This window comes from Melozone crissalis, unplaced genomic scaffold (genome assembly GCF_028551555.1).
Source record: "Melozone crissalis strain CALT ecotype California unplaced genomic scaffold, PUWL_Pcris_2 ptg000018l_1, whole genome shotgun sequence".
Classification (NCBI taxonomy): domain Eukaryota; kingdom Metazoa; phylum Chordata; class Aves; order Passeriformes; family Passerellidae; genus Melozone; species Melozone crissalis.
In genome coordinates, this window is record NW_026535796.1 from 15,948,591 (window position 1) to 16,092,769 (window position 144,179).

The 144,179-nt window shown below is 41.9% G+C and overlaps 2 protein-coding genes across 2 annotated transcripts; both read left to right on the forward strand.

The window, feature by feature from the left end:
* The first annotated feature begins 29,757 nt into the window (after positions 1 to 29,757).
* API5 (apoptosis inhibitor 5) lies at positions 29,758 to 46,841 on the forward strand. Its single transcript, XM_054276060.1, has 14 exons — positions 29,758 to 29,865; positions 33,352 to 33,513; positions 34,301 to 34,394; positions 35,367 to 35,432; positions 35,791 to 35,942; positions 37,285 to 37,491; positions 38,022 to 38,126; positions 38,818 to 38,907; positions 39,482 to 39,663; positions 40,822 to 40,915; positions 41,422 to 41,478; positions 42,530 to 42,606; positions 42,944 to 43,080; positions 44,687 to 46,841. The coding sequence occupies exons 1-14, from the start codon at positions 29,797 to 29,799 to the stop codon at positions 44,764 to 44,766; spliced, it is 1,572 nt and encodes a 523-aa protein (XP_054132035.1). The 5' UTR covers positions 29,758 to 29,796; the 3' UTR covers positions 44,767 to 46,841.
* Positions 46,842 to 48,524: 1,683 nt separating this feature from the next.
* Positions 48,525 to 102,982, forward strand: TTC17 (tetratricopeptide repeat domain 17). The gene is made up of 25 exons (XM_054275659.1): positions 48,525 to 48,740; positions 60,707 to 60,796; positions 62,150 to 62,319; positions 63,272 to 63,383; positions 64,495 to 64,626; positions 65,321 to 65,430; positions 65,723 to 65,867; positions 66,249 to 66,388; positions 66,615 to 66,775; positions 67,086 to 67,198; positions 68,135 to 68,275; positions 68,717 to 68,832; positions 69,950 to 70,124; positions 70,623 to 70,700; positions 72,815 to 73,039; positions 75,214 to 75,400; positions 91,688 to 91,858; positions 92,211 to 92,461; positions 93,012 to 93,177; positions 95,533 to 95,653; positions 95,975 to 96,134; positions 96,610 to 96,693; positions 98,123 to 98,242; positions 100,440 to 100,583; positions 101,913 to 102,982. Exons 1-25 carry the CDS (start codon positions 48,525 to 48,527, stop codon positions 102,042 to 102,044), a joined length of 3,660 nt encoding a protein of 1,219 aa, XP_054131634.1. The 3' UTR covers positions 102,045 to 102,982.
* Positions 102,983 to 144,179: the final 41,197 nt, after the last annotated feature.

Consider the following 144,179-nt stretch of genomic DNA (forward strand, 5'->3'; position numbering starts at 1 on the left):
GCCTTTTACAGTCCAGACTATTACTCACTGCTTTTGCTTCTTGTGGGTGCCAGTGATACAGCCAGAAGCAGTATGAGGTGTGTCAAGGATTACAGAGCTCTGAGAGTGATGGTAAGGGACTCTGGAGCACAGGCAGTTTTTTCATCAATCCTGCCAATTAAAGGAAAGGAGTTTGAAAGGGTCATTCAGGTCTGGAAATTCAACAAAGGGTTACAGGACTGATGCAACAGCCTACTGGATGTGTGCCTACTGAGACCATGGGAATTTCTCGGGAAAAACTGGTCCACTGAGGGGACTGATGGGGTCCACCTGGCACAGAAAGAGAAGAGCATCTTGCCAAGATGGTGAAGAGGGCTTTTAAAGAGTTCATGTGAGACAAGAATCTCAATTAATCTCTCTCCTACCAGCCTGGAGAGGGTAGACAGGTCAGTGGTAGAGCACCTGAAGAGCGGCACTGGGCCATTTCACTATCTGCATCTACTGCAGTTTATCATGTTTAAACACCATGGTGTTTTTTCCTTTTTGTTCTGCCCCAGACTAAGCCAATACAGAGACAGGATGTTCCTGGAGAGCAGCAGGGGCCATAGAAGCAGATGGGGACAGGCCTGTTTCCCGCTAATCCTGGTACACTCTTCACAACTATATTTCCTGTGCTTTGCCTTGTGCTGTGAAAGTTCCTGCAGGCAAAGGAGAGAAGATTGCTTGTAACATAAGCACAGCATGAGAGTTGTGACTTCTGTCTTTATTTCTAGTCCAGGTCTTTGAGTCATAGAATATATGTTGATTCCCAAGGCGAAAAGATATTCCTCAACTGCTTCAACATTCAAACTTTTAAAAAACTAATCTTCTCTTTCCCCCACCAGCTCCCAAAACCATTCTTTCCTTAGATTATTGTATATTATTCTTATTATTGCTCAAATCAAGCCAGCAGATTTACTGGCACCATAAACTGGAACACTGACAGAGAGACTCTCACAATGTATTAATTTCTTGTGTCCTGCCACACCTGGGCTAGACTGACTGCATCCTCCCAGAAGTAAGGGCTATTTTCCTTGCTTTTGTCAGACCTTTTTCAATTCAAGGTTATACAGAGTTACACACACCATCCCAGTGAAGCAGCTCTCATGAGGAAAGTCCATACTGAGTACCATGGTATGCTTTCTGCATGATTGTCCAGCCAGTGCTGTTTCCACATTTCTGGATATTTTTATTGACCATAGCAGAATGGTAAATCTATTAGAACTCCTCTCATTTCTTAGGCATCAGGAACATGGTCATTGTGCAGCCTAAGTTCCCTCTTTTTCATACACTTGAAGACAGCCCCTTCAACTTTATTCCGAGAAATGCAACAGAAGGGAGAGCACCAGATGAATTGCCAAATGGAGAGGAATCAACTATGCCAAGTGCTAACTGGAGTTTACTCACAGACACATACACCCATATCACAAACTGTCTTGCTGCAATATTTTTCTACTAGAACTAAAAGTGGTGCAAGGTACATTATTGTGCATTTCTTAATAGATCACAAGTTTCCTATCTACTCCAATGTGCCCAGCTTCTTCCTGAAGCACCTTGGTACATCCCAGCCTGTCTGCTCTCTGTCAGCAGTGCAAGTGTTAATGCATCAGACACAATAAAGCTTCATAGAAAATAGTATCCCACTGACTAACATTTATTCCTTGAGAGGCAGATAACACTTTTCTTACTGTTTTGACTAAAATCCTCTGAGTTCTTTTAAAGTGCTGCTGACTTTTTACACCGCACCAGCACCAGCCATTCACATGTAGTGGAGATCCTTGTGTCCTGCAAGCGAATAGCATTTGCAGGTCTGTAAGTGTATTAGAAATAGCTGGGCTTTCAAAGCTGGCCTTGTTGGAATACATAGTCCATCTTGTAATTGACTGTCAGCTTGATTTACAATGGCAGTTGTGATGTGCTTGGAGATTTCAATCCAGAAGGCTCTCTGAAATAAATGAGGACAAAAGTCAATCCAGTGAGGCAGCTCGATTTGTTAATATCATCAAAGAACAGGGAGTGGTTTAGGCAACACAGCAAGCCAGAAAAAAATGCACTCAAGACAGAAGCAGCCCAGACAAAGGCAGTTCAGAAAACAAATCACAACTCCTGTAAAAATTATAGAAGCAGATAGAGGAATGAAGGTCAGCAAGATGAAATTTTAAAAATCATTCTATTTAGAAGAAAAGCAAGAATATTTAAGTTTTGAAGATTCTGACCCATTTGTTGAATTTGTTCAAAAAAGCTTCATAAGAATCTAAATTATATGTTTTGGGCCTGAATTTGTGACATTATGAATCTTCTAGTCAGTTTGCTTCAGAAACTGACTGACATAGAATATTAGGAACTAATAATCATGCTTGATTATTAAATTTTTTGTTAAATCATTAAATTCTGGTTAAACATTAGGAAGACAGGTAAAGGGTAAGGGAAGAAAATACTCATAGAGACCTCCATGTTCCTGGGTTTCTCTGTGGAACAACAGGTCTTAGCTTCAATCCCCAGGCTCTGAACTCCTTGGGTTTTGCAGATATTGCCTCTCCATTTTTAAAGTGAACAGAGACACTCCAGACAAACTGAGGTTAATCAGAACTGAGGGGACTTAGGCAAAATCTATTTTTCACCTATGGCAAGAGCTTGTCAGCAGGTAGACAATGTTAACACCTTGTTTTCCAGCCACAACTGTGTAAGTTTTACTCCTATGTTTAGGCTGAATTTCTTTGTTTAGGCTGACACAACTGACATTCTTACTGAACTAGAATCAGAAATATATTGTTCAGATATAATAAACGGCAATGAAAAGCAAAGCAAAGCTGACTTCAAAATGTATTATGTATTTCATACAGAAACTTATATGTTAAAATAGAGCGGTTTTTGAAGGAGACACAACAAATTAAAATATGATTTATGACCTTGATTCTTCATGTAGACCCAAGTGACTGATTTGGATAAATTATTACTTTGCCACTGGGATCCTTCCATCTCTTACTTCTGATGTCTGTGCTTTGCTGTTAGCAAACAATTTGTTACTCAGACAATTAGCCACATCAGCAAGCAGCTGCCTGGTAATAATATTTTATGCATGCCAGTATTGAACTTGACATTGCAAACCACAAGTGCTGTGGTCTGTCCTTAGATGTATCAATCCACTGGTCAGGCAGATTAACCCCCTTGTAATTGAAGAATCCCCAGACAGGCTTTTGGTTCAAAACCAAAAGCTTCTCCCAAGTGAACTACAGATAAGTCTCCAGTTATTAGCAATGTAACAAAGTCACCTCTGTCCTCTTACTGCAGAAGAACAAGGACTTTTGAATGCTTGGCTGCAGACAGCAAGAGGATCATATGCCCATCACCAACATCCAGACCAAGGTCCTACTCCTAGTGCTCCAATTTCTTTCTTCCCTTTTATAGCTAAGGCACTCTTCTTCACTCCTTGAGAAGGTTTAATTATTTCTGGATTTCAAACCATTTTTTTCTGTTGGGAAATTATATCCATACTGTTTTGTTTTTAGTGACGATATTTACAGAAACTTTCTCCTTTTTTTCAGCTAAAAAGGAGTATCATTTTTAAAAATATAATTCTGTTCCAATTTCTGTTGAAAAATACTTTACCTTGGAAAAGCTGAGGAAAACATAAACCAATATACAAGTGAAAATATGTGTTTCAAATAAACCAACATACAAAAGGACAGATGGTGCTTTTCATCAACCTTAATTCTCCTTCCAATACTTAACATCTTCTTGATCTCACCATTGGAAAATCTCTTACCTTTCCATTCACATGCATCTCCTAAATTCAACTTGATATCTTTTCCTGTTTCCCTACTACTGTCAGAGTGGCTTTCAGTCCTGTACAAAGCAGTGTTCTATCTTTAAGTCTCATTTACGGTTTCTTGACATATAACATATATCTTCCCTGTTACACAAAATCAGATCCGTTAACCAGACATTTTCTTAAGATTCCCTTGACTTAATCTGATGAATTTTGTCTCTGGATATTATCACTTACTCGGAAAAGAACCTACGGGAGCTCACTAAAATTGTGCATTTTTGCCCTTCTTTCAGAAGAGAATGTAGGACAACGATATTAATTAAAATACAGATATATCCCAAAATCTCAAAAACATTCCCTACAAGTATTGTGCTCACAAAATTCCATCCATTCACATTCCCCAGAATGTGAATTTATATTTTGGCTGTCAGAGGTCTGTAGCCCTGTTGCAGTGTGTTGTAAACTGTTTTAAACTCCCGGGACCCTTTCCCAGGTGTGCCTATATGCCTCTCCCTTCCCCCTCGCCCCCTTGCTGAGTGAGTCCTGTCAATCAGGCTTAACATTCCAGCAAGGCGTCGTGTGGTTGGTCAAGTTCAAAATATGCCCCTATGCCCAGGGGTCGTTGGCCTGTCTAGGTGTCCCTCGTCCCTTGAGACCCCGCCCCTTTCACCTGGTTTGTGCTCACCTGTCCCCTCCCCCTGCCCCGGGAGCTTAAAAAGGTGATCAGACCATGTGGCCTCATTCTGCTGGAGCAGCTGCCCACGTTCAGACCTCTGTAACCATGGAATAAACTTCTGGACATCAAACCCTCCAGCAGAATCCTCTCCTTTTTCTCTTCACCATCGCCTGAAGCTCTCCTGAGGTAAACGGAGTTCCTGACAAGCCTGGACTTGTTCAGTGCCCTGCTGCAATCTCCAGCAAGCCAAGGTGTCTCTGGGGTGATTACACCACAGTTGCTGCCTTTGGGCCAGCAGCAAGGGTCAGACTGGCACAGGCACAATATAACTGGTAATACTGGGATTCATATTCCAATATAGCCCTCTTGGAATTGTTGGTTTAAGACTCTGTCTGGAGAAAAAGAGGAAGTGCTGCAGCTGTACAATTCTCCTGAGATAAATCATTTAGCACATTTTAATATGTGGATGGCTTTATTAAAGTCATTTAATTAGGGCCAGAAATGTTGAAGTTGAAAATCTCCAGGGAGTTTAAAAATAAACTGAAAAGGAATATGGGATTTGACAACAGCAGTTGTCAGGGCACTATTAGAGAAAGGGACAATGCAAAAGAGATTTAAATATGGCATTTTGGTATGATGGAGAACCAATGGAAATAAGGTATGAAGAAAAAGAATTGGAAAGAAGTTATGGCTGAAATAGAAGATTCACAAAATATTGGAAGTCTTTGAAAACAACCTGCAATGAGCATACACTAAATATTGTATCATTGGTATGTTGTGATCAAGGAACTGACTTAAACAAGATTAAAACGTAAAGAAGCAAGTGCTTTCTCCAAAGTAGCTGTTCACTGAAATGACAAAAACAAATCAATTTAATAAAACAGGATAAAACACTGAATAGCTGGAGTTCCCTGGAAGATGAGATGCAGCAAGATAAAGTCTCTCTTTCTTTCCAGATTTCTGAAGAGTCATTGCTTTTCAACACATAACTCTGCTCCATGGAAAACTTCACTCCTCAGGACTGTCAGACCCACAGTCTGGGTAGCAAATGCAGTTGCTTGGAAATTAAGTTTCACTCTGGTACCAACAAAGAAGCTGCAGTTATTTCTACTTTGTCTGTGCTCTGTTCAAAGATGCAAAGACAATGTCTTAGACTGAGAAAAGCTCCTGTGAAACAGTGAAGTATTTCAAAGGATCACAATGGAATACAATGTAAGAAGGAAGGGATGACCAAAGCCAGCTTTCCTCAGAGTAGTGGAAGCCTTTGAAATAAACCTGGAAAAGATATTCACCAAGTTCACTAACACTTGTATGCTGAGATCTGTATAGACAAAATCATCCTTTGAGTTCTACATCTTCTTTGGATCCATCTGTTTCTTGACTACTACTTCCAAATTCTACTTTGAGTCTGGGATTTTACATGCTGAAAGAAAGATGAAAAGAGAGGTACAAACTAATGCATACTCTCAGTAGAAAGTTCCTGTGAACATAAAGGAAGGAAGACTGAGGGCTGGAGATTTGCTCAGTGTTCAGGAAAAAATCCAAAATTATGTCACTGGCATCAGAACTCCTATTCAGTTTTTGCTGCTGTAACTGTGAGCAGAATCCAACTTTATTTAGCTCTGGCCAAAATTCCTTCATTATAAATGTGTGTGCCTGTTTTGTGTGGTCTAGCAACTTCAGAGAGAGACTCTACCTGCGCTATGGGGTCCCTGTCCGTGAGATGGGAAACTAAAAATAATCTGAGGCTTCTGTAGCATCAACATTCATATGCTGTCCTGCATTGTTCTTCAGCTGAGGTCAGACTCCTTTTCACGAATAAATGTGAGCCAGCATCCTGTTTTCTCACCTTCTGCTCAATCCTCTCTCTGTTAATCTGTGTAAAGTACAGCAGAAAATCCAAAATGCTAGAAACATACTAACAAAACAAAGTTCTCTTGTGGAGGCTTTGAAAGTGAGCACCAGGTAACTGAGCAAGTAATAAATGTTACAATGTTCTGTCTCTAACATCAGAAGAAACACAGCCACAATGCACTGGATTCCTCACTGCAGAGCCTAATTGTCTTAACTGCCTGTGAGAATTTGCAGTTGCACAGCAGCCAAATGTCCTGTAGCACAGCCCTTCCTTGGTCAGTGTGTGCATGCTGTTCTGCCACCCCATTGCCTACCAGGGGAGCATTCTTGTAATATTTGGGAGCTGCACACCTTGAGCATCCTTGGGATGAAGCTGTTGGAGAGAGCAGGGGAAAGACACTTGTATCTGTCAATCGGAAACAATATACCACATGTGAGCTTGATTTCTGACCCATCATATAATTTTTTTTCCTAGCTGCTGAAAACATTCTTATTCTTCTTACAAAAGAGAGTAGAATTTATTCAGCTCTTGTGAAAATCCATTTACTCATGTTAGAGATAAATTTGCCCCTCAGGACTCTAAAGAAAGCAGTCAGAGTATTCTGGAATGCAAAGAATCACTCCTACTCCTGAAATCCATCCTGAGGCATAATGTATTCTCACCCACGCAATGAGCAAACTCTACTGGCTGGTACTGAGTAGGAAGCAGAAAAATATCTCTGCAGCTTCTCCCTTTCACTTTGCCCTTTTCCAATCACCATCCCACCTGACTGTAGGGGAGCCGCCTGTCAAGTGCTGCTCAGCCCTTACCAGACATGGAATGGAAGAAGACAATCTCCTGACTTTTTCCCCAATGATACTCTTGCCTGAACAATACCAGACTCAAGCTTACCACCAGACTGAAAAACTGCAAAGGTTCTCTCTGCTGACAGAGTCTGTGGAAACATAGCATCAATCTTAATGGCCTCCTATTGGCAGTGTCTGGGATCATCCCTGCTTGCCTGCAAGCATTTATTGAGGTCAGTAAAACCACTCTGACATTTATGTGTTGTTTGCAAAAGGAAAGGAGTGGCTAAAGACTTACATTGGAGGTTGGATCTTCATTTTATCAGGAGCTATTTGAAGAGTCAAACTAGATTTAGTGAGACAGTTCAGGAAGGATCAATGGAGCTTTATTTCATACAGCTCTAACTTGAGAGCCAGGATTCCTTTGCCTGAAATTGCTGTCAAGCTGCTTCTCAGTAGAAATGTGGGGTTTATGCAGCTTGCCACCATCTTCTCTCCTTAAAATCTTTTATCTGAAATATCAAAATTTCAGCCTTTGAGGACTCATTATTTGATTTTTACATAGCAACCTCTTTGATTCATCAGGATGCACAGAGAAGCCTGATAGTTACACAAAAACCCAAAGCAATAGTATGAAGTAAACTCAAAAGACAGGATTTCCTTTGATATATCAATAAAATCCACAAAATTTCCAAGTAGAAATTCCCATCTTTATTTGCCTCCCAAGCAACCCCGGCAATGACAGCCTTTATCAAGTTGTCAATACCAAGAATAGCACTCTGTCATTTTGGGCCATCACTGCAGATTAGCACAATCAGGTCAACAGACAAGAGCATCTGGTACCATCATGGCAGCAGCAGCCCAGCCAGGCTGCTCTGCAGCTCACTGAGGCCAAAGCACTTTGCAGAGTAAGCCCCCTCCAGACTTTTTTGTTTGTCCTTTTGAACACCTCAGAGTGGCTATGCCAGGCCAGCCCAGCCTTCTCACTGCGTTGGTGAAGTTTAGTAGCTTTTCTTTGCCCAAAACAAGAAATAGGAGACAAACTGGGTCATCACAGATGAATAAAATTTTCTTCACCTTTCCTCCCCAAAGTCTCAGAGTGCAGGAACTGGGATCTAAGAGCTCTCTTCTGACTCACTATCTCTGAAAATAACAGCTGGGTTTTTATCAAGGAGCTGTAAAAGTCCTTTAACTAACATGAGGCCTAAAATATTAACTCGTTACTGAGTCCAGACTGGGATTCTCCTGATTCAGCAGTACTCACTCAATGTGTCTGCAAATGCTTATAAATTTAACCACTAAGAGCCTGTGTGGATGACAGATGGAGATAGACAAAGTGGTGATGACAGGGGTGGAGGGTTGAGTATTTCCTTTCCCTATTTGTTGCTTAGTCAAATAAATAGCAGCCAAATAACACTCTCCAAACTCCCCCATCTCTGCAAGGTAAGAGCAGCTACAGGATGTAACAATGGTATGTAACTCAAGGCTCAGCTGGTATTTTTCATGTGGAATGAAGAACAAAAATATAATTGGAAAGTTTATTGGCTGCATGATGCCTATTTCTTATTTATCTGATTGCACCTGAGAGTTAATTGTAAAATTTTGCACTTGAAAAACATGTATGTATGTTATATTTAAAAAAAAAAAATTACCTGACTATAGAACTTTTGAATAGAAAGCAATGAACCTTTAGTACTCACCTGTAGGAGTATTTCAAGTAGTCCTTTTATCTAGCTATTATTCTTGACCATTTTTTCCAATAATTTTATTTTTACACCAGAACAAAACCTGGGAATCCAAAGTCCCCTAAACAAAGAATAACTGTAGCACATGAAGCAGCAACACAATCTCTAAATGTTTCATTAATACTGCCAACCTCTTTCTCTTGTAGCCAAAGAAGCAGCAAAGCAGCCTACATCTTTTTTTGGGCTATATATATCTTCATCCAGATCTTTTGGTGTGGAACTAGAAATGCCAAGTTTATTCCTAGGTTAGCATTCTTTAAAGCACCGGTTTTAATCCATGGTCCAGCTTTGCTGGTCTGTTGTCTATATCCTCTTTATTCTCTGTGTCCAAAACACTTGCTGCAGGAGCCCAAAATAGCTCCATATGCTTTTTCCTATTCTTCTTTGTTGTTTCATTCTTCCAGCTTCTCCCTCTGTATCTACACATTTATTATTATTGACCCTGTCATCTTCTTCATTTCATTCACCGTGAACACATCCATCATACAGTTATGGCAATTGTGTCTCTTCATAACCAACAGCTGCATCCCACCCCAGCAATGGCTGCATCGTGCAATCTGTGCCTATGAAAATTCAGTAGTAATGGACTATGGTAAAAATTCTGTGGCTGCCCATACTGGTCCTCATTTTCTGTCCCTCAACTGGTTTTCTGCTCCTGAAGAAATTATTTTCTTTGCCAAGCTAGAAGCTAAAACTTTGCTGGTTTTTACAGTGTTTTTTTGCTTAGCTCAGAAATGGTGTGTTGTTATTGTCCAGACGGGAGCCCCAGGTGGGAGCCAGGCCTGAGACATCAGCTGTTTAAACAAGTGGAACGGCTGTCATTAATCTCTGCTTCTGGAACTCATAACAGGAAAATGGAGCAAGCAGGGAATTGGTTCTCAATAAAAGAAGCGTCCTTCAGCCTTGCACAGCTTCATGTCCAGCCACCAGTCAATATCTATTGTTCCCATAGATCACAGCAGCGGCAGGTGAGAAATTGCTTGGACTAGAGGCTTGTGTAGAGTGGACATGTGAGGATTTCCCATGCACACTAGAGACAAATCAATCTTCTAGAATAAGACTTGAAAGAAGGATCAAGAAAAGGCAAGAAATGATACCAAGGATTTTTGGGAACAGATCCTTTGTGGGAAATATTTAAGACAGGAAAAAAGCCTGGCCCCTGTCAAAAGGGTTTTCTCATACTTCAAAGATCAATACAAACATGTTCGAGGTATGTCTTTGTAAAATTACTGATAGCTGAGAGCTAACTGCAGTGTCACCTGCCTGCACACCAGGCTTTAACTTGCTTTCCAGTACTAAAAAGGAAGCCTAAAAAAAGCCAGAGGCACTTTTGGAGTGCCACTACAAGGTCATAGGGCTAGGGGGGATGGCTTTAAACTAAAAGAGAGCAGGTTTAGATTGGTTCTAAGGAAGAAATTCTTTACTGTGAGGCTGATGAGACATTGGAACAGGTTGTCCAGAGCAGCTGCAAATGCCCCATCCCTCAAAGTGTTCAAAGGTAGGCTGGATAGGGCCCTGACAAACCTGATCAAGTAGAAGGTGTCCCTTACAATGTCCAGGAGGTTGGAACTAGGTAATCTTTAAGATCTCATCCCAATTCAAACCTTTCTGTAGTTCTATGTTTCTAATGCCTCATTCTCAGTATCTACATCAAAAATCTACAACTTCAGAATGGTGTTTCTTATTAAAGGCTTTAGCTACAAGCAAATCAGTTTTTCTTCAGAAACAGAATAAAACATCAGCAATATTTAAGTACTGTTGTGTTCAAACCCTGTGTAAAGGCTACTATTTCATGGTCTATCACAATTTTCTCTTTTCACTGCTGGACAGTAGGGCATGCACTTGACTGGGCATCTCTGAAGGAATGCTTTATTGAGCCCAACAGCTGTCTCTTCTGTTCAGAGCAGAGAGTACCTGAAAGTGGGCCACAATGGAGAATAGAAAGGTTTTAATGGCTTGGACTTTCCTCAGTAGGTAATACAGCCCCAATGTTTTCAGATGCCAGGCAGGTTAGAGCAAGAGGCATTTCAATTCCCAGAAGGAAGAAAACACTTCTGGTTATATTACCAAGACAAATAGTGCAGTGAAATTGGTTTTGAGAGACAAAAATTTGCCCCAAAAGATTGACTGAGTAAATTTTCAGTACAATTCAATTCATATGCTCCTCTGATACTTTCTATTTTTTTCCTCATAAGCAGGTGGTAGGCAGTGCAGAATGTGGCAAGCTCTTTTATATGATTGATGGTTTAAACTTTTCAATTAAAACCATGTTTGCTGTTTTGAGGAAATCTTTGGGAAGAAGGAGAAGGGAAAGCTCTATGTGAAGAAGTAAGCCTTATTTTCTCTGCCTATTAGCATCTCCATTCCTGTTTAAGTTCACTCACTTTTTGGACCAAGGGGACAAGACATCACAGCACATTGTTGCTGGGTAGAGGTGTGACACACAGCTCCTCTCCAGAACAGTGTCCACAGCACCCTGCCAAGGACATGGGGAAATGGAGCATGAATTGAAAGTTTTGCCATTTTTGAGTTGTTCTTGGTCCTTTCTGACACCCATCTCATCAATCTCTAAGGGTCTGCCTAGAGAGGAATAAACTCAGGGAAGCTGTATGTCACTACAGGTCTAAGCATTTTTAAGAAGTGTAAAAAAATATTTTTCTCTGGAATATTGTCATCCAGTTCCCTATTCCTCTTTGAGAACACTGGAAATGCCACTACTGGTGTACCTCCTCTTTCAAGCTGAGGAATGCCCTGCTTTGGTTTGGCAGTTCAGGGATCACAATCCCCTCACTGTATCCCTGCTGACTGCCAGGGCTGTGCACGGGCTGAGGAGATGCTGATGGGCTGCTTCTGTGTGCTCCCACACACTGGCTTATACACTTCTAATAAACACTGAGACCAGACACCTCAGATTGCTCTGCTGCCTGGATCCTGACAGGTGCTTTGAAAAAGACATTTCACTTTTCTTTGCTGAATTAAAATGATTCAGTGAGGATGATATGCAATGAATATTCAGATTGCCCATGATTCTTGAGATAATTAAACTTTCTTATTCTTATAAGTGGTAGTCTGTAACATGTCCATAGGACATGGTTTTTTGTTCTGTAACATGTCCATAGCACATGGTTTTTTGTGGGATTTAGTATCCTTGATATGCAGACATTTATTTTGCCATAAAAATAAGATTTTGATTGACTTGTCTTATAAAAGATATTTTATCATGGTCGCGATTGCTGAGAGTCATAACAATCAAGTTTTTTCTTTTGTTTTCACTAATACATTGCAAATTACATGACAGAGCACCCCATCAAATGGTTGATACCTTCACTGCCTAAACAATCCTGGGATGAAAAATGCGTGTTGTCTGCTAGCAGAGACAAAAGCAGACTTTTGTAGCCATGTTGCCATTAGCTGTATTTTGAGCTGGGAGTTCGCTGACAGTTATTTGTAAGGTACTGAAACAACATTGTAAACTGGCTTGGCTCCAGCTGTACTTTAGAAGAAGTACATGAACAGTACGCATAATTCCAACCCACCACATTTCAGAGATGTGCTTTTGTTGTAAATTTAGGATACAGAGCAACTATAAGGCAACTATAAGGCTTCCAGACTACAGGTGTTACTTCAGTTAGTTGTCATGTTCTGTTAATCTAAGGGATGTTGCTACAAAACAACCTCTCACTAGCTATACCTGAGTAATCATCTGGAGGTTCATCACTTTCTTTCCCTTGATTACAGATATCTTTATACCTTGATCCCCAGTGAAGTGCTTGACTTAAACATATCAGAGTAGATGGAATGAAGCCAGTCTGTGTGTCCCCACTGAAAGCCATAGAAATTTATATAATCTTGATGTCAGAAATATAAAGACTGTGAGATTTTTAGCACGATTGCTAAAGCAGGCAGTGTGCATTAGGCTGGATCTACAATTTGTGATGCTGAAAATATTCCCATTGGAATAAGCATTGCAGCCAGGTAGAAGTGGCGTGGCCTGCCTACGTTAACTGTAAAGATCTATAAAGAGCCAATTGGGTGAGAAGTCCTTTGCATGGGCTTCTGTGGTACTTGGAGCACGAAGTTGTTTTAATCAACAGAAGCTATCAAGGAGTATAAGACCTTATTCTACCATGTCCACCAACTCCCAGCCCCTTGCAGCTTGCCATTCTTCTCAGAAAGGTTTCTTTTGACCACAGACCGTGTTGTGGGATAACAAGCCTGGCCTTTCCCCCTTCTACTGTCTGCACTGACTTAGGTCTGAAACGTATATGCCGAAGCCTTACCTGAGTTTCCTTCTACAGCAGCAAAGATAAACTCTAAGATGTGCAGCAAGGACATAGCATTAAATTATTTTGACAGAGCTAGGATTATGTTCCCAGAGAGAGGCAGAAGAAAGCAGGAAGGCAGCATGAGAAGTACGCTTATAAAGCAGCCGAGACTGGAGTCCAGAGAAGAGTCTTTTGAGGTGAAAAGTCAGTAGACTGGGCTTAGAGCGTGATAGAAGAGACAGACCTGATAGCAGCTGCAACACTATGCCTTGCATCCTGCAAGACTCGGAAAGCCCCTGTCATTTGAATGGCTATGGCTGTTGAAGATAAGCCATGCATGAGCGATGGTAATTAGCATCTGCCTATCTTTTGTGTGCAGTAACTCAGTTCCCAGTGCCATGGTACAAACACCTGAAAACATTGCTGTTTAAGAATGACTAAATCAACTTTTATCTGAATTTCCATATGTTTCTTATAAATATTCATGTATTTATTTTTACAACACACTTATTGCTCCTTCAAAGCAGGGATTTAAACACCTGAACAACATAAACTGCCAGCAAAAGGGGGACAGGCTCTGACCTTCTGAAAGTATAGGCTAATGCCCCAAAAACTTGCTCTACATGAAGGTCTACATCAACTCAGAAATGTGCAGTACGGAAAAGGGGGCTTTCACGATCTTCACTTTTTGTAATGATTTTTAACCAGAAAACCATCCTTTCTATGTATTGTCCTAGTGTAAACTATGAGACCGTATCTAACTTTGTTAAAATAAAAAAAAATCTTAGAGGAGTGTAGTAAAGCAGCAAGTATAAAAGTTTTACCTATGCATGGCTTGAGCTCTACCTGATAAATGCATTAAATCTTCTCCAGAAAAGGGTATGTGGGACAGATATTTGGGGTTTTATTCAAATAACTTCACTAAGGAGACAACCTTTACTGCAGCCTGTGAAATTATCAGCTGCTTACAAAACTCATCATAACTTCAAGCACAGCATCTTAGCCATGACTTTGACTGTTCACTTGTAAAATCTATGTTAAGCCTTCAGTGCCTTGATAATCCAGTTTCTTTGTCCTTCTCTGGATGGATGAGGGTGTGAAACTAAGGGACTATGAATATTTCTCACCTATTCCCAAAGTTAGAATTCTAGTTCATAGCATTGCCACTAGAATAATTACTTATTCGTTTTGTCATTAATTCTACTTATTTTTAACGCATTAGCATAGAGTCTGTAAGAACCAGGGGAACAGAAGCATTGGAAGCTACTTCTCACACATCAGTGAAATAATAAAACACTATGAACTCAAAGTGGAACATGATCTTAAAGAACAAAATTGCATTTGGAAAATTTATTTATGTATCAAAACTAATTATTGCAAGTTCCACCTCAGTAGTACTTGAGGATTTCATTACAAGATCTAATTGGACTTATATGTGCTGTAAATTTTTTTTTATCTTTTAATTGGTAGCGGAGATCAAAGTAAATAGAATGAAAGACAAACTTGGAATTTGTTTCATAAACTCATCTTCTGACTTCATTTGTATTTGCATGGTTCCTTGGAGCTGCTCATAGCAGAGGCTTGTATTAGCATGCCAAAAGAGAATCTGCTCCTGTTTTTTCAGTTCAGTGCTTCAGAGATTCGTCAAAGTCATTCAGCCAGTCAGATCTTAATTACTAAAGGATGCTACTTCAACTCAGTCCTGTGTATCCAGCCTCTCCTTATGCCTTTCTAGAACAGGTTTGGAAGAAAAGACAAGTAGGACCTGTTGTGCCATTTTAGGCAACTTTCCACAGTGTAGCCACTAGCCTATTTTCCCAGGGGTGAGTGATTCCTTGTAATAGCTCACCTGAATTAAATTTGTGGGGCTGGACCTTTTAAACTTCACCCTACTTGGTAACATTAACATTTTTGGTTGATTCTGTTTTAAATGCAGCCACGCTGAATCAACTCCTTCAGAGCTCATGGATATAAGAATGAGAATGAGTGAATTCTGTCTGCACTGCCCAATGCTGTCTTGTGCATTGACCCCCACTAATGCCAACCTGGCTGGCACCAAATCCAGAAGTAGTATAGCTGTTCTGTCGATATGGCATCATTAAATATGAAACATATACAAAAATTAAACACCACTTTTTGCAGTACCCTCCAACAGTTACTGGAGCTGAACCACTGTAAATGATGGTAAGCAAAACATCTCTTGAGCCAAGGGGGATACCTTCTGGAGTCAGTGATGAAGAAGAGACCTTAACACACTTTAGAGGTGTGCTTAGGCAAATGTCATGAAGTTCAACAAAGTGCAAGGAACTAGATAGCAGTAGTCCCAGAAACGTCTACAGGCTGAGTGGAGGAGTGCTTGAGAGTAGCCCTGCAAAGCACTGGAGGGCAGTGGTTGATAAAAAACCCACCATGAGCCACTCACAGCCCAGAAAGCCAAACCAATCCTGGGCTGCATCCAGAGGAGCATGATCAGCAGGTTGAAGGAGAGGATCGTCCCCCTACCACATTCTTGTGAAACTCCACCTGGAGTGCTTCATCCAGTTCTAATGTCCCCAGCATGATAAGGAAATGGAACTGTTGAAGCAATTCCAGAGGACACCATGAAGTTGGTAAGAGGACTGGAGCACCTCCCCTATGAAGACAGGCTGAGAAAGTCAGAGCTACTCAGCCTGGAAAAGAAAAGGTTGTGTGGAGACCTCATAGCAACCTTCCAGTATCTGAAGTGAGCCTACAGGGAAGCTGAGGAGGGACTATTCATCAGGAAGTCTAATGCTAGGACAAGAAGTGATGGCTACAAATTGAATATAGGCCTGAATAAATATATGTATTGCAGTAAAAGATCTCTGTATTGTATAAGTGACCCGGCCCCGATTCTGCTTATTGTAAATAGCCTGCAGCTGTGATGTCCTTAATTGGGTGGCAGCTGTAGCCCGTGGAGGTAGCTGGGATAAAAGGGGGTGAGGCAGTCAGGGAGAGCCTTGGAGGAGCACTGATGAAGAAGCAGGAGAAATGCTGCTGTGAAGACTGCAGCCATAAGAAAACACTGAGAGAAGGTATGACAACAATTGAAAGAGGGGAAATTAGGCTAGATGTTAGGATGGAATTCTTACTGTGAGACTGGTGAGACACTGGAACTGGTTAACCAGGGAGGTTGTGGATGGCTCAACCCTGGCCGTGTTCAAAGCCAGGTTGGATACGGCCTTGAGCAATCTGGTCTGGCAGGAGATGTCCCTGCCCATGGCAGCAGGGGTCAAAATAGGTGATCAGTAACGTCCCTTCCAACCCTTAACATTCTATGATTCTAAGTGGATTCTTCCAGTCTAGTAAAAAAATGGGCCTCTTAAATATTAAGTATTTAAGCTAGCAAGTTTAAGCTTGCAAGTTAGGAGGCAGAATGAGAAAGAGCTGCCAAAGAGACTGTAGAGTTCATTTTGTACTTACTGCTCACATGTTCTTGACATTCTTTCAAGAATACAACCTGATTTGTTGTATTTTGCCAAAGACTAGCTTTGTTCTTTCTTTTGTTACACTTTTATTTTACATGCAAATTCAATATTTATGATGTATTGCCTGTCAAAGTTTCCATTGGGAGGTATTTAATCTTCTCAATTTTTTGTGTGTTTGAGCTGTGTGGGTTACACCTGTAACACATTCCAGTCCTGGCCACCCAGCCTGGGAGAACAGTTTTATGTGTCGGCACTCCCTCCCAGTGTCTTTGCTTGAAACTGTGAAAGTTGCTAGTCCAAACTTCTGGTTGTCCAGCAAGAAAAAGGCATTTTTTTTCCTAAATTTGAAAATACAAATAACTGGCAAAACTACACACACACCACAGACAGATGGGGAGAGGATAGAGGAATGCTGCTTTCAAAGGCTCTTGACCTCCTTGCTGTGTACCTTGCTCTGTCATTTTCCAGTGCTGCACTTTGCCAGGTAGAAAAAGGAAACCACAGCCTTTACACGTAGATTTCCAGGTGGCAGAAGGCCAAACTGTCATTTCTCAGTTGTTTTTGAAACCTTCAGATAAAGTGACTCAGGAAAGATAAAATGTGATGCTGACCCAAATGACACTGTGATTTGCTCTCTGTGTTGATCCTGGAATGTCTCCTCCAGTAAATAAACATCCTGTTTCCCATAGTACTTGGACAGAAAGTGAGAATCAAGGAGGATTCTTTTCAGAAAGCTGCTTTATTTCTTTTTCTCCAGCTAATTCTAACTCTTGCCCTCTCCTTGAGCTGGCCCAAGGGCTTCAGTAGTAGTGTCTTCCCTTTCTTTACCAGATATTAATTAAAGAGCTCAATCCTCAATGCATTTATTATAATAAAAGAGCTATGCAGTGCAAAGTAATCTAATTTTCCCTGCCTCACAGAGGCCAACAAAATGCCCATTTTGGGGCCTTAATAAAATAAAAGAGCTGCAGAGTTATTTAGAGCCAAGCTGAAGATTCACGTGTCTGAGTAGGTCATGGGTGCTTTATTATATGCTTGTCATTACAAAAAAAAATGCTTATTCTGTAATGAGTTCCAGGGTGACAGAAAGCAGGCAGAGATTCTTGTAGGAGCAGCAACATCTCACAGAAAGTATGTGCAGCCCTGCCTCTGAATTTATTAGCCTCTCACAGCTAAACAGCTGCAGAACTGGATATGGCGCATGACACAGATGGGCTGCAGAGCAGCACATTTCTTCATGAATCTACCAGTACCAGGTCATATAAATGGACAGATGGGAGGAAAGGCACCCACTTCTTTGGGTACAGTGCCCTAGTGACAATGCTGCAAAGTAAGACTTGCTCTTACCTGATATTTTTTATGTCTGAGAAATTGAAGATTTTTGATATGATCATCTTCACTCAGCATTAGAGTTCTGATGAAGAAACTTGTCTGAAATGCCTCACCTGCAGTGTGTACCTTACAAGATACTGGGAAATCCAACCACAATATACAAACCCATAGGTGAATCAGAGTTCATTTGGTCTCAGAACTACATGTTTATATATGATAGTAATTCTCTTGAAAAGAAGACTTTCATTGCATGGAAGTTCTCCTGTGTTCATAATCCTCTGCCTGGAACATCCTAATCCTTTGTTTGCACAGGCATGTCTATACTTTGAAGTGTTAAATCATTGAGAAAAGTTCACAGACCAACAGTACAAGAATGGCTTTGGAGTTTTGGTATATCAAAATATATGTGGGGGATTGATCTCCCTCTGCATAGGTAATCATTTTACATCTGTGTAAAATAAACTTCAAGCCTTTCCAGTCTGATTCAGATGAGTTCTGACATCCTCTATGGGTTAGTTCAAATGACAGCATAAGCAGCAAGACAACAAAAAATCCAGCACTGTGATTTGGATATGCTAGCTCAAAATGGATAAAGCAATAATAACAAAGATTAGCATTGTGGCTTTTATGCCAGAAGCTCTAATATCATTTACGTCTTCTACAGGAAAATAGGGACATAGGATTGGCAGAGTCTGCCTGGGTCATTAAGTCTGGTCCTCTGCTATCACAGGCAACAATATCATCTAATCCCTTTCATAACTCCTGTGACTTGCTAATAAAACACAGGAAACACATGGGAGAATACTGCAGCTGTTCAGAAGAGCACAGAAAAACCCACAGCCTGTCTACAACTAAAAATGTGATTGAAGTTACATAGGCTTTTAATAGGGATGAATCAAAAAGTTTGGATTAGTTCAGCTCTACTCCAACATTTTCTGGTGTACAAATGGAAAAGGGTCACATGTCATTCAAGAGATTCACACACCTCTTTCATATATAAAGAGGTACATTGAGATCTGAGTTTTGATTTGAGCACCAACATCATCAAAAAGTGCTCATAGATCTTGAATAATCATGACTGGTTCAAAATTCCCCTTTATCTATCACTTGACATATATTCAAGATGACATTTGAGTGGGTTGCCTGTCGATTCCAGGAATGGCTAAATAAATCCAGAAGAGACAACAGCCCAACCTAATTCCTCTTTTGCATAGAATATCAGAGTCACTCATCTATGACATGGAGAGTTCTGAGAAAACAACTGGTGTTTCCAAGAAACTTGTCTCTGTTCCATTTGTGATTCAGACATTTAATTTTGTCTTGCTCCTTGTTAAGGTTCATATAAATAATCAATTGCTAGTTGAGTTGGCTGCCCAAAGGGACAAATTCAATGGCAAGAGAAAGGGAGTAGATGGAATGCCTCACTGGGACCAATAATGCTAATGAGGGAACAGTTCATATTGTAAACTTCTAAGGAGTGCATGTCCCAAAGTTTGACCTTTTGCTGTTTCCTTGACAGTAGCTGATATTTCTGTCTGTATCTTTATAGGGGAATCATAGGTCTCTTTCAGAGCTCTTCATGTTGCAGATTGTATTACTAGCCAAACTATAAGCAGTAAATAATCAAGGAATTTAAACCCATGCCAGAAGAAAAGGTCCAGACTGTCTCTTAAGCTAAAGAGAAACAGGCTGTTCCCTGCTTGTCCCCTACAGGAGACAGTTCTCAGTGCTGCATCAAGCAAAGCAGGAAGGAATATATAGCTGCCGAGGATCTTCTTACCAAGTTTGTTCAGTTTGTACTGAAAAATAGATGGTTTGGGCAATACTAGGTCAAAGCTGAGAAGGTGTTTCAGTGGTCTCCTGTTGTCACAAATTCAGAATGGAAAGAGGAGTGAGTTGGTAAGGGAGAAAGCGCAGCCAGTCCACAAACTGCCACAAACTCTGCTACCCTCACACGTCTTCACTAGTCACTGTTTCACACCATTTTAGAAAATACAAATTGAGGCCAAGCCTATGCCTCTTCCAAACTGACGTGAGCTTATATGATGTCTGCAACATCATTCTAGAGTGAATTTTTTTTTCACTCTTACTACGTATTATACTCAGTTTTCCATAGTATGTGTAAGATTGTATTGCAACTGCAGATTTCCATCATGAAAAGATATAATTATACAAGATAACTCTTTGCTTGGGATTGTCTAAACAATGCAGAGATGAAAGAGGCACTGAATCAAGGTGTTGGACCTCATTCAGAATATATTACAGATGAGATGTTGGGACAGAGGAAAATGGCCAGTTTGTAGAGTTGAAGGACAATTTGTCAGAGAATAACAAGAAGATGTACATAATAAACACCTCTGGCTTCAGAGTCTGGGAAAAGAGAGAACCACAGAGAGAATTTCTGTGGTTTAACCACAGCTAGCAATCAAGCCCCACACACCTGCTCACTCACTGCCCACCATGGGATGGGGAACAGAATCAGAAGGGTAAAAGTGAGAAAAGCCATGGATTGAGATAAAGACAGTTTAAAAGGTGAAGCAAGAGCCGGGCTCGTAAGCAGAAAACAGCAATGAATTCATTCACTGCTTCCCATGGGGAAGCAGGTGTTCAGCCATCCCCAGGAGAGCAGGGTGCCATCATACCCTGGTTACTTGGGTAAAAAAACATCATCACTCTGAACATCCCTCTCCTTCCTTCATCTTCTTCCCCTGGGTTTACAAGCTAAGCATGTTGCCATAAGGTAGGGAATGTCCCTTTGGTCACTTGGGGTCAGGTGTGTTGTCTGTATCCCTGCCCAACTCCTTGTGCACCCCCATCTTCCCCACTGGCAGGGAGGAGCAAAGGCCTTGAGCACTGCACAGCAGAGCACTGTTGATAACTCCCCATTATCAACCCTTCCCAACACAAACCCAAAACACAACCACATGCTAGCTTTAGATCTAAAACATTAAAAGTACTTTCTTAGAAAATTTTTTATAATAAGGTTCTTTTGTTCTCACTGCTACTATTAGAAATTAAGACATCCCCTTGTCTTCACTGAAGTGTATTCATCACATACCCCTAAAAAAGTACTTTCACTCCCTGAAAACATGATAGGCATATTCTCTGTCACTTTCTTATGTGCATATTTTAATTAATTCTTTCTCTTTGAAAAAGCAGGGAAATGCAGCTAGGTACAGCATTCATAACAGTGTGACAAAATCTTCATACTTGCAGCACAGCAGGTGCAACTAGTGCAATGAGTGTCCTAGAACTTCCATGTCTTGACAGAAAACCCCTGACAATACCAGATGCTACTGGCCTTCACTTTGATAAAGGAATTTTTAGACTCCTCTTTCCAGTAGGTGCTGTGCTGATTCTCCTGACCATTACAAATACCATCAGTCTCTGCTGCCAAAACAGAAAATGAAGGTGAGGAAATAAGTGCTATGGGCCTGAGGCAGCACTGGTCATGCCAGGGTCTGTTCTGAGCAGGTGATGAGCTGAGAGGCACTGGTCTGAGGAGTTCCTGTGGTCCCAGAGGTACACAGACAGATGTGAAAGAGCATCTCTAGCATAGGGCTTGAAATGCTAGAGAGACGCAGGTAACCTACACAGCACATACAAAGGAACACAGGGATGGGCCACTCCATATATTGGGCAAAATAGCATGGCATAGCCATGCTAAGACATGGCAGGGCTGATATTTCCTGAGATCAGAGGAAGAAAATTATAATTCCAACAAGAGCAATAACATGAAACAAAAGAAAGTGAGAATGGACAGAAAAAAATAAATAAGGTGAGGAGGCCATCTAAAAAAGGTCCAAGTCAATGTAAGCAAACCAAAGCAGAAAAAAAAGAACCAGGTACACTGACCCTTATGCAAAAAACAAGGAAAAATGGTCGATGCTGCCACATGCTGGAGGGTAGGGAGAACAAATTAATAAAGGGCAAAAGAAACAGTAGCTGATTATGGTGTATTTCATGCCTCTCTTCTAGTAGTTAGCAACTGCAGCAGCAAATAACTTTCTGCTCTTTTTCTGTTAGGAGAAATACTGACAAAATGCACCTAGGTAGTAAAGGGTCTCCAGTGCATTTCCTGCAGACTAGCACTCTCTATCCATGCAAAAACACCTCCCACATCAGTGCTACCAAAGACACATTGAGTTGCTCCTGAGGGAATGAGATGTAACTTTGGTCTCTGGCCGTTCAGTTATTCACCTCCCTGTTCAGTGCTCTCCTATATGAACTGGGGGATAGTAATAGGTAGGGACTGAGAAGAGAAAATACTTGTTCCTTCCCCAACTTTGAGCCTGTGCAGCAACACTCAGCTCTCCACATGATGCATAAACACAGCAGGCCGGTGGTTGTCTCAAGTCTACCGCCTGCTGGGCAGAGTTCATTTCTATCTGTAGTACAAGAGCAGAGAGACTATGGAAATGTCACCAAATTACAGCAAGGTATTCACAAGGGAAAAAAAGACATGCTAGCCAGCAAGTGTTTTCAAGGCATGTTAACAAATCCAGTTTATCTCACATGCCAGCTCTCCCCCACCTCATTCCCATTCCCACTGAATAGATACTAATTGAAAATTATGTTTTCAATGTGAAGGCTTTTTCTAATTTGGTTTCGTTTAAAAGCATTTAGGGATCTTATTGTTTGTTGTATTTCAAAGTGATTTGCATGAACTCCCCAGGGAAGCCAACAAAGGGCACTACCAACATTTTGCTGGCAGACAGCAAGGGTTTCTACTCAGCATAGAATATTCATGTGCTTCAAGAAACACAGATTCTTGATGTAGAGGAGACAGTTGAAGAGCTGCAATGCAAAATATCTAGGAAACTGTTGTAAAATCTATTCCTGTTCAGCATTTTTAGCAATCCTGGTAGACACAGAGCTCAATTGAAAAATATGAATAATTTTTAAATATTTTTCATGGGAAAGGTAGAATTACCTATGCAATATAAACATGCTCAAAAAGATATTTTCCAGGCTTTAAGTCTCATGTATACATCACACTGTACACTCTAAAATCTCTTCACTGAATTCTATAGACTCCCACATATTTATGACAAATGAGTATACAAAGTGTAAATCATTTTGTATTTACCCAACAAAATATGTAATCATGCACTCAGGCCTGCACTGCACACATGCAGGATGCCAGACATTGTGCATATGCACATATTTGTGCATTATATGACATGGGTGTCTTTGTAGATCATACAAAGCACAGGAACAGCTTGCACCTTACAACACACCTGCAGGACCTGCACACAGCCAGATTTGCCAGTAAAGTTCAGATTACTTATATCTGTGTGCATTAACAAAACCTGTGTTTACAACATATTCCAATTTGTATGTATGCAATACTTGTCTATCCATTCATTTACTTAATGAAGTATGATATTGAGGAGGAAAAAAAACATTAAGGCATACAGTGAAGTCTTCAGAAGAGACTTTGTTATACAGAAAGCACATTTCCTATTATTATGAGTTTTCAGATTGGGGTAAGACCTGGTCTGCATGCGAAAGCTTAGTTAAGAACAGGCACAGCTAGGTTAAGAACATAAAAAACAACCCCATTAATTGACATCCCCATGACAACAGAAGTCTTAGAGCTAAGCCAGAAAAAAAACTCTTTGGCAATCTAATTTCTCTGGTTCAAGAAATGGGAGAAGGAAAAAGAATATTTTGCTTCTTTTTTTAGAGTAATTAGAGATTCAATTCGCCATCAATTTCTTTCCATTATAACAAAGGCCTGCATCTATTTAGGATGATTTTTCACATTAGAGTGGCTCAAAATGCCAGAGGAATACTATTTCATTCTAATCTAGTCAAGTTCCAAGTTGAAAAGAATCATCTGTTTAGAGATCCTATTTCAACTATGACTTGGACCACAGCAAGTGCTGCAGACTGTGGTTTCCATAGCCATGTTTACACAGCTTGCTGCAGCCGACAGTGTGTCATCCAGGTGGCACAGACCATTATTAAGTGCTACTTGAGCATATATTCCAAGTATTTCAGGTATTTCATCCACACTGCTGGAATTTTTCTGAAGTATGTCTGGATAACATTGCCAGAACCAACTAAAAACAAATCGCAGTCCTCAAAATTCTTCTGTCTCTTTTGTCACCATCTAGCTCCTTCTGTGTAGCCACTGTCATTTTCATACTCTTATCAGCCAGCACAGATGAAAACAGTGCTTCATGCCATTCCAAATGCCACTGCAAATACACAGAAGCTGTGGGAAAGTTTTCACAGCCTGCTGCCATGTGGCTTTAGCACTTCCAATCTGTCACTGTGCTGCAGAGCAGCTCTCATGTGTTTTCAGAAGCAGTGGCAACAGCTGTCTCACCAGCAGCAGCCTCAGGAGCAGTGGAAGGTACAGGATGTCAAGCTGCTCAGTGTGGGAGCTGGGTCAGCATCCATGGCTCAATTCATCAAGCAAGAAGCAAGTGGTAGGGAATTTCATAGAGTCATAGAAGGGGTTGGGTGACCTTAAAGATTATCCAGTTCCAACCCCCTTGCCATGGGCAGGGACACCTTTAAGCAAACCAGGTTGCTCAGAGCCCCATCCAACCTGGCCTTGGACACTTCCAGGGATGGGGGATCAACATCCCTGAGCAACCTGTTCCAGTACCTGACCACCCTCACATTTAAGGATTTTTTCCTAATATCTAATCTAAACTTACACTCTTTCAATTTGAACTCTGTTCATCCTTGTCTTGTCATTACACACTCTTGTAAACGCTTTCCCCATCTTTCCTGTAAGTTCCCTTCAAGTACTCTAAGGCTGCAATTATCTCACTCCAAAGCCTTTTCTATTCCATGCTGAACAATCACAGCTCTCTCAGTCTTCCCTCACAAGAGAAAAAACTGACCAACGTGGTAACTCTCCTCTGGACTCACTCCAATAGGTCAATGTCGTTCCTATGTTGAGGACCCCAGAATTCCAAGTAAGGTCTCACCAGAGCAGAGCAGAGGAGCAGAATCCCCTCCCTTTCCCTGTCAACTACCCTGCTTTGGATGCAGCCCAGCACACGTTTGACTTTCTGGGCTGCAAGTGCACATGGGTGGGTCATGTCCACCTTCCCATCCCCCAGCAGCCCCAAGGCCTTCTCAGCAGGGCTGCTCTCGATCTGTTCATCCCCCAGCCTGTATTGATACTGTGGATTGCCCCAGCCTAGGTGCAGCACCTTGCATTTGGTCTTATTAAACCTCATGATATTCCCCTGAGCCCACATCTCAGGTTTGTCCAGCTCCCTTTGGATGGCATCCTGCCCTTCATGTGTGTCAACTGCACCACTTGGCTTGATGTTATCTGCTGAGGGTGCTCTTGATCCCACCTTCTATGTTATTAATGATGATAATAAGTAACACTCATCCTAATACAGACTCCTGAGGAACACCACTCATCACTGATGCTCATTGGGACTCTTAGCCATTGACCACTACCTTCTGGAGGCCATCATCCAAGCAACTCCTAATCCACCTAACAGTCCACCCATCAAATCCATCACTCTCCAGTTTGAAGAGATTCTTCTGTGTTGTGGGGGACCATGAACTGGCAGCGTGAAAATGCAAAAACCTGGAGGCAAAATACAGAGATGAAACCTGTTCTGAGCAAGCCCAGAGAAGCAACAGACTCACACTGAAATGTTCCAGGAGGTAGGAATCATGGCATGGCAAGTCAATGATGGCCATCATAGCAGAGAGGCACAATGCATCCAAACTTCAACCTGTATAAAAGTAACATCCCAATCAATTTATGTCTTTTAATGAAGGATGGAGTATCCATTATCTGTCCTATTAATTTGTCCTAGCCAGCATTGTACACATTGTGGAACTTTTCAACAAAAGTAGCATAAACTACTTTTATAAACCAGTTATCTCTCCCTCTTTCACAGATGCTCTTTGAGCTAAACAATTTGTGGACGCTATGTCTGCTTTTAAGTCTTCTTGCCAAATATCATATTGCATAGTCCCATTTTCTTATTCTTCAAGATGTTTTGTCTCTAATATTGCTGTGTGAATGTTCCACACAAACAAGACAATCAAAGTCTCTGAAGAGGGCTGGGTTTTCAATCTCTAGCCAGCCTTGCCCACATGGAAAGACATGCAGCATTTTGTCTGCAAACGAGAGCGCTGATTGAGCACGGTTAATGCGCACGGCATACACTTTGTGGGGGTTGTGGGAGCTTCTGGATTGTAGAAGAGAGCACATTCACAAACCGTTTAAAAGGATGTTCTACATTTCTTACACACTGTGGCAGGGTAAGCAGTAAGAGGAGTACAAGCAGACTGTGTAAAAAGGCAGCAACCTGGAAAAAAAAAATACAGGGAGAAAGAAAAAGCCGGCTCTATTTCTCTAATCCCTTTTCTCGGCTGAATTTGGAGATGTGGCTTGGAACAGACTAGGCGTTTTTCCCGAGGGCCGTGCGGGGTGCAGGGAACAGCGGCACAAGGGCCGGCGCCGTCCCGCGGCCGGGAGCGCCTCCTCCGCGGGGGCCGAGCGCCGCCTGCTGGCTCCGCCTGGGAGCGCGGCCGTGCAGCAGGCGCAGGGATTGCCGCTCCCATAAGAAAAATTTCTCACCGTGCCAGGGAGAAATCTTGCAGGAAAACCCGAGCACACTAGAAGGAATTCGTGGAAAATATGCGCATGTCTGAAGACAGCAGCTAGGTGCTTATAGCCACGCAGGATACCTTTCGTGTGTGCCAATAAAAGGCTTTACATCTGCGAACATAGTTATGCACTCATTGCATTCCCCTGTGATATCTGGACACCCTTTTCTGAAAAGATCTCCACAGATTTTTAAGACGGATGGAGGGTAATTGCTGTACCCTTTCACATGTAAAACCTCTGTTACTAGCTCAAGCCCAATTCTAAAATGTGAGTTTAGAAGAATTCAGGAGCAATTGCTTATCTAGCATAAGTTAACAAATGGACTCTATTTCAGTCACTTTATTATTCACAGAAACCTTCCAGGTTTGGTTCATGGTTTTAAACCACTGTTCCAGTGTGAAGTCTTCATTAATCATGTCTTCTTCTGTCATAAGAGAAGACTTTTCTTGCCCCATCTGTGGTTTTGTCTAAGGCTGGTCCTCCACCAAAAACCAGAGAACTTGTGGGATAGGAATAATAATTTTTTTTCCTCTGAGGAAAACAGAAAACTTCATTAATTTTACAAATAAATTATTTTTCCTCTGGAGAACCTGCAGTGATTCCAGAGTACTTGATTTATGGGCAGTGCACAGGAATGGGAGTCAAATGTATAATGACACCACTTCATTATCAAATTTACCACAGGGTTATCTCCACAAGCTTGGGTTTGCAGAGATTGAGAAGAAAAAAAAAAGAGAAAAATCCTGACTGATGGCCAGATTAACCCTGTTTTGTGAAACTATGAGACTTGCACTGCAGAGTCTGAAAAAGCTGTGTGTCATTCTTGAATGTGCATTTCAAGCTTCAGAGTTCCTAAAAATGCATTTTCAAAAATATCACGACTTTATTAAAGAGATCCATTACTAGCTTTGAAAAATAATTTCAAACTATTTCTTCAAAACGTGTAACACCATCAGCTCTTCATTTATTTTCTTTTCATATAAAAGCTAAAGACTAACGGTGATTAATTTTAAAGAGGTTCGTTATAAAAAATGCTATATATATTTCATAAATAGGAAAAAACTAAAAAGACTAAAGAATTAAAATTGTTGTCAGGAGAGAAAAAATGAAATTAATGATGTAAAAAAACAAGGAAGTAATTGACAAAATAAAATTCCAGGATCAAAGGATGGAAACAGAACAAACCTCAGAGAAAATAATTTTTTAATGTGACTGAATACCCCTTTTCATTTGTGTGTTCTCTGTTAGAAAGACAATGAGAACAGCTGAATGTATCACTGCCACAGAAGGTAGAAAAGTATAATTCCAAGGCCTATAATAGATGCTATAAAAATGTGATTAAAATAGTTAGTTGTAACAAAATGCATAATGCTTACCATCCCACCCTACCAGTTAATGTCCCTGCCAAGCAGCCAAAGTCCATTGGAGTTCATGTCCCATCACTCTCCAGTGTCTGAAGTGCCCCTTCTGCTCTCCTACAGAATGCAGAGCCAGTCTTTCCCAGAAGGGACACAGCCCCTCTCACAGCCATCTTCATTCATGCTTACTTCTTTTTTTCTCCACAACTGTCAGACCTACAGCAATGCATAAATGCTACATACTTATTTCACGCGTGCTATGGAATGTAATCACAGTTTGATAGAGCGTTCTTGAAGAAAAAAAAACAAGAAAATGAGATAACAAGGCAGCTCCATCTATATAAACACTTCAGCAGGGGAGAGTAAAAGGCAGTTTAATGAGATGTTCATCTTTCCTCCTTTGTGGCCAAGTTGTAAAAGTTTGCCATGGTAGTGCTGATAAAGATGGTTATAGTGAATTTTAAAATCTGCATTTAGATGCAATGCTGCCTGGAAACTGCTGGAGGACAAGAGATTGACATCTCTTAATATCCGCCAGGCTGCCCGAGGAAACTCTCCCTTCCTAGAAAATGAGAGGTTCTCCTAAACATGCAGCTCTTTTGTCATATCAAAAATATTTCTTCTCTCACATCACATTTTGTTCCCACTACTAAGATTACCCACCATATTCTTTTTAGATTACTTTGGGTAAATGTGATGGCCACAAGCACACCGAGGGGCAGGATGTAGTCAGAGCTCTCTGGGATCTGACAGCAGCCACAAGCTTCCACACTGTCAGACCCCATCAGAGTGTGCAGGAATGACATGAATCCCCTGGTGCAGGAACGCCCAGGTAAAGGCACTGAGTCTCAATTCAAGGAAGGGGAGAAAGGTGACGGATGCCTCCCACAGCATCCTTCATGCTGCTGGGAAGGATATTCAAGAAAGGTCCAGTGCTTTGTATAGCTCAGCCTCAGATTCACATAAGGGGAATCCTCTTCCATTTAAGTGCCTGTGAAATTTGCAGGAGGCTAAAGCATATTGATATACGAGGCGAAGACACTGCTACAGCCTTAAAACCTTTGCCACAATTTCTATTTGGCAATTGGAGCCTAATGAACACATGCTGCCTTCATTGGCATGAGTTGCAGATACTTCAGTTTCAGGAATTAGGGAGCATTTTCCTCTGCAGGAAAAGATGCAAGTCACCAAATCACAGGAAAGCAGTCTCCATCTCGTACTAGGAGCTCAGCGTGCAACAGGCACCTCTCGAGCATCTTCCAATGTACTTGTATAGGACAGACAAAAAGGGATACAGAAACGAGGCGCTGGGGAAAAGCATCAGTCAAGGGAAGGAGAAGGAACGCGAACAAAGACCCGGGGGAGGTAGGGGAGGGTGGGGGGAGGTAGGAGGGAACAAAAAAAACTGCAAGAGGTGAAGGCCATGGCGCATCTGTGAGCACAAGAACGCACCCCATAGCGCGGCCCCTGCCCGAGCCTGCGGCGGGGCGGAGAACGCAGGGCCCGGGGAGCAGCCGCTAGGGCCAGGGACATAATGCAGGGCCCGGGGAACAGCCGCTAGGGCCGGGCGGATAACGCAGGGCTCGCTGAGCAGCCACTAGGGCCGGGCACATAATGCAGGGCCCGGGGAGCAGCCGCTAGGGCCGGACGCTGCGGGAGCGCGGCCCGTCGGGCGCGGCCGGCGGCAGTCCCGGCCCCGGTCCCGCCCCGCCCCGCCCCGCTCCGCTCCGCCTTTGGCTCCCGCGGCTCCCGGCCCTGCAGTGCCACCTCCCACCGCCAGGGGGCGGCGCGCAGGCGGCGGCGCACGGCCGCTCTGGGACTGGCGCCTCGCTGGTGCTGACGACGCGGCCCGAGCGGGAGCGGCGTCCGGAGCGGCGGCGGCGGCGGCGTCGTCAGTGGCGGGTTCGGTGTTTCGGTGGCTCTGCCCCTTCCCCGCCGCGCCATGCCCACCGTGGAGGAGCTCTACCGCAACTACGGCATCCTGGCGGACGCCACGGAGACGGCGGGCCAGGTGCGGTGTGGCTGCGGCCTGCAAGGCCTTGCTAGGCCTCGGGCTTGCGTAGCGCCACGGCGGGGAGTTCCGGGCCGAGGGGGGGCTGGCGGGCCAGGGTGCCGTCAGAGGGGCTCCTCGCCTCGCCGCACAGCCGGGAGCCCCGGGGCTGTGCTCGGGTGGGTTTCCTCAGGCCGGCGGCGGCGCAGGGCGGGTAAAAATGAACAGCGCGCCCGCGGATCTGCAAGGACCGCCGTGGCTCCCGTCACTTTTGCAGCATCCGCGTCCTGTCGGCAGCTTTCCTGTAAATGCGGCGTCTCGGATATTAGCGGGTTCTTAGCTAGAGTCAAAGCTGTTTTTTCCAAGGGGGCGGGGAGTTTCGCCTGGCGAATTCGGGCCTTGAAGTCTTTGACACCGCACTTGCAGATCCAGCGCACTTGCGGGTCTGGAGGGCGTCTGGCAGGCTGTCTTGCTAAAAGGCTTGCTGAGCGAAGGTGAAGTCTGGTATGGTTTGAAAGCTGCCCGTAGCCCTTTGCCTTCTTCCTTGAGGCAAGAACGTAAGGTCGACCCTCAAGACTGAGAAATATTTTTTCTGTAAAATTTTGGTAAGATCTGCCATTTGTTTACACTATTACTGAATTATTCAAGAAAAGAGGATGACTTAGGATATTACCAGTAGAAAATATTATGGTTAGTTACAACTAGTTTTGGAATTGCATTAGTCCCTTATTTTCCAAAATGGCCCCCTGAAAAAGCAGAAGATACTTTTTTTTCCTTTTGGTCGTAATGTCAATAAGTAGGAAAGTAGTTTTGCCATATCTGTATCTAACCGTGGATTTTAAACTAAATGAGAACGCTGCTGTACAATGTCACTTAAAAAGTTCTTTAAGAGAAGAAATATTTTGGTGGTTGGAGGCAGGGGGGTGTTGAAGTTTGTTTTGTTTTAATTCAGGTCCCATTCACTTTGCTTGTGTGGTTATGCCCTAGTGAAACAAAGCATCCTTGCAGACAGCCCAACAAAAACATCATCTCAGAGCCGAAACCAAAGTGCAAATAAAATGTAGGGAACTGCAGAGAGAGGTGCAGAGTAAAACATGCTGTTACCTTGCCACTTTAGAAAAGCACAGTTCATCTCACTTTGATTTTTGTGAGGAAGGAATGGGTAGAGCAGTCTTAGGCAGAGCAAACTCCAGCATGGTTAAGAAATGCAGCCTGTGACACAGTAGGTGTGTAAGAGCCTCTGAGGGTAAGTATAGAATGGGGATTCCTGAAACTCTCCCAGCTTTGCCCCTCTCCAGCTTTTGGGTTCCCAGAGCCAGAGTAAGTGTCTCTCATAAGCATAGCTTATGAGGTTATTCTTCAGTGAACTTTTCTGGTGCTGTGTTGAACTGAGTGTGCTTCTGGCATATAAAGGTTCTGTGCTAAAACATTTCATTGTTTTGTTAACCTTTGTGGTGGAGTTACCTCTTTGAATTTGTCATTTCATAATCTTGCCTGGTGGCTCCATTTCCTGCGTTCTGAGAAGCCATGAGTTCCTTGTTCATCAGTTTTATCCCACTTAATGCTTTATAATCTCTTAACAACATCATGAACATGATCTCTTACTGCAAAACATCGTGGTCACCCTGTTTCAAACAAGGAAACATTGAGCATGAGCTTGGGCACTACCAGAAGTTATGGCATCAAGAGAAGTACTGAGCTTGTCCAAGAGTGTTTCAGTTGAGAAAGGTGCTCAGGTGTGAGGTGTTCACAAGTGGAATGAAGGTGAGAAGTTGAAAAAAACTGTTAGGAAGCTGGCTGAAAATAAAGAGGAAGGCAAGCATTTCTTCCTAAGGCATTGTGGACCTTGGCACAGGGCACTGCAGGGCATGAATTGACTCAAGAACTAACCTAGAGAAGTTAATGGATGATTGGTCAATTAACAGTAATTTAAAACAAAGGTCTGGACACTCTTGCCAGCTTAGGACATTCCTGTGTTACAGATGGGAAGGGAATGCACAAAACAGAAGGATCACACTGCTGCTGTAGTTGCCTGTGGTTTTTCTAGAGCATTCCGTGCTGCCAGGTACAGATAAAAAACCTCCTGCCTGAACTGCATTTTCCTACATGGTAGGAGTAATTAGCATACAGAAACACAAATGCAGGGAACACAGGCTGCTCTGTTCCAGTGCTGTGTGATTGCTTTTTCGTATGTATTAACTTTTATGAGAACCCATGTCTGTACTGATGTGTTTTCATTGCTGGTTTGTGCTGGCTCGTTCCTGCCTTTGCTGCTCACTGCACTGCACTGGCCCAGCTACAGAGGGAACTGGGTGGTGATGTGGTTCAGCTGAAAGGCAACTGATTCTTTCACTGCTTATTTTTCATCCAGATCTGTATCCCACTCCAGACTCTGACAACACAGCTATCAACAAGCTGTAGGGAGTGCTTCAGGAGCATGGGCACTAAATTTTAAAATGCAACTTGCTTTAGAGGACATTAAGGCAGTGTACTGCTTTGTAAATTAATATCTGTATTTGCTACAGGACAACTTTCAAGGGGAGTAGTGGTGATGACATATGTGGCTCTGGGAAATTTAATGTAAATAAAGCAAAGAAAGTGTCCTGTGCTGTCAGGGTTGCTGTTCAAAGTAGAATAAGCTGTTTTAAGCATTCTTTTTCACAACCAGGAGGAAAATTAACCTTAGAAGGTCCTGATTTCCACTAGTACCTAATAATGCTGACCTCTATTTCACAAAAACACAGCTAACCACAAAGACTTCAATTAATTTAAAGTTTTGGTTCTGCAGGCACAGAACCAGAAGCACCTGTGTGATTCTAGTTGGACCAGCTAGAGAAAATTTTACTGTTGTTGAAGTGTTTATTCCTGTATTTGGAATATATATTTCTGTATTTAAAATTGGAGGTTTCTGGGCTTTTTTTAAAAAAGCCTAGAAAAAGTCTAGTTTCCCTTAATAGTTCTTCCAAGCACTGTATTTCATCCCAGATTAGCTACCTGAATACATAGCAGGGATTCCAGGTGGAGTTAACTACCTGAATAGATGCCAAAGATACTTTAGCACCGTGTATGTTAATAAGAATTCATGATCTACTGCAGTGGCACAGTGTCTGTAATCTCTGCTTCAAAGACATGAAGTAGAGAATCCATGAGCATACAAAAGGCAGAAACTCCTTGAAAACCTGCCCAAGTTCAGTGGCAAGGATCATAGAATTTCTTGCACTGATCTAATCCCAGTGTGCAGGAGGTGCTACCCTTAGGGCCGGCAGCTGGAGCGGTACATGCTTGAACAGACAGGAGCCAGAATAACAGTGAAAGCCAGGCAACAGAGGCAAATATTACCAAATTGGCATGGTTATATCAGTCTAGGAGAAGAATATATTCCTTTGTAAGAAGCTTTTACAATATGGTTCACTTAAATAGTTTCAGAGACTAGGACAAAAAAGTCCTTCCTTGTCTTGAGAATAAGCCGGGATTTTTCCATTTATGTATTCTGGTTTTGTCTTTTAGCATAAGGATGCCTACCAGGTGATCTTGGATGGTGTGAAAGGAGGTGCCAAGGAGAAGAGACTTGCAGCCCAGTTCATTCCTAAGTTCTTCAAGCATTTTCCTGAGCTAGCTGACTCAGCTATCAACGCCCAGTTGGACCTCTGTGAGGATGAAGATGTTTCTGTAAGAATAAGAGCCTTGTAGCAAGTTGATATTTCCAATTTGTATTTTGCTGGTTTTTTTCTCTTTTTGTTTAATGGGCTGTGTATTTTGGGAGGGCAAGGTTGGTCTTTGGAAAACATAAATTTAATTGTATTCTTGCATTTAATTAATTGTGTGATGGCTTGGGAAGATGCATCAGTTTTCATTTATCTTCTTTAGCTCCCACCACTAATCGAAGGAATAGCTCTGTAGGAAGAAACTTACAGTTTATTTGAATAGCATTTACATGGCTTCCTATCAAAATGCACTTTGTGGTAATTGATTCTGATAAATACTGCTGGAAGACAGAATCTTGTTTGCACCTGAGAACCACAGGGATGTAATTCTGACTGTTGTGCTTCTTGAGATGCTTCATGCTGCTTCTGTGGTGCTGGTAGGAGCTGTACCTTTGAAGCATTTCTGTTCATCAGGCCTTAAGGGATTTGGACAGATCATTCAAGGATTTTTCAGTGCTGGGAACAAACTCTAGAGTTTATCCCTGCCATATGTACAACTGTAGAACTGTCCTTCCTGTCAGCAAATAAAACTCCTTAATAACACACATTCTAGCCTTTATTTTGTTGTTCATATGAATGATTTTGTGAACAGAAGTACTGTTTGAATTTGATTTTTCTTCAGTGCTGCCTAGCTCTAAGAAAAATACATTATTTACTTCATAAATATGCCAAAATAGGGGGATTTGGGGTGTTATGTAATTCCTGAAAGTTTAAACATTTTTTACTTTCCACATTATTGACAATTTTAACAGATCCGTCGACAGGCAATCAAGGAGCTGCCTCAGTTTGCCACTGGAGATAACCTTCCTCGGGTAGCAGACATACTGACCCAGCTTCTGCAGTCAGGTAGGAGACACATGCTGGCTTGTCTCATGGCACACCTAGATATGTATACAATTTTGCTTCTGTAGAACATTTTCCATTGATTCATAATTTGTCCCAGTGCTGTTCATGTCCTTCTTGTGTTTTCTCCTGCTTTATATTTGCTGTACAGTTAGGCTGAAAGGGCACTAATTATTCTAATCAAAACCAAAAATCTTTCTTTTAGATAAAACAATTTTTTTTTTTTCATTAAAGTTCTCTGAAAGCATCTGTAGAAAAAGGCATGGTGGGGGAAACCTTCTAGTTATGGACTGCAGCAAATTGCTTTGTGAAAAAGAGTTACTGAATTTGTGATCCAGTTTCTAGAACCTGAAAAGGCCTGAGGGCATTTTGTCCCATACAGTTGCATTTTTGGTGCAAAATTAATATTTTGGGGGTAAATTCAGAATTTAATATACATTTAATCTCAGTAAGTTATAAAGCACTAAATATTAGGTGTTTAAACTTCTCTTAAAACTCCATGGTTAAGACTCTGGTCTTCTCAAGAAGATAGGTTTTGGTTTGGGTTTTTTGAGATTTATGTGTTTCTTCATTTAGTTTAAGAGAGAAATACTGTAGATTAATAACAAGTTTAAAAATAAATATGTATTTTACATTAATTAAATGGAAGCTTGTTTATTGAAATAACTAAATATATAGATTAATAACTTCCCTTCAAGTTTTCAGTCCTATCAAGTTTTAAGTTTTAGTTTTGGTAAGGAGACTAAAGTGACAAATAGCTTTTTTTTTTTTTGCTTTGAAACTTCCATAATCATTGGATTATGGAAGTTGGAAGCATTGGATTATTCCTCGGTCTAATAGTTTTTAAAAATACAGGTTATGTTGTTTATAGGTAAATGCTGAGGACAGAATTCTTGTGCAGTATTAGCCTTTTTGGTTTTCTGCCCTTCCCTTTCCATTTCAAGTGTATGTATATGAATTTTTTTCTCTCTCCAGATGATTCTGCAGAATTCAATTTGGTGAACAATGCCTTGCTCAGTATATTTAAGATGGATGCTAAAGGTAAAGGACAGGTTTTTCTAACATGGCTTTTATTAATACTTGCAATCTGTAGTAGGATGAGAACAGGACTCAATTTTGTATCTTGTTAGTACAGTGTGAAAGTGAGATGCACACTAATTGTTTGGTTTTGCAAGCAGTACTGAACTTTATAACTGTGGATCTGAATTATGCAGACTAATAGAAGAGTCTGAATTTTTATGTCAAGATATATGAAAATTGTATTTTTTTTAAGTTAGTATAGCATTTATTTTAAAGTGTTTCATGGAATATTAAAAGAGGAAACAACTTCTTTCTGTGTAAATGGTCCAGGTCATAACTTCTGAAATAATTTGTGTTACCCCATTTATTCTTCATTCAGGGACTTTGGGAGGTTTATTCAGTCAGATTCTTCAGGGAGAGGATATTGTGAGGGAGAGAGCCATTAAGTTCCTTTCTACAAAACTGAAAACCTTACCAGAGGAAGTGATGACAAAGGAGGTGGAGGAGTTCATATTGACTGAATCAAAGAAGGTGAGAGTTTGATTTCAGTTCAAATTCAAGTATTGTTCAACCATCCCTCGTCATTGGTGTTGCTTTGGAGGTCTGTTCGAGCATTGTACAAATGTGCTCTTGTACTTATCTATTCCGATACTCCAAAGTTTGCAGCATTTTTTTTGTGGTAATGTTAAAATCATGGCTCTTCTAATTTTGTAGGAGTGACTTTGATTAGAAATGGACCAAATCATTCGCACTAGGAAGGGTCTTTGAGAGATTGTTCGGCTCAGGGAATCATGCTCAGCTGAATTCTCATCAGACTTCCTGGTGCTTTTTCTAGTTGGGTTTTGAAAACCTCCTATGAAGGAGAGTTCCTGTCCTCTCTGGGCAACCAGCTTCAATGTTCAGTTGTCCTCAAGAGATGGTTTTTTTCCCTCTATCCAGTTGAAACCTCCCATTTTAGTTTTGTGTCATTGTTTCATTTTGACCATGTCCATCTCATCAAAGAACCTGGCTGCTATGGGCAGTGTCTTGCTCTGAAGTGTTGGAAGATTAGTTTGCTCCACCCACATACAGGTCTCTTCCTTTAGGCTGGAAAAACCTGATTGCCTTAGGTTCCCTTCATAGCTCATGTGCTCTATACACAGATCACCTTGTTGATTTACCTTCCTAAAGCTTATCAAGCACTTCCTCCCACAGGAGAGCCCAGCACCAGGTGCAGTACTCCAGATTTGGTCAGATGAGGGCCCAGCCAAGGACCTGTCAATCTTTTGTCCCTTTGTTTCCCTTGGTCTGTGCTCTTGTCCTTAGCCCAGAGCACTGCTTGTCAGGCAGGGTATGGTGCTGTCACTGGTGTTCAGCCTGCTGTCCCCCAGAACCCTCAGTCTTCTCAGCAGAGCAGTTCCCCAGCCAGTCAGTCCCCTGCATGTGCTGATGCTTCATCAGGGAAGTTGCTTCATCCCAGGTGCAGGACTTGGCATTTGTCTTTGTAGAATCTTAGGAGATTTCCATGCATTCCCTAAGCTGAGAAAGATGCAAAAAGTTTTAAACCAGTAATGAGTAGATACTTGTTTAACATTTTTTTCTGCCTGAAGCATTTGATTTTTGTTAGATAGAAGTTTGTTCTCAACAAATATTTGTTTTAGAGTTAAAAAAGCTGTTTCCTATGCACAACTTGATGACAGCTGCTTTGATTTATAGGCGCATTCAATTATACTGAATGTTTTCATGTGTTCCTTCAAACTTGTGTTTTTAAATTACTAAATGTTAAATTTAAATGCTAAATATTTGCATACTTTACCTTTTCAAATCCAATAGGTTTGACTTGGAGGCTTGCATATTGCCACCACAAAAATACGTTTTCTAATTTTCTCTTAAGGTTCTGGAAGATGTGACAGGCGAGGAATTTGTTCTGTTCATGAAAATATTGTCTGGATTGAAAAGCTTGCAGACAGTCAGTGGGAGACAGCAGCTGGTGGAGCTGGTGGCTGAGCAGGCTGACCTGGAACAGACGTTCAATCCGTCAGATACGGACTGCGTGGACAGACTCCTGCAGTGCACTCGGCAGGCAGTGCCCCTGTTCTCAGTATGTGTTTGTGTGCTGTGCATGAGTTAATGGCTGGAGCTTGGCTTTAGTGTCCCCAATGGTTATGTTTGAAAGACCACAAATCAGTACTTTTCCACCTTTAACCTCTAATGTATGCAAATGTTGGAAAACATCCTTAAAGCCTCCAAACACAAAGATACTTCGTGGTTTTCTCTTCTCTTTTCAAATTTAAGCTGTTACAGTGAATTATGACAAGATTTTCACATTATTTTGTATTCATTTGATTATTTGAAGTCTAGTGCCAGGCAATTGCAGAGCTTAAGGGCCTATTCTTGGGTTGCAAGCAATCTTTTCAGCTGCTTTGTGGTCATCCTCTGAATTTAGGCTACCTGCAAGGTCTGTGTCTCAGGAATAAGAGGGAAGTTTCATAAAGCTTTAAGGTACAGCTGTGAGGCAGGCATTTATAAGGATGGAGGGGTGATGGGAGAAAAACATTTAGCCCCTTCAGACTCAAGACTAACATGAGTTAAGTGTGATTGTTTGTTTGTGGGTTTGTTTTTATTTTTCAGAAAAATGTTCATTCCACAAAATTTGTTACTTATTTCTGTGAGCATGTTCTGCCAAACCTCAGCTCTTTGACTACTCTGGTGGAGGGTCTTGATATCCAGTTAGAGGTAAGCCAAAGCTAAAATATCTTTCAAATAGTGAAAAATAACCATCCTAGATAAAGACCCCTATTTTAAAAATCACAGGCTTTTTCCTCAAGTAGTTTTCATTTTTTGGCTTGTAGGAAAAGTAGCTGCACTAGAAAAAACATTTGCTCTTTTGAGGCATGACTGGGCATTGCCTTTTAAAGCATGCGTCATCTGTCCCAAGCTTTTGAAGCAAGGTAGAATAAGTAGATCAGTGTAATCATTTTTATATTACTCTCAATTTTTGCTTAAGCACATAGCATTTACTGAAATGATGGCTGCACAGTTTGGGCTAATTTAGCCTCCTAAGGGAGTGGCTTAATGTCTGTAATTTTGTTTACATTAATCAGTGCTACGGCTTCAGTTAGATCTCTGTGGCTCTCACTTGAAGGTGAGCTGTGCTGCAGATGTGGGAGATTAGGTTTTGTTTACTTGTTGACTAATGCTTGTTGGGATTAGACATGCAAACCTGTGTTTCTCTTTACAGACAGGAAAAACAAATTAGGCATGTTCTTCCTTGAATTGCTTCCTGCTGTTTTGGGAGGGGTTTAGTTGTAATAACTGGCCTCTACTGTGACAGCCATCACTGTGATGTGATAATTGATTTCAGGTTGAATGTTAAGCTTGTCTACTTTCAGTTAACACACAAAAACCTGGCTATCCTTATGTGTAGGTCTTGAAGCTTCTTGCTGAAATGAGTTCATTTTGTGGTGATATGGAAAAGCTTGAATCAAATTTGAAGAAGCTGTTTGATAAATTGCTGGTAAGACTAATTCAGTTTTTATTCATGTAAAACACTAAGAAATTAAGTTTTCATCAAAACAAGTTATTTTTATGTATTCATCTTTTTATCCTTTTTCTGAAGTGGCTATTTCAGAGATGGTCCTGTCCACTGATAGAATGCTGAACATAATTTTGCCATTTAAAGCCTTTGTAGGTAGAGAGCTATTACCTGAATAATGTTTTTAATCATGTAAATTCATGTGTGTTTCTTCTTTCTAAATGTCATAGTCATGAGAGACTCGTGTTGATGTCATTAAACACTCTGTCTGCCCTGACAATTCTAAGCAAATTCAGTGCTATTTCAGAAGCATTGGTGCAGTACATTATTGCTTCCTGTGGTAGTTGTGCCACCATAGTATTTCCTCTGAGTCAAGTCACAGAAGTGTAGGTAAACCACCTACACCAGGACTTTATTCAGTACTTCATCCATTAGAATAGAGATGGTGGATACTTCTTAAATTGTCAGCACAAATAAATCCAATCCAAACACTGTGAAAGAGCAGTCATTCAGCATAAATGTGTCTCATGCATTTGTTTTCCTTTCTGTTCTTCAGGAGTATATGCCACTCCCACCAGAGGAAGCAGAAAATGGGGAAAATGCTGGCAATGAAGAGCCCAAGTTGCAATTCAGTTATGTGGAGTGTTTATTGTATAGCTTCCATCAGCTAGGTCGCAAACTTCCAGACTTCCTCACAGCCAAGCTGAATGCAGAGAAATTGAAAGACTTCAAAATCAGGTAATGGTTTAGAGGCAAGTGTTAATGTTCTGTTACAAGGTGTTTTTTAAAAAATGTTAGTGGAGTTCCCCGGGGCTCAGTACTGGGGCCCGTCCTATTCAACATCTTTATCAATTACTTGACTGAGGAGATTGGTTGCATGCTCAGTAAGTTTGTGGGCAACACCAAGTTGAGTGGGAGTGTTGATCAGCTGAAAGGTAGGAAGGCTCTGCGGAGGGTTTTGGACAGGCTGAATCCATGGGCTAAGGACAACTGCACAAGATTTAGTAAGGTGGCATGCTGGGTCACAACAACCCCATGTAGCACTGCAGCCTTGGGCCAGAGTGCCTTGAGAGCTGATCAGCAGAAAGGAGCTTGGAGGTGCTGGTTGGCAGCCAGCTGGGTGTGAGCCAGCAGTGTACCCAGGTGGCTGAGAGGCCAATGACATCTAGACCTGTATCAAGAGGCCAGCAGGACCAGGGCAGTGATTGTCCCCCTGTACTCGACACTGGTGATGCCTCACCTCACTTCAGAAAGGACATTGAGGTGCTGGAGTGCGTCCAGAGAAGGGCAGTGGAGTTGGGGAAGGGTCTGGAGCACAAGTCTCATGAGGAGTGGCTGAGGGAGTAGGGGCTGTTTAGTCTGGAGAAAAGGAGGCTCAGAGAGGACCTCATTGCCCTCTACAGCTGCCTGACTGAGGTTGTAGTGAGGTAGGAGTCGGTCTCTTCTGCCATGTCTCAACTGAAAGGATGAGGAAATGGTCTTATGTTGAACCAGGAGAAGGGTCAGATTAGATACCAGAGAAAAAAATTTTACTGGAGGAATGGTTGGACACTGGAATAAGTTGCCCTGGAATAAGTTGCCCTGGGAGGTAGTGGAATCACTGTCTCAGAAAGTGTTCAAGAGGCATCTGGATGTGGCACTTAGGGGTATGGTGTGGGTGTGACAGTTGGATTAGTTTGATCCTGTAGGTCTCTTCCAACCTTTGTAATTCTCTGACTCTACAGAGGTGTGAATTATTGTCTGGATGCTAAAGAAGCACAAATCAGATTGATGGAAGTCTTACTTGAGCATTTTTCCTGAAGGGGAAGAAACAATATTACAGCTTCCCTTTGCTTATGCTTTTATTTCTACAGGACTGGGTAAATTTTACTAAGGGATTGCTTTTAAATGTTTTAGGCTACAGTATTTTGCTCGAGGATTGCAGGTGTATATCCGACAGCTTCGTCTGGCACTTCAAGGAAAAACAGGAGAAGCTTTGAAAACAGAGGAGGTAAGAATTGTTCAGGAATTCAGATTTTTCTAATTTTGAGCTTACTGAAAGAACTGTTGGCACACATTAATAGGCTACAGTCAGTTTTAAGTATGCAAATACACTAAGGGAATAATAGTGCTAACATTATTGCCAAGTACATATTACCTTATGCTACATTTTGCAAGTGAAGATGATCTAGTTTTGACTTTTAGCTGCTTTCTGCACCAAATGTATTTGGTTTAATTGTGCTCTGTGCTTTGTTTTGAAGGGGAGATTTTCATATGTTGAACAAAAAAAAAACCACAGTGGGAACTACACTGAAACATTAAAAGCAACTAAGTTAGTGTGAAACTACAAGAATCTTAAAAGCAGCTGTGATAAAAACTTGGAAGTGTACACACCTTTCACTGTCACTGTTACTATAGCAATTCACTAGGAAGAGCAATGAGTTTCATGTTATGGCTTCATGTAATGAGGTTTGCATAAAGCTACTAGATGCTCATTGGTGTCTGTTTTTTTTACAGAACAAGATTAAAGTGGTTGCCTTGAAAATAACCAATAACATTAATGTTTTAATCAAGGTAAGTCCTCACATTTTGAAGGACTAAATTCCCTCTGCAGAGTAACCTATGCAGAAGAAAGGAATATATTTGAACCAAGTTGTTTTGTGGTATTGTGTTAATTGGTGGCAGCCAGCTCAGAGTTGGTGCTGCTTTACTTTTTCTGAAGAGATGTGGATCTTGCTGATCGTGCTAGCAGCTTAGCTTTTGCTGCTAATTTTCTTGGGATAGGGTGTGGACACACTTTCTTACAGTACTAGTTGTCCCCAGGAAAAGACCACCTTGCTTCTTTAGGGGTCTCTGGATTTTCTTGTCATTCCCCTTTCCTGCAGTGTCAGTGAGGAGTACGGAATAGTTCAGAGACATGCAAGGAGATCTAAAGGAGGGAGGAGGCAAAGCAAGCTTCTGCATAGAACCTGTTTCTCCAAAACATCTAGAATAGATGGGCTGCAAGAAATAGACTTTCATCTGGAGCCCATGAAACCATTCTGATTTCTTCTAACCCCCTTTTCCTCTCTTTCTTCACTCTCACTTCCCACAATGAACCAAAAACTTGGCCCACGGTATTGAGAAGCCTGTCTTGTACCATCATAGGGATAGCAGATGTCTTCCAGCAGCAGCCACTGTAGTTCATTGTAAGGTGCTTGATGTGCACAGGGAAGGACAGAAGTCCTGGGCTTTCTCTGCAGATGCCCCATTCCTTGGAACATTCAAGGCTGGATTAAATAGGTGTCTGAGCAACCTGATCTAGTGGAAGATGTCCCAGCTCATTGCAGGGTCATTGAAGTAGATGGCATTTAAACATCCTTCCAACCCAACCTAGTGTATGATTCTCTGTTTGGTCAGTGTAAGACACTACGCTGCTAAGATAAATCCTACTTGAATTTCCTAGTAAAGGCAGCCAGATAAGGCAGTGTTCTACTGCCTTCTCTCTCTGCCATGGGACTAAAGGGTTTAAAATTATTGGAAAGTAGTGGTTATTCTGGAGTCTAGTAAGTAAGTAGCTGAAATTTTGAAGTGCAATCAACATAAATTTAACTATAGAATAAACTGTCCTTTTCTGCATCCATAGGATCTCTTCCACATTCCTCCTTCTTACAAAAGTACAGTTACATTGTCCTGGAAACCAGTACAGAAGGCAGATGCAAGGTAAGAGTTCTTCATACAATAAAAGAAAAACAGTGGGGTTTATTTTGTAAACAGTAAAAATTAACCTTCCAAGCTGTGTCTGTACAATATAGACAGCAGGTGAGCTAAAAGTTTCACATCAGAAATGACACCCATCCTGTGGCAGTGGAGAGATGCTCTTAGTCTTGGTTTAGAAATACTAAAGACAATCGACTGGAGGCTCTTCTGAGATACTGTTATTAAGGGCATCATCATTGGCTGCTGCTGGCTTCCAGTGGTTAATCTTTGTGACTGAGCTACTATTACTGTACTTGTCATCATAGGGGTGTAATGATATGTTTTTCTTTTCTTCTGTCAGTCAAAAAAGAGCAAGTGAAGATACAACTTCAAGTTCACCCCCAAAGAAAGCTTCAGCAGGACCAAAAAGAGATGCCAGGCAAATATACAATCCTCCCAGTGGAAAATACAGCAGTAACCTGGGTAGTTTTTCTTATGGTAAGTTAGGCAGCTTGGAAAAACTTTGTCTAGTGACAGTTGTGTCTTGGGCTGGGGTGAATAAATATCACTTTCATGGAAGATCAAATTGTACTGCCATGAATTTTTGTTTGTGCTGGTCTCTTCCTACCTGTTGATGTATTGCAGTGTTTGAATGTTACCAGCCTATGACTTAAGTCATTTGCAAGTTAGTTTTAGTAGTGTTTTAATACCTAGAGTTAGTAATTGAACTGTTGTGTTCTCTGTTATGACACACAGTGCACCAGTTTCCCATTGAACAGGCCAGTTGCAGCAAATGGCAGAGCTGGGTCACCTCCTGTCATAGGACTGGGCCTGTGCTGCGTTCCTATTATAGCCACTGCTGATGTTGCAGACCTGATCCAGAAGTTCTGGGAGTTGCCAGTTCACTGTGCATGCACACAGTTATATCCTTGTGCTCGCAGTCACACTGAATCTGCCTTTCTGCGAGTCATGTTTTCGGGTGAAGCACTAGAGCAGTGCAGACTGAATGAGTAGGACCAGCAATGGCAGCAGCCCGTTCCTGTCTTTCCTGTAGGCCCATTGGTCCTACCTCTGGCAAGTAAAGAGCCTGCTATGACAAATTGTCACCCACAGCCATGAGTTGAAAAACTATTATAAAGCTTTGGCAGATGTATAAAGCTAAGAGAAGAGATAACACCATCTGAAAATTTCTTATTCTAGACATCAGGTGACACACCTGTGTCTTTTAATATAAGCTTGTAATCCTGCAAGTCTAAAGATTGGGAAGCATTCAGACAGAAATGTTTTATTACTTGCTACTGTTTCTTGTTAGTGAGATGCTTTAGCCTAGTCAGTCAGCTCCTGATTTCTGTAGTCTTTAAAACCAGCATGAAGTTCTCTCTGTAGATTAATATAAACTGTATTTTAAGACTACACATGAAGAGAAATCATGAAAGGGGAATGAGGGTTTGGTACGCCTTCAAACAAATCCAAAGAAACTATATAAACTTATTAAATTTTGTGTTATTGGGTAATTTTTTGCTGTGATCAGATATGTTCTTAACAAAGAGAAAGGAAAAACTTTCTACAGTATCAAATAGTTTGTGTGGTATCCATGTCTAGCTAGGATTTGTGACTGAATGATGATATCAGCCCCAGAAAAAAAGAACAGTATGCTGGTGGTAACTTAAGGATAGGAAAGGACAGAGAGAAAGACAAAGTTCTGGTTTTCCATAGTTTTATAAAATCACTAGTAGCAAGTCAGAGCAACACCTCAAGGTTAATATTGTGTTATTGAACAGAAGGAAGAGCTAGGCAGCCAGCTTTCTATCTGTGGTGATAGATTGGCCCAAATATCGTCCTAAATTACAGGGACAGTTATGTATCACAGTATTAGTATGCAAAAAGGCTCCACTTAATTTGGATGGGCTCGTTCTCCTGACCTCCTTTTAAAAGTCAGCGGGGTCCATTTTCCATCAGAAAATAACTCAGCAATCTCATGGCCCATAAGGAGGCATAGCCTCAGAGACTGAAGTTACCCTTCAGTACCTCCAGATCCTGCTGTTCACTTTGGATCTGTATACAGCATAAAACTTTACTGAAAAGTTGTGACTCTTTATTTCAGAGCAAAGAGGTGGTTTCCGGGGTGGACGAGGAAGAGGCTGGGGAGGACGTGGCAATCGCAGCCGAGGAAGAATCTACTGAGAAGACTGCTAAATCTTGCATGCCCCTGAAGGGCTGAAGTGAAAGTGCTACTCAGCAAGTTTGCTTGGAGCATTGTTTTCTTCAAAGACTGCCTTCCATTGAGACTGACTTAAATGTTCTTTATACCTTTGTATGTATGATCTACTTTTCTAACGGACTACAACTTGTCCATAGTGAAACTACAACTGTATTTTTGGATGCGTACAGTCAGCAGTTTTGGGTTCTTACTTTTGAAGTGTCTTCAAGATTCAAAATTGGAAAAGAGCATAGATGTTTCATCAAAAGCTGCATCTTGACAGTTTGCATATTAACCTAAAAGTCAGCTACTGCATAACTGAAATATATAATTGAGTTTATGTATTAAGTAATGGACAGGAAAGGCATGACAACCGAGATATGTGTTAGATAAGCTTAGCAGCTGAAGTAATCCTTTCCTCATCTGTAACCATATTTTGCAATATGTGGAGAAGAGTACCATTGTTAAATTTGCTTTGATTTACTTTCTTTAATTGAATTGAATTAAATACATGCTGGTTTTTTAAAGTTTGCAACATGGCTGGAAATCTGTTCTGCTTGTAGCATGAAGCATTCTTACTTAGAGATGTGGAGAATGTGGCGTTTTTTTGGTTTGCACATCTTACTCTTCTCCGTGCATTGTAATACAAAAGTGATGTTTTGAAAATTAATTTTTAATGTTTAATATGAATATGTGCATATAGTTATGCCGTGAAATCTCAGTAAATGAATAGCATAAAAAACCAAAACAATAAATGACGAATTATTTCAGGAATGGGTAAGGACTGATGCAGTGATTAAGCTTCATAGACTGGAGCTGGACCATAGGTGTTTCTGGCTCTTTTCTGTTTTATGCAGATTTCTGGATTAGTTGGCACTTGAGGGTGGGCTGGTTGGTTGGTTTTTCTTGTTTTGTGATTTTTGTGTGTGTGTGTTTTGTTTCTTTTTTTTTAACCAATAGTTGCATTTAAAAATATATAAATAAAACTGTATTTTGGGTAACATTGAAAAATTCCAGCTACATAGTTCAATTCAGGTGGAAAAGTTAACAATTCCATGCTATTTTTTCCATAGCAACTTGAGATTTTTATTTACTGATGTGCACCCAGGAAATACAATGTAAGAGCACAATGTTGTTTTGTTTTTCTTATTCTCACCACTCAAAATTTTAACTTCTCAGGTCATTCAACATTGTAAAGGAATTAGTATATAGTAAAAAGAAGTCAAAACAGGAAAAGAATTTTAATTAAGTGTTCCAGAGCATGTTGATGTAAAATACCTTAGGCTTTAGAAGAGTGAATACTTCTTATCTTCCTTTTTTTTGCCCAGTGATATCCACAAAAGGTGATGTTTCCCCACCCTAGTTGCTTTTGTATTTGCTTGTGAATCTCATTCAGGTGTTTTCATTAACACTCTTTAATATTTATCACTACAATCAGAAGGCCAGAATACCAAAATTATGTCAAAGTTAGAAACGTTGTTGAGGATGCTAAATTCAAAGTCTGTTTTTGCTGAACTCTGCAACAGTAAGTAGGAAACTTTGGACATTCCAGGGCATGTGAGCTGACTGTATTTCTTGTTACATGCCAGCTGCTAAACTCTGATTTCTCATTAAAACCATGAAACTTGGCTAAAAGCTTTGAAGAAATTTGTCAGGTCAAAATGTCACTCTGAAAATAGGCACTAGATATGTAATAAGCTTCTACTGGGAGGAAAAAAAAGGAAAAAGAAAAGACATTTTGCACTTGTGGCTATAATTAGTATTTTGAGGGGATTTAATAATGTAATCCCAAAGCCTAAACACAGCTTGTATTTAGACTAGTAACTAGGTACTAGCAGCTGCTTTTCTCACTGAATTTTGGGTGAGTTTTCTTTGTGTGACCCCTGTATTTCAGAGGTGATGTGCAAAGCTCTTGTGGCCTCAGAAGTAGTTAGATCATTTTTCCCCAGTTTCCTATCTAATTTTAACATAGTGAGTTCTTGTGGAAACACCTGTTTACTATCTTGTTGAATTGTAAATGTTCCCTTACAGCTTTGGAATAAATTCATTTTGTAATTTTGTTTGGCTCATTGTTTCACAGTTACTCTGCAGTATTGTGGCACCTTAGTAAAAGAAGTTCTGTGGTACCTTTTTGTTGTAGTTCAGTTACTCCTTAAGTTGCTGTAGATGCAGAAAGTTGTTTACCACTAAGGAATCATAATTAGACTGCATTAACTGTTTCAAGTTTTAAGTAATTCAACTTTCAAATGTGGAATTTTGAGGGGGAATTTAAATATTTGGCAAAAGCTGCATATTTACATCTTATTTGGAAATTCGGTGAAAAGGAGTCAGTCATTGTCTTACTCAAGCTCCTCGATGTTGACAGTGTGACACAGTTTTTTAGTAACTTAGGAGAGGAAAGCTAATGTCTGCAAACAATTTGATGGATGAAGGTGTGGGTGTTAACATCTCTGAAATGGGTCCCAATGTCTCTGCTAACTTTGGGCAGCAGGTTTGTTGGAGCCCAGGCAGCTCGGCTCCTGAAACAGACAAGGGTGTGCACAAACCCGAGGTTCTGAACTTCGGTGTAGAATGGTAGGTTCAAGGGAGGAATATGTGGAAGGCGGTTCAGGAAAGCTGTACCTTCCTGGTACCTCAGCCAGTGGGGAAAGGAAGAGGGCAACATGCAGCCAGCTTGGGATAAACCCCTAGAGAAGAGAAAACCCCACGGCTGTGTGCCTCAGTGGACTCTCCTTTTCCTGGAATAAAGTTGCAGGACTCCTCTTTCCTTTTTGGACATAACCTCGGGTATTTGTGGATTTTCCTGACATTTTAATAAGCAAGAGCCACTTGGAAGGGCAGCCTAGGGGTTTTTGTGGAATCTAGTACGCCTGATTTGAAAACTCTGGCAGCAGTAAGGAACTATCATACTTGTGCTGTATTTTCTCTAGGCTGATAGAAACCAAATCCGTTGAGCCACTGACACACCATTTTGTAAACTTGTTCTTTATTCTACTTAATGAGTTTGAGTTGCAAACAAATATTGCTGTTTAATAGGTGCTGGAAATTTTGATGTTCCCAAGAAGCTGGACTGCAGAAAGATTGAACAGATCAACATTTGAACGTGGCAGCTTTTAGATTTCTCTCGGTACTGGGGAAACAGGCTCCCACTGCTGGGTTAGTATTTATTGTCAACTAGAACAGGAAAAGGAAAGTTCAGGTTTTGCTGTGTGACTGGAAAGCATTAGAAGGGATGTGGCCTTCAGAGCTCTCTTCACCCAGCTCCCGGGAAGGCTGGCATCAACTGTGTGTGCATGGCTGCAGGTACGCCTTGGTTTGAGCTGGCCACAAAGTCGTTCCCTCGACCCGTCGTGGCAAATGTTCCAGTGTCCCGGACAAAAATCATCTTTTTTAAATCAAAATTCCGCGTGTCGCCACACGGCGCTGGTTGGCATTTAACGCCGGCCTTGTGCTCGGGGCAGCAGCTCGGCCGTTACCGGCGGCTGCCAGGGCTGCGGGAAGGCGCCGTTGGCCGGGCCCGGTTCCCGCGCGGGGCAGTCGGTGCGCGGTGCTCTAACGGTGCGCCAGGTCCGCGCTCCCGCTGCTGGCCGCCCCTCAGCCCGGGGCTGCTCCAGGACCGAGAGCGCTCCAGCCGGGGGGTCCCAGCGCCGCCTCAGGCACCGACCTGGGACCGCCCCCGCCCCGCTCCGCCCCTCCGGCGCTGCCACACCGGGCCGAGCGCGCGGCACCGCCCGCTCCCAAAATGGCGGCGGCCGCCGTTCCGCTTCCGGGGGGTGCGAGCAGGCCGGGATTGGGGAAGATGGCGGCGGCTGGAGCGTCCGGGCGGGGCGGGCTGGGGCGAGTATGGGTCTTCTCCGGCTGGGCGCTGGGCCTGTGCTCGCTGCTGGCCTCGGGGACGCGGCCCGCCGCTGCCACCACCCACTGGGTGGTCACCGAGGACGGGAAGATCCAGCAGCAGGTGAGCGGCCCGAGGGACGTGGGGCACTGCCCACCCGGCTGCGGAGGCACGGAGAGCCCCTGTCCGCGCCGTCGCTCACCCATAGCCCCGGTCTGCCCCGAGCTGCGGGGCACGGGGCGCTCGGCCCGGGGCGAAGCCCTGCCTATTCCCGCAGCCGCTGCAGCAGTCGGGCGCCAGTGCCGGTCGCTCCCGCGGCCCCGGTACAGGGGTCTCCCGCAGCGAGCTGGCGTCGCTCGTGAAACGTGGCTTGAATCCGCCGGAGCCCCGGGGCGAGGCATCGGGGAGGGGCGGTTGGTGCGTTGGGGCGAGCCGAGGATGGATTTCGGCTGGAGCTCTGGAGCAGCGGCGGTTCGTGCCTGGGGCCGCTCCCGGGAGCCTCGGGCACGAGGCCGGGTCCCGCCGTGGTGGCGAAAGCAGCGGGAGCGCGGCCCCGGCTCGCAGCCGGGACCCAGCGGGGCCGGCCCCGGGCAGCCCGGGCTCCTCGCCGCGGGGAGGGGATGTCAGTGAGTTTGCGATTTTTCACATCCAGCCGCCCCCGACCCGGCCGCTTTTCCTTCCTGCTGGAAATAGGAAAGAGAAACGGCGGCGTGTGTGCTCGGTGCCGGAGCACACGCACGCCTTGTGAGTTTAGTCAAAATGTCTTATTCTAGTGGGCTGTGCCGCATGTTCCCTAAGCTGCTTGAAAGAGTCGATCTGTATCTCATACTTAGGCTTTTTCTTAGTTGCTTGCCTTCCTCTTTGTTGTTAAGGGAGCAGTACTAGAAATTTACTTTGTGTCAGATCTGTCCGTTTTCCTCTGGGGTGAAAGAGTTGATCGCTGTAGCAAGCAGTGTGGCCTTCCCCCTGAGCAGTAAAGTGGAGACATGAATGTCCATTATCAATTTCCATTTGTGAGGATTTTTAACCGGATTTTCCTGTCAAAATGCATTGAGATCTTCAGACAGGTGGAGCAGACCTTTCTCTGCATGAAACTCCTCCTGTCTTTATGGTTCTCGGGCACTTTGGCTGTCTGGGTGGATCCAGGCACTCTGACACCCTCGTTAATAATAAATTAATTAATGACACCACTTCCAGTGCTCTCTCATCTCTTTTTGCCACTTAACATAGTGGGGAGGTGGTGCAAGTATATGATAATGGTCTGGAAGCATCTCTCTGTGTATACTGAGTGTATATTATAAAATTTGGGTCAGGTGTTGATTTTGATTATTGCAAGAAAAGCAGCTGTGACTTGGAAAAAATCCAATTAGTTAAAAAGGCTTGAAAATCTTATTAGCTAAATTCATTACTTACTTTAAGGAATGGTTTTTCATTATGTCTTTTAACTGATGGTACAGGTAGAAGCTTCCACTATACCATTGTGGTGCATTAGTCTTTTCTGTTACAGTTCCAAAGGCTTTGTAAGCAGGGGCATTCGCATGTTCCCTCTGTCAATTTCTCAAAGCCTGTAGGTGAGGTGAAAAAACAGTATCTGTGGAATAGCTTCTCTTACTTGCATGGTCAAAATTAATTCACCCATTTCCAGCAAGGAAATTCCAATTATAAGTGTGTTTTTACTCGGACTATGAGAAGCTAGATCCTTCAGTACCTGGAATGTAGTGCTGCGAATTGTCCAGTGAGTTTTTTGTAATTAGATTCATTTTGGCATCTGTTACTGTCATGTCCCTGGCTCTCGTGAAAACTGTATTTAGATTTGTGGTTATTGCTGTTGCAAACTCTGTATGGCCTCTGAATTTCCTTTTTTCCACTTACTCGTGTTTTGGGGAATCGCTGAATAAGTTTTTTAGTGAGCTTCAATGTTGTTTTAAGTGCCAAAAGGTAGCAGTAGTTCAGTAGTTAGCAGCAAAAGTGACAGTCTCCACCTGTCCAGCAGCAGGCAGGAATTGTTGTTGTCCCACTCTTCAGTGCACAGGTGCAGTCACACCCTGAGTGCTGCATGCAGTTTTGGGTGCCTCTGGATAAGGACATTACACTCTTAGTCTGTGAACCCTCCCAGAGGAGAGCAAGCAGGAGGGTGGAAGTTCTCAAGGGTAAGACTTACAAGAAGCAGCTGAGGTCACTCAGCTCATTCAGCCTAGTTCTGAGGAGACCTCATCCAAGCCTACAACTTGCTCAAGAAAGGCAGTGGAGGGGCGGGTGCTGATCTCGTCTCTCTGGTGACTGGTGAGAGGACATGAGGAAATGGAATGAAGCTGTGCCAGGGCAAGTTCAGACTGGACATTAGGAAAAGGTTCTTCATAGACAGGGTGGTCAGTGACTGGAGCAGGCTCCCCAGGGAAGTGGTCACAGCACCAATTGTGCCCAAGTTCAAGCAGCATCTCAGCAGCACTTGGAGGATTCATAAGGGATTTATCAATTAATTGGTAGAACCACAATATTTCAAAATATTTAAGCTCTCTTCCTAATACCAGCCACTTATTAACAGGACAAAGGCCTCCAAATTCACTGCAGAGCATTCCTTTGCTTTAATTTTTCAGAGTATTTTTCATTAGGTTGTTATGTATCATGAGAACTCAGGGGTCCGTTCCACCTGAGATACTCTGTGATTCCTTGGCACTGCAAACCTCTGCACGTTAGGTGCTCCAGGGGATGTTGCTGGTGGTCAGCTGCTGTTGGACCTTGCACTGCCCATTGCAGGGCTTCCAGCACAGCAGTCCCCAACTGGAGGTGGCTGATGGTGGCAAAGAGTGGTGATATTAATCAGCATTTATATGATTTAATTTTGGAAATACTAGCATTCTTAAAGTCTGAAACACATCTTCAAAGATGACCAGCTTTTTAGAGAGGCACAGGCTTGATCTTCACTTGGGCTGCTTCAGTTTATCTGAATGAAGCCTATATAATTAAGGGGTAGGCAGAACTTAATTGACAGTAAGACCCAGACATTCCCACTACTAAATGAGCCACTATCAGTGGAAATGCAGATGAGCACCAGTGACAAGTTACTTCCTTGTAGCTTTGAGTTTGCTGCTGTGAGCTTTGTTTTCCTTCATAGAAAAAGTGCAGAACCCGTGGGTGAGGAGCTGACAGCAGGAGTCACAGACCCTGACCTAAATACAAAAGATAGTTGCTGGAATGTGTTTGAGGGAAGAAAGATGAGATTATTATAAATTATTGACCTAAAATCTCTTTTAGCTGTTTCTCCTTACAGTGCAGCAAGGGTGCAAGCATTTAATATGGGATTGTATTCAAGCATTCAAGTGAGATTGACTTTTCTGTGACCCAAGACCACAGGAGTACCCTGGTTCAGCCTTGATTTCCTAGTGGTACAAAAACCTGGCAGCAGTGGCAAAATTAACACAGACCAAACAGTTTTCCAGATATCATCAAGATTTCATCAAGTAAACAAGAGTACTTGCTAAGTAGGCACTGTTCAAGTTTCTAGTGAGCATTTCTAAATGACAAAACAAATTACTAGCAGTGCATATAATATTTCAGAGTCTCAGCCATCAAGACAAAAGCCATCAAGCTCTATCTGTTGCTATAGTAGCTGGTTTTCAGATCAAAGACATTGTTCTCTGGATCAGTTCATGTTCTTTTTGAGTCTGAGTCTGCCTTCAAATGTTTGCTCTTGCAAGGCCAGAGACTGGCTAATCTTCTCTCTTTAATGAGATTGTATCTGCTCAGTGCACATGTTTATAAGCCATTTCACAACTCGCAGTATAAAGTTCAGGGTAATATATAACTGATTTTTGACAGTGCTTGTCTGCCAGTAGGGAAGCTAGTCACTCTACAGAAATGCTAGTGTGCTTCCAGAGAAGAGAGAAACTCAGGGCAAAGAGAGGACAGACAATTGTCAGATGAAATGCAATGCAGAACACAGTCATTCATGGCTTTAATGGTGGGCACCAGCTGCTACCATGGCTCAGAGACCTGACATATGAGAGCAGAGGTGGGGTCTTTCTAGAGATACCTTGATGGAGGTGATTAAAACTGAGCAAGCTAGGGGGGACTCAAAGGGCTGCCTTTTTGTGGACTGCTGTAAACGCTGAAGAAGTTAGGTCAGAATAATTAAACAAAGTACAGAAACTTCCCAGGCAGATGATCCAAAGCAAGATTGGGAAAGTGTTGTCAGGAGCAAAGAGCCCCTGGCAAGAAATCTGAGTTGGCAAAAAGTTGTTTTAGTTTTAGTGTGTTGTCATGTGTTTTGAAGTTCATGAGAGATGATCTGGAGAGGAGAGTCAAAGAGCAATGCTGGCTAACTTATTTGGAACTAAGACAACCTGCTGCTCAGTGAATGTGACATCTGAATTTCCTGCAGTGCTGTAGTGTGCTTCACTCTGGCTTAGTCCAGTAGAGAGGAGAGACAGTACCTGCCACTTGTTCATATGGTTGCAGATTTGAGTGCAAGTACACCTCAAGCAGCAGCAAGGCAAGTTGATTCATGGATGGCTTTAGAGTTAATTAATGCATTACTCTGTCTGGCATCTGAGTGCACATGTATGCTAACAGGTTGGGATGATAGCAGTGGTCCATATGCTCAAGAATATAAGAGAAGCCGGAACCCAAACCCAAGGAAAGCTGAGATTCTAGTGCAGCCAAATAAAAAGCTGTTTGCTGCTTACAAAAGCATCTTCTGTGATGCATTAAGTAGTCATTCAGTCCTATCTTGAAAATGACAGGTGAATGTTTGCTTTGCTCTTACTCTAAAGGTTAGTTTGCTTGATTGTATGAAATCCTACTTGACTGAATTTCTGATTGTTCCAAGTCTGTTGTGTGCTAAACAACAAAAAACATAAACAAAAAAACAAGGAAACAAAAACCCCCACCCACACATACACAAAAAAATTGTTCATTTTTGCTGAAGTGTGTAAGGTGGAGCTATGCCTTCCCCGAAACAGTTGTTAGTCCCTCCTTATGAGGGTGTGCAAAGACACCTGGGCTGGTTGGTTTGAATGGTCTGTAGTTTATTAGATGTTACCCTATCCCTAGGATGAGCTGAAGCAGAATGGTTCTGAGGTAAGGTTTTCTTTAAGAAGAGGAAAACTTGTTCTGGTTTAGAACTTCTCTCTTGATCACCAGAGGGCCATAGGCCTTAATGTGCTATGAAAAATAGTACTTTAAAAAATATATATCTTTAAATTTTCTGCCTTTACATAAGTGTAGAAGAAGTTTTTTAGTCTGAATGTTATGTGAATGGCTCAGTTGCTTAATGTCCTTGTCCCAGGTAGGCATTTAGAACTGCACTTCACCAGCCCTGCCTGCTCCTGGGGGAGCACAGCCTATGTCTGTCTGTGTCACTGTGAGCATCACAACTAGATCCAGATTTATAAAAACAACCCTTGTGGTAGCCTGTATGTGCATCAGAAATGCAGATGTTTCATTCAGTGGAGCCATGGTAGAGGATTCTCACACTGTAATTCCTGTTTTCTGTCACCTTTAAAATAATGTTGCACAATCTGAAAAGATGATATGAGTCAACTGTTTCAAACTGGCTGTTCGGTGGTGAGAGTTGTGCTTGGTGCCTGGAATGCCTTCCCTGTATTGTGAGCTTCACAGCTGAAGGGTGGCCTTGGAATTGGCCCAGGCACAAGTTTGCATGAAGACCCCACCAAAGCCCAAAAGAGCAGAGTCAGCAAGACTGATATCCACTGTTATTGCATGTACCTGCTTTAAAAATACACTGCTGGAAAAAGTAATTTCCCTCAAAGTTTAACAGAAAAAATGAATGGGTTTTCTCTTATTCATTTGCTGAAGTTACTACTCAGGGTTAATCTTTTTTAGATCTCTTGTAGCTCTAATAATTAGTCTTCCTGTCTGTACTTTCAGTATTAGAACACTTGAAAGTTTTAGGATTTGGCAGTGAGCAGACATCAAGAACCAGTCTGCTTTTATGAAAAAAAGTACTTGCTCATTACAGATGTAATCTGAATGATCTCTCCATCTCTTGTTTTGATTCAGCTGAGCATATGGCTACTGAAAAATAAAAGCCTTACCTAGAATATACAGGTTAGAAATTTGTACCCTTAAATATGACTAGTGATACATTGGACACATGGTGTTCCGAGTAAAGTCTTGTTTCCCTTTGATGTATTTAGATCTGTTACCTAGGATGTTCATAGCTTGTGTGATGTCAGTTGAGCAGAGCTATTCAGTAATACTGCAGCTTTGTTAGGTTTTATTTCTGAAGTGCTACAAGTGTTTAAAATTTGTGTTTTCCCTGTAGCACAGCTAGTATTAATAATATCAAAATATCTAGTGCTGTTTGTTAACAGGTTCTGCAGCAGTAAGCTTTTAAATGGCTCAATACTTAAAAAACTCATTTCAACGTCATTTTTCTGTGTGAATTTATCAGTGACAATCTTGGAACAAGTACCTTCTGACACTGCCTACTCATCATTTGGATGAATCAATTGATTTTCCTGTTTTGTAGATTGTCTTACACTGAAACCTGTACAGATTTTTTGTGGCTTCCTCAGAAATGCCATGTAGCATCATGGTGGAGTGTAAAGTATCTCAGGACAGCAAGAATATACCAAAAGACAAGCACTAGTTTTCAGATCCTTGGCTCCCCCTCAAGACTGCAAGAAGTTCCAGCCTGTTGGAGGGGGAATTGCCTTTATTTTGTACAGAGACAAAACATCCACTGCCTATAAAACAAATATGGGGAGCCCATATTTCTGTATGCCATCATTTGATACAGTGTGTTTTCAGCTTCTTTCTCCAATATTCTGCCTTCTGCATGTAGTATAATGCTTTTAGGATGTGCAGAGGCACTAACAGCAGTTCTGATTTTGATGTGCCTGTGCCTCAGTTAACAATGGGGTTTCCACAGTACTTTGAAAAAAAGCCTTACTTAAAAATAGTTGACTGAGGCCTTCATTGACACTCATTTTAAAATAATTACTTCCTAGTGCAGTGTAACTGGATTGCTGGGAAAAATATGCTGGAAGGTTTGGCAAAACTTGCAAGTCTAATTGCTGAGAGACTTTGATATATGGAGGTAACATAGGAGACTCTAAAACTTCAGGGTTTGATTCAACTCAATGTCTTTTTTCATTACACAAATTCTGTGTGTTTCTTGCTGAATCAGGTTCTTGGTGTACTTTGTGACAGTGAATAAATTTGAACTGTGCTTTATAAAGAAACTTTCACCTTTGGGCAAAGTTGAACAGAAAACACTTATTCTAAGAGTGTTTTACTGGCAGGCTTTCTGCAGTGTAACTACAGTAGCTGTCAAAGGTTCAAAGAAAGCTTTTCAGCACAACTTTTTTTTCCCTGTTTACTGTGTTGGAATTGAAGTTAAATTCTTGCATTTCAAGCACTTCATCTTGCATGTCACAGTTTCAGCACTTTAGAGGAAGAGTAAATGAATGTGGTGCTTTGCTGTCAGCCACACACTTGGAGTTAAAAATGAGTAAGTTGGACAAAGCATCTGTTCTGGTGAAGAGTCTCCACTCTCCACACCACGAGGCTGTGTTTGCTGTGCAGGTTGACGTCTGTTCTGTTTCATCCCAGAGGAACCTTATGGAGAATTGGTTACATTTTGAAAAACACGATCCAAGTCACAATATCTGTATTTTTCACTCCTCCGGCTCCCAAATCAGGTGACAAGGCACAGCAGTGTTTGTAAGAGCGCAAGCATGACATGAGTCTGAGTGAAACCAGAATCCTCTGAAATCTACCTGGAGTCTTGTTGTGGGAAGGAAGGGCATAATCCAGTCTCTAGGTATCCATCAAATATCTGTTATTTGGACTATTGTATTTCTGACTAAGTGAGTGAAGCTCTAAGGGCTTTTCCAAGTCTTTGGGCCATGTTGCCTTCTCTTTGAATTTTAATAAGCAGCAGCTCACAAGAAAGTTCTGATTATTTTGTGGTTTTATTCAGGGTGTAATTTTCCTGGTTTGGGGATGTGGCTGCACAGGAAGGTAGGAAAATGCCAGGTGGAACTTGAGCACAAGCAGTATGAGGGAAGTGTGAGCATCCATGTAACAAGCCCTGCAGGGATTCAAGGTGTCTTTCTGATTTCAGCACATCCTGCTTCCCACTTATCTTTATCACTGCTGCTACTCATATCTGTGCAAGTTATGCAGTTGCAAACCTTTGTTTGCAACTTACTGTATTCTTCATGAGGTGTCACTACTCTCCTCAATGGCAAACACAGTATTGGTTCTCTTCGCAGCTCAGTATGTCAGCTTTGTCTTTTTCCTACTGTACAAATGGCTGGCACTGTGAAGAAAATGTGTTTGATGTAGGGATGGGTGTTGTAAAAAGCTGGATAATGAACTGTAAGTCTTCACAGTGTTGCTGACTGGATCTGAGATTAATAAGTTTCAGTTCAAAAGCCATCTGTCTGTCACTGCAGAGAAGGGGGTAATGAAGAGCTTACCAGTGCCCACCAAAGCTGCTTTATCACTCCTCTCCTGACCTGCACAGGGGAGAGAAAATACAAGAGAAAGCTCAAGAGTTTGGATAAGAACAGGGAGAGATCACTCACCAGTTACCACCACAGGCAGAACAGACTCAGCTTGAGGAAATGAGTTAATTTATTGCAAATCAGACCAGAGCGGGGTAATGAGAAATACAAGCAAACCTTAAAAATACCTTCCCCCAACCCATCTTTTTTTTTCTGAACTTAATTCCTGATTCCCTACCTCCTTCCTCCTGGGTGGTACAGGGGGATGAAGAATAGGCATTGTGGTCAGTTCATCACAGAGTGGTTTTACCACAGATTTTTCCAAGAAGAACTCCTCCTCCAAGGAAGAACTCTTTACTCCAGTGTCATGTCCCTTCCACAGGAGAAAGTCCTGCATGAACGCCTCCAGTGTGGTTCCTTCTCACTGTTGCAGCTCAGGGTCTGTCCCACAAGATCCCATCTTTCAGGAACAGGTTGCTCCAGTGTGGGTCCCCTTGAGGGTCACAGGTCCTGCCAAAAATCCTGCTCTAGGATGGGCTTCCCACAGGTTCTCAACCTCCTTTGGGTATCCACCTGCTGTGGTGTGAGGTCCCCCCTAGGCTGCACGTGGATCTCTGCTCCCTGATGGGCTGCAGGACACAGCCTGACTCATCGTGGTCTTCCCAACAGGCTGCTGGGAATCTGTGCTCTGGCACCTGGAGCACCTTCTCCACTCCTCCGCTCACCTTGGTATCTACAGAGCTGTTTCTCTTGCATATTCTTGCTTTTTTCTGGCCACAGTAACTTATTTTCCCTTCTTAAATGTGTTGTCACAGCAGCACTGCCACAGTCACTGATGGGCTTGGCCTTGGCCAGCAGCGAATCTGTCTTGAAGCCAGCTGAAGGCTTCCCTGTCAGACTTGGGAGAAGCTTCTGGCAGCTTCTCACAGAAGGCACCCCTTGCCGTGCAATCCCAATGCAACTACTAAAATTCTGTGTTAGGAACTTTGTGTTTACACACTGGTAAGGTTAACTTTCTACTAGGCTGAAGGATTCTGCTGTTATTAAAAAGCACTTCTTTGCCGGTGACCAACTGGGTCAGATGTGGAAGGGAAAATCTGAAGACTAAAGAGAAATATCCTTAACTGGGATGATTTCTTGGTGGATCACCATAACTTTATGAATAAATTCAGTGATATTGCTGTTTGGTTGTTGAAACTTTGGTTTCTGCTGCCAAGTAATAGTTGATGAGAGTGTAGTACTTATTGCATTGCTTTCCTGTCAACCCACACACATTGGGTTGGTAACATACTGCTCTAAATCCTCCAATACTAATTTCAGACTTCTCATGAGACTGTCTTACCAAAAGTTAAAAACAGAAAGCGACCCTGAATATGATTCTGTTTCTGAATGAATGAGAAGCCAAGATCCTTCATCTTTCAGAAAAAGATTTCTGATTGGTGACGCCTGCATAACTTTCTCCAAAAATGCCCAGATGCTGTTTGTCACTGAAAGTAGAGCTGATAGTTGACTTTTCCCTCAGTGACTGTGTAGAATCATGCAAGCAGCCTTTAGATGTCAGATAAGCAGTGCTTTAAACACAGTGAAACTTATTTTCTTTGCAAATTAATCTCTCATTCATTTGCACATACCGTGGTAGTTTCTTTAGCAAGTGAGGCATAAACCAGTGCCACATTCAGTGCATAACTCTGTCTTTGTGTGCAACCAGTTCAGAGTGAGGTGGGGCCCACGGGAGGAAATAGGAAATATGACCATGAATAAAATGCTTTAGACTTTAATACTTTAGACTTTAATACTTCAACTAACAAAATTACTAGTTTTTTTAAATTATATTTTCTGTGCTTCTCTGCATCATGGTGGATACCTGGTCATCCTTTATTTGCAACAATTGAATACAGAATCTCCAAATTCACAGTGTAAAAATGGATTAACGTCAGTAGCACCCATCATTTTCTGTTTGTGTGGTGATATAAGAGAATTAATCTGCTAAGGAAGAAACTGAGTTTTTTATATAACTAGGTAGCCACCCATCAAAATGGCTCCATACTAAAAGAAGCCCTGCAGCTTTTGCTTTGGAAAGGAATACTTAGCCAAATTTAGCCAAAACCACCCTTAGGGTTTTAGTAAAAGGAACAAGTGTTTATGTCTCAGAGGACAAGGTCCTTCCTCAGTCAAGAATCTTGTAACAAATGTAGATTTCACAGTCAGTAGTCCAGAGCAAGTAGATTTGAGCTTCTTCTCTGACTCACCAAGAGAGTACAGCCTAAGGTATAACCTGTTGACAGGACATGTTCAGATGACCAGAAAATATGCTGGAGATGCAGTTCTCTGCAGTAAGGGAGTGTAACAGAAATTTGTCCAAGCTGCTTGGAAAGGTGACAGAAAAGGAAGAACTGTGGTTTAGGAGGCAAACTTTTCCATTAAATTGTAATGTCAGATTTGCACATTTGTCATGGGGGTGGACAGCCCATTTAGAGGTGTCTGTGCTAACAAACAGGGAAGTGCTCACATCTTCATGCAGCAGCTGGTTCTGTGTCCTGAAAACTTGAATGGAACCTGAGCAGATCCAGGAAAAACATCTTGATGTACACCAACTAAGAGTCAAGTTAAAAGTGTGAGATGTTGCTGTCCTTGTCACCGTGTCTCTTCATTCTGTCATCACATACTCCTATTTCCTTGTTTCTGTTCTCATGCTTATTGAATCCTTCATGAACTAATTTAGTTTACTAGTTCAGACAAAACAACCAGGAGGGAGTTGCATTCTGTTCAGCTCCTGAGTTTGGGTTAGCTTCCAGGAGATCCCGGTGGCTACCACAGCTGGTGTGCAGCCATGTGTACTGCTCTGACACTGACACAGGGGAGGAAACGGGGCTGCAAGCTGGACGGGAGCCTTTGCATCAGCTCAGCTGCTGCTACACCACCTTCTCTGCTGGAGGGACTTTCCCCACCCAGTGAGGCAGCAGAGTTTGGCATGAGGACAAGGCTGGGGTGTTTCAGCCGTGGGTGAAGGGCTGCAGTTAACTGAGCCCAGCCAGGGGCTGATGTGGAACTGCTCCATCTGTGCTTGCCTCTAATGTCCCTCTTCATGGAGCTGGGAACTCCTGTGCATAGCTATGGAAGCTGTAGCATGTTTTCTGTAAGTCTTCAGTCTTCCCCTGCTTGCCTCTTGATTTTGTTCCTTTACTTATTAATCCTGAAGACAGTAGATCCTAATGGTGGGCCAGTGTTGTTAAATTAGTTGCAGAGAGGAGCTGAAGCTGAACTCCTTTATGCAAAATAAGTTTCTGTGATTGCAGTTTAAGATATCTAATATTTCAGCAGTAAGTACTCTGAGTAATGTTTGTTGTGGAAATTTATTTGCCTCTTATGCTTAGAACTTGTGTGCCTGATTTAATTAAAATAGGTTTAAAGTTAAAGTTTGGGTTCAATTGGATTCTCAAATGACAATGTTGTTTGAAGTATGGATTTTCATAATGGACATGTTATGAATGTTGACTGGACAGAAAACCTCTGAACAGACAATCTGTGATTGAATGAACAAAATTGCCTTCTTTTAAAATCACTGTAATTAGGTGAATATCTTACTTGATGGACTGTTAAAATGTCTTGCAGGTGGATTCACCAATGAACTTGAGAAACCCACATGATTTGGTAATACTAATGAGACAAGAAACAACAGTTAACTACCTCAAAGAACTGGAGGTAAAGCATAACATTGAAGTACTAACTAATTCTGAAAATACAGATTTTTTTTTTCCATAGACTTTATAGTGATAGTTTTAAATCACGAAAATAATTTATTATTGGCAAAGTTCTTCTTCAATGAAAGGATGAAAAATTTTTCAGATCTCAAGGATTTTTTGCCTCAAGTTTGCCTAACTGGTCTCCGGTTGTATCATTCCCTGTTGTTAGCCATCAATCTTAACATTTTTGGATAAAATCACTACATTCTGTTGTACTGTATTTTGGAAGAATGCAGAGCAAATCATCTCTGTTTTTCTTCAAGCCTTTTTATTATTGAAAAGGGGTCTGGGACCACCCTTTTGGAAAGTGTTTAATGAACTTCGAACTGATAAACTGAAGTTTAAATATAATAGGGGTTAGGTAAGCAAACAGCTCACAGCCCTTCTGGCCATGCACCCCTTTCTTGTGCCAGCTTTGGTTTTATCAGATTGGGATAACTACGTTAAGCTAGATGAACACCAGAGAAAAGACAGCTAGGTGAACCCCAGAGGTAGCTTTAGATGAATGGGTGAAGTAGGAGAAAGGAAAAAAAGTGGGACTGCCCCTGGTGTGACTGTGTTCAGCCAGTCTTTCTCATCAGAGTACAGTCTTTTTTGTGGTGATGGACATTTGAGCTGTCTCTAGAATAATACTTGCAAGCTTTTTTGGGACATGAGTTGTGGGTGTGGAAATCGCTGATGTCCAACTTCTAGTACACAGATGACTTTCAGCAGCAGTTACCTATTGTAACGTGTAAAATTCTTGTACAAATTGCTACTAGCATATGTATCTCTATTGTTTCACAGTAGCATGTAATCAAATGTGTATGGCTTTAATTAAAAATACAGGTTTTCTCATTTCACAGATATTCATGTGCAGTACTATTCACATGTACTCATGTTCAGTTGTACTTACACACTGACTGATGATTTATTGCAATGTCTTATATTATTTCCACAAGGCCTTACAGTGGAAAAAAGGGGGCCAAATGTGAAAAAAATGTATGTACTTGTAGCAATCATTTCTTCTTTTCTTTAATGTCCTATCATGGTTTTGGAGCACTACTAGCCGACTTTTTAGGCAAACAGGAGAAATAAGGACTCATTCAAGTTGTATTATCTCTAAAGAAAGCATTTATATGCCATCCAAATCTAAAAAAGTCCTACAGATGTTATAAAAGATAAGGAAGTATTCCCAAAATTTAATCAGAATTTTTTAGATTTTTTGAAATGAACTTTGTTTTAAGGAAAAAGTGGAACTGTAGAATTGTAACAACTATAGCATTTGCTTTCATTGGTGTCATATGCTTCTGTTTCCGTTTTTTTTCTACAGAAACAGTTAGTTGCTCAAAAGATTCACATAGAGGAAAATGAGGACAGAGACACAGGGCTGGAACAAAGGCATAATAAAGAAGATCCAGACTGCATTAAAGCAAAGGTGCCCCTGGGGGACCTAGATCTGTATGATGGCACATACATCACCTTAGAGAGCAAAGATATCCGGTAATAAGACACTTTAATAACATACTTTATATTCTGAGATTTTTACTGAATGAAAATAAAATTAACAGTACCTCTAAACACAAGTGAAAAATGACCAGCACTGACTTTCTTTAGATGGCAGTTATTGTTTTGTGTTACTGTGGAATAAAATTGAAACGTACAAAAGCTGTTTCCCCCCAAACCATCTATGCTAGCCCTGCCCTGAAACTTTTCCTTTCTTCCAGTTCTACCACTGTTACTTTGTACTGATACAACCAGATGTGTGAATTAAAGTGAAATATGTCATGTCAAAGGGGGTTGAATTTGCTTGAGTGTGCTTTCAGTGTTTTGAGCTAGATATTTATTTTAGTGGAAACTGTCTTGACTCAAATTTAAATGAAATTCCATTGAGTACCAAGCTGTTGAACTTTCTGATCATATTTTGTCCCGTGTTTACAAAGTGAAGGATGAGCAGCCAGTGTACTTGACATTCAGCTTCATTGGTAATTCATCTTCAGGAATGACTGTTTTGTTTTAGTTGGTTTTTTTATCATAATCACATGAGTACTTAAAGTGGGAATTTTTTCGTCATACACCTTCATTTGGACTTCTCATCCCCCGTATTTGGGATTGGTTTGTTTGCTTCAGCTGAAGATCCTGCATGCATTGCCATTTGCCTGGCAGATACATCATTAATCATAGCAGTGATACACTAGGTTGACCCTGATACGTTTTGGAGGCTATCCAAATGTTGGTATTTTCTGTAAAGCAGACAAATTTATTTATCCTATAGTCATGACATCCCAATACAACTGAAATCTGGGAATACCACAGAAATGGGCTAATGAGCCCGAACAGGGGATTTCTGTAATGATTAAATCAGAGTACTCTGTATCAGCTACCATACTGCCTCTTAGGACCTTCAGCAGTATTTTAATCTACAGTCTGCTGTGTTATGTTATTATGTTCTCAGCCCTGAAGACTATATAGACACAAAGTCCCCAGTGCCTCCAGACCTGCAGCAGCCAGACTGTACAAAAGTTCTAGATCTTCCATACAGTATTCATGCTTTTCAGCACTTACGGGTGAGTGAGCAAATGCAAGTAAGTATTTTTCCCCATTAGGAAGAGGAATAGAAAACTGCTACTGGCAGTTCTCACTCTGGGTTGAAAGGTATTGTAATTCTCCAAGACTGCTTCACTCTTTTTAAAACTGCAGTTGGGCCCTGATTAAAGTACCTGCGTATCAGAGGTTATGCCTGTTCCATCAGGTATAACATTTTCTCTTGTTATTTTTTCCTTTATTTTAGAGGGCATTTTTAGGAAAATTGAGTCTTTTGTTTTCATAACACATTTCATTAGCAAATCAGTAGCTTTCATTGGGACTACAACTAGCTTGTGAGTTGTCTCAGTTGAAATTTGGAGAATGCTGAACAGGGTCGTTAAAATGTGTAAAGATTCAGAATAAAAATATTGTTTGCAGTTTTGTTGGTAGCTCCTAACAAACATGAATGTCTGTTTGGTATCTGAAGGCCAAGCCCCAACCCAGAGGATGAGATAATTGTTCCCTACTAGTACACAGTTTAGATGCTCTAGGAAAGTTAGAGCACAAGAGTGGTGGGAAAACTGGTTGTGTCAACAGCGTTATATGAGCAGATTTTCTAATGCAGATGCAAGTTTAGTGCTTTTATCTTGATATTTATTTTATTGCAAGTCTTTCATCAACAAATAAGGATTTTCTTGCAGCTAAACACAAAGTGGAGTTTTTTTAGCTCTGTTCCTGGATCTGGATGTATTTTTGAAAGAAGTGTGTTTATGCCTGGGGAAAGAAGAAAGGAGAAGAGGTGTAGGGATACTTCCGCCATGTGAATGTAACCTTACAACACTGACTTCAGTGCTTCAGTGGTCATTAGTGAAATCAGTAGCTTCCAGATACACAGTGCCACACAAACTGAATATTTCCCCTGAAGAATTCACTAGCAGAGGCTGCTTTTGACTGCTTCTGCTGTTTTCCCATTTGCAGTAATATATATTATTATCTGTCAGAGGTGAAGTTGTTCTATCAATTCCCAAAGATCTTGAAAGGAAGATAAGATTGTAAAATAACCAAGCTGCATGTTTTCCTGAAGTCATGCTTTTGTTTGTATTTCTCTACTCTGAAGTGTCAGCAAATACCTGTATTCAATTTTTATTTCAGGGTGTCCAAGAAAGGGTTAATCTTTCTGCACCCCTGTTACCTAAAGAAGATCCAATCTTCACATACTTATCTCGGAGACTGGGAAGAAGTATAGAGGAAATAGGTCACCGTATTTATGACGGGCTTATGAAGGTATGAAATTGGAATCTTGCTGGGTGCACTAAAAAGAGTGCTGGAGAGGTCTCACAAGTTTAGATACACCGCTTACAAGCAGTCGGATCCAGTTTTGCCCATGTATTTTTGGTTTACAGTTCAGTTTCAAAAGGCAAACTGAGACCACCTTTTGATAGGCAAGTAGAAGCAGGAGAAGGCATCAGCAAAGCCAGTAAATAGATAGTTTCTGTCATCTTTAAGGATTTATGTAGTTATGTCCAAGCAAGCAAGCCACATTCATTGCTTTGTCAAGGTAATTAGAGTTTTAAAACAAAAAATACAGGTACTTGAAGAGCAAAGAAGAAACAACAGTACTGAAGTGTGTATGTTTTTGTTAAATGTCTTCCTGCAAAATCTAGGAACCTTCATTGAACTCCAGCTAAGATGTTGATGCTTAAACTACTGTCACCTCTCATTTCACCTCATTTTGTATTTTTACCTTCCTGAAATGCAGAAATTCTGTTTCTTTAATACATGAGTATGCTAGTTCACTGTTCCTAAACATTGACAACTGTTGCCAAATGGCAGCTTTCCAGTGCAGGAGGATAGCTTAGAGCAGCTGAGCACCAACTTTGATGCTCAGCTTTTCATCCTATAGTAATTAAAGCCCTGATTAACCTTTTAGTTCATGTGTTAGTAGTTAGTACAGTTCATGTGTTTCTCGTTACTGCAGAACTCTTCTTCCTGGGTACTCTATAACATGGCTTCTTTTTACTGGCGAATAAAGAATGAGCCATACCAAGTAGTAGAATGTGCCATGCGTGCCCTTCACTTTTCTTCAAGGTAAGAATTGCTAATAAGGATTTCTTCTCAGATTGCTTTTCTAGTTATCCTGGTTAGTAAACAGGTTTTAGTTCCTAAGACAGTATGCTAAGGAATAATCTCTGTTACTTGTTCTTGGTCTCTGTGTGCTATACTAGACATATAAATAGTTGAGACCTTCTTCTAGCAAGTGATATATTTTAATGTGTGAATGGCAAATTAATATGTCCTTGTGCATGATTTTTACACAGTCTTAACTTCCTTTAATGTTAGTTTTTAATTTTTTTCCTATTTTTTTCTTTTATTCTTTTAGGCAAAATAAAGACATTGCACTGGTAAATTTGGCAAATATTTTGCACCGGGCTCACTTCTCAGCAGATGCAGCTATTGTGGTTCATGCAGCTCTGGATTACAGTGACTTCTTTACCAGCTATTACACTTTAGGAAATATATACGCAGTAAATACAATCTTTATTTTCCAAGACTTGAAGAAAATTAAATATTACTTGATCTTTTGGGGTTGACTTGTAATGGTTTACTCTTTTACAGTGTGTCTTGTGCTCCATGTGTATCTCATGCTTAATGCCTAAGATTCTGTCAGGATACTTTTATTCAAAAGTCTGTCTATTAGCAAACGCTTTTATCTGCACCTGGAAATAAATTCCAGTAAAATTCTTTTGTAGCCTTTTTTTAATAGATGTAGTTGCTTGAGTGTCAGAAATGACAGGCTGCTTGTTATCATGAATTAAAATTTCAATTAATGGCTTCTTTAAAAACTGAGTATTGTTTATTAAATATTACTACACAATGGCTAATTCTCTCTCTTGGTCATTCTTCAGATGCTTGGAGAGTACAACCACTCAGTCCTGTGTTATGATCATGCTCTGCAGGCCAAACCAGGGTTTGAGCAAGCTGTAAAAAGGAAACATGCTGTCCTATGTCAGCAAAAACTTGAGCAAAAATTAGAAGCCCAGCATAGGTAACTAAAATATCCCAGTGGCAATTTAATGTCTGTAGGTTCTGTTGCAGCAGTTATTCACACTTCAAGAAGAATTGTTTTTAAATTTCTGTATTTCTTTGATTATGCAATAGAATTAAGGATAAGAATACTTTAAGAAACCTAGAGTTAAAAATATGCAAGAGTGTAGGAAAAGATGGTATTCTTGAAAGCATTCAAAGTAAATCTTCTCTGTTTAATTTCCAAGATCACTTCAGCGAACATTAAATGAATTAAAGGAATATCAAAAGCAGCATGACCATTACCTTAGGCAGCAAGATGTTTTAGACAAGTACAAGCTCATCCAGGAGGAACAAATCTTGAGGAACATCATTCATGAGACACAGATGGCAAAAGAAGCTCAATTAGGTACAACTTCTTCATGTTCATGCTCATTAAAGCAATGAAATATGGCACATATTCAGATAAGTGTCAGGATATAACTTCTTCATATATTAAGATGGCCCTGAGTGACTCTTGGGTTTTGCTTATTAAAACAGGAGATTGCAGTATGTTCTTGAACAGGGAATTCTTTTTGAGTCTTTTGAGTCCTCTGGGCTGATAGAGTAAATAAAAAGGATTGACCATACTGGGGGCAGAGAAGGTTGATTGTGTGCTGTCTTTTGTCTTCTCAGAAACCACACTTCTCTAGTATAAAAAAATATTTTCTGCTCTGCAGGGAACCACCAGATTTGCAGATTGGGCAACCAGCAGCATAGCTTGCACTGTCAGTGGGATCAGCCTGTTCGTTATCACCGCGGAGACATTTTTGAAAATGTGGAATATGTTCAGGTTTGTGAATTGATACCACTGCCTCAAGTTACATCCCATTTGCTTTATTAGTAAAGTAATTTCAGTTTTTTCAGTGTTGACAAAAGGGTTACATTTTGGCTGTAGTAATTATAGTGAGAAATCTTAGTCTTTCTTTTCCAGAGTGCACGGTATTTTAATGCATGTCTTTTGATACTAGTGCAAGTGGAGAGACTGTGAACTATAGAAATAGAGAGGGTTTCTTGTAAAAGGCTTTGTTTAACTTAGAAAAGAGAATTACTTGAAATCAAAAACTTCATTTTAGTCCAAAGCCTTAGTTCCCTATGATTGCACCAAGAAAATTTTGTACAAGAGTATTACGAAGTTCTGGAAGCAGGGTGTGTACTGATACTGAAAATCCAGAATGACAGGCACCTAAGCAACACCTCTGCTGTGTTAGAACTGCAGATAAGGATTATGATTTCAGTTATTTTGCAATGTGGAGTATGTTCTGAAGTTTTTCCCTTTAACTAGTTCAAAAAATAAGAATAATTATTTTTAGTTTTGCTGTTGTCTTCTTGTCTTTGATTGTTTTTCCTATTATAGTAATTATAAATTCAGATTATTGAGATAATTCTGAAAGCCATGAGTCTTAGCAATTCTGAGTTGATTTCGAGCCATGCAATCTAGACAAGTAGATTTTATTTATGGCCTATTACAAGCATCTGCTTGGTACCTTTTAGCATTTTTCCTTGATTTGCACTTGTGTTTTCATTGTTGGCTTATTTACAGTATGAATATTACTCTTTCATGGTCTGAGTGGATCAAGAGACTTAAATTCCTTTTTTTTTCTGCTACCCACAGTTCAGCTTATCAGTGAGGCTTAACTACATAAGTGAGGAGGGGAAATAACATGGAGAAATTCAACAAGCAATGTGCCATCTCCTTTATTAAAATTTGTCTTTCTGTTGTTTCTAGTTTGGTGAAGACTCTTCAACTTCTAGTATGACATCCATGAATTTGGACCTTCATGCAAACCAAAGTGTTCACAGCCAGTCCTTGCAGTCTTCCCCTGTGGCTCGTTCTGTTGTTTCAGTGTGGAGTGTGAGACCCAGCAGAGTGAGTGAAGAGGATGAGCTTTGCTCTTTCACAGAGGAGGGGTGAAAGTGACTCCTCTCCTTGTTTGTGTAAAACTTTCTAGCATCTGAGCCACAGTTTTGACGTGTGACAGCACTGGAGAATGTAGCATTCCAGATTTCTTCAACATACAAGTATCTGTCTAGTTTCTCTGTACTGGTTTCCCCACCTTTGAAACTACTGGAGCACTGAGGGAGTTGTTCTGTAAACATCTGCTTCAAGTAAAGTGGTACAGCTAAAAATAGAAATTTCAACTGCTGATATTAAAAAAAGATGGAAAAATAATAGCTATGAAGATCTCAGTTTTGTTTTGCTTTGGTTTTTTTCTTCAGACTATCCTTTAATATCTCTTTTATTACCTTGTTCATTACAATATTAAAAATGTTGAGAAAATATTAAAAAATAATTCCTTTCCCCCCTTAGGACAAACAGCATATTCTTTGGCCTCAGCGGTCAGATTGCATGAAATCTTTCCCCAGATTTCCTGACCCAGAAGAACTGCCAACTTATTTCTTGCCTCCAGAAAACAGGGGATTCAGGCAAGTGTTGATTTTTAAAAGCTGTATTTGTAAGTCTTTGTTTTATGAGTGGAGGAGTATTTTCTTTATGGAGTGGATGGATGCAATTAGTAAGCAACAGCACAGAGGTGTTCAAACCTCTTTATCTGGCCTTTCCACAGAAGGAAGGCATTTTCCTTGATTGTTGTCTTTGCTGTAAGTATAACAGCCAGAGCCAATTTCATGGTGATTCTTCCCTGACTGTTGGTCCAGGGTGAGCACACTAAACACAGACAGAATGGGGATTTAAGCACAAATCTGAATGTCTTGTGAACTATATTAATAAAAAAAACAACTTGAAAGAGAGAATGAGGTGAGCATCTATTTAATAACTACAGTTAACTCTTGTACATTACATACATCCTATCAGCTTTAGTTATGATGACACAAAACAATGAAGACCAGAAAACAGTAAAAAGGATTAGGAGTGGAAAACTCCAGCTCATTCCTTTGGGACAGAGGTAGAAAATCAGCTTAGTCATGGAAGAGTCAGTAATACTTGTTATTATATAGGATAAAATAAATGTGTCTGTACTGCAGTAGCTAACTTACGTAGATCAATACAGTGTTGTAATACCCTAGTCACTTAAATTATGACAGTGGTAGTAAAAAGACTGTTTTGTTCTACCTAGTCATTACAATACTAGTATTGAGCTTGTGTTAAAGGTTCCCATCTAAAAACATCCAGCAACTTCCTTTGGAGAAAGGCAGTTTTCATCTTAGAATGTTATTTATACATAATTTGGCTACATCTGGATGTTTTTGAAATCAGGTTCTACTGTAAAAAATTCTACTTTTTTATCACATATCTGTTTAGTCCTAAACTTCATAGAATCCTTATTAGCATAATATGAGAACCTTCTGTTATCTCTACTGCACTGTTCATTGTTCTTGTTATAAACACATTATTCTGTGCTTAAAAATGGAAAGTAAAGACCTTGTAAATTACTTTTCAAGGGAAGGGTGGTCCTTGAGTTCTTCGTGTTTGCAGCTCGTGTCTCATAGGAGTCTGCAGTACGAGGCTTAGCAGATTCGTGTATTTCTACATGATGGCATGCAGCACATGCTGTTTATTTGTCTTGGTTCTCCTTATTGCTAGAATCCAGCCAATACTGAATATTCCAGGAGATACTGTTGAGCATGGAGAAGCACAGGCACCAGATTGTTCTTCCATTACTGATGCTCGTAATAATGAATCTCTAAACATACTGGTCAAGGAACTAGACACTAATCTAGATTTGAAATTCAGGATGCCAGATAATCAAGCAAGACAGGTAAGAGATGTTTTCTTGTTGGTTCTCTTCTGGTTTAAAATCCTCCTTTTTATTGCCTTAAAAATGTTATTCAGATCATAAAAGATTTTGCTATTTCAAGGCAATCAGTACTTCTGAAAAAGGTGGGCAAATTCTTTCTAATAGTATTGGAGATAGGGTTAACTTGTCTGGCTTCTTTCAGATGCTGACCAAAAGCACACAAAATGGGAAATTTAATTTACTCTTTGAAATCACATCTTTCTTTTAAATCTAACAGTCACTTGATATGATTAATTTCCAAGACCTGCTGCATTCTACCAAGCTGGTAACTTTCATAGGCCATTCTGGAGATTGGTTGCTTTAAGTGTTAACTGTTCACATCCTCTTCTTAGTACAATGTATTTTATCTTCCCTTTGCTAAAGAGAAGATTTAAGGAAGCAAGTGTTGAATGGCCCTTGTAGATCATGACTGTAAAATTTATTCAGTAGTTTGGGGAAAAGCAAATCTTTGTCTTTCAGGTTTTGCATTCTCGTATCGACAATGAAACTCTTACACTGGCAAAGATAGGAGTGTTTCTAGATCATGCCATGAAAAAGGTATGTCCATCTGTCACATGAGATGAATTCAGAATTCTTACTTGAGATTTGTTTTTATACTTCTAAAGTAGTCAGTGACACAGTAGAAAGGAGTTTATTTGCTGCCTGTAACTGAAATGAAAGTAACTTTAAAAGCCATGTTTACAAAGCAGAAATACATAGAGAAGTATCTAACTTAGCTTAATGTGGACCAAACAGCCCTGTAGTTGCTTGTTGTTGTTGTAAGGATATGGAGCAGCAATATATTAGCTAATTCTGGCAGCCGTTTGCTTAACTGGGAGAAGTAGCTTGAAGCTACTCCTCCGTCTGCCACCCCTTCCTGCATGCCTGTCTTGTGCTCTTCCTCCTCCTTCCCACCGCCCTGCTTTTCCCCCTACTCTCCCTCCAAGGAAACCAACCCTCTATGTCAATCTTCTGTCAGGATAATTAGCACTCTGGGGCAAAGAATGTACCTCTGTATAGAAGCCTGTGGAATGCCACCTCCATCTTGCGTGGGGCCTTTGAGAGTCAAGTGACAGGAAGCATTGAGAGAGACGTTGACTCTTTTTGACATGTCAAGCTGATATTTCTCAGTTTAACTTTCTTGTAGAAGTTGTGTCAAGGTATTATATGTAGATACTTTTCTAGTCTAAAATCAGTACCATTTACTATGTGCATCTGTCTTAACCAGGAGAAGAAATGAGCAGTAGGAGTTGATTCCTATTATTGTGTTGTTCAGCAGAGTCCTATACATGTCTAATGTCTTACTGTGCAGTGCATGAGTATTTTGGTTTTCGCTGTAGTATTCTGTTGCTGTCATGCTAAAAGCCTGAACTTTTCTGCCTGCTGATGTAGGAGCAGTCTAGTGTTTTACCTGTTCTGCTAATGATAAACGACTTAGAGCAGGAATGCCAGAGTTAGTATCTTTGTATTGGGAAAGAAAAAATGCTAATAACTTGCTGAGAATTTAGTTAAGGGAGGTCATTGAGACCTGTGAATAAAGAGTAATTCAATGAGGAGTTTGGAATGAAGAACCATGTGCATTGCAAAACAGGGATCATTAATAATCTTGAAATCACAGGTTATGTAAGGTACTCCAAACGTTGAATATTGTATCATATTGCTTTCTCTCAGTTCATCTAGAACCATAGTTAGAACCCTTCTGTGGGAGGGGTTTTTGAAAACCTGGAACAAAATGTTCTTACTAACTCAACATAGTATCACTGTTTTGCTTCCTTAATCCTTGCTGCATGTTTCCTACTCAGGCATGCATTTGGGCTTCAGACATGTAGGTAGAACTGAACATCCATTTCAGGCATTGGTTTTACGCTATAAATGTTTTGTAGAATTGGGTAATAGGGAATGATGAAAATATTAGAAACTAGAACATGCTTCTAAATAATGTCAAAGTGCGTCTGAAAGTGGATGTTTTGCCTACCTCTGTCAACCTGTCAGGATTTTTGAATTTGATATTTCTCCTCTAGGTTGAGTGCTTCTTTTTGCTGTTACAGGTTAAACAGGAGGAAGGAACATTCAAGGTGTATTTGACACTTCCTCCATTCTTTCATCTGCTCTCACTTACTGCTTACTATTTTACAATCTTTAAACACTATCTAATGCATGCCAGTTGTCAACTTTAATAAGACAATAGACAACTAAATCTAAGAAAAAGCAACTCTGAAACCTTAAATTGACAGGGAAAGGTAATGTTAGACAGGGGACCTGGAAGCACATCTGCCTGATTTTCCAGTTCTAGCATTTTACACTGATCTGTATCTGTATAATTTTAAGACTCTGCAATGGCCCTCAAGCGTTGCTTGCTGTAGTGAACTAGCCATTATCACTTGTACATTTTGAGGGATTTTTTGGTCATGATACAAAGCATTCATATGAGTAGAGTGTGAGCAGCAGCTGCTACTAAATTGCAGTTCAGCCTGTAAATCATGTCCATTTGAGTAGAATGGAGCAGATTGAATAATCTACTAATAGTTACAGCAAAGTCTAATTTGTATCCATTTAACAATATAGTATGCAGGAGTGAGTTCTGTTTGCTTATTATTAAAGAGCAGGCATTTCTGTCTTCCTGAGACATCTCTTTGTGGGTGTTTTTATCCTTTTCCCTGACCCTTCTATAGCCAGAAGATCCTCTGTGGCTTGTGCTTAATGAAGCTGGATTGTACTGGCGTGCAGTTGGAAATAGCACCTTTGCTATCACCTGTTTGCAAAAAGCATATAATTTGGCTCCACATGAGTATCAGGACATCCCTCTGGTCAACCTTGCTAACCTCTTGTTTCATTATGGTCTTCATTCGGATGCCAGCAGGCTCCTGCTGAAGGCTTTGGCCATCAATGCCTCTGAGGTAAGATGATGGGGTTTTGTGTTTGCCCAGCAGTGAATGTGTTTTCCCTCATTATTTTCTAAGTACATGTTACTTGTGTTTACCTGCACATGCAGTTCATCTTCCAGCTGGTGATTTGCAATGGATGTTAATTTCCATATAAATTCCTGACTGCACCAGGAGAGATGCTGATTGTTGAAAGTATAAACATCTAGAGAAGTTCTAGTAAATCAGTGACAGGCTTCTAGCCTCCCAAAACCTGTATTATGAGCAGTGCCTCCAAAGAATTTAATCTTGGTGTTTGCCAAGATTTTAACCTAAAACAGTGATCTGTCAAGTTGTCAGCATTGTATCTTGATTCTTAAAACCCTTAAAGTAGTGTGTATGCCACCAAGATCTTTATAGACATGTTTCTGTGACACTTGATTTTTATCTGTCCCTAGTTTTATTTATCCCTAGCTTTTTTCTATCTACATAGAGGAAAATGTGTTCTAGGTGTTTGGTGGCTTTGCTTCCAACCATAGATTCAGACCAGGTTTTTGTATTTCTGAACAGTAACGTCATAAATATTCTGTAGGTTGTCACCTATGTCATATAGGCAGTTTCTGTATTATTCAGAAACTGTTTGAACTACTGGACTGGCCAGAACAGTTGTGAAAAGAAAGGGGGAGGGAATTGCATAGCAGGGAACATCTTTTTTCTAGCAGGTAATTTTGGTCTTGCATCACAGACACTTCAGTAAGAAGTTCAAGTGACTCTTTCCTGTGCTTCTAGCTCTCTAGTTAGATTAACAGCATTTAAACCTGCCAGGCTGTCAGTCACCTAGCATATAAAAAAGCTAAAAACAGAGTAAGTTTGTTCAGTGCAGCATTCAGAAACAAATTTTCAAGTGTTGGAAAGGAATGTAGTCCATTTGGGTGGCAGGTAAGAGTGTAAAAAGAAACTACAGAAAGAACTATTCTTGATTGATGTGCCTTAAGAAGAACATATGAAAACACAGGCTTGGAGGGGAGAAACCTAGGAATCCTCAGGACCATGCTGTGTGAGTAGGGCTTTTCTTGAAAAATACTTGTAATTGCTGCCTCGTTACAGTAATACCTGCTCGTGTTTTTTTCAAGTGTACTCAGTCCTGTAATACCTATTGTACCAGAAAAACTAGCAGGAGGCATTGCACTTGAATGGTATTTCCTGGAATATAATGGAAAGTAAATACAAGTTAAAATTAATTACAGCTACTGGGAATAAAAGATGTGCTCCATCAACAAAAGCTCTTAAAAAGAAAAAAAATCCTGTTGCTCAGCTTGCACACTTTACTGAATACTGATTATTAATGCAAGCTGAGTTGGAAAAATCTTCAGCTACTGCTCGGTCTTCACATTTTTAGATAATGAATGTAAAAACTGTTTCAGTGGGGAAAATGACTGCTTAAATTATAATACTGTAGTCTTTATTCTAGCAGCGTATTGGTAACTGCAGCAAATTACTTTGCCCAAGTGAAAGACTTTTCAGTCAACCCATAAATGTAATGCTTTCCTCTGTGCCTGTAACAAAGTGTTGACTTCTACCCAGTGAAAAAGGTGTTTATAATCTTTACTTTTCAAAAAAATACATATTTTAGAGATAGTAGCCAAAAGCAGTAGACAAAAATAATGTTTTACAAAGATTTAAAAGGCATAAATGTGTACCCCTAGGCTAGTGTGACATTGGTGTTTTCACTAACCTAGCTTTTCTGAGGTAAATCTGAACACTCTTGGCGAATGCAATGCATCTGTGCCCTGCTAGAACACTAGTGATATTTTAATTTTTTGTGAACTTTTAATGATTCTAAATTGCCTAATTTGCACATTTCAGTTTAGTCCTGTGGCATTCTCTGCAGTAAGCATTATGTTTCTGATGGTTAGTAAGTAAGTACTTAAAGCTTCATTTCAATCTGTGTGTATTTAACAGCTGTTTTTTGTTGTGGAAAGATGGAACTCTTAACACAACCCTGTGGCAAAACAGCTTTTGGTTACCACCAATGCATCAGTCTGTTAGTTTTCCATTGTAAGAATAGGCAGTGCCTGTTTAGGAAGTTTTCTAAATTCTTTCCCACCAAATTTATGAGGGTGTGACTTGACAAGGGTATTTCCTAGTTGGCTTCAATCTTAAAACAGTGAGCATACTTATGCTGCAGTGTGTTGCTTTTGTATTCACAGCCCCTGACTTTTCTGAGCCTAGGAAATGCATACCTGGCTCAGAACAACATCAGTGGAGCACTGCAGGCCTTCAGACATGCACTGGATTTGACAGCCAAGTGCTTGGAGTGTGAAAGCAGCCTGAAGATGATCCGCTGTCTGCAGTTTTATCCTTTCCTCTACAACATCACCTCTTCTGTGTGCAGTGGTAAGCAACTGCTGAAAGGCGGACCACAAGTGAAATAATGTCTGTTTGCCTTGGGTGTTGGCGATTTTATTTTTCCCCAAGTTTCCACCCTTTGGCTTCACAGTGCTTTCTACCTTTAAGGATCAAGGTTGAGACATTGCTTTTAATGGAAAAGTTACAGTCCATTAAATAATTGCTTGAGGATGACTTCTTGAATATCTAGAGGGCTTCCACTGAGTGCAAATTAATTCCTGACTGTCAGTAATACCTTAACAGCACCACCAATATCTCTTACTGGTTAACATGGAATGCTGGATTCAGTATTTATGAAAGGGCACATCTACTTCTAGGCTACTCAACAGCCCCTTTGTACATCCCTTCAGGTTTTATAGTCAGCTGGATTTGTTTCCTTAAAGCTGAAGAATTTGATGAAGGGCAGTTTAGTTTGAATTCATATCCTTTCAGTGTGTTCAGTACTTTGGTTGTCATTTTCTAGAGTTCAGTCTTCAAGGAATAGACTGTCTTGTTGTCAGCATTATATTGTTTGTATGAGGCCAAGATCATTGCTCTTAACACTCCAAAAATCTGTAAGAATGAACTAGAATCCAATCTCTCCCCCCAAAAAATTTGTAAATATTTTCAACTGAATTATTTATTGTCATTAATGACTACTTATATTTTTTAAAAATAATAGTTTTTGGAGGTGGATTCTTTCATTTTATTCAGTCCTACTGAGTATATTCAGTACTTTGTCTGTACTTGAATATGGCCGATGTGACACTCATGAGCATCCTTGAAGACTATTTATTAATATATTTTCTAATCCCTTTTGTCTCAGATTGTTACTCAGGTAACTTTCCATCTAATATTTTCTTTATTTTTGGTGTAAACCTCACTACAGAAATGCTTGTGATTTTTAGCATTCCTAGGACTTCCCCCTGAGGGTTTTTTAAAATTCCCTCTCCCTCTCTAAAATTTAAAAGTGTAGAGGCAGGGAGAAACTTCCTCTGATTTAGCATCTGGAGTTGTGCTGTCTAAACACTGACTAGAGGCCATCCTGTGTCCTGGTACAATACGGATGATACCATTGTAAGTGAAATTCCAGGACTGTGCCATTCAAATAATAGTACTGTTTATGGCCCTGTGCACTTTGCTGTGATTGAGAGCCCATCAGCTGTGCAGAGAATTGAGTGCTGTTTGGCTGCGTGGGCTGCAGTGAATGGTGTAGCAGCCCAGCTGATGGATCTCATGCTGATATCCACAATGTCAACTCCTGTGCTGGCACCTGACAATGAATCTCTTAACTTCAGATTGCCCTTAAAAAAATCCTAGAAGATACTGTAAGCAGTAATGGAACTTGCACATTTCATCACAAGAGACACATTCTTCTAAAAAGAAAAACAAAACAGTGTTTGTTTACTGCCAATTAAGGTCTTTTAAAAACTCAGAATGTTAAAGTTATTCCAGTCAAACTTTAGTCATAGCTACTCTGTTTTGAAGTTAAGCAGAAAGCAATTTAAAAGTATATTCACAGAACTTAAACAGAAACGTGCAGTGGTTGTATCTGAACTCCAAAGTTATCTTTGACATCTTTTGTTTTAAATGCTTTTCTTCCTTCAACTTGGCATAATGTAGTTTGCTTGATTTTTGGCTTCTGCTTGCATTGGTTCCTGATCCAGGGTGTTCATTCTGAGGTCAGCTGTTACAACATATACTGTTTAGGACATTTGTGTTTCTTGAATGTGAGGGAAAACCCATCTCAAAAGTGCTTAAGAGAACAATGTTATCTTGCCTTTTTTTGCCAGCTTGGCCACTGGTTATCAAAGTGAGCCTGAATATATTCATCTGGTACATTGGAGCTGAGATCTGGTCAATAAGGAATTTGTGAAGCTGCTAAATCAACAAGGAGCAGAATATGCCTTAGCATGTTAATGTAGTCATTAAATTTCACTATTCCATTATTTAAGTATTTTACTCTGTATTTATATTATTTGCCTTTTTCTAGGACTTTTCTTAATATTTATTTTTTGTTATTATTTATTAGATCTTTGGTTTAGTGCAAGAAACCTGAAAATATAAAGCTGACAAATAGCGTAAATTTCTTTGTGCATTCTTGAGTGAATGTAAGATAAACATATTGGTTAATTCAGCCTTGATGATGATTTGTGGTTTAAGTCCAAACTCAAAATTTAAACATTGAAAAGTAGATTTACCTATCTTATTTGCATACGGCTTGAGTAAATATTTTTCCCCCCCTGTAAACTTCAACTGACTCCAGAGAAACCTTGACAGGCTATATGAAAGTGAGGTAAAATCTCCAAAACCAGAATGATTTCAAGAATGTGTACTCAGAAATCATATTTTGCTCTTAAAAGTATCCTGAAACTTTGGGAGTCTTCTATTGCTCCTTCAGTCCGAGGAAAACAGTTGAAAAGAGGTTGTTATTATTCACTTGATGGCATGTCATAAATTATTTGTATCCTTTGAGATCGATATACTGAAAAAATGTACCAAGAATTTGGATTGTGAGATGTTTCTCTGGTTTAATATCTTGTTTTGGTGAGCATTCTTTCAGTATTTCTGAAAGTAACAGCAGTAGGCTTCCTGTGCTTTGGGTTGTAGGCCCATGTGGTAGCTGTGTTTTTGCTTCGCCTGTCAAAAGCCTCTGTTCATGAAAACTGAACTGAGTAGCGAGACACGGAATTCCTTGCTCTGCTGCCGTGAGCCATTGGCAGAATCCAGCAAATGGTCAGTGGGAATTATATGCTAGCATGAGATGGAATATGGGATCAAAAATCTGAATTCATGGACTGATTTTTGATTACAGTATGTGCTTGGTGTTTATTTCAAATAAGTGAAATAGGCATTTTCTCAAGCATGTCGGGACGTTTGCTATTAGCACAGGACGTTGGAAGTGTGACAGACTAACGCCGAGTTTTTGGATGCTTGCTTATGTTTTCCTGTCTGTACTGCTGTCTGGTACTGTTTTTTAGTAACTTACTTCTGATAGAGATAATTTATATTTCAAATCCAAGTCTCATCATGTGCATGAGAATGAGAATTTAAAATCTCAGACCAACACTTTTCAATTTAACTTTTGTCTCCTGTATTCATGTTTATATAAACGGTTTTTTCATTGTAGAAGAATTTCCAAAACCGCAGAGGTTTTTGGTGGGGTTTTTTATGGAGGACATGTGTGAAGTGTCCAGTATTATTCCAACCCTGTTACCTGTGACATGTATTTTAGACAGCTGCAGGAGTTCAAGCAATTGTATCTAATATAGATGAGATATACAGCAAGAACCCACACAGTGCCTTACTCTCAAATAACTGAGAAAACAGTTGGAAGACTTCATTTTTCCAGCATTATCCTGTGGTGATCCTTCTAGAGGTGACTTGGCGGTGTTAAGGGTGCTGCCACATCAGCTGTTAGGTCACTGGTGAGTCAGTTCCTGAAGCAGGTAAAGAAACTTTGTGTTGCTTGACAGATAACTTCAGCACCCATGTCTGACACACAGGTAACAGGAGACCAAGAGATGTGTGTTAACAAGTGTAAAAAGCTTAATGTGAAAAACAGGGACACTCTCAAAGGTGCAGAAATTAAATATTTGGGCTGCTTATTAAGCCAGCAGAGAAAGCCAGCATCATTTTTGTCTGGTGCTAAGTGGTGCATTGCTGAGATTTGTCTTGAACACTTACGGCTTAAAATATTGCAAGTAGCTTTTATCGGGTATTAAGATGACTATCCAGCTATGGGATTGTTCCTGTGGCAGTTCACTGGCTGATGTAAGCATTCAGATGTTGCCAAGCCTTATTACAAAGATTACAGAATATGAGAACCATATTTTTAGTGTGATGGTCAGCTGGCTATTGAAACATACTGATTTGTTAGTTGCTGTTGGATAAGACTTTTCTTTCTGTGTGTAAACAGAATTGTTGCCTGGGCAAACAGAAGTCATTTGTACTCAAAATATTTTTATCAGACTAAGCATCTATCTCTGTCTCACAGTTCCATTTGTTTGTGAGCTCATACATTTCACATTCTTTCAGACAAGACCAAAATTCAAAATCTTATTAACAGACTGATGCTATTCAAAACATGAAACATAACTCGTTTCAAGCTTCAAGTTCAAGTCTTACTGTCTTTCATCCTTGGCAGGATAGTGCTTTTACAAAAGGCTTTGTGCTGCTCTTTGAAAAGTCGAAGGAGTGTGAGTTCATAATGAATGTATGTGTATGCCACCGAGAAACCTGAATCCCTGTGTGTAGACGGAGTGTGTGTGTGTGTGTGAGCAGTTCATCCTCCTTCCTCAGAGCGAATTCTGTAATGGGGATCCGCTTTAGGCGTGCCTTTAGTGCCCTCTTGTGGTACCAATACTCCGTGCCACGTGAAATCAAAACTCCTGGTTTATTCCGTCTATTTCCCCTTAAAATAAAACATGGAAAAGGTGCTTCAGCTTATATGTATGTGGATTTCCCTTTATCCTTCAGCACTTAGGTTCTTACAAGTTAGTTAAAGTTAATAAGCTTATACCTTTAAGCAAATTGACCCGAAGGGGAGAGGTTGACCTGAAAGGAGAATCTCTACTTGAAACTCTAATAGTCAGCTTATGACAGATTAAATAACTTCCTTAAATCAACATCCCAGTTTAAGCAGGCATCTGACACTAGTTTGACAGCTGCAATCAACTCAGGTCCCTTTAGTCACTGGGGATACACAAACATTAAGCAAAAGTATAACATCATTTTCTTTTCAGTAGTATGTTAAGACACAGGAATGTGAAATACTTTGCATTTTAAAATGCACCTTTCCCTTAGTTATTCCCTACTAGTTATGACTGACTTGATAGTCCCAGCAACAGCTACATTTTTGTTCCATTTCCTATAGAATGAGGTCCCATTAGACATTTTTATTGTAAAAGTAGTTTCCTCCTTGTCCAGCTGCTCTATCTTGTTTGTCCAAGGAATGCTTATCACATTAACACTTATCACACAGTGTTAATGGTGTTACATTAATGTTAACGGAATAAGCATCCCCTGAGGTGTTCACTCTTGGAGCTCTTCTGTATGTGTAAAATTCAGCTTTTTCTCACCTTCATTTGCATATTAGAAGGCAAAATTCATGAGTGCTTCTGAACCTTATTGAGAATATTGCATCTACTCTTACTTATCTTAGAGTTTGCAAAAGGGGTGGGATCTTTGGGTGACCATTTGTTTCTCTGTTGCTCTCTCTCTTGCCTTATGATAAAGTTCATCTGTATGAAAACAGAAGAGTCAACACCAGCAGGGTATTTAAACAACAAGCAGAATTCTGTGAAGCACATGAACAGCTTGTCAGAGCTCTCAGAAACACATCAGGGCAATAATTTGCCTTGGTCATGTAGCAGCAGCATGGAGAAAGTGGGTTCTGTGTGAAACAGGGGCTGTTCTAAGGTCATTGTTATCCTTTGAAGTGAAATACTCAGTTGTTCATTGGTGGCCCATACATGCACAGGAGTGCACCCACGTGCCTGTTGTTCACCCTGCAAGTTCCACCTGGAATCTGAAAATCAAGCTGGATTCTTGTTCCCTCTGGCAGCCGAGCATCTCTGTCATTGAGGATCGTACAGTGACTGTCCATCTGAAAGATCTGGTGGGTGGCACACAGGTGGGCTCTAGATCACCATATTTGGGCTCTAGTGATAAAAGAGTAAGAGGAGGTTAAATTGTACTTGTGTAGAGTGGAAACATCTTGCAGAATACAGGCAGGTGGGTGATATGGAGAATAATGTCTGCTCTTTGTTCTGGTGGAATCCAACATCCCTGGGGAGCAAGGGTGTTGGGAAATGTCAGATGTGCTTCTGAGTGGAAGATCTTGGAGAAATCCACGTGAGAATGTGCTCTGTGTGAATAATGTGACTGAGTTATTTTGGAGGTTATTTGCTACTGTTTCTGCACTACTAGCTCAATAAGGGAAGAAGCAGTTCCCACACTCCACTTTTGCAGCAGTATTAGAATATTGAGAATATTGATGTGATCTTGAAGATAGTTGACCAGATGCAGGCTTCTTGGTACTTTTCATTCCTTGGAGCCTGATTTTTAAATCATACTTTTCCCTGAAAAGTCTTCATTTAGTGTCTGAAGGAAGTTGAAGGTGAATGACCTTGCCCTAATACTGCTGTGCCAAGCTCATTGAAACCTGTCTTCTCTTTCCATGTATTTTTCTTGTCAAAACTATAGAAAGGATGTATAGAAGAGATTCTTAAATTGAAAAATGAAAGAATGTGTTACTATGTTAAACATGGTATTTTTAGCTACACCAGTACCCCAAGGCTGTGCACCCACTGCTTGTGCACATTGCTTCCAAGCTGCTGCTTGCTGGAAAGCCATTGAGAATCTTAAAGGTTTCTGTAAACAATGCATGATTCCTTAAGTACATCCATGTTGTTCAAATGTCATTCTCTTTTGCATGTGTTAAATACACTAATGATTGAGTTTGTTCTGCAGCTTCTTTCATCATGCAGAGTATGCCTTGCTGTCCTACACACATGGCCTGCTTCTTTCCTGCATGGCAGCGTACCTGACAGCTTCTCCCAGCAGCCATCAGTCTCACTTTGTATCATGCTCTTTTAAGAATGGTACACCTGCAATATTTAGTGTTCTGTTTCCATTCTGTCTTTTCCCAAGATCAGAAGGCCATTGGCTAGCAGAGGAGAGAAGAGAAGAGAAAATTATGGCCTCAGCTGCTGTTGTTGGCATTTGTATGTAGTAACTGAGGGAATGAGAATTGCACCGTGGAAGGGAATTTAGGACTGTGGGAGAATTCAGTGAGAGTTTACTGATGCAAAACCATTAAGTATGAAGAAAAAGCAGTACAGTATTAAATTAAATATAATATTACATTTCCCATTTTTATCTGCCTTTGCAGTGCAAAAGACTTTTCTTCATGTTACCTGGATCTTTCCTTTACTTGAGCAATAGCTACATGTTCATGTAGGAGGAGGAGAAACATCAGACATTGCTCAAAGGGAAAAGATTCCCTCTCCAACTAAGTTTTCAAAAGCTGATGCCTTCAGTTATCAGATATATTACCATTACTCTGCAGTGTGTGTGGTGCTTTTCTATGACAAGAATGTAGAGAAAATGACAAATTTGTGACTTTGTCTTCCTCTCTGAGAGGCTTTCTTTGCCAGTGGCAGTTACTTATGTGTAGCTGCTAAAATTTCTTACTGAACCTTAACTGGATGCACCACCTAGAGCTGGACCTATTTAAAGAGTTCCAACAACTGCATATGTTCAGCAGCCTTTTTAGGAGGAATAGTAATTCCCCAGCTACATCTGCAGGGAGATGTGGTTTCACAAACATGTTTATAGTTGAACTGTACACACTGAATTAGTGAGTTGGTTAAAGCATGTTTAGAAGAGAAAAGAACCACATATGGGAAAGTGACAATGTGTAGTTTAGTATCATTAGCAGCTGGCCGAGACCTTGAAGGCTGTATTCACTTGGCCTAAATCTGAGAACTTGTAAAGTGGTGATGTGTGGCCTCAGCCTGTAATGAGTCATGTGGAGGTTGTCTGGAAGCAGCAATGCCATGTGCTCAGATTAAAATGAGCACTGCACGCTGAGCCACGGAGTGCCAGGCACTTAACTACCCCTGATCTGTCTGCTTTATTGATTTGTTTTCTCCTTTTAAGGTTGGTTGCCTGGTTCATGTGAGTTTGTGTTGTGCTCTGACTGTCCTCAAAGCTTTAAATCTATCATCTGTTCTGGCTACTGGAGACTGAAACTAGGACAGTTCAGCATTTCCCTAGAGGAAAAAATTGAAGCTGCTTGAATGTTGTAACTATTTTGGGGAGAAAGGACATTCTTGCAAAAATTTTTAGTCTTTCTGCAGTAACTATTCTATGGCTTTGTACTGTTCTGGCTGTGTGAGGAGAGTGTTTTCTTGTTGAATTCTAATCTAGAGTGGTTGGCAGTATTCTCATCCAGCATAACCTTCTGCAGGTATTCCTTACTTAAGGCTAATCTTGATCATCAGAACCATCAAACCAGGTGTGGTGGTTTGACCGGAAATGGGATTTCTGGGATGCTGTAGTCAAACCAGAATTTTTTTATCCTGTTTTCAGAACAGTTCTGCTTTTTAATGGATTTGTGTAGAATGTGTCCTGACAGGCAAACTGCCAAGCACTTGAAAGCTCTCTTAGATTAGTAAGGGACAGGCCTACCTGGGAGTTAACACTGGTGTGCTCTTTGGGTGTGTCAGTAGCTCTGGTTTGGCGTCCAGTTAGGAGGAGCAGTTGCATGAATATCTATTCCAAACAAATCTATGAATTGTCATGGATCAAGTCTGACTATGAATCTGTTCTTGCTGGGCAGTATAACCTAGTGAAGAGATATACAGATAGACATAAATACAGCCTATCAAAATAGCTTATCTGAATAAAAAACATGTAATCAGGTCCCTGTGGTATGTTGTTTAAAAGTGGTTATCAAGACATATGCATTCAGAAAAGTGGGAAGCTAACAATAACCCATGGTGGAGTTACTAACTCTTGTAGAGTTCAACTGTATGATGGCATTTCTCGGTAGAATGTTACCATTGTACCTAGAGTCCTTTTTAAACTTGAGTTCATAGATACTTAGGATCTAACAAGATCTACAAAATATGTGATGCCTAGTATAACAAATATGTGGAAAAGAGGAAAGATTAGAAAGCTCAAAAAAAGGCCACTGTAGGCTTTGCTTATGCTAGTGATACTTAAACTAAGAATTGTCTTTTGCTTAATCATAAACTGATTTCAGAATGGTGTTTTGTACAGGGATGTAAATAGTAGTAATTTAATATTCACAGCAAGCCTTATCTTGGAAATACTGGGTGAGTATTTATTGTTAAGAAATTAATAGGTAACTATTTTCTTACCTACAGTAAAAAATCTGGCCCAGGGAGAAGTCACTGAGGACAAGCCCTTGTCTTCAGAGCTTTTATGTGCTTATTTCTCTTGGCTTTTTTTCTCTCTTTCCCCAAAACAAACAAGCAGAAAAAATCATTATCCTTGAGGCACAGACTGAAATTCAGACTGGAAGGCTACTTGCTTTTCTTCTGTATACATAGAAACAGAGTCCTCTGAAAGAGACATTTTCCAGTCTTCTTTTATTCACTGACTGGACTGGGGGAAGGGGTGGGTGGGGGACAGTCTACATATAGATATTTAGATGTTTTTATGTTTTATGCCCTATTCCTGGCATCATAGAGTAAGTTTCTGCTTATACATGTGCATCATGAAAAAAATAAGTTCCTATTTTAGTAGGTGGAAAGAGAAGGCTGTAGGTAATCAGACTTTTTGATTTTCCCCTCTGTGATACTGGGAGGAAGATTGATATTTTCTACTCTGCTATAGAGTAGCCTGCTGAATTCCTCAGGATGTTTTGCAAGCATGTCCCTTATTAAACTACATTATGTTCTATTTTAAATGGGTTTGTCTTTCTCTTTAATTTTTTCCCATGTTTTATTTATCACTTTTTTATATTTCATGAGGAAAATTTTTGTATCTGTTCATCAGGGACTGGTCTGTTACACAGTGGTGAGGTGTTTCTCTCAATATGATCAAGAAATCTGGTTATGTATTGTTGGCATTTGTATGTTTTGAAAGGTTTAATCAGAACTGCTGTGCTGAAACAAATAGATAACCAATTTAGAAGCAGCTATTTTGCTACAAATCAGATTTTAAAACTTCCCGCAAATGAGAACAGTTTTACCATGTAAACCTTTTAACTGGAAAACTGTTGTTGGAATAAATAATAAAAAAGAAGGAACTTTTCTATGCTTCATTTTATGTGCTTTGGTCTAAATTTTGATGGCATAAATTATCATCCTGTTTTTTGCTATGCATCAAATGAAAGCTTTTTTATGTAGTATTTTCTTTGGCTATTCCTTTATGAGCATACCTCTCATCATCTTTGAAGAAGGACCACTGGCTATCAAAGGGAGGAATTTGTGAAAGTCAACTTAATTTTGCTTTTCATTATTTGTTTTCAATACTTCACATTTTCAATCGGCAGTTTGTCCTGTCCTTTGAAAATGTTTGGTTTTGTCCTGTAAATTCTGATTTTTTAAAGGAGGATTTATATTAAAGGAAAAAGCTAAAAATTAACAAATAGTGTTTGTGTGTAGGGAGAAAACACATTAAAAGCTTAGTTCAGAATTTGGGCATTACACTCCTCATTCTTTTCCAGTACCCATATGAATACTGACCTTCATCAGAGTAGGAACTTACTGCCATCTGTCTTTTGTTATCCAGAATAGAATCTATGATGATATGTGGGTAGTAGAGACATCTTTTTAGTGGTTTATCCAGTGTGTTGCAACTGTAAAAGGCACTGGAGCTCCACTGGTGTTACTGTTGTGGAGCTGAATCGTGGGTGGCTGAAATCACAGTGATTGTGTGGTAGATCTGGGGTATTTCTCTTGAACTAAATACAGACCTAGCAAACATTCACAGGTCAGTATTGCACAACCAGCTAATTCTAATTGAAACTTCTAGTTTTCTTCTTTTATTCACCTGCTGTGTTACCATTTGGTGATCATTTTTCACTAAAAATTAAGTGGACATTCTTGTAGGTTGTTGTTTTATGCTTGTGTGTGTGGAAAGCAACAAATTCCATTGGTATTGCTTCTGGAGTTTTATTGCAGCACTGTTGTGCAGTTCAGCAGTTATGGCCTGTGACCTTTGTGTAACATTTCTAATGGCAATCCTCTCTAGTCCTAAGTGTTCTGCAGTTTCTGCTTTCAGAGCTCAATCATGGGATTCATTTTGAAGTACAAACATGTGGGGTTTTTTTCATTAAAACAGTAAGAAAAGGACTGCATTAATTTTAGAGCAAAATCTAAATAAAACCATGTTAATTTATTATTAAGGTGAGCAGAGCAGCAAGAGCTGCTAAAGGTAGATCTCTCCTGTAGTTACTGCTCATCCTACTGCTTTTAAAACTCGTGTCAAAATAAGTGGCTTGGATTTTTTCCCTTAGCAAATGCGTTGCAATCAAATATGTGTTTATATGTGATTGGAATAACATGGTTGCTGTTAATGTCTCAGAAGATCTTTAGGAAATTACCACATTCACCTTGAAGGATCAGGGTAATTAGAGTATGCAGTGTGTTAATCACTAGTGTTAACGTTGCCAGGAAAGTCAAAGTTCATGTTTTTGTGTTGTCTAGAGAATGGTCTCCCAAACAGCACTTCCCTGTGACACTGCCTGGCTTGTTGATCAACAGAGCCACTGTGGTACAGAAAGTGAGACAGTTCTTAGGGTGCTCTTAGGGTGCTAAGAGCACTCTTAGGGTGTTCATCCCAGGTGTTGATGAATGAGATCCCCGTAGTTCTAGATCCACAAAAGGTTCTGGTAGGTGAATTCTCTCATTCTAGATTATTTTTGTAAACCTTGGGAAATGATATTGCCTGTGACATAAAGCACTGAACAAGACTGGTTCTATAAAAGTGATGGGTGACAATGTGCTGAGTCTCAGTTTAATTTCTGTAATGAATATATTTTAGCCTAATTGTAAATATATGTCACTCAGGTAGTGAGCACACCAAGATTTTTCACGTGACCTCTAAGCAGCATCATTGCCCGTTCTCATATGTAAAGTGGTAATACACCACCCCCTTTTACTTATGTGTCTCTGCATCTGTGTGAGCAGTGCAAAAGTAAAGAGAAGACTCCTTATTGATGCTGAGATGTCTGTAGATGAGTCTGTTCATCTGCATGTAGGGATTGAAACTTATTTCCATTGAGCTCAGTGATATGTCATTCCTGCTGTAGAAAGAAAAAAAAAAGACCTGTCTTTACTGAATTTTGCTGTGGGGAATACTAGTTTTAAGCATTCATAAAAAATAAGTATGGAGTTAATAACTTGTGTTAGCAGCTTGGTTTCAGTTTGTTCTCTACTCTGACAACTCCGGTATTAGGCTGACTTACATCTGTATTAGGTGCAATTCTCTCTTGGCTGTGTTTACCCATAAAGAGGCAAATTATTTAAGTGACACATAGCTCCAGATAACGTGCATTTTTGCCTAACCTAATGCAAGTCACTGACTACAGCAACAGTCCTTGACTCTTGTAATAATTCAGGTGATAATGCAGCTCTGTTTATTACAAACAGTAGGGAAAGAAAAAACAGTACCTAAATTTAAAATTACTTGAGTTTTAGTTCTGAGGCATTATTCTGCCACTGTAATTTCTAAATATGTACCAAAAAATTAAGGGAACTAGTCTGTATAACATTAGAAGTTAGGACCCAATAATTTTCATAAACCTAGGATGTTGGAACATAGGTGGTGGAGTTAGGAATACCTTTTTTTTTGCAGGTTCTACCCTGACAAAGAGCTAAATGTCAGTAAAAATTTTGTGCTGACCAAAGACACTTGGAGATAATTTTACTTTTTATTTCTAATGCTATTGATGACACCAAATCACGTATCTTTAGTTGGTATATAAGAATCAAACAGTGAAAATATTTAATGAGGCCTCATTCTCTCTACCAGATATACCTCAAGAAACAAACAACTACAGTGGCAGTTAATTTACATTTTTAGAACAAACAGTGCCTAATTTAATGGTGAGATTTGATTACTTTGAAGAACTTACTCAAGGTGCACCACTTCTGTGTGATACTCTGGGGGTGTTGTTTGTTCATCTTTCCTCTTTTCTGCACTTTCCACGTTTCTTTCCTTGCCTTAGGTGAGTGGCTTTCAGTCTGAGCATCCGGGATCACCTAAATTGACAGAAATTTGCTCTTAGACAAAAAAAAAACCAGCACGTAGCACCAGAAAAGTTCATATGTAATGAGGAGAGTTCATAATGGTTTCCAGGTGTGACTTTTCTGAGAAATGGACAACATTAAATATGGCTCAGAATAAGTATTTGTTACCCATTCATAGATGGAGCAGCTCTTAACCTCCAGTTACTGCATCGCTTCTCCCTCCTAATATTTCTCCTTCCCTATGACAGATGACAGCACTCTGGGTGCTTCCCTCCTTATGCTAGGTGGAGTTCAGCTTAAGAGTTCACTCCATTCCTAAAGAACTCAAGTCTAACTTTTTCTCTGGGTTTTTTCTGCCCTACCAACTGCAGTAGTTGCCACAGCTTCAGTGGACGTTTGAGAGGAGTCCTGAAAATCATTAAGGTGGTTGATATTAAATGGGATGGATAATCCAGCAAATCTTTCCTATGTTTAAAGTTTGGTTTGTGCTAAGTTTGGTTTGTGCTGCACAAGTGTGTTCACATTGGCCGAAAAATTTACAAGTTATAACAGTATGGGAATAGAGTCCTTTAATAAACAATACTGTGTTCTGCTTTTAATCTCCAAGGTCTCAAGGCTTCAGTCTCAAATACAGAGTTTGTATTTGCTTTTTCTACAGAAGATTTCCTTTGTAAATTAGGAACTATTGTGTGGGTTTTTCTGCCAATTTCTACATGAACCTGGTACAGACTGTTTGTGTTATTTGCATCACTTAAACAAAGGCCCAGACGCTTGTTTGTATCATCAGTTTGATTTTTGTTTCACTGTCTGGAATTTAGTAGCTAGGTCTCATAATACATAAGGTAAGGCAGAACTCTGATCCTCTTCCCTCTGAGCTTTCTTAGCTCTACAGAAGCAATGGGAAGAGTGACAACAGCTGCTCTCAGAAAATAAATGAGCAAGAAAGTGATCCTTCTCTAGTAAATTTTCAAGGTGAAGTAAGCTGAACTTACCAAGTACAATGTAGAAATTTTAGACTTCCAAGTTTTGTAATGTCACTCTGTCAGGAGTTTACACCTAAAACTCACATGTGCAGACTAAGACAGCCAGAATATATGGGAAATAGTAATAATAAATAGCTGGGCATTTTTAGGTCAGTGGTCACTTTTGTCCTTCACATAACAGAGATGCTGTAAGTATTGCAGTGATCCGACCAAAGTTCTACAGAGACTGTGCCTGGAGTCTGGGGCTGTGTTGTTCCCTTGCTGGTCTCACACTCTTCCCCCCTGGACTTCCTGGTGGGTTTCAAGCTTCTGGTTGACAGAAGCTGTGAAGTTCTGACTTGCAGTGTTTCAGTACCACCAGCTTCATGATTCACTCACTAGAGATTTTCAACTTCCATTGGTTTTTCAACTAGTGTTTTTGTCTCCAGCAATATCAGATAACTGAAAGCAGCAATTTGAAAAAATTAGGTCACTCAGGTTTCTATATATAGCAGCTCTCAGATCCCAAGAAAGCCAGCACAATCATCTAGCCTGTTTTTAGCTGTCAGTGTTTGTAAATTAATGTTAACAGAGTTGGTGTTAAGTAGGATTTTAAGTACCATCATTTTTTTTCCTTCTGCTTGTGCTTTCCAGCTTTTTTAATCCTTTTTGGCATTTTTATTTCAATTAAAAATAGTTATCTAGGTTTGAGCCCCTCTGCTTCTTTCTTTATACTAATGATGAGTGGATCTTCAGCCAAGGGAATTGTGGCCATCACATTTCTAAGCACCTGACTTGCATTGAAATCAGGCTGGGTTGATGTCAGGTGGGGACAGCTTAAGTGTTCTGTGTGCACCATTTGTCATGACTAAACGTGAGGCTCTCCATATATTGAAGTGCTTGTTTTATCTTTTTCTTCTTTTTTTTTTTATATGAAACCGATTCGTTTTTCTTAGCAGTATGGGAGAGGTGGGCTGGGGACTGAAGAAAGAATCAATGACTGATAGAGTAGGAAAGGTTGAATATAAGTGGATGGGAGATATTAGAAGAGTTTATGAAGTTAACTACTTCTGGTTTATATACTTACTCTTTGTTTGTTTTCTTACATACAGCAGAAGAGGTAGGACAAGAAATAGTTTTCCCAAAAAATTTATAAATCTGGTTTAGTTTGTTTGATTTCGGTCACTCACACAGAGAAAATACTGGTTTGTTTCTCCTCCCAGGTGGAGAAGCAGAGAGCTAAAAGCTGTAGTTTCACTTTGCAGAGAAGCACTGGAACAAGTTACCCTTATGTGAGAGTTAGAGCCATCCTCACATCCCACTGGCCTGATGATGGTGTAAAACCTAGAATTTTCCGTTGTACCATAGGATCATTGTGTGAAATAGAAAGAGCTCACTGATCTACTTTATTCACGTTCTTGTTATTTTATGCTTCTGGTTGAAAAAAATAATGCTTCCCATATGCATGGAGAAATACAGTTTGCACTCAGAGAGGGCAGAATGGAGAATGTACTTGATAATCTCTAATGCTTTTATTCAGCTGTGGGCTTCTTAATTAATTTGTTCACGTATACTGTTTTCGCTCACAAGTGATTGAAATAAAGGAAGGAAGGGTTCTAAAGCAGTAGCTGTGTACATGTCTGTGTCTCAGCCCCACAGCTGCACCTTGGGGTTCAGGGCAGTTCCCAGCCTCTCACACATGTGGAGAATGGCATCATTAGCTGTATTCCCTAAGCGCCTCTGGCCGTGGAAAGTAATTAGTATTAAAAAATTGGAGATTTGTAGTTAAAATGTACTTATTATCAAAAGTGTTGTTACAAAGGTGGTCACCCTTTAAAGTGTCTAAATGCTTATATGGCACTAAAGGATGCTCAAAGGCTACTGTTGCAAGTGTACCCTTTTTTATTTCTGCTTATTACTGACTCTACATTTGGATTCTTTCCAGTGTTACTCCTGGATCTTTGCATTTGGTGCAATGTGAACTTGTAACCTGAGCACAGAATTATAGATGTTTAATTTTAAGCTGCATAAACTTCTGATTTTTTGCACAGATTAGTGCTCTTAACTTTTGTCTATTTCATGAGCTGGTTGTACCAACATGCTGTCTCTTGCTGGCGTAGAAGGTCAGCCTGGCATTCCCAGATCAGTCTGCCTTGTCTCTTTTCTCAAGCATGGTGACCACTGTGGTCTCTTAAGTGAAAAGTCATGTGTCAGGCAAACACCTCATATGGTGTATTGTCACTAAAACGTGTCTTGGGAGTGTTCATTGGAGTGGGCACCAGCACACAGTAATTTCTCACCTCCTGTGCAACCTTCCTTTGAAAAGTAGCTGGTCTTTCTTGCATTAGTAGTTCACAGCATATACCTAATAGCATAGTTTCCTGTAACTGTTATACATTATCGCCCTTGTCAGTGGGCAGATCAGTTTTTAATCACTGAATGAAGTCTTTCATACTTTGTAGAATTATTGTTTTAATCCATAGGTTAAAAACGTAGAAAATCCACACAAAACTAGAAGATGGTAGCTTCCACAATACAGCTTCTGCACTTGTATCCAGGAGGAGCTTTCTCTCATGGTATATCATTAAATTTCTCTCTTTCAGGCCACTGTCATGAGAAAAATACAGATGGCAGTTATGGCAAGGAGAAATACTTTGATGACCACTATGAGTCAGCCACAGCAGTGACAGAAGGACACGCTGAAGGAGGTACAGAAGATCCAGAAGTCCTTACTCAGAGTTCAGCAAGGGATCCCTCCTTCTTGAGACTGGAAAGTAAGTCAGCCTTACAAAATCAGTTCTGGCCAATAAAATTGTTTTTAGATTTTTCAGAAGGGCTGTCTGTTTTCCACAGAGAAGCTGTGTTTTCGCCTCTCTGTCCATAAAGTAGTAAGTAACCATAAACTAGTTTCATTCTTTTAACCATTCTTCTGAAAGCACAACAGGGCTGCTTATTTGTGATGAGGAGGTGTGCATTGTCTAGTTCTCTCTTTGTGTAGTGACTAGTCAGTGATACTTGGTTTGTGCGAGGGGAAAAGTTAGATCACAGAAAAAAAGATTATTTTTCTACAATTTGTGAAAGCACAGGGAAATAATTTTTGAGGTTTTTTATGGTTTTCCCTCTTAGACACAGTCACTGCAGAAAGCAATGATTCAGAAGGAATGGAGGGTTTAGAAGATGATCAGATGTCTGAAGAGATGCTGGCTTTGGTGGATGAGTTTGAAAATTCTTGGCCTCAGGAAGCTTTTGAAGGGGCACTGGAGGTAAAAGGCCGTCGGATGGACTTGCAGGGAATTCGGGTCCTGAAGAAGGGATCTCAGGATGGACTAGCTAGCTCCTGTTTTGGGGACTGTGGTGATGATGATGAAGCTGAATGGGTAAGTTTGAGTTAGTTTACCTAAGTCTTGTACTAAGTGTTGTGGACAAGGGAAAGATGAAGACAGTTCAAGGGATTTAGTACTGGGAGATACAGATCTATGAACTTCTCCTATGAGCCTAAAAGAGTCGTTGATGGCTGGTGTGAAATGAACAAGTAGTTTCAATCCATCACCAACTTCTTGATCACAGTTAAAAATAAAAAAATATTTTAACCAAAAGTTCTAGTTAGCATGAAAACACAGGAATCCTTCTTGTCATTGTGTTGCCAGTAAAATATATTATGAAAAATGCCTTTGAGTTCTTCAGCAGTTAAATTGATTTTATCTTGTGTTGGAGGTCAGTAGTTGCATACTTGATTTGCATGGTGTGATGCAGTGAAAGGGAGCAGGCTTTGAGAATGAGTTGAGATGGGGAGGAATAGAGAGAGACAAAGATCTCATCTGTAACATCTTTGGGCTAAAACAAGTAGTCCATTGGGCTAAAACAAGTAGTGCAAAACAGTCACGGTGTTTCTTACTGTTAACCTTGCTAATATTGTTCTTTTGGTAGATCACTTTTCAGGTCAAACGTTTAAAGAAACCAAAAGTTGAAAGCTTGGATCTTCAGGATCCAGTTGGAAGAAATGTGGAAGAAGGGGCTAATGCAGAAAATGAAAACTTTTACCAAACTGCTCTAGAGATCAGTGGACCAAAGATACCTTCTCCTGGACCAATAGGTAACCTGCAACTTCTAGAGATAGTTAATCATCTGCAGCTTTTGTATTACTATGGTTTATTTCCTTTGCAGCCTTTATGTTACACTGGTTTATTACTGAAAATAAGCATCACAAAAACTACATAGTGTAATGCCCCTTCTAGATGAGTACATGGAAAACCAAGAAATCTCTTCCATCAGCACCTTCTTGATGAAGTGAAGCCTAACTTTATGTGTTGAATGAAAACTTTCTGGTTAATTTCCAAAACTTCTGGGGATGAGGTGGTGAGAGTGGAGAATGAAAGAGGTAGATATTGTAAGTAGAAGTTGTAAAAGAGAGAGGGGACTTTGGTGATCTCTTTTGATACACTTAATGAGCAGAGGAGTTAGTTTATCAGGATGCAGAATAAGACTTCTGACTTCTGGCTAAGCAGAAGACATACAACTCAAAGAGAAAGAGTTGAAAGCTTAGTCTAATAAAAATTAAGTAAATAAAAATCAAGTGTTCTGCTATAATTGTTCAGTGATATTACAAGAGAAAACTTAGAACTGTCTTCCAAAACAGTGTGGCCATGGAAGAGAAGGGTTTTGCACCAATATAGGTGAGATTTTGAGAGGCAGATGGAGTTTTTGCTAGTTAAATAAGAGTAATTGGAGGATGATCTGTTAATACAGTGCCAGAGAATAAAACCCAAGTAATTGATCCCTTTACTACTTGACTTACCTTTCAATGGAGCTAAAATCTTAATGTTGTGGGGGTGATGTGTAAGCAAAGTTCTACAGTGCATCTTAGTTCTTGACAATTTGATGACCTGGAAAGTGATTTCACATTTTGAAGGCTTTTACATTCAATCTTTAACAATCTCCTTTTTTAGCAACTGACAAATGTAGGTTATTTAGTTAAATATTTAAATGGGGGGAAGGAATACATGCAAACAGACTGTCATTTGTGAGTAGTACACACCTGTCCTTTCCTCAATGTATATCTTCTTTCCCTCTGGTTACTTCTGTGGCTTTATTACATAGCATCCCTCAATTGTAGAGTAGTCTTCCCAACATTCCTGTGAGGCAAGGTCTGCTGGCATCCTCTTTGCAAGAGCTAAATCATGAAAATTTAAGTAACAAATTGAAGATCACCTAGGGAGTTCTTGGTAGAACAGAGGAATGATGGTATCTGTCTCGTGTTTGACTCCTTCCCAGACTACTGAACTGTGTCTGTAGCATTTCCATATCTCTTTATGTCCTTTCCCATTCACACCAGTAGGAACATGCAGTTGGATAGTTCACAGTGGTGGTGATGGGAGATGATAATTTTCCTTTGAAATTTCTCTTTCTCTTTTTAATTTATCTCGAAATTAATTTCTTTTTTATCACAATATTTTCTAAAATTCATGGTATTGCAGACTTCTCCATTATTTGCAAAATATGCTAAAGTGGTTTACTGTAACTTGGATGAGAAATAGGCATTGCATCCAAATGGGCAAAATTTCACGTAACTAGAAATAAATACTGAAATATTCTCTATGTAGCTGATTCGATAGACTGGCATATTGTTAAACTTGGCTTCCCACTGTGCAAATCTACTGCTATAGTGAATTTTTCTTATGTTCCAAATAGTTTGGATGTTTCTGATACCAGAGGAAAATGTTTCCTAACATTTAACACAGGCCAGTTTCCTAGGACTTGATATAGTATCTACCAAATTTGGGGGAAAGATTTCAGTAGGCTTTAGTTCAGATGTGAAGATCAGGTTCATGTTTCTCTGAGTAATCTGTTAGTTAACATAAAGCAAGTTATTTAACCTTTCCCTGCCTTGCTTTGCTCCTCTGCAAAGTGGGAGAGCTAAAGTGTAATTGTTAAATAGTTTCAGGAAGGTTTCCATCTTGAGTGTAAGAACATGGTAAAAGCCACTGACTGTCTTAAACAATACTCATTGAACAGTATTGGCAGGTTTTTTTGCCTGAAATTGTCAACAGATAGACAGGTCAACTTTTACTAGTTTTTAACTGTAGCTGTAGAACATTAATGATGACTCACACATTTGGTTTAAGGACATTTAGGTAGCAACGTTACCTGTAAACAAGATTGGCAATTGTTCTTAATCTGTAGTTTTGGAAAAAGTGTAATGAAACAGGTTTGAAACTTCATCTCCTCATCTGTCTTGTGCACAGTCTGGTTCTGTCTGTGCATGCCAGCAGTCCCATTCAGTCCATGTAGATTCAGGAACGTTCTTAAAGAAATGTCCCTGCAAGACAGTAACTTTTATAATGTAGGGGATGTATCCACTGGCATAGAGTATTTTAAGAATCATTGTACTGGAGTAGAATGTCTTTCTCCTTCCAGAAAGTTTCTTCTATTTTTGTTTTATTTTCTCAAGGAAAAAGGCATGACTACCGTAGCCTTGGCTGGCCAAGTCCTGATGAATGCCTGAAACTCCGCAGGGTAGAGCTTACAACTGTAGCCAGCACGTGGCTTGCTGTTTCTGCTAAAAACATTGAGTGAGTATCTTGGATATGAGCCCTAAGTAAGTTACTTACACAAAGCAGGACAGTTACTTGGTCTTCAGTGTGTGTAAACTGAAGATTTTATGTTAGTAAGAAAAAACTTCCAGGATTTCTAAGAAGTTTGAAAGCATTATGTGGAATTTCATTAATTAGTCTTGAAAAGTGCAAGTGCAGATGAAAGATCCAGTTTCTCTTGTTTCTTGAGCTACTCAGATGAGATTCTGCCAGGTTCTGGGCAGTTTACTTTCACTAGAGAGCTTTCTAATGACTATTCTGTTCTTTTAACTAATTTGACTTGTTTTATGACATTTGTAGCATTACAGAACACATTGATTTTGCCACACAGCTGCAGGAACCAGCCATGGAGCCCCTTTGTAACCCAAACCTCCCAGCCAGTATGCATACTTTGGACCATCTGCAAGGTGTCTCTAGTCGGGCCAGCTTGCATTACACTGGAGAAAGTCAGCTGAAAGAGGTATGCCAGAGCTGAAGACTGTCACACAAAAGTGGCCATACTGTGGCAGATTGAAGGTGCATTTAGCTCAGTGCCTTGTCTCCGGAGGTGACTTTCAGTGAGTGAATGCCTGGATAAAACTGTAAGAACAGTGCAGCATGAAATTTTACCAGAATGCTTTCCCAGCCATCTACAGTCTGCCCTGAGGGAAATCCTAAAACACCATTAGTGTCTCTGTATTTGTAGCTCTTTGTGAATGTTAGTGAAGGTAAAGTCCAACTCAGCATATTCAGAATTTCTAGTGTTCTTAGTATTCAGTGCCATGGAGTTATAGCACTGTGTTATATAGATGGTATCAGCTCAAGATAGACAGTTGTGTTTAGGTTGAAACAGGTTACAGCATTTGTAAAAATGCCAGTAAAAAAGCAACCAATGAGCAAGGTGACATCTCTTACCAGGTTCCAGCATCTAAGTACTTTTACTTCCTATTCCACAGGTCCTACAGAATCTTGGCAAAGACCACTACTCACCACAGTCACTAGAACAAGTTGGTACTCGAATAGCCAAAGCTCTGGAAAAGGTATGTGTAAGGGAGAAGATGAGAAGTCTGGGCTTACTGCTCATGAGTGGCATAGTGGTCAATCCGGTCTCCAATCGTTTGTCTGAAATCCTGCTCAAGGAATGTATTAGTACTTGGACTAGGGATTTGTGTCTGTTTAGCATCTGTAATGCCCTCACAGGTATTTTGTGGAGGTATATCCTGTGCTTATACCATCAAGTGTCTTCTGCATCTCTCTGCTGAAACCTAAGCTTGTCAAATGTCCCAGTGTTTCTTGTGCCCTGTAGTGAGCAGCATTGCTGATTACTGATTTATTAAACTATTTCAACAGTTCTCAGCTCTCTTCTTTCTCTTTATGCTACATTGATTTGGAGCTTATGGAGAGTGGAGTTAAGCCGTGTCTCCCCTCTCCAGTAACACTCCTGGCATGCTGCTGTCAGACAGCTCAAAGGGGCTTCCTGTTTCAGCCTCCTGCTTCTGCCTGGTGCAGTGTTGGCCTGAAGTGTCAGATGTGTTCAGGCAGAGGTGTGGTACCATGTGCAAGCCTGCACTTCTGGTTCTCCTCAGAGAAACCCAAGCTTCCTAGCTGAAGGACCTCAGCTGTGAGCCCTAGGATGTCAGAGATTGCTATTCTATATTTACGACTAGTAGGGACAATATCCCAAACTACTATGGAAAAGAGAGCTCGATGAAAAGTTTGGTGCCCCTAGCCTGTTGGACCTAAAGCTGTCAGAGATACTTGCTGTGCTTTGAAATTATTACCAATATTGCTTTGTCAGTCCCCTGAAAGTAAAGGCATTACTCTTATACTCATGTTACAAGAGTTAGGTTTTTGTTCACTTTAGATGTATACTAGTTTTTTTGCTTAGATGCTAGTTTCCCCTGCAGACACCAAGATTTATCCAAATAAGCTGAATATTTAGTGCAGAGATTAGAAACAGAATTCTCAGTATTTTCCTTTGCAACACAGGGCATGGGAGTCAGCCAGATAGAGACTGGGCTTTGGCAGGCTTCTGGACTGAGCCGCATCCCAGGGCATCCTTTCTCTTTCCAGTGACTGCAGGGAGCCTACAGGTCCAATCAGCTAATTTAGCTAAGTTTTTTCCTTCATGTTGGGTAATGTGTGTGCACATATAGATGCTCAGCATCAGAGAGCTGTTAGAAGCTGTTGTGGCTGCTGAAACTGTTGCTGTTGAAAGCTATTTAACTGCTGTTCTGTTCCTATGGAAATGATGTTGAACTTGGAATTTGTTTCATTTGGCAGTCTCATTTACCTTGCTATTGCATATATGTTGTCAGAAACTTTTTGCTGCTTTAAAATAGTTTAATGCTCTTTTAAAGTGTAACATCCTCTACCTCAGCATATCAAATAAATTGGAAGAGTGAAAGGTAGGAAGAGTATTCGCTACCAGTGTTTACATGACAGTTTTTTGTGTTTTTCTTTTGCCAGAATCAGACTTCATGGGTCCTCTCTAGCATGGCAGCTCTTTACTGGAGGGTGAAAGGCCAAGGAAAGAAGGCAATAGACTGTTTACGGCAAGCATTGCACTATGCACCCCATCACATGAAGGTGTGTACACGTGTGTGCCCACTCCTCAGGTGAAAGAATTTTTTCCTTGTCACAGCAGAGCTTTCACAGACTATTGTGAAGGCCAACACTATATCAGGTGTCTGTAATCTATTAGATACTAGCTAGTTGAGGTGAAACAAAGATTTTCACCCTTTGTTTAGTATGGACTTAAAAAAAAGATAACTGCAGAAAGGGTTCAGTGGAATTTCCTGCAGTTCAGTGGATGTGACATCTCCTCTGGGCATCCCAGACTTGAACTTCCTCCTGTTAGTTAGGACTTTGAGTCTTCATCGGCCGTTTTCTGGACAAGTCTAACCCAAGATGTGGGTGTATGTTTTCTGGTTGTGCTTTTAGAGAAGGGAGTATGTCTTCTGGTTGTGCTTTTAGGGAGGGTGGGAGGTGATTATCTAAAGGAATTACTTAAGTGCTTGAATCTTAAGCATTTGGGCTGTGAATCTCAGTTGTACACTCGTCCTTGATTTTGTGCAGCAGTTCCTTGCTCCAAAAAAAAGGCAGTACTTTGGACACACAGTCTTCTCTTCAGTGTTTCAGTTGGCTGAAGTGCTCTGTACCCTTCACCTTGGCAGGTGCTGTGCTGAGCATTGTAATGTCTGATCTTAAACACCAAGCTCCCTCTTGCAAACTGATAAATGTAATATAGGCTCCTTACTCAACATAGCAGATTTTTCTTTTTGACCTGGGCAACAAATTGTACAGCCTGGAAAAATGTAAATTCCACTGGAATCTTGGTCTTCAGCCTTTCTCTGAAAATTGCCAGAGGAAGTAGTTCATGTTTTCAGGATATTATTAGGAAGATTTAGCCATTAACAGCAAAGATGCCTCAACTAAGAAATTCACATCCCCACTGCATATCCTTTGTATATTTCCTATAATTCTATTTATTTGCATTATCCATTTAAAATAAGGTTGGAACCAAGACCTAACACATCCAGCCTTTGCTTATTTTCCTGTCTTTCCATGTAATTGGTTCCTCAGGAAAGGAGTCCTTAGCTGTGTGATTTGTCAGGGTCAGACTATGGATTGGAAACTACAGTTTTTCAAAACTATGGTGAAGTAGTGCTTTTTTCTAGAAGTATGATATAATGTTGCTTGAGACAGTATGACTCTCCGACTTTGTGCTTTTGGTTTGTCCTCCATATTGAAGCTGCCCCCTGAGAAAACTCTGGATCTTGTTTGTAAAGATAGAACTGCAACTTTTAATTCAGTGCTAACTCTGAGTAAAAGCTATTTTGTGTATTTTGGTTTATCCTCCTCTTTGTTTTTATGCACTTTGGCTACTTTCTCTTGACTTTTCTCATGAAAATAAAAGGTAATTAATTTTCCTGTGAACTTCTCTTGTGATCCTGACTTCCATAATATCTGCTTTTCAAACACGAATAACTTGTCTAGCACAGGTATTCCTTGACATGTGAAGGTCAAGGAAATGGGGATTACATACATCCAGAACTTTTTATTGTCGTGATTTTACCCTATTTTTTATTGAAGGCACTTAAGCCTTGGTACTAAGCGGTATTTTGGCGATTTGAGGCCCAGCTCCCAGAGAGTTTGTTCTATCTGCCAGGGCTCTACAGTTTTTTCAGTCAGACAAGGTCACAGTCTGGAAATCCAGGAAATAAAGAACATACCATCCATGTCTAGCTGAGAAAATTTTATTTATAGCTATTACTCAGCATCAGAATATTAATTCTATGGCAGAGGCAGGACAAAAAATGATGCATCTGTTGCACTAATGGTTAGACCATGTTTTCTTCCCTGCTGTCCCCTTTGTTCATATTCCCTTTCCTTTTATGCAAGAGCTGAAGGAGAGTATTCAAACAAAACAGCTTCTCTTGTCTCTAAAGAGTGCACCTCATCTTTGGAGAGAAAAATAGTCTAAGAGCTTCTAAAAAGTAAATGTACTTTCACTTAAGTGAGTTAATTGTTGACTTTTTTTCTGTCCAAGAGTAATAATTGTCACTCTTGTGAGTGGATGTGAGGCTTTTTTTGTATGTAACTCAGGCTCAAATGTAGTTTTGTATTAAAGTAGGTCTGGATCATTATTCTCAACATCAAAAGAGAGGGAAGTGGGTAGGAACCAGATGAGTGTGGTTTGGTGGTGGATTCTTCTGTTTGTCTTGCTGTTCCCGAGACAATTGCAATGGAAAGAAACTGTTTGTTGCTTGCTCTTCTCTTACAGGATGTACCACTAATAAGCCTAGCAAACATCTTCCACAATGCCAGACTCTGGAATGATGCCATCATTGTGGCTACCATGGCAGTGGAAATAGCGCCGCACTTTGTGGTGAATCATTTCACACTGGCCAATGTCTATGTAGCAATGGTGAGTGTGCTGCTGCCCAGGTATGGCTGTCTTTGGGACACTATTTACATGTATGTAAAGTCTTATTCTCACAAATCATTTTGAAGGAGCAATGTTCAAGAAATTTGGTATGATCATCAAGAATTAGTATCTTTAGAAAGACAAAACTTTTACTACTTATTTTACCCCTATTTGTCATTTAATACTTTAAGGCCAACATTTTTATAAGCTGACTTAAGAATGCTGTGTGCCAAGCTTTGTAAAGACAGTAGCAAACAATTGGTAATTGGGGTTGTCCACTCATCTAAATACAGGATATTTTTATCATACTGGAAAATGAATGATGAATTTGGTCTCTGTCTTGAAGAGCTAAGCTTTGAATAAGTAAAACCCAGCTCTCAGTTGTAGTGAACAAACACAAGGGAAGTTCATTTTCAATATCTGAATTCTTAATGCCCAATATAATTTTCAGATTGAACTCAAATTTCTTTATACTGTCTATATGTACTATTAAAAGACACCTTTTTAAAAAATCAAGATTTAAAACTCACCTTTATCTAGTTAATCTTTATGATATGGCCAGAAATTCATATTATCTCTACTTCATAGCTAAAGTTAATGAGAAAAGAAACTTAAGAGAAAAAAAATAAGTGATGAAACTGACTGAAAGCCCCAGAATGGTTTGGGTCTTTTCTCCCCTCATTTTCCTCTAATACACTATTGGATGTTGGCATGCTTTCCTAGTTAATAAAAAAGCAGGGTGGCATAGGTAATGAGATTTCAGCTATACAAAAATAGATGCTATTTCCACATGAATGCTTCTAACTACCAGCCTGGAGTCCAGTTTATCAAGTGAAATTGTTTAGCTATTGTATGCACTTTAGGTTTTGGGGGGTTTTTGTTCAGGTTTACTCTTTTTATTGAGTAATCTTTTAAAAATAATTTCAAGTTATTTCTAAAAATGTTAGCTTTTCAGAAAATGTGATGGTTTTGCATTGTCCATGATTTTAAAGCTTTGATCTACTCAAATTCTGACTGAAATCGGTTTTTAGAAGTTACTTTCACAGCAAGAATACAGAGGTGTAATATTAAAAGGAAAATGCGAGAACATTGGTCAATAATTCTCAGCAATAACTTGACTCCTTTTCATGGATTATGCAGAATTGAGTCATTAGCCCAAGAAAATATCAGTTATTTGTGGGAGAAGGAAAAAAATCCTAAATCACAAGGATTGGTTTTGTTACTTTTGTGCATATCATGCTGCACAAGTGTTGGGATGGGAAAGGCATAGAAAATGTGTTCACTGTTTTTAGAATCTGACTCTTTGCACTCTGGTTTCTTTCTCCACAGGAGGAGTTTGAAAAGGCCATGAAATGGTATGAGTCAACATTAAAGCTTCAGCCGGAGTTTGCCCCAGCCAAGAACCGAATCCGCACCATTCAGTGTCATTTACTTCTGAAAAAAGAGCGACGGTCTCCTTAGAGATCAGCATCTTTCTCTTTTTTTAAAAATGTCATTATTCTCTATTCTGCTCTTAAGTGTGCTGAGATAAACTGATGAATTGAAATTTTTAACAAGACTGTTAAAAAGAGATGGGATTTGGATCAAGGGTTCTTTTATTATTTTTTTGTCAAATAGAGGAGCATCTTTGGAAAATATATTTCACAGACCATAATTTTAAAACATCCGTGTAAATATTAAACCAAGAAACTTCCATGAGTCCATGACCACCTGTAACAGGACCTAGGCACTGTTAGTTTTTCCGTAATGCTCAGATTGGCATCAGCATCCAAAATAACTTGCTTCATGTCTTATAATCTAAGCCACTGGAAATGCAAAGCACACAACCATACCAAATAGTAAGAAGAGATAATCAGCAATTCATCCATGTGAAACTCATGCTTTGTCCAGTCTTGTTCACTCCATACCACATTACCTGCTTTTTTGGAAGGAGAGGAACAGACTTTTAAATATTTATTAAAAAACATGAGAAACATGAAGCATTTTTGAGATTCTTCGTTTCTGTTGGGGAATGAGGAGGAGGTAACAGCAGGACCCTAAAGTCAAAGTAGTTTTTAATCATACTAGCAGGAAAAAAAAAAATTGGTAAAAACCCCAATAAGATGTTTTTATATTTGTCTGTATATTCATAGCCCTCTGCCTCCCTGAGTGGTTGATTTACTAATTCTTTGTTCACTGTATTTCTAGCCGTTTTGGAATGAGGTGCAAGTTTATGCTCACCCTGAGCCATACTTTCAGCTGCCAAGGAGGAGGAGGGACATGGTGTCAAGGTATCAACAGCAAAAAAGTCAGGTGGAAGATTTCCAAATCATTCTGTCTTTGGTTGGTGGAGGACATGATTCTCCAGAATCAAAAAGGGCACATACTTGAAATAAAGTAAATTGTTTATGAACAACTCACAGCTTCTCCTGTACTGTGTATGTGATGCGCCACTCACAAGAGTGCAGGTTAGTCTGGAGATGCTACAGCCTTTCCTTGGGAGCATACTGAGCTGGGAGCCAGGAAAGCCTTGGACAGTCCTGAACAGACAATGATTTCCTGCGTACCCTTGGAAAATTCCTTGCACCGCTGTGTCTCACTCTGTTTGTGGCAGAAAGAAATAAGGAAAAGTTCACTAACTCAGCTGTCATGTAAGCCACTGCAGCTTCTAGTGTTAAACATGCTTCTTTGTGATTCTTTTTAAAGAACTAACAATGCTTTTGAACTTACTGGGTGTTTTTTCTCCCCCAATATTTTTCCTGTCTCATTGATGCAAAGTAAGAGTAAGTATGGCAGTGGTAGAAACTGTGACATCAATGTAATTTTGATTATAGTGGAACTTAGTACTTCATAAAAGGATCCTTGAATATTTTCATATATGACTGAAGATGAGCAGTTCTAATGCAAATTTTACCTCTGTTTTATTGCAAGTAATTTCCATTTATCTAGGAATCCTGACAGAGGTATGAGCAAGTGCTACTGTTAGGTAGATTTTTATTAAAAGTGTGTGAACCTGTCAGATTTTTGTCAAGAGAGTCAACAGCATGTCAGATTTTATGTTCTTCCCAAGGCTACTGGAAGGCTGAATTTTGTTGGCTGGAGACAGGCATAACTGTATCTCTGGATAAACTCCAAGAGGAAGATCACTTTGTGAAAGGTCTAATACCACCACTGATTATGAACTGGGATAATGAATTACAAAGATTTCTGACATAGAGCTGTGAAAGGGGATAATAGTAAGGCAGGTGCAAGTAAATGGAAAGAATTTCCATTTGATGTAGGAAGAAAGAACAAAGCCTTTTCCTTGAAATAATGTGCAGAGCAGGTGCTTTTATTCAGTTTTGTTAATCAGTCTGCTTCACTTTTATAGCGGTTAATAAGTATTGCGAGTTACTTAAATACATTTGGTAAATCTTCCATTTCATATACTAGTTTTAAAATGTAGTGTGCAAAATCCTAGCTTGGTACAGACCATGTACCTTACAACATGGTTTCCTAATGTATCACATGTTTAAATCAAGTGGTTGCCATGTGCTGAGCTCTTTTCTACTGCATCTGTCTCACTGCTGCTGGGAGATGCTGAGATTTAAGTCTAGAGTAAGGCTGGTCCTTAAGAACCTAAAGCACCAATATATGGAGCACTGATGGTCATGCCTTTGACAAAAGATTTTTAATTAAAATAGACCTTTTCTGGATCAGCAAGGATTATGCTCATAGAGAATGTTGCTGGGCACTTGAAATTGGTAATTAATACTCACACCAGCTTACATCTTGCTTACTGCAGTGTTTACTGATTTATTTAAGGAATCCAGCAAGATGCACTGTACACAGGCATCAATCAAAAATGTAGGAAGACTGAGTTTGTGTGTGGTCCTACTTTAAACTGGCAGCAAGGAGGTAGCAGGACATTGCTGTTCTTGCTATGTTTTGCATTTTCAGAGAATTTGCCCATTAGAAATGGTTCTTGAAAACTGCAGTAGTCTGATGATGGGTTTTTCTTCTGAATCTTGGGTAAGTACTTAAATGTATACCGCCTTAGGCCCATAAAATTTGTATGTACAGATGTTCATTTGCTACTTGGCTACTGTGTGCTCTCTCTGCCATACAGCCAATTTTAAAATAGCCTGTGCTTCTCTCTTAAATGTATTTCCTGAAATTTTAGGTAATTCATAGATGTGCAGTGCACAAGCAGTACATCCCAACTGAAGCAGGGAAGTAAAAATATCTATTTGGGAACATTATCTTGGCCTAATGCTAGCGACAGTGTGTGTCTTAAAGATTTCACCCACTGGTGATCTGCTGGGGAATGCTGGCTTCTGCCCTTGGAGAAGGCTAATGGAACACTCTCATTTCCATGCCTTCAACCCTTCTGTGTAAATGCCAAGAAGTGGTGGGCTTCAGTGCTTTGACTGTGTTCAAATGTTAGTCAATTAAAATTAATTATGCTGATCCTATGAACAGAAAACAAGTTGGGCAGCATGCTGAAAAGGAGACCACTGTATTTTTAAGAGCAAAAGTATGATTCTCTGCAGGGTAAGATACCTATTCAGAGAAGACATGCATCTTCTTCCATTTAACTTATTTCAAAATAAGCTTAGGTGGTTGTCTAGGCTCTTTTTCATGAATGGTTGTTACCTTGAGAGGATGATTTACCCTCCCTGTTGTAGAGCGTGACAAATTGCCTGTTCCTTTCCATGGACTGTTTGGATACCTTTGACAAACTGAACTTCAGTATGATTTCTAATAATGAGGCTTAGTAACTCATTTCACATTGACTGCTCTGCTTAACATATCACCAAAGTAGTCTGATTTAGGGATGACATAACCATAGGTAAATGGCAAAATCCTCTCTTCTCCAAAAAGATGGGATTTTCTCAGTTATTTTCAGAGCATATCCAGGAATGAAGTACAAATAGGAAAAAGTATCCATTTGTTCACAGATAGCATCCTTAAAATCCTCAGCATCCTCACTTTAGAGGCTTTAGATAGCCTCTAAAGCTCCTGACATTCAGGGGTTTTTGAGGGAAAACGGTACAGGAAAAGACTTGTATCTATAAAGTGGTTGGATTTGATTCACTGTTGATGCCTTAGTTGTACTGGTCAGGACTGCACTGATACCATACAAAAAAAAGGAAACACTGTATTGGCATCCAGTGTGACCATAGGATCATATTCAAACGAGGTTTTGAAATGCAATTGAGACTGACATCATCTGTAGACACCTTGCATCACCTATGATAGGAAATGGCCATCAGAAAAGTTTTCTGATGCAGCTCACAACCTTCTTTCCCCCTCTATAACTCTTGCTCTTTTCCTCTCACAGGAAGAAGGTTAAAAACAAACAAAAACCCCACAACCTCTCCCTAAGAATAGTATGGTGTAGCTGAAGATGCTAATTAGTTCTGTTGCTGTATTGTGATGCTTTTCCTTCCTACAGTTTGCAGTAGCTGCCATTAACTTGTCTGGGTACCAGTTTAGGAACCCCCCACATTTGGACCTAGGTCAGTAATGTTCCTACCCTTGTTGTTGTCCTCCTGTATGACTTTAGGGAACATGTTTCCCCTCCTTGCTGTACCTCTCCCTCCCACACATTGTCTGATGTCTTTTTAGAACATATTTGGCGGGGGGGAGTGCGCATTGGTTGGGACTGAAATTATCGCTGTTCATGAATTCGGGTGACAAACTGTTGTAATCAGAGGTTATGAATAATAGCAACCCAAATGAAAAACAACCTATGAAACAGGGAATAGGCCAAGTTTAAGTCTGTATCAGCAATGAAAAATGAAAATGCTTTAGAAGGACTTGCCTGGGTATTCAGAAAAACACAATCTCCTCCAGAGCTACTGGATGTTGTGTGGCAGGTTCAGCTGATCCTCCCATCTCAAGCATTACTTAGATGTGTCCTCCTGGAGTGCTGCAGGTTGTCTTGATTCTTAGAGGACCAGCTGGCCATGTTTGAGTCAATGAGACTCTCTTAAAAGAAACATCCCCAAGAGAAGGCTTTGTCAGGTGTGGGATTGGTTTTGTTGATTTTATTTTTACTCTTGATTTCCTGAATGTACTCAAGTGTGCCAGTATTTATTCAAACAAAACAATTTGACTCTGTGAACACGGAGGCTTACGAAGCTTTCCTATCAATTTGTGGTACTCTTGCTGAAGTTCACTGGCTGGTCATCTGTGAGAGCCAACAGAAAGTTGTGCAAATGACTACTACAGAAGAAAAGGCAGTAAGTTTAAAGGCAATTTGTTTTCACTATCATTTTTAGGGAATCTGCACAAGGGTGGTACAACCTATATTCCACACAACAAAAGTTTAAAAAGTGACAATCTGAATTAAGGGAGAGGGTTCTTGTACTTTAAGCTTTTTTCATTTTTAAGTACTGAAAAGCTCAGGATTGATTAGGAGTGGTGTTTTGATAGGGCTGACTGCTTAAAAAAGCATTCCCTCAAACTTTTTTAAGTAGCTGGTTTTTTAAACTTTTAAACCTAATGATCTATTTCTGGATTTCAGAGCAAAAATAATAGTATTCAAGTTTAGTAGTCCCAGAGGAGATGCAAGGACAGTGCCACAGAAGGAATGCTTTCGAATATAGGTGAGCAGTAGTTAGCTTTGTGGTATTTATAATCTAGGGGTATTTTCTCAACGCGGTTGTTTTGATTTGTTGAGGTTTTTTTCTTTAATCTAGTTTCAGGCTTCTCCTTCCATTTCCAGTCCTTCAGAATCAGGTTATTACTAGTCCAACAGTGTATTGCTGTGCATGTTTATATGTGCCTATGGCATGCCAGGTACTTCACAGAAGTGCCAGTCTCTGCTCTGAAGGGTGTACAGCCCCAGACACTGGCCCACATAAGAATTTCAGTGGTTACTGGTGCCTTAGCCAGGGATCAGACAGTTGTTGAGTCAAATCTTCTGGCCACAGTCCCTCCATGGTGACACCACTGGTGGTTTTGAAATCCAACCCATCCCTATGTCTCTGAGAATAATACTCTGACAAATCAATGATCATCATTCTACTACAATTCAATGGAAAATTGTCTGTTTTGCTTCTTGATCTAAACCTAATCATGTCCTCTCTTTTTAATAGTCTAATTCTACGGTTGGTTTGGTTTTTGTTTTTTTAAAGAAATTATTTCCCAGAGCTGCAGCTGTTACAGATTACAGTATGGTAGCATGAGTTACCACTATGTCTTAGGAGTGTGTTTTGCTGTGCCCTGTCTTGTGATTCATATGCTGAGGAGCAAAGAATTGGTATATAAAAGTTACGGGACACCAACTTGTGGGCAGATGCAATCCAAACAAACTAAATGGGTGGAGGAGCCAGTCATATTCACTGCTATGGTAGAAGCTAACGTAGGAAAATGTTTTCTCTGTGAAAACAGAAAAGAAACCAGGCTTTAGTGGTGAGACTCTTGAAGGAGAGAGAGGAAACTCCACGTAGAAGAAGCAAGGAAGACAAAGGTCCTGCTTTTTGTACCATCAGAGACTTAGTGGTGGCAGAACCAGACAAAGTAAAAAGGACAAAGCAGTGGCCTAAGTGGATGGTTCCTTCTGGTTGTCTGGAGGCATCACAAAACAAGGAGAAGGACACCTGAGAAGCTGTGAGTCAATGTTGCAAAGCCACTGCAGGCAGCGGGGCACCTGGCATTGACGTGCATTCCATTCCTGCACGGTCAGTGTGTCCGTGGAGTTGGAGGGCCACAGCTGCTCAGCCTCCCTGGCCCAGGGACAAGCCTAAGTGCAGAAACGCCCTGGGAGCACAAGAACGAAGGCTCCCCTAGTCACCTACAGCTGGGAGTCCCAGACGTCAGTTTCCAGTGAAGTATCTGTTCTTTTTGAGCCTGCTACTTCTGTGTTAAAACAGACCATTAACAGCTTTTGTCTCTCACTTTTTCTGAGACATGCGTATCTAAGGCATGCCTTCCTGACTAAACTGAGGCCTGAGCAGAGTCAGCTTGACTTTTAACCTACTGACTTCTTTGGGAGGGTAGAATACTTGGTTGAAAACAATTTTAAGATTTTTTTATAATAAGACTGTACAGCATCCGTAATCTGCTTTTTTATTGCCTTCTCAGGCTAGATTGAAGTTACCTCTGGAAAAGAAGGGTCAGGATGTGATTCCAGTAACTGAGGTGTTAACACCAGGGAAACCAATCTAGACCTCACACACAGGGAGGCATCTTCCCACTCACTCTTGCCCTCTTTCCTGGGGACCTGCAAATAGTGAGTTCTGTCTTGTGTGACAGGGGGACCTTCACACAAGGGTGTGGGCAGTTTACTGTGCAAGTGGGTGGCATGATGGCAAGTTGTGTATGCCCCTAAGCATGGCTGGATGCACACATTTGCACAACAAAAAGTACATGATGTACCCTACCTCAGTCACTGATCCGGTTCTATTAACTATTACACTGCCATAATGAGAATTGAGTCTGAAATCTATTTAATCTGTGTGTTATCTCTTGAATACATTAGTGCTTTACAGTCTTTTTCAGTGATCTGAGAGAGGTGAATTGAATGATCTTTCAAAACCTACTTAATTAATTCCTGACTGTCATCATAGGGCAATTTTAATTATTTGGAGCAGCTTAGTCAGCACATCAGGTTGCAAGAGCTCTGCAACAGTTTTTATCTTGTCACTGTGGGTCTACATGGGCCTTCCTTTGAATATCTATAGCAACACCCCCTATACCTGCATGCAATAACCAGCTTTAGCAGGAGCATCACTAAAACCTCTTAGAAAATTGGGTGGCTGCAACCCAAGTGACAGCATTTCCTCAGGAGCAGATCAGATCAGTGCAGCACTGCTTCTGGTACCCTGACAAAGAACCCTCTGTCCCTTTTCATAAACAGGATATTTTGTGCCTTTAGATGCCTAGAGTGTTTCTTATGAAACACTTTCTCCTAAAATGTTTCAAAGACATTTTGACCAGAAGAACAAACAATTTGGTGTATTTTAGTGTAGGCAAGGCTTGCTTTCTTCAATTGGAGGACCTGCAAGAGACAAAAATAAGGGAAAAAACCTAAATGGGTAGAAGTTTCTTTAGAAACGCTTCAGAAGAGAAGCCAAGACAAACCCCTTCTATTTGCCTGTAGTTTCAACCTTCCTCAGTGCTGGGCAGAGGCTTAGAGCCTGCCCATTCCATTACCTGTGTGAATCCAGGGACAGAGCTTTTATTTTTCCTTCCATCTTTTTGTGTATTGGCTTAGCCCTAAGCTTTCTTTTTGTTTTTATTCCTTTTGACTGACTGCACGGCAGTTGTAGTTCTTTCAGTCTGGATAGCATGTCCTAGCATACCAGGTTACTGTGATTTCTTTGTTCAGCACACAACCCTTCAAGTGGGTGAAAAAGAAGAACAAGACCTTCTAGTATTGTCAGCATGACTCTAGGAAGTTTGAGAGGGGAATGCGAAGTGTGAATGAATTCACAATATTCATTTAAAAGTTGGTATTACTAGAACGAACAGCAAGGTCACAGCAGATAAAATGTAAATTAATTCATCCCTGTGACTCTTTCACTTCAAAGTGTCACCAGCACCCCTTGATTACCATCTCAGAGCCTTGCTTGCACACTACTCACGAGATCTCCAGCAAAATGGATCCTGGATGGCATGCCTTGGTTTTCAGGGCGAGAACCCATGAGCTTTACTTTTTTTTGTTTACATTAATCCTCCCTTACTTGCAGCAAAATGACTTCTTCCCAGGGCTTCAGTCACCAGCTTTACTTCCCTACATTTTTTCTGTGCCCCACTTCATCCACACCATGCAGCTCAGCCACCTCTGTGATTGCTGCTGCCAACTTGGAGCAAAGGCAGGAGACAGTGAAGGTCGAAGGAAGATGGGGCTCTGGAAAGAAACCAGGCAGTGGCATCTGTCAGCTTGTAAGTGCTTCCCCTGTTCCTTACTGTCTCCTCCAGCCTCTTAGAGCTGCTGTGTGGGAGGAAAGAGCAGCAGCTGGAGGAAAGTGGGAGGAGTGGGAGGAAGAAGAGGGAAGAGCACCTGGGGGCTGAGAGCCAGCCTCGCTGTCTGCTCCCTCTCACAGCTCCCTCCAGCTGTGTTTCTGTTCCTCACCTAGAGGTAAGATCAGAGGGGCTGATGAGCAGGTAGTGGTGGGAGCAGTGCCTGTGGGGCAGTGCCCACCGCCTCCCTCCCCCTTGCCGTGCTTCTGTCTTTCTCCATGCCGGGAAAAGGGCTGTCACTGACACTGAAGCACTCCAGCACTGTCACGCCTTATTCTCTCTACCTCCAAGTTAATGAATGGGCAGCCGAAGCAAAGATGAGAAGTGGCCAAGGACAAAACTAGTATTGCCTCCTCCCTGGATGTATTTGGACTTGGATGGGTGGTCTATCCTACTAGGAGCAGGTAAGATTGTCCTATCCCATCCCACGGACTGTCCCAGCATCTTCCCGGGGGGAGTCACTGTGATGTGAGGGTCTTGCAACTCTTTGCCAGTCTGGGCACACCGGGTTTGTTGAGCTGTGTGCCCTGTCACAGTCATGCTACCTCATGTTCTCCACAGTCATGTTCTCCTCCTCTGCCACCGCAGTCTTGGTCTTCATTGACAGAATCACTCTTGCAGGGCCCAGTTTTTGCTCTGTCTTTCTCTGTGTGCCATCTTTGGCCCTGTGACTCCCTGGTAGTGCAGTTTTGTGCCTACACAACTGCAGCGCTGGAGCCTCCTAGGTACATTCAGAGCCCCCTTCCTGCCCTCACTGCTGATTCATGGCAGCCTCTATCTGTCCCCTCTATTCCTTTCTCGGCCAGGCTTTGCCAGTGCGACAAGCGCTGGCGATGGACACTGAGGAACGCGCCGAGGCTGGCGCTGATTCCCCAGTACTCCCAGCCTCAGGCTGAACTAACCCTGGGCAGGAGTTTCTCATGCTGGAAGGGGAAGGGGATGTCCGTGCCGCAGATATCCCGCTCTGTCCCCGTCCGGGGGTGGGGGGGTCCGGCCCTTTCGCCGCAGGGACAAAAGCCGCTCCCGCCGCAGCTCGGCGGCCCGGCGGCGGCGGGGGGAGCCGGGGGCAGGCCGGGGGCGACGGGCGGCGCCTCGCCCCGCTCGGCCGGCAGGTGGCAGCCGCAGCCCGGCGTGAGGCGGCCGGGCCGGGCGGGGCAGCGCCGCCGCCGCCGCGGGCCCGGGGCTCCCGTCGGGGCTCCCCCGCCGCGCTCTGCCCCCGCACGGAGCGCGGCCCCAGCCCGGTGGGATCGCCCCCATGGACACCCGGCTGCTCTCCCGCCCACACCGCAGCCGAGAGGGCGCTGCCCTCGGAGAGCGGCGCCCCGCTCCCCTCAGTGCCCGAGGTGCGGCCGTGAGGTTCCCGCCTCGGCCCGGGTTCCCCCCTTGCTGAGTGGATGGGGGGGGCTGGGGGATGATGTGTTCGGGGTTTTTGGGGGACGGGAATCCCTATGGTAGCTCCGTGGGAGCGCCAGGTTTTAGGGGGTGTTCCTGAGCTCCCTGCTTGGGGCCGCCCGCAGGCGGCTGGAACCCCCGGGTCCGGGACAGCCCTGGCTGCGGGGAAACGCCCGCCCCGTGCCCGCCTCCCCGCCCGCCGAACTGCCCCGAGGGAGGCCCGGCTTCCCCGCGGGCACTGCAGCGCCCCGGCGGCGGGGGGGAACCTTCCCTCCCGCCCACACGGTCTGAAACTCGGGGGATGCGGCTGCCGGGGGTGGAAAGGAGGAGGCGGCGCGGTGTCGCCGGCGATCCCCTCCGGGGCAGGTGGAGTCCAGCACTGCACTTCTGAGGGGTTTACCCGCTGCAGCTCTAGATTCTGCAGAGGCAGGGTTTGCCCGTGGAAGGTTTCTACGGGCGATCCTCCCAGCCCTCGGAATGCTCCTTTGTGCAGCCTCACGCCGATCCGCCCTTCGGGCTGCGGTGTGCGATTCCCTCGCCTTTCACTGTGGGTTGTTGTTTTGGCCAAAACTTCAGTCACAGCTGCGTTAATCTTTATCTGTTTCACGAAGCTCACGATTGTTGCTTTCCAGATGACCCTCCCCAGCTTTTTTTACCAGCTCAGTGCCTCACCTCTGCGTGCCCTCCAGCTTCTCACAGCAGCCCGTCTCCCCCGAGCCCAGGGGACAGGCCATTGGCAGGGAGTTCCCTGCTCACCTTTTCTGCCTCTGGAGCGGGCAAAGACATTATCCAGCACTGCATCTGCCCTGAAATTCAAAGCACCTCAGGCTCTGTCAGTTTCAAACCTTTCGGGCTGGATTCATCCTCTGAGAATTACACCACTTTCTTCCAAACTGTTTTAAATTCAGACAAAAATCAAATAGGAGTCATGCATCAAGCTGGACTTTATGAAGAGCCTGGGAGAAGAACATCGGGTCTTTTCACCTGATGGTCACCAATCCTGCTGGGACAGGTAGTAGCTGTCTTTTGGAGACCTAGAGGGGCAGAGCTGGAGAAGTGGTGCAAGCATCCCCACCCCAAGTTGCACCACCATTTGTTAGTCCTTGTTCACTCCCTTGCAGGTAATGAGAGATAAATTTGGAACTTGCCCACGCAGGGTGTGGCACAGACACTAAAGGCTGAAGTACAGACGCCACAGCCATGGTGGGGACTTGTCCTGCCTGTGTCTATGATGTTCTTTAATATCTCAGGATATATAGGGGATTGCTGTCTACAGGATTCACAGACTGCCCCCCATTTTCTAGCTTGAAATGCTCTTTAAAATGTATTAAAAAAATTAAATCCAAACACTATTAAATGCAAAGAAATCATGAAAAACAACAAGGAACAAAAGCTCTCAATCCTAGCTGAGCACTGCACAGACAGGAACCTGCTCTGACGTACATGAGCACCCCATAGGGATTAACTCTCTCCTGCCCAACAAAGCCAGCCTTCTAGCTTCTACTTTGCAGCACATTTTGCGTGCTATAAATGTATTTAATCTAGATAGATAGGAAGATTAAAATGTACAGGCTTAGTACATTTCAGAGTACTATCTGCAGTTGTCCCCACCCAAAAAACCCCTCACAATCCTGGTCCAGGAGTTTTCTGCCTATATGACAGATCAAAAAAAAAAAATTTCCCTGTGAAGCAGAAACTAGAATCAGGCAGCAGAAGTCTAAAGGAAAACAACAAGGAGAAGCTCTTTGAGTCATTTTTCCCTTCGCTTTCTTGTAGTCAATATGCAGAAGGGCATCTATTGCATGTTTACTACCAGCCAGTTAATATTTTCTTACCCTCACCCCTTAACTCAGGTTCCTAAAGCCCTTTGCAGCCACTGCTTCACTCAGGTACTCTCAGGAGACAGCTGGTGTCACTAACCTGCTTGTAAAAAGAGGGGCAGTGAGCCACAATTGTCTGTGTGAAGTCACCTAATAGACAATTCCTGGAACACAAAATAGGAGGTGGGATTCTCAGTTCTGACTTTAACCTTCAAGGTAGGTTTCCTCCTTTTCCCAAACCTGCAGTGCCAAACCACTGCAGTATCAAACATGCAACAACCTCCGTCGTCTTGTCATCTTTGGTACCACATCAGGGTGGAGGGACATGTAGGCTGCCAGCCTCCAGACCCTCAGCTGCCTTCTGGGGAGACTGCCATTTAGAAAGCTGAACCAGGGGATTCATGCTTTTGGCTATTTGTGTTATCCTTCATTTCTAGAATGGAACATCATTGCTGAGGAGGGAATGATGCAGTATATCTTGCTTTAGGTGCTGCATCTGTCCCATGTTTAAGCACCATGAGAAGGTCTGATGTTTTTCCCAATGCACCACATACTTTTATTCCAATGTTTTTTCCCTGCATCTGTGGGCAATTCAAAATCTCAGCATGAGACCACCTGTGCAGGGACACAGCCCACAGCAGGTCTCAGTTGGGGCTGCAGCAAGAACCACCATAGAAGAATTTTTCCATAGCCATGGCAATTAAAGCATAGCATTGCCTAAATATGCTTGTCCTTCTCACCGTGGTCCGCAAATTTTGAGTTCTCTCATTTTTTTTCTTTCAGGTCTGACTGGACCCAACTAGCATCTTGGGGTGCCTATATGGGAAATGTGTAGAGATTGTCTCTCTCTCTCATTGACAACCCATTACTGTGGTACAGCACAGGACATGAGCAAGAGGCTCCAGAGCATCTGAGATGGTAGTGAAGATTCTGTGACAGAGGCAAGATCCTTGGAGACAGGTGTGTCATAACAGGTATGGTGTTTTCTCTGAGAAAGCCAAGTGTAAAATATTTGCTAGCTTACACTCTACTGCACTTTGAGGAAAATCTAAAAAAAAAAAAAAATCTCTCTCAGAAGAAAGGGAGAAAATGGGTTCTTGGGAAGAAGGGATTTATAGAAGGGAATTCCTCATGTCTGCACATCTGTTCTAGAAATGAAAAATGTTTATGAGCTCTACCAAATCACTTACTTGGAATCTTTTCCCAAAACACCACATCTACTTTTCTTAATTCTGGGATGGTACCATTCTGAATCTATACTTTGAGTTCATCCTAAAATGAGATAAAACCCTGTTGAGGATGCCTAGTTAGCATTGCAGGAGTGTGGTATGAGACATAACTTTTCATACATGACATGGAAAATATGGTGGACCAATACTGAACTCAAAAGCACACCAACAAGTTTCTGGATGATGTTGCTAATCAGTGTGCCTGTGTTTCATGTGCTTGTGCTCTCCACACATCAGTGCAGTGTAGAAGTCTTAGGGGAAGCACCATAGGTGCCAAATTGGACTTTTCCAAGCCTCTTGTCTTCCACTTGACTGTGCTGAAGGCCCTTGCCCTCTGCAAGAATCTGTCTAGGAGCAAGTGCAAAGTTTAAGTGAGATATCTCTGAGGGTATTATGGCATGAGATGGGTAAGAAAAGAGGGGGAAAGCATTCGCTGATAATCAGAATGTGAAAAAATTAATTTCAGTTATTTCAGGCTTGTGTTGCTCAAAAGCCAGCATTCATTGACATTTGAGAGGAAATGAGAACTTCTCAGTTAAGATCAGGCAGACATCAGTGTTGTTCAGGGTTTCTTGAACACTACAGGGGGTGGATTAAAATCCCTTTAGTGCTCCTAATGCCTGTGTCCTAGGAATTCCTCCTAATTTGTTCATCTCTAGAAGATAGACATGTCTATCTCTAGAAAGTCCAGCAAAGTCTGATTTTTTTATACTGGTTTAAGTGTCCTGAATCTTGGCTTGAAACACAAAACTTTCCTCACCCATGGCCCTCCTGTCAGTGAAACAACAGGATCACAGATCCTCTTAAGCATCTTAAATTAAAACCCCTTTCTTCCAGTGTTGCTCTTCTTGTCTCCATTTGCTAATTGTGAACATGGGAACTTGATAGCCAGAGACCTCATGCTAGAGCCTTACAGATCTCCAGATTACATGGCCGTAATTAAATTGAGGAGAGCAGAGGGAAAGGAATTAATATCTTAAAAAAAAAAAAAAAAGAAAGAACAACAACCTAACCCCCAGAAATCAAATACAAGGCAATGACTTTAATTGTGTAGTATGTGGTCAGTGACATATGAGTCACTTGAGCCTATCTTTATAAGAGTAGCGAAATATGAATAAAACACCCAGCTGGCATGGTGCCACTGTCCCTGTAGCTATATCAGAGCATAACAGCAGCCTGCATTGTCAGCTAGAGGCTTATTGTCATCAAGGCTAGTAGAAATCCTAGTCCTGGGGCTCAGCTAAGAGTCATCTTATACCTCATCCTCCTATTGCAAGCCTTCCTTGGAGCTGTCTTCCATAGCTGTATTTCTTTTTATACCCCCATTTCATTTTCATGATTCCAAGAGTTTCCAAAAGAAGGAGTAGAAGTTATGATGTCTCTCCTCTCGTAGTTATATTGTTCACAAGACTCACAGCTCTGCAGTGCAGGTTCAACCTACGCTTGCTTAATGTTTCTGGGCTAGCACAGAAGCTGGTTGCTGCCTGCCAGGTTTGACAGTCCAGGCCACTTTATGTGATGTTACCTGGTCCATCCAGGTTCTCCAAGTGTGGCCAGTGCTGAACCATTGCACTTGCTGTCTAGGGTGGAGGAGCACAAGGAGGTGCTCTGTCAAAAGGAGATGTGCGTAAAGGGTATTGGCAAAGCCTTTAAAAAGGTTGAACTGGCATCTGTCAGCAATGACATTGGTTGTGGCTGACTCTGCTCCAGCTAGATGGATAGATTAGATAAAGTAACCCAGGTGCCCTCCAGCTCTGCCACTCTGTGACAACCCCTTGAGAGCAGTCTGTGCCACCATTAGCTTGATGAGCCATCACAACCAAAGCATAAAGAGAAGACAAGAGCCTATTTTGGTTTGGGAAGAGAGCTTGTAGTAAATTAGTGTACTTCCAAACCTGTGATAGTGTAGATACAGCTATAGCACAACTGCAGAAGTTGGTAACATGCCATAGTTTAAAACCAGGGTCCATCTCACCCTCTGTTGCCAAGGAGCAGACTAGAGGGAGGTTGGAAGTTCAAGATGAGTTTTCCAGAAATGGCTGGTCTCCTATGCTACGTCACTTTTACCAGCGTGCTGACATTGCAACCGCCTTGTGCTAAAAGGTCAAATCCATTCAGTTCCCACGTTGTGACCCCCAGTTCCCCAAGGGAGTCACACAACACACATAGTTAGCTACTTATGCTAGCTGACTCCTACCTCCAGTTCCAGGTGAAGCAGCTATTTCCCTTGGAGAGGAAACCTAGAAGAGGGAAAAGTTTCAATGAGGTGCAAGACAAACAGTCGGGAACACAAGCCTGGTGACATTGCTCAGCAGCAATCCTTAGCCTCTGATCCCCAAAAGAAGGGGTTTCTTCTTGCTGGCTCTAAATGGGACTAGCACACCAATTACCAAATGAGTGAGGACGTTACACAACCATGAGGCGACTGATCTCATGTTCATATCACTGAGAAGGAGAGGAGCCCTCCCCCGCATCTTACCAGAGCAGACAGTGAGCGGGGTTTCCTAAATGGGAATCCCTCCACTGCTTCTCCCCCAAATCCCAAGCTCCTGTGTGTGGGGTGTGCTGCCTGTGCATCAGATGGGCGGAATGAGGCTGTCAACTTATTTTTCATTCAAAGGTTTAGCTGAAGATAGATTTGAACTCCACACATATATTTCAAGGGAAGTTTTTTCAGCAAGTGTAGTAGGCTTAGCCTGATATGCCCACCTCTATCCACCCTTCTCCCACTAGAGAAAGGAGGCAGTTCAGTTTGTTGCCTTTCACTATATCTGTTTGTAAGAAAGTTGTGAGAGAAAAGCTGTAGGCTGAACACTCCAAGATAAAAAATAATAAAGCCGAAAAACTACCATGATCCTCTTAAGCTATCTGACAACTTGAAGTTCACCCTGATGTTGGTGAAGACCAGTTGAGGAAGGGCTTTGTCCTTTCCCAGCAGTGTGGTGTTTGTGTGTGCAGGGCAGGTTAAAAAAGACTCCAATTAGGAGCTCTCCCACATTCCCAAACTTTTCAGCATCTTCCATCACCTAAATTTCATTTTTTTCTGAGCTTAGAAGCATTTACAAGTCACTGATTAATCTCACCCTGTGACTACCCTGGCTGCTCCTGCTCTATGCTGCTGGGTAAGGGAGCATGACTTGCCCAGGTCAGGCCATGACAGAAGCAAGAGAAAGCCTCAGGAATATCTGGTCCCAGTGCTTTCCTACGTGTCAGGTTGTATCTGTTCCCTCTGTATGCAAGTTTAAGGAAGACTTGGTGCATGAATGGGTTTTCCCAGGAGACTGGGAGTATATTTGCATGTGCAGATCTGGTAAGTTAGGTAACTGCCATAGCTGGTAACGATCAGTTCCATCCTAGGCAGCTGCAGAGGAGGATGACCTTCCCCATGTGGCATGGCTGGGGAGAGGGGCTGAACCCTGGCCAGGAGGGGGAGATAGGAGACAGGTCGTGGCCCTTCAGGAGTGGATTTCCCCAGTGTCACCAGGACAGCTCTTGGAGACAAGCGCTAAGCTCCCTGCACTAGGTGTCTGAACAGCTATACTGGAGCCTCCTCTGACCTCTCGTCCCCAGGAGTGAGGAAGCTTTGGAATAGGCTGACTCAGTTCAGCAGGGGACAGGAGCAGGGACACCCTCCTGGGCAGCCCTACCAGCAGGAGGGCCGGACAGTGACCACAGGCAGCTGTCACCCCAATCCCTGGGCGTGCACTCCCCGCAGCCAGACCGAGCACAGAGTGACTGCAACATGGAAGGGAGGGCCTTGGAGGCTGCTGGGGCTGCCTCCCCCCACCGTGCTGGACACCCAATGGGGAGGCCAGCTCTGGCTGGTACATGTCCCTCCATGAGAGACTAATAGGAAGATTGCTGGGATTTCTGCTTTTGTACATCATCCTGCCTGTGAAGTAGCTAAGCAGAAACATCTAAGAGAAAAAAATGGAAGCATCTTCTTGATCATATGGAGAATGTTGTCCTAAGACAGGAAAACTGGCTTTGTGTCCCAGCAATGACACAGACTATCTCTACAGCGTTGGGTAAGTCACTCAACTTCTATTTACCCAGTTATAAAGTAAGTGCAACTGTTTTTTTCTTTTTGTCTTTATTATTTTTTTTCTTTTCTTTCTCTTTTCACATACTGACATCCTTGGGCAGCCTCTTAATACCCAGCATGTCTAGCTCCTCACATGTTATGGTGCAGATCTTATTTGGTTGTTTACTTCCTCCCATAACATAAATGGGAATTCACTATTCAGAAATCCTTGTAGGAATACTGAGAATGGGAGAGGCTATTTTGAGAATGACAGGATGGAGGGGGAAAAAAAAGGATTTTGTTAAAATGCAGTCATTGCCCTTCCTAAGCAAGGCTGAGGAATCCTAGAATTGGGCGATAAATGCTACTTTTTTTCTGTGTCCATCCCTTCTTTCATCCATTCCGAGCTAAACCTTTCTGCTGCAGTGTATGTTCTGTCCTCAATTAAAAAAAAAGGGGGGGGGGGGGAAAAGGAAAAAACCCACAAAGTAAAATAAACCCCTGATAGTATAATTCCTCTTCCACTGTCTGAGTCTCTGCACCAGGGAACTGTGAACAGCACAGTTCCTCGTGCAAACAGCCCCCTGTGTAAAAATAGCAACACAACTGCAAACTTCAGGGTAATCACTGCTTGATTTCAAAATATTTGTTCTGCTCCTGCCCTGTCCTTTATCTCTTGGGCCTCTGTATGTCACTAAAGCAACATTCGACAGCTCCTCACCAGGTCTGCCTCCTCCAATGTGCTCCATCATTATTAATGGAAACAATCTCCATTTCAGAGTATTTAAAAATATACCCTTTTCTAAATATAGGCAATCTGTGTGTGCTTAACTACTACAGGGCAGAATGAGAGGGACCAAAATGTTGACATGCACTGGGTGTGTATAATTTGTTTTGATTCCTGCTCCCCCCCCAGCCCCCCAGTGCCGATCTGTATATTACCCACACACCTTGGAGGAAAATCTGACATTATTTAGCATGAGGAATGTAGCTGCTGCTTGGAGCCTGGAGTTTCCTTTGTTTATTTTTCCATCCTCTGTCCAAACGGTGTCAGTGAGAGCGGAGCTTATGGAGCTATTTATAGCCTCTCGCCACACCAGGCTGCACCTTGCCAGCAGCAGCAGCAGCCCCGGGGGGGACAGGACAGGGCATTCCACAGGGCAGGGCAGGGCACAGGGACCCGGGCAAGGAGAGGGGCAGGGAGCAGAGCAGAGGATGTGTGCAGAGTGGGGGACCATGGCATGCAAGGTGGAGAGGAGCTGGCGGGAGGTGGACAAGGAGAGCTGTCTCCAGTGCTTGACAGAAGCTGTTTTGGAAGAGATTTGAGGAGGGAGATGTCAGGTAGCTATTTCCTGGTTAGTATGGGGGCTTTGAATGAAATCATCTTGAGGCAACCTTTGCCTGGGGGAGTACTTGGGAGCTGGTCAGAGTGAGACCTGCCTTTTTGGGGGGATGCAGAAACATCCCATCTCACCCAGTACAGAGGGAGAATCTAAAAAAAGAGGAGTTTTTCCCAATGGGAGGGGGCAGCAAGTCCAGTGAGAGTCATAAATGGGTCTGGGAATTCTGGGCTTATGTGGCCTGTTGACTCAGGGGACTGGGTGCTTCCCAACCCTTCCCTGGCATCATCCCCTTTTTGGGGTGCCAAGCTCTGACCTTGGCTGGAGCAGACAGAACCATGGCACATGCGTGGCAACCCCCAGGAGGGTCTCGGTGCCTCCTCCCCAGCTCCCTCAGCTGTCCCTGAGTCTTATCTCCCCTTGCCATGCCAGGCCCGTCTCCCTGGGGATCCTGCCTGCTTCCCATGCCCTACTGGGGACATTTTCCCTTCCCTGTTCATGGGTGGATTTGATTCATGCCTGGCTTTATGTGCAGATGTGCTGGTGGCAGTTCCCTAAAAGGGGGTGAGGGCAATGTACCCACTGACGAGGCAGCCCTGGGGCTCAGTTTGCAGCTGTGCTCTGTTGTTGTTAGCATTAATAATCTTGCCCTTGGTGCAGTCTGCAGGGCTTGAGGTGCTGACTAAGGAGCAAAAATCCAGGGAAGGTGGAGAGCAGGAAGGAGAGGTTGATTTGGGAGTGTGTGTGCATTCATGCTCTCCCCTGAGTACATGTCCAGAGCCTAGGGCCACCCCATTTTTCTAATGGGGTGCAGGGAAAAAGCTGCAGTTTCTGCTTGAGGTATTGCTTGAGCTGGCAGGGAGAGCTGGGCTGGCCAGATGGAGGGATGAGAGGGAGGCAGGGAGAGAGAGGCAGGCAGGGATGGGAGGAGGGAGAAGGGAGCTAGACACCTACGCAAACACAGAGTGAGAGGAGATCCTTGGATGCAAACACAGACACAGGCGTCCTCCTCCTCCTCACATGCCCCTGATTCATTTCCACATGCCATACACGTGACATGCTAATTCAGGGCTACTACAGAACTCCAGGGCTAGGGAGGAACAGGAGAGAGAAATAAAACCCAGTAAGGCACCAAACTGCAGATTTTTAAAGGGGATTCAGCGCAGCTTAGCCGCACCCCCGCCCCTTGCTCCCTCCGGGGGGGCAGAGCCCGGGTGGCCCCCTCCCCCGCGTCCTCATGCCCCAGGCACCCCCACACCACCACCTTGCGGGAGTGGCTCCACGTGAGCCCCGCACACGGCACGGAGCCGGCACACATCCCAGCCCTGGCCGGGACACACGCGGTTACATCAGCGGCACGCTCCGCTCCGCGCCCTGCGGCACCGCCGCGCTGGGGCAGCGCTGCCTCTGTCCTCCTTCCCGGCACTGAGGGCCTGCCGGGCTCCGCTCTATTTTTAGGCACAGGCACGTAAGCCCTGCGTGCTGGGGGGCGAATAACTCCAAACAACCCCGTTACAAACCCGAGCATCCCCCAGGTAAATGTAGTCACCCGGCTGAGGGCAGGATATGCTCCCCGCCGCAGCCCACCTCCCCACCGCCGGCCCCGGCGCTTCGTGCCTCTGCCCACCTCCATTCCCGAGGCACGGCAGGCTGCCTGCCCTGCCTGACTCAAACAGTCACATCCCCACTGTGACAAGGAACTGAAAAGGAGGGAGGGTAAAATACAAAATACATCTGTAGCCGCAGTGGGCTCAAGTAACTCTGGCAATATGACTGCTCTGACCCCACAGGGGTTTACACCAGGGAAATGGATAGGACAGTTTTATCCTCTGTACCTGTACCTTTGCCTGGTTTATGAGGTGCTTTCTTACCATTCACTCTTCCAACGCTGGGTCCAAAAGGAGTGAACCACCTGGATTCATAATTTCTGTCATGCAGAAATAACGTCAGTACAAAGAGCTCTGCAGCCCATCACCAGCCATCTTCCTCCCACTCCCTGTTTAAGGCTGCATCGATGCAAAGACCTGAAGAGCTTCACCCTCTCAGGCACCACCAGGTGTGCCAGAGACACGGGCAAGCGAAAGCAGTTTTCCTTTTCAGAGCCTCCCCAGCATGGGTAGGCAGAGACTCTCATCTCACCCACCCCAGATGAGCCAAACAGGGGTCAAAGTCCCTGGACCACACCAGAGCAAATGTGGTGAGCAAGAACAAGCGCCCTCTGCACTGCGCTTGGGAGTGGTGGTGGCCACAGAAGCAGGACCGGATCTCTCCCCAGCGAACAACCAGTGATGGTGGGAGCTCCCAGTGCCCTTTGGAGTTAGGCCTGATCACCAGCAGCTCCCATTGTATCAGGTCAGTTTGATGGGGGCTCGCTGGGCATGACACAACCAACTTAGTGGAATTGATGTCTTTGTAGCACAGAGAACCAAGGATAATTTGGGCTATATTGTATGCTAGTATGTCTTCACTAACTGGAGTAACCCTCCAGACATTTCTAACAGGAGCTACAAATCTAGTAAGACAAAAGCCTCTTTGCTCTCTCCTGGGTAGAATCTTGTGTGTTTCACCTTTGAAAAGCATATTGAAGAAATTTAGGATGCAGTCCTGGTAATTTGCTCCTGTGAACAGGTGGTGATGACAATTTTTTCACCAAGTGTTGAGTCCCCTTCTCATTTTGGGAGCCAAAGGAGCTGGCCCCTTGTCCCAGGAAAGATAAGTTAGCAAGCTGCTTTCTTCTATATTTCTGAGGAGGAAAGAGAGATCTAGTTTACTGGCTTAGCTCTCCCCACATGTGAATGGGCTTTATTTACTAGACTGAATGTTTTGAACCAAGACCAAGGAAGGAGAATACACAGCAATTTCAGGTTTAGCTACCACTGCTTGTATTAGAGACACTGCTCACTCAGGAGAAGAAACTTGTGATGCAAAGTACAAGAGAAGAAGGTGGAAAGCATTCAAGTGAAATACTCCACACAAATATTTTAAACTGACAGTCACATGAACTAAAACATCCCACAAGCTATATAAGACTGTGTAAGGCTTACTGAAAAACAAGGCTTTCTGTCTAAGGCAGAGGAAACAAAGGTCATTCATAACACCCACTTCTGTTTGTATTTTTAACTTTTATTATGTCCATTCTCAGAAGCCCTTATCATGATCAAGGTCTTTGTGTGTACAGATATAAAGGTAAGATACCAACCCAAAAATGTTTTTAATGATGTAGACAGAGAGTTACACTGAAAAGGGTTGCAAATATACACATGCACAAGTGTGTCTGTATCGTTTATGTCTAGCATCCAGCCTCCTCATGATACCACCCATGGGCACCACAGTGATAGGTACTCCCCCCAAAGTAACAGGGAAATCCTTGACCAAGGAATGTGCAACTGCAAGTAAGGATCAAACTGCCCTGAGTACTTAGTTTGAGTCTGACTGCTGCACACATGCCAGCATTGCAGTCCAGGAGTCCTGCCTCTCCCTGTCTCCAGTAACCATAAGACAGCACTCCCTCCCACATTTACAGAAACAAAGATTTTATTTTTTGTAATTACATTAATACCTGTTCTTCCCTCATGCTAGCAATTTGGTTGATTTCTTGTTTATTGCTTTTCACCTTCCACCATCTATAATTCAGCCGCATAGCCCCCAGGAGGTGGAGAACTAAATCCTCATTTCACAGAGACTTTCCCAGGAAAGGAGTGATATGATAGCTGGAATTGGATCTCTGGCATTGCTTGTTCCTAACCCAAGACACAATCCCAGAGAGAGAAACCCCACAACCCGTGATGCCAGGGCTCTTGCTGGCTTTTGGAGGTTTGTTCTGGCTTCATCTCCTTGGGTTTTGCCATGAATAACAACTGCAGGATGTGACCCTGATTGCAAATGAGGTCCATGGGTGGGTTATGCACTGTCAGTCTTGCTTCTTCTCCTCTGGTCTTTAGTCCTGTATTTCCCAAATCAAAGCTTTGTACCCAGATCCTCTCAGGAGTCCCTCTGTGGATTAGGTCATGGGATTAATTTCATTCTCAGTAAAACTGGTTCTTGTGATTAAACTGCTACCATAGTCGACCTTAGAAAATCCTATGTTAGGGACTGGAGGGGGTGAGGAGAGAAAAGGCTGTGAAGAATCAGCTCCACTCACGCTCTCTAGCGAGTGTCTGAGCCATATAGGTCAGGCAGAAGCCATTTGCTGTGCTGTACCTGCTCCATGGATGAGCAGGAGACTGCACTTTGCGTATGTGTCAGCTGCCTTACTTTTCAGTTTGGTTCAATTAGCTAAACCCTTGTTAAACCCCTCTAGAAATAGGTATCCCTCTATTGCTCAAGCTACTGCTTTTCTTTTTTTTTTTTTTTTTTCTTTTTTTTTTTTTTTAATTCTTTTTCTCTTCTGTCTTTCTTTGCATGCTGTCGTTCCAGCTCATCTTTAAACACCCCGGCCATCTCTTCGGGTGCCGTGGGCTATTTTTAACCTCGGTGCGGGCTCGAGCGAAGCCTCCCCGTGCCCGAGTCCCCCCGCCGGGGTGCGGAGGGGGCTGGCGGTGTGGAGCAGGGAGCGAAGTCAAGCCACAAGGGGGCATGTGCTCTTCTAATTCATAAAATGTGCCTTCATTGACAAAAAAAGCTGAACAATTGGTGAATGGTGTGTGCATAAGTTAATGCTGCTGGAGAACACACGGGTAGTGACGGGGAGCTTTGACCGGGGGGCTTGTGCCCAGGGAAACAGAAAGATAGGGAGAAGTGGTGGGGCCCTAAAGGGCACCTGGGGTCTCTCTGTGCCTCTCTCCTGCTGAAGCACGGAGCTCTGGTGAGGGAGAGTCAGGGAGCCTAATTCTGCTCCCAGATTCCTCTGAAAGTAATGACAGCAGCAATTCTAAAGCCAGGAACATCTTAGTGATAGTCACAGGCTCGAGCTGGTTCTGGGAATGCCGTGTTGGTTTTTTAAGGTTTTGTAGCAAATGCTCTCAGCTGCCAAACATTTTTAATTCCTTCACTAGGTGACAGTAGAGGAGGCTAATGGCTAAGAAGAATATTTACAAGCAGAATATTTATTTCTAAGCAAACTTGACATCCACCTCCTAGCTGGGTGTGGCTGAACCCATCCTTGCCATGTAAGTTCCCCACCTTTTGCTGTTTCCTCCTGCCCTAGAGCACTAGGGTGGTTTCACCAAAGGGCAACAAGTGTAGAAGGAAGAGAGAGGAACTGAGAACTGAACAGAAAGCATGGACCCCTGGGAATGCTTTAGCCCAGCCCTTCTATGGTCTCAGGTGTGTGGGAGTACTCTAATGAATTAAAGCACTAGGAACTGCTAAAGACCACTGTAAAGTCTTGCTTTCAAACAAATTTCCCAATGAAACGGATAAAAGAAAATATGAGATGAACAGAAGATTTCCTGTCTGAGGACCTCACAATAAGTATTTGGTTTATTGGCTTTTTTAGAGTATTTTCAATCCAAAATGGAGCCAGATGTGCAGGGAGTCAGTTTATAAATTTCCAGGATATATAGTTCAGCCAAGAATGAATTTGACAAAAGTGAATTTATCAGGATGATCCTAAGGATATCAGGATCGGGAAGACAAGCCTCGTTCTGCCTGCCTTGTGTGCCCATGCCCTCCTTCTGCAACCCTTCCCTTCCAAGTGTCTGGGCAATGCTGTCAGACCTTCACCCACCATGGGCTGTGACCAGTCAAGGGCTCTTCCACCAGTCATTACAGACCATGCTGAAACAAAAAGCAGGGCTGCAGACAGTGAGTCTTGCCCTGCTCCCTGGATTATTTCCCACTTCCCATTCCTTTCTGTGATGGGGAGGGGGAAGGGGAAAGCCAGGCAGTAAGGAGAAGTACCAGTGCTGTCCCTACAGCATGCAGAGGGGAGATACTGGATTACTCCATAGTGACAAACTGGTGTGTCACAAGGAACACCTCCTCAAGGAGGAGGCATGGGATGACCAGGCCTACAGGCACCATTGTTTAGCTTCAGTAATTCAGCCTTCAAGCCCCTTCATCTCATTTTGAATAGGCAGAGAAGGCCCTCATCATGCAGGTCAGAAGGTAACATTTCCCTCTGTGTCCATCTCTGCCTCTGCACAGGAACAAGCAAGACATAGGTACTGCAAGATTTTATTAAAAAAAAAAAAATTAGGGGAAACAGGCTGGATTTACTTGTAGTCTGAAACAAATTTATGTCTTGAATGAGTTTCCTAAAATGGCATTTCTGAAAACTTTGCAAAGGGCTTTCTGTCCTGTAAGATCTTCTGACAATACAATGTGGCATGTGTGTATGATAAGATTTTTTAGAGAAATCAGCAGAAACAAACTCAGCCTAAAGCCTGGGATGTCATATCCAAGGCTGCTGCATAAGAGTCTCTTTCAGAAGCTAATTGATGATGTTGACAGCGACACCGCACCACTCAACATTCTGTGTGTGGCATGGGCAAAGCTTTGGGAAGCCTAGCTTGCCCTTGGGACATGTTTGGTTCAGTGAGATGCAGGACAGTGACCTCTCACCATATTACCAACTTGTCAGGCCTTTGGTAGTACTTTTTGCTTTTGCTAAATTCCAGATAAATCCTCCATCTCACTCCTTGCACTTTGTGTAGACCAGAAATTTTCCTTTGGACATCAAATTCCAAGGGTAATCCTCCTACACTTGGGAAAAAAGACTTTGACTTGAGGCTAGACACAGCCTCATGTGCTCTCTGTAGCCTGTGGCCTCTAATACCCCTAAAGCCATGTGCCATGAACCAAATTTCCTGGTTCTTCTTTCAGGACTGAAGCTCCTGCAGTAATCACTAACAATCTTTAAATACAAGATGCTGATTTGATTTAAAACCTGAAAATAGCAAGATGGATCTGTCCCACCCACAGTGAAATTTGGTAACTTACTTTGTCCATCCTTCTTCCTCTCTTCTAATTGTTCTTCTTTGTGCAGTTCCTCATTTAGACTGCAATCTCCTTGTGTACAGCACGCTCTCTTATACTGAACCATACAGCATTGTGTGCACTGAACTGGCTCCTTTCACTATTATTTAATGTTTACAACATTTGCTGCTGCACAGGTGGTGTGGTAACTCCCTGCTCTTCTAGAAAATTCCAATAGTCATAGGACTGCAATGCCTAAGAAGTCAACAAAGAAACGTTAAAAGAAATATCCCTTCCCAACACGATCTTAACTGTGAGCTGCTAGCATTAGCTCCTGGAAATGGCATGGCAAAAACTGAGGAGCCTAATAAATAGACACTCTCTTTGGGTGTGCTATTATTAGAATCACAGGCAACAAATTGGAAATCCAGCATTTATCTGCATCTATTCTGAGTGTATTAACTGTGTTGACTGTAGCTGTATTGATTGTCTGTCAGAGTAGCTTGGGAAAGCTGATATCGTGATACACTGCAAGGTCCACATTGAGAGATGGCGTGTGGGTCATTTGGTTCACCAGCAGAGGTTTGGCCAATGTGTCTGCAGGAATTGTCTGCAGCCTTGTGTGTGATCTCCTGGTCACTGGGAGAGGTCAACTAGGCCATTATACAGAAGGAATCTGTATAGAAAGGAAAAAGTCAATGCATCTTTTTATGTGATATGTGTAGACTCAGCACTCAAACAGTGGCCAAGCCTAGCTCGCACTCATCTGTTTGTGTGACCTTACCTGGTGCTTTGCCACATCAAGGGAGACATTAGACTCTGTCCAGGAGTCCTCCATACTCATTTCCAGTGTGCATGCAATGGCAGGTGAGAGCTCTGCTATGTCACAGCACCCAGAGGGCAGAGTTGAGGTCTCATTGCAAAAAGCAACGTATGCAACGCAGTTCTGAGTCTCTTCAGTTTCCTTGCTTGCTTTCACCCACTCTCTGCTTCTCTACTTCCTGAAAGGTAATGAAGGAAATTTAATTTCCTCTAAACAAAGTTTTGGGGATACCAAGTCATACCAAGTCTTCTTCAGTTCACATAAACATGCACACCTCTAGAAAAACCCAATCCTTTCCACGTTGAGAGCCCAGGTCCCCACACTGGATTTCCTTCACTGTCTTGCACACTACTTTCCTCTTTGTGCTCCTATGTTTGCAGGTACCAGCAAGAGGCTCCAAAGAGGAGCGAGGGAAGGACTGTGGAGTAGCCTGGGCCACTGACTACACTTTGAAAGGTGGAGAGGATAAATGTGAAGAGAGCACAAATGACAAGAAGGAGACCTGAAACAAAGTGCCCCAAAGCCCTGTGAGGTATGGGTGTTGGTTCTGAAGTTGATCAACTTCTCACATTATTTTTCACTGCTTTCATCTACCCTATTCCTTTGGGCTCTTTTTACTTTCTACAGCGCTTCAGGTCCTCTGAAATCTCTTTCATTGCACCCACACTTGGTGCCTCCATACCTTCTGACACCTTCCCCTTCTTCTCCTTGCAGCTCTGTTTGCAGCTCTCCTCCCTTGTTTCCTCCCACATGTCCATCCCAGCTTTACCCTTCTGCTTCCCACATCACACTTGGAGGTTATTTGACATATCTATGGGCAAGTTAGAGCATGGCAGGGCTTTGAGGCGTGATTGTACGATGCACAGAATGGCAGCACAAGGGACAAGAGGCAAGGGACAGCTCCAGGCTGCTCCTGGTGCATTGGGAAGGGGATTTACAGCTCTGGAAATTCACAAACTCGTTCTTGGTAAACAAGAGTGCCACATGAAGGAAAACAATGTCTGCACAACACCAGGTGGCTCTGGCTAGAGATAGGCTTGGTGCCCAGCAGAATTCCCCTGTATTGCACTAACACAGAGGGGAATGGGAAGTGTTTCTAATTTGTCCTCTTAACTCCCTACCTGGCCTTCATTCTGCACCAGGCCTTTCACCATACTTCTGAGCTAGGGCCCCAGCTCTATTCCCTTCCTTTTTTTCCTGTTGTCTTCTAACTCACTCACTCTAATTGCTTTTGTGCCTCCAGAATCCTCTCCTTCCTCTGCTCTCCTCCAGACCCCTCTTCCCTCTGCATCCAGCCAACCCACCCTGCCTCTCTGCAGCCAGTGCACGTGGCTTCCCTCTGTCCACCCTCCCCAGAATGTAAAAAATTTAGAAACTTCAGAACAGTTTGTGCTAAAGGGATTTTTTGTCAGTGACTTATTGGAGTAGATGACCAAATTGCTTGTTTTTCTTCGACTGCATTCACTTTCCTTGCTCCAGGTAACCTAATCCTGTTGTTTTTAACTGTCTTCTATCTTCCCTCAGTAAGTCATTACTGATTTTTCCTGACTACTTATGTTTCTAAAACAACATTGGACTGTTTATTTTAGAGAACACACAAATGTTGGTTAAAACCAGAGATAGTGGGGTTTGGACAAAAGGAGCTCTTGTAAAACATGAGAAGCATGTTTATCACTCTGTTCCCAAAAGCTGTCAAGAGAAGTCACCTGCACAGTGCACGGGTGCTGCTCAGGTTTAGCCAACAGACCACGGCACCCTGTGATCCACGTGGATCACTTAGTTGTTTTCCCAGCAAGCTGCCTGGAAACCTTCTTGCCTCAGCACGTCTTTCTTCCCACGTGCAACTCACTTTCTTTGACTGGATAGTTTGCCACAAGCTCATGTGGGGACCTAAGGTCAAAGGTCAATCACCTTTGAAGTAGAGTGTCATCACTGGTGCTGAGCACCAGCAGAAATTAATATCAAGGAACAGACCAGTCTGAACATGGCCAAAACATCTTTTGCAAAACGATGATGAGGATGATGATGACAACAATAATAATAGTAGTACAAAGATTAATGAATGCATGAATGAATGATTCGTACAATGTCCCTGCTTTCAGTCTTTATTTCTCCCTCAGAACTAAGAGTGGAGCCTCAATGCAAAAAGATGCATTGACAAATGACATGTGAGATGCCCATCTCAGGCAGCCTGTACATCTGCAATTTCTAGCTCAAATGACTCCAAATTTGCTCCAAGTGGTTTTAGCCAGGGCCTCTGGGACGTTCATCAGTATTGCAAAAATCAGATCAAGCATATGAATATTGGGGTGTGTTGCATACTTCCTCATTCAGCAGAATATGATGCTCATTCCTTACTAGAGCAGAGCAATGCACACTCTTCAGGATGGATCCGAGTGTATACAGTGCTGAAGTATTGTAAGCAATAGATGGTGTACCCAAAAGTGCCTAGCTGCAGTGGTGATTAATCATTTAGGCCCTGATCCTGCAAACATGCATGAGTTTAATGTTACTACTATGAGTAATCCCCTTGATCTCCAATTAGATTAGTCACAGTCTTAACACTTGGCACGTGAATAAATGTTTGCAGGGCTAGAGCCCTATTTATGGCCTGATCTTGCAAATTATTACTGTCTAGCACTGTGCCTCTGTTTCTGATATTTTCACCAATGCAAAAAAAAACCCCAAATCCTCACTCTTCTGAACTGTGAAGGTTGCAGGATTAGATCTGCTATTTGGTATGTATGTACAGCTCTGCATGGTGTAGGTCATGGATAGATACAGCTGTATCTGGCCATGGGTGTGTGCCTTGATGCAAAGCACGCAAAAGCTGATCACCATCAATGTTTTTTACTGTCCTTTACCACTGGTTCTAAGATATAGGTCTACCATCTACAGTGTTAATGGAATTTTTCTCCTACTCTTTTTTTTATAGAAAGGAAGAGAGAAAGATAGATTAAATCAGTTTTGCTAACTTAGGATGAGGACAATAAGGAACCCAATAAGCAGCTTGCAAATTTAAGTCACCAGTCTAATCAAATTCCTCTGGGCTGCGGTGTCCTTTCTGTGAAATCAACCTGCATTAAAGCGGCTGGGTTGCTGTTTGTGAATGTACCATCTCTGCAAATTACCGCTGCTCCGTTGCATTGTGTTTGTATGAATGGGGGTGACATGTGCTTGCCCACAGGTCCACGTGAGAGAGGTGGGGTGAGGAAGGAAAGATATTTTTAAAATGAATCTAGAGGGAGAAAGTGGAAGCTGTGGCTTCACAGAATGTGAATGGTATCCTAAAATAACCCCTGTCATCTGCCCACCCACCCACTGCCAAAATCAAGGTGCAGCTCTTTCATTTAAAATTAATTCTTTGCCCCAGAGGGTATCGATAGATCAATATCTTGTGCTTCTGATCTCTTGCGGGCCACCCTTCAGTGGCTCATGCAAGGGCTAAAAACAGAAAGATGCAACACAAAAGATACCGCAGTCAGCTCAAGCAAGGGGGATATTTTTAGATCAGAAAAGGGAAAGGAGGGGAGAGGGAGAGAGAAAGGAAAGAGAGGGAGAGAGGCTGGTCTAGGGTTTGCAATCTAATTTAGTCTCCCTCTTCCCCCCCTCCTTTTTTTTTTTTTCTCTCTCTTTTTTTATTCCATCGGTGGTATTTTCCATACAATCTGATTTCTGCCCGCTTGGCTGGGGGGGCTGGGGGGAGGGGGGTGGGCTGGCACAGCAAAGCCAGGCTGAAGATTCTGGAGTTTTATGGCTCATTCCAGCTAGTGGCTTCTCTCTGCCAGTTGAATTAATTTGATACTATTTTTGAAAGTCAGTGTTTCTAAGGGAGACCTAATGACGCAATGACGTCAATGCAGGTCAATAGCACACACTGGAGGAACTGACTGTGCTACCGGGAGCCAAGGGCTGGGAGCCCGCTCCAGCAGCCCGGCTCCCGCACACACATCCCCGCCGCCTCCCTGGCCACCCCAGCCCCCCACGCCCCTCCGGGGCTGTGGCAGTCACCTCCCACCCCCCCCACAAAAAAAAAAAAAATCTGCGGTGAGAGGCAGAGTGGTGAAAAGAAGCCCACCCTCGCTCGCTACCTGTGAAAGGCAGCGTTATTGTGGCGGCGCTCGCACCCGGAGGGAGGCAGGCAGGGACACGCGTGTGCCCCCGGCCGGCCGGGCCCGCGGGCTATAAATAGCGGCGGGTGCGGGGCGGCGGGGCCGGGCGGCTCCGTCCCGCGCGCTCGCTCGGGAGGTGCCGGGCTCGGCGGTGCGGGGGTGGCGCGTGGGCGGCGGGGCGGGGGGGCGGCGGGGGAGGGGAGGGGAGGGGAGGAGGGGGCTGCTGCTTCTCCCTGTCTCCAAGTCAGGCTCTGAACACCAACTGGCTCCTTTTTTTTTTTTTTTCTCCCTCTTTTTTTTTTTTTTTTTTTTTTTTTTTTTTTGCCTTTCTCCTGGAAGAGTGCAGGCACACATTACGCGAAACCCACAGCCTTTCGCGATACACAGCTCGAAACGCTCTAGTTTATTTATGTAGCCCCTCCACCCTCGGCTCTTCCCACCAGTCCCCAAATTCCCTAGAAATCCAGCTAAGGCGTGGGGAAGAGGAGAAAGCAGTTTTGGAGGGGAGGGAGTTATTTATTTTTGTTTTGTTTGGGGATTGTTTTGCTTTGTTGATTTTTTTCTTTGCATACAAAAATAAGTGAAGAAGATTTTGCAAGGTAGGTTACTCTGTGCGTGTGTGTGTGTGCGTGTGCAGGTGTTTTCCATTTGCTTTTTGCAAAGTTTTCTGATTTCAGTTGTTAGATGCTTTTACAAGAAGTAGACTTTTCTGATTTGTTCGGCTGCCTGCCTTGGAAAAGACTGGACAGCGTTGCATTCCCCCTCCTTGTGAAGAGTTCTCTAGGCTGTCGTGTCGTGTGTCCTGTGCATTTGATGTTCCTGCAGGAAAGCATGCTAGTTTGCAAGCTCAAACTGCAGGCAGGGAGCTATGCATTTAAGACCCACACACACTTTTTGTAGAGGCTGCAACTTTCATTTTGTCACATTTTGGGGTGGGGGGAGAAGAAAAGCGTCGAGTCACTCGGGAAACGAGCTTGCAAATGAAATTTTAATTGCAGAAAGAGTCAAAGTCAGCAGTGTTGAAGCTTAAGGAGGATGGGAAGGAGTTGACATTTCTTGCATAGAGAATTTGCTACCACTGGGAATAGACTGAAAGTCCATAGTGGAGTGGGGGAAATAGGTAAAATAGTAACAAAGTAAATGATGAGGCAAAATTCTGATTAAAGTGATGCAGGAAAGGCTGTGAGAGGCTGTTACAAGCTCTAACCACCTGTAGAGGGAAATCTTTATACATAGTAATTTCTGATAGCTGATCTATAGAGAAACTAAAGAGAATTACAGGTTCCAAAGTTTGCTGCTCTGCAATGTTCAAACCAAGATGCCAAAATTCTTGGTTAATTCTTGGTGGCTTGCAAATTGCAGATACTTCAAGAGAAGTGGGGGTTTAGCAGCTACTGAGTCTTAGTCTCCACCTTGGCTGCAGCCATCTGTGGTGCACATCCTGGTTTTCTTTACTGCTGCCGCACTCGACGTGGTTATCAAGAGATATCTTGCCTGAGAAGAGTGGGTTTGATTTATTACGAATTTCAAGCAGGTTTTTTAATTGGAAAAAGTTGGATGGTCTTCACTGTCTGAGGGGAAGGTTTCTAAAGTAGCTGTAGGAACCAACTGGTCTAACCAGTGGAAAACATTTTTCCCTTCAGAGGATCCTGCCCAAGTTGCGTATAACCAGAAGAGTAATGCCTTGTGACAACTGACACAGGGCACAACGTGGGTATTGTGTCGCACCTTGGGCAGTGCTTTTTCTTCTGAGGAGTCTCAGGGCACCAGTCAGAGCAATGAAGTAGCCTGACCTCAGAGGGGACACAACATGCAACTGCAGGGTGATGACCAAGTGCCTCAGAAGGGTGAGGTGGCAGTGGGAGTCAAAGCCGTAGCAGGTTGTGCAGAAAGTCAAAAGTGAGGTGGTTAGGAGGCAGAATTTTCCCTTCACATTTGCTCATACACTATTTTCACCCCTTGTCATGAAGGACAGACCTGTCAAGAATGGGCTGCTGGTAACAAAGCATTCATTTCTTAATCATAGTCATAGAATGGTTTGGGTTGGAAGGGGCCTTAAAGATCATCTAGTTCCAACTCCCCACTGCCCACTTGACCATGTTGTTCAAGGCCCTATCCAACCTGGTCTTGAACATATCCAGCACTTAATTCTTCTGATGCCTGCTGCATCATTGGTCCACCTCCCTTAGAGAAACATGGAGACCTCAAGTTAACTTGGACTTGAATCATCTCTACTGCCATCTGTTGAGCCCTCATCTCTCATTCACCTCTCCAGCTGAGGAAACATGGAAATCCTGTGTTTTATTCCTATGAATCTTGATGCATGTGTCTTTGGGGTCATCTGAGTAGTGAGACTGCAGAAGGTGAAACAGCACAGGACAGTGCCACTCCCTTGTTTCCTCCAAATAACATTACAGCAGCTGGAGTGCATCCCCTCGGGGTGCTATTCTGGGTCCAACCTGTGCCCTCATTATCTGCATTAACACCTCTGATTTTTGGTTCAATGATCTCAATCATTTTCTGGCAAAACCTCAAGTTGTTCCCACCCCTTTTTTACTGAGGTTTGTGCTTCATCTTTTCTTTTCTCTGTTCCTTATCCCAACCCCCAAATCTTTGATTGATCTGGATATCTGAATGTTTTGAAATGCCACCAGGTTTAAGCAGCTTCAGGAGTTCCTCCCTTGACACTTCAAGAAAGCAGCCAGTGGCAGGATGACTCTCGGTAATGGGTTCTCATTAAAATCCTTTCACTTCCTCCTCTCTGGGAACTTCTGAGGTCCTACACATGGTCTTCTCCATACAAACTCTCTTTAACCCAGATATTCTCACATCCACTTCACCTATGAGTCACTGCACTTTCTAGCCTACAATTACATTTGCATAGCTTGTGCAATAGAGGGAATTCTCCAGCTTGCACACTGCTCATCTACCCTCCTGCAGCTTTCCAGATGCTGTGTCTTTTCATGTCATTCTGTGTTGAAAGAGCTAACCACTACCTCTTTTTCTGCCCTGTCCTTTCTCTCTACTACCATCTCCTCCTAGTCCAACAGGGAACAGGACTGCATCAACACAGGATCTTATCCTGAAAATGCTTATGTTGGTTTAGGTGCTTGTTCAGAAGGATATTCCTTATTAAGACTCCTCCCAATTTTTATGGTCTTCTGCTACTCCTGATTTTCTCATGTTAAACTATGTGCCATGATGCAACTTATCTCAAGGAGACTGCATAAACCAATTCTAAAGTGAAGTTTTTATTTAAGAAGGTGGTTGTTTATGTCACCATACAGCATATTAAGTGTCAGGTGGACAGCCATATAGATGAAAATCCTGTACTTCTTCTCACAGTACTTCTCCGAATGGTCTTACCAAGAATTGCATAGTACCTCTGGAGATCTGGATACATTCTTCTTCATAGTAAATGGGCAATGAAAGTACCACTTTCCTATGACAAGCCTTCAGAGAGGCAACCCCACACTACCTTATAAACTCTGGACACAAGAAGCAATACTCTTTCTTCTACTAAACTATGCATTCTGTAGAAGGACTGGACAAAAGATCAGTGCTGGTGAGGTCGAGCAAAACAGTTTCTTACTTGGACTCCCTTTTAATTTATAGAAATATGAGCAAGAGGACACAAATCCACAAACTGTCTGACAGAAGGACTGCCCTCTCTCAATTTCACTGCAGACCTCTCTGAAAGACACTCCAAAATTCAGTGACACCTATGTGCAGTCCCACTGCCCAGTTAGTTCTCCTCTGCTTTCTCAATTGAAAACCTAGTATCAAGACAAGTGGATCCACTCATCCTCATACTCCTTGGAGTATTTTTGATATTTTTGACATTTTTTCCCTTGAAATACCTGGATCACAAATAGGATTCAAAGATTGTTTCAGCCCTCATATTTTCTCTATTGCATCACATTCTTGCAGATTCTTACTGTGTAGAGGCTTCGGTTCTTCCTGCTTTTCAGACTTAGCCAGCTTCCCCATTGACTCCCACTGTGAGTGGAGGCCATGCATCTCGCTCTTACTGCTTGCTTACTTCCCACTTCTCTTTGTACTACCCAAGGTCTTCTGCCTATGAACTTGTCTGTCACTTTCTGTAATCCTGTCAAAATTATCTGCACAATATAAATACTGTTATTTATAATATAAATTATATGTTAACTCCATAATATAATTTATAATAGAACAATAATAATTCTGCAAAATATAACTATTCCAAAATATAAAACCATGCTGGGACACAAGTAATTTTCCTCTGTTTTTCACGGGACTCTGTTTTGTGCCCTTCCATTTGAATTGTAACCTCATGGGGCAGGTATTGAGTCTTGTTCATTCCTTTGTCCAGTACCTGTCACATCACAGATGGGTAGGTAACAATGACACAATCTGTCATTATTTTTACTTTTTGTCCCCCCTGAGTAACTATCCAGCTTTATTTTAATGGTCCATGCTGTTTTGAAGTGTTGACTCCCAGCTAGAATGTTCCACATTCTTACTTTTTGATTCTGGATTTGCACAGCATCCAGTAGGATGGGAGCTTAATCTGAGATTGCCAGCATATGATAATGGAGCTCATGTTTGAAAGTTTAACTTGTGACGTGTTGCTAATGTAAGGAGCAATCAGCTGATACAATATTAACATTAACAAAAATTAACACATTTCTAAATTTAGCTAAATATTCATTCTCAGTCTTGAACAACAACTCAGAATAGCTTTTACATGCCAACCTTGAACTACTCAGAAAATCATTACCTGGAATGTAAATCAGACTTTGTATCTCTGTTCATATAGCCCCATAATAATTGCAATTACTGCAAAAGCAGCACAAAACAGTGATCTGTGAGACATTTGCATAACTATATGGGTTTCATCCCCTGGCTCTGCAGCAGGCATTTATAGCAATATGATAATAGCCTGCACTTCTCTGTTGCTCATCCATGGATCTCCAGATATTCTACTAATACTCAGTAAGATCTGTATGATACTTCTCCATCCAGTTCACATCATGAGCTGTGTAAGTATTAATACATGTCTCTTGTCATTAAAAGGATGTACAGACAGCCACAGCAAGGACCAGACAGAGTTGCTGCCCATCCTGTGCTTTGCAGGGGACAAAATGGAGAGAACCACTGTAGTTCCCCTACCTGCAATTTGCCATATATTGGCTGGTGGTAGTGGTTTGATCAGGTGTGTGCAAGGCAGTGGTGTTCCTGAGGCTTTCTAGAGGGCCTGTACTCTTTCAAGTAATGAAGTGTGTCCTTCTTCCTGTGAACTTCATGGCATGTCCTGTCTTCTCAGCAATAGCTGTTAGTCCAGCAGCTGTCACAGTTTTCCCTAGGGGAGCTGAAGCATGTCTTAGCAGTAAAAACTTATAGATGTTTCTGCTCCTATGCCCAGCCACATGAATGGCCTCCTCCCAGTTCATGACCAAATAACACCATGTACTAGTAGACATAGTCACTTATTGGCAAAGTAAAAGAATGTGAATTCTACCATGTTTCTGTTGAGAAGATCCAACATCTGGGAAAGTAAAAGCTATTGGTGCTTGCCCAGTTGGTCCTCCTGGGACTTTCACAAGTTCTGCACACACTGATGGTTTGCCAGTCACAGTCAGGGAACCAGTGGCTTAATTTGTAAACTGCTCATAGAAAACACAGCTTGGATCTGAGCACAAAGAGCTTGGATCTTGGTGCCACTTATAGGGTTGAACTTGCTATTAGCATACAGTGCATAAATGTTAACTGAGGATAAAAATAGATGTTCAGACAAAAAGTCATATGTGATCTAGATCTTTTGATCATTTGTGTTTTAATTTTCCTTCATGCTATTGAAAACTGCCAAATGTTTCTGCTTTACTGAATGTGGATTTCTCTAATTTGGGAGTCCAGAGAGATAGGAATTCCAGGACTACTGAACAGTGTGAATTTGAGACTTTTTGTTACCCCAAAAGGTAAGTAGAGGAGTGAATGATGAAATCACCACCCTGTCCTTATTTGAATATGTGTTACATTTTCTGGCTGAGTAGCAATTTTTTGTTGCAATTTTTGATAGCCACATCGAACTACATTATGAGGAAGAACAAATCAGAAGCAACAAACAAGCAAAGAACAGTGTTACAGGAGCACCATAGGTCAGGATAAGAGCTCACAAGGCCATGTCTTCATAACCCTAGGCATCTCACCTTGTCTTTTACCTCACCATCTAAGAAATGAAGCTAAATGAATGTATTTTCTTTTTCCCACCTCACTGTCTTCTGCCTTGAGAGGACTTGCCTTTTTTTTTTTCTTTGATGGATCCTTTGGCTTCATGATTTATTATCTCAGAAAATAAATTCTTCCTAAATTAGTTTGATATCACCCTATCCATATCCCATTCTCTCTCACTGAATGTAATACTGGATAGCTTGAGGTAAAGACTGACACAGATTTTTGGCATTTCTTCATCACAGCCTTCTCTTATTTTCTACTTGTTCAAGTTCCTGTATAATTTACCTTGAAGTGTTGTCTTATATTTTTGGTCTTGTTTACAACTCTTTCTTTAAGGTGGTTGCCAGATATATGTGCACATTATGTTAAAGGTCATGGGTCTTATTCGTGACAAGTTCCATTTTAAAGGCTAATGAAAATCAAATCTTAGTGTAAAGGCTCATCAAATTTGTAGCAGGATTCCTCAAAGGTTATGCTCCTTGTATCTGAAGTATGATGCTTATTCACTGTATTTCTTCCATAGGTTTAACTTTTATTAAGAAGTGATATGAATTTCTTTTGATATCATCCTCAATATTGAGACCTTAGTGCTTCCACCAGCTTCATTATGCTAATACTTTTCTTCTTTTCATCCCTGTTATGCAGAAGTATGTCTCCAGGGCCTGATTTTGCAGCCATTGGAGGAAAATCCAGTTTCTATCCTTCTACATGTTGTAGCAATGATATATATCTATAATGTAAACAGAAAAGATAATGATGACAGAGCAACCCACGTATACTGACATTTCAACCCCAAACTGTTCAAGGTGTTTATTAATACAATCTCTGTAAGATGGTACTTGCACAAGTTGTCTATTTATTGGTGTCCTGGTATATGCATTTAGGTTCACAAAATGATCCATAAATTGAAGTCTTAATAAGTCCTTGATCTTCTGACACAGGTGAGATTTTCTTTACTAATGTACTGCAGTTTCTCATTCTGATGTTGGAGGTAAAGTGTTCCTTTCCTCCTTTGGCTTCCTTGCATGCTCTAATCTCTGATTATTTATAATATTGCTGTCTTCTTACTGATGACTTTTATTGATTATCTCAATGCTATAGATATCTTCAAGAACATCCTCTTTAGGTAAGTGAGTATTGTCTTATCTTCATTTCATGAGTAGATATGCCAAGCATATAGTGATTGGCACTTCATCTAAAATTTGAGGAAGACCTCAAAATTATTCAAGGAAAAAGCCTTTCCATGAGAAATTTCAGATCAATATTTGTTGTAGCAAATTTGTGATTGGAAGAGGAATATCTAGATTCTAATCCTCTGCTTTAACTAGCAATTACTCTTCTTCAGTCCTTTCACTAGCATATACTCCACCACCTATAAAAAACAGCAAATTGTTGAATAGATGTTGCTCTAATTTATTTCCATTTCAATGTGATTGCTCTTTCTTCTGCATTCTATGTTTTCCTGTTAGAAGAGTTAACTAGTAGAAGTTATGGATTAACCTGAACCTTTTATTCAAAAAGATGAGGTGAGTTTGTGAGATCCTAGTATATCCTGGTGGCACTTCACTTCATTCTGTTTCTGTTTATCTTCTGTTCTCCTTATGTTTGGAACATATCACATGTCTTTCAGCTGCTTGGGTAAACTAGGCCAAGAACAGATTTGAAATGTTAGTGGGAGTAAGACTGGGTTAGGAGAATATTTTATAGCAATTATTTTATTGAATGGCTAACAGGTGAGCAGAACTCCAAGTTCTGAGGAAGTAACTGTCAAACTACAGCAAAGCCAAATTGAGAAAGAGGTGGTGCTTGAATTTGCTGGATCAAAACCCCGAACAAGTTATGAATACTACTAAAATAGTTTTATTTTCAAAGTATACTGCTTTTAAAGTGTCATAGTTGGTTTGAGAAGCAATTTTGTGCATGCTAATGTTTTACTATTAATAAAAATAGTAGTGTCCCAATGCAGGGCATTATCCATCAGGGCAGAGTCTGAAAGGGAAATTTCCAAGAGTGAGGACAGTTCAATATGTGGAGCATATGTGTTAGAAACTGGGCTGCCCCTTTGGCATCTTCAGTAGCTATAGATGAAAGGTCATGTACCTGCAGGTGGTGGGGACTCTGCTGCTTCAGTCACTTCAGTCAGGTAACACTTTACAGAGGAGGAAAACATACAGGATCCATTGCTTTCATTAAGACTTCATTGGCAGGGAGGCTTAATTGTTCAAAAATGAGATAGCTAATAACTAAAATATCGAGATAGAAGATTTTCTTTTTAGTGGTTCTAATGATCAGGAGAAATGGGAACTGCTGTTTGGTACATGGTCACCTGCCAAACATTCTTTTCATTTTGGATAGCTTCCATTTTTTTTTTTTTTTTTTTTTTTTTTTTGTGCTAGTGATTCTCTGGGCACTGGACGTCGCTTCAGCTAAGCCTTTAGCAGCAGGCAGGGACCACAGGAGATGGTTCTGCTGAGATGGAGATGATGCATAGGGCTGGAGAAACAGGAGAGAGCAAAGGGGAAGGCAGCGTGGTTTTATGAAAATGAGGGTGAAAGGTGGTACTACAGCTTCCATGAGAACATGTTAAACCCATTGGTAGGAAGATCTAGCTCTTTCACTAGGACTAGAGAGCTTAGGAGAAAAAAAAAACTCAAAAAAAACCAAACCAATCCCCCATCCCCAACACATACAACCAACCAAAATCAAACCTAAATATCTCACACGTGTGACTGCAAGGAGCTGCTCAGGATGTGAAGCAGAGAGGGAATTCCAGGCATCTTTATGGCTGGAGAGGGCCCAAGGTCCAGGAGTTGCAAGGCTTGTCAATATGCCCACTCCTGACCCACCTCAGAGATCATCCTTGGTACACAATCAGGTTGATCTTTGTGACAGAGAAAAACTAAAGCTGAACAGCTTTCCTCTGTTCATGTGCACAAAAGTGAACACTACAGAGAAATGCAAAGCTCTTGGTGTGTGTGCGGGAGGGGAGAGAGTAGATGATCATCCCTTCCTTCCACAGTAAGCCATGGGTTATCTGAAAGCTCTTGGGTCTGAGTGACAAAAGATAGTTTAGGTGTGCACTCCTCCATACTCAGACTCCTGTGTTCCCTAATGCTTTCATTAATTCAAGATGAGCTTTGTTGCAGCTCCTCAAAGAAGGTATGTTGTGTGTCTGACACTCTGTCTGGGCTCTTGAGGCGTCTTGGTCTATCCTTGGTATAAGGTCTTTCCCTACAGTGGTATTTCTCTGCATCTGTCTGGCTTCTGGGCTGCTACTGCTATAAAGGCCAACTTCCCAGGTGTATATGGTGAAAACATGATTTAGGTTGGGCTTTTCTCCTAGGTCTGAAGCACAACATCTGTCCCGGCCCTGGGAAGATAGATTAGTAGCTGGCATGCCAGAGATGTGTGAATGAAAATGGATCTGCTCACTTCTACCTGCGAGTGTGTGTAGTCATTTTAAAATGCCTAATCTGTCTCTCCAAGCCTGACAGTGCCCATGATGTGATCTCACATGGGTGTGTGATGTCCCCCTCCCTGCGTGCTGCTGTATCACTACCATAGCTTGCAATGGCATTGTGTGGCTGAGACAGAGGCGGAGACAGCCTTACCTCATTGATTGCAGTTTATTGACATTAGGAAATTCATTGTCTGCAAAAGAAGTTGGTAATAATTAAGTGAGTTAATAAATAAGGAATGTGTGTGTACAGATTAGACAGTAAATAACTTACTGGCTTCTTGATTGCCCCAGCATCGTGCTTCTCTCTTCATGCGAGGTGTGAAAAGGGCTGATGGTGGGCAGGGTATGGTAGGATATTCTCACCTGGTGAGGAGATGGTCCCATAAACCTTGGCTTTCCTTGGGATGCTTGCGTGTGTGCCTGAGCCTGTCCCCGGGGCGGGGAGGTTGTTTAATGCTTTTAGTGCCATTTCCCAACAAATGAGAGATGTGTTTAAAAATAGCAACAGCCCTTTGCGCTTGCCTTTTTTTAGTCATTTTAAGAAACAGCTGCATCCCTTTGACTGGGAGACAGGGAAGGCGATCTGCTCTTCAAGGTCCTCATTAGCTCCCCTGGGACTGTGGAAGGGCTACTGCTGCCCTCCCCTCGCGGCTGCATTTGTTAATTGACCCCTCTTCACTCACTTAGTGGCAAGAGAGGTCGTTTCAGAGATGTGTTTTGCTTAATGGGAGCAGGGAAAGGTGTGGTGCTTAAAGAAAATCCCTCTCTTGGCCAGATAAACCCCGGATTTGTCAGCAAGACAATTCTCTTTTGTCTGGTTGCTATTGATGCCTGGGTTTGAGGCGGGGGGCTCGGGGGTGCGAGTTCGTGTCTGTGTGTGTACCACTGTGCAAGCTCAGGTTTAGCCATTTGCGTACAGACAATAGCAGCATTATAATTTTTAATTGCAATTTCATTTGATATTCTCTCCCTTTCCCCCACCCCTCTCTCTGTATAATCTGGATCATTGCTCTCTGTAGCTGATTCCGTGGGAGACCAAGCAGAGTGCGTGGGTGCAGAATATAGAAAGCCAGAGCCATAGAATCTGTTATTTGCGTCATTCTAGGAGACGGGGCTGTTTGCCTGACAAATATACAGAATTAATCCTGGTTTTATCAATATCTGTCTTTTGCTACAGTAGCCAAATACAAGTGTAAAGTGGTAGGGGGACTTGCTGCTGGTGCTGTTGTTGATATGGGGAGGGGGGGCACGCGGGGGGGGTGACAGGGAAAGACAAAAAGTGAGGATGCTAAAATATATTCAGCAACCCCCATGCTGTTTGCCTTACAAATATTCAGAAAACAGGCTTATGTTTCCAAATTGTTTTTTGTTAAAATTGGTAACCACGAGAAGGGAACTGGGGGGGCGAGGGGGGGGCTAATGTTCTTGCAAGGTCTGGCTATGCAGATTGCTCTCCCTGCCTGGCTTCTGCATGGGATATGTGTGTGGTTTTTAAGAAATATTTCCCTGTCCTCAGACCATGTCCCCCTCCCCCCCCGCCCCCACCCCCGCCCCAGCCCCCTCAGGATTTTTGTGCAACTGTACAGAGAACCGCACTACACAAAATGTGGGGCTTGCTAATTAACTCTTTTCCTCGTACTGAAGTGCCTTACTGCAAGCACAAAGCTCCAAGCACAGACATCTTTTATGATGAACTAGAGCCTCTGAAGAGGAGAATCTGAACGTGACGTCAATAGCTGATAACTGACGCAGCCTTGCAAAGGAGTCTCAGGCTGGCTCCTTGCAGCCTGCAAGCCCTAATGATTCTATTTTTTCCCCAGTCCCCCCTCGTAGTGAATTACTAGAACGCAAACACACACACCCCTTTTTTTCATATATATATTTATAGATCCTTTATTCTCCAAACAAAGGGGTTTTTTAAAGGGGGAAAAGGCAGTGGGTGGGGAGGGGAGAATTTTTTTTAAAAACAACCCTTCTTGGTGCTGGATGCAATTCAGTACATGAAACCATCTCTGTGTCTTGGCAAAGCAAGCGTCCCTGCCTGAAATCCACATTTGTGCATGATGGCAAACTGGTGCATGGTGGTTGTGTTTTTTCCAAAGCCCACTTTATAAAGACTCCGGAGGAAGACAGACACAATAATGCTTGCAAGGCAACAGGCAGAGAGGCACAGAGACAGACTCAATGCAACTGTGGATTAGGGGTTTGTGCAATAGGACAGCATGGAAGGTGGTCAGTTTGAGTCGTTTGGTGTGGGTTTTGTTTGTTTGTTTTTGTTGTGTTTTTTTTCTTTTTCTCTGCAATGATGCACCTAAAGCAAATGTAGATAGTGTTGCAGAAAGAAGCTGGGGTATGGGGGTGCATGGTTGGGGGTTGTTGTGTTGTAGGGGGG

Bases quoted from the DNA above. Each gene is read 5' to 3' on its own strand.
- TTC17 (XM_054275659.1), top strand. From the start codon at position 48,525: ATGGCGGCGGCCGCCGTTCCGCTTCCGGGGGGTGCGAGCAGGCCGGGA. The intron at 96,694-98,122 runs GTATGTGTAAGG...TTCTTTTGCCAG, and splicing joins TAGCCAAAGCTCTGGAAAAG to AATCAGACTTCATGGGTCCT. The intron at 100,584-101,912 runs GTGAGTGTGCTG...CTTTCTCCACAG, and splicing joins CCAATGTCTATGTAGCAATG to GAGGAGTTTGAAAAGGCCAT.
- API5 (XM_054276060.1), top strand. From the start codon at position 29,797: ATGCCCACCGTGGAGGAGCTCTACCGCAACTACGGCATCCTGGCGGAC. The intron at 35,943-37,284 runs GTGAGAGTTTGA...TTTTCTCTTAAG, and splicing joins TATTGACTGAATCAAAGAAG to GTTCTGGAAGATGTGACAGG. The intron at 39,664-40,821 runs GTAATGGTTTAG...TAAATGTTTTAG, and splicing joins TTGAAAGACTTCAAAATCAG to GCTACAGTATTTTGCTCGAG.